The 124740-nt window shown below is 43.8% G+C and overlaps 1 protein-coding gene and 1 pseudogene across 2 annotated transcripts; both read left to right on the top strand.

Annotated features, from left to right (window-relative positions):
* The first annotated feature begins 41237 nt into the window (after positions 1–41237).
* On the top strand, positions 41238–121476 carry LOC126273189 (doublesex- and mab-3-related transcription factor 2). Of its 2 annotated transcripts, none has more exons than XM_049976710.1 (4): positions 41238–41444; positions 71061–71290; positions 83148–83284; positions 120989–121476. In XM_049976710.1, the coding sequence occupies exons 2-4, from the start codon at positions 71085–71087 to the stop codon at positions 121309–121311; spliced, it is 666 nt and encodes a 221-aa protein (XP_049832667.1). In that variant the 5' UTR covers positions 41238–41444; positions 71061–71084; the 3' UTR covers positions 121312–121476. The 2 variants fall into 2 exon arrangements, with proteins under 2 accessions (XP_049832667.1, XP_049832668.1); XM_049976711.1 differs by having other exon boundaries at positions 71058–71290.
* LOC126274423 (5S ribosomal RNA) lies at positions 99759–99876 on the top strand (annotated as a pseudogene).
* Positions 121477–124740: the final 3264 nt, after the last annotated feature.

The raw sequence follows: 124740 nt of genomic DNA, 5'->3' as shown, positions 1-124740 counted from the left end.
TCAGCAAGAAAACAAAATTTTCCCGTATCCAAGAGTAAAAACTATGTTAGCACGAACATATATTGAATTTTAAAATCGAACGAATAAATGAGTGAGACTGCCTACGGATTCAAGTTGGATATAGCTCACGCTAAAAATGACATTGCAGTAATTACCCAATTCTCATACTAGCGTGGTTTATTGATGGAGGGAGTAAACTTCCAACAGCAAATTCGAAGGTTCGGGTTACGATCCTCCTTCTTCAGTCGTAAGATTATTTTTAATCCTTATTGCGACTATCAACTTAGCAACTAGCAAATGGCAACCTGCACTGCCTTTTTAACATCATATTGCATTAGTCGTATTGCATAAATTCCGCAACGAGGATCTCTGAAATATGGAAAGAAGTCAAAGAAATCTAGATTTCCGAAAGATTTTTGATACTGTACCACACAAGCAACTTGTAGTGAAAATGTGTGCTTTGGAATATTATCTCAGTTTTGAGACTGGATTCGTGATTTCCTGTCAGAGAGGTCACAGTTCTTAGTAACCGACGGAAATGATGATAAGTGTGAGGTCTTCCATATGAGTGCTAAAACCAACTCGTTAAACTTCGGTTACACGATAAATCAATGTAATCTAAAGGCAGTAAATTCAATTACATACCTATGAATTACCTATGAATTACAATTACAAAGAATTTAAATTGGAAAGAACACATAGAAAATGTTGTGGGGAAGGCAAACCAAAGATTGCGTTTTATTGGCAGAATACTTAGGGAATTAACAGATCTACTAAAGAGACTGCCTAGACTTCGCTTGTCCGTCTTCATTCGGAGTACTGCTGCGAGCTCTTGGATCCTTACCAAACAGGAATAACCGAGTACACCGAGAAAGTACAGCGAAGAGCAGCATATTCTGTATTATCGCGAAATAGTGGAGAGTGTCACGGGCATCATATGGGATTTGGGACGGACACCATTAACACAAAGGTGTTATTCGTTGCGGGGGAATCTTCTCTCGAAATTTCAATCATCAGCTTTCTCCCCCGAATTCGAAAATACACTCCTGGAAATGGAAAAAAGAACACATTGACACCGGTGTGTCAGACCCACCATACTTGCTCCGGACACTGCGAGAGGGCTGTACAAGCAATGATCACACGCACGACACAGCGGACACACCAGGAACCGCGGTGTTGGCCGTCGAATGGCGCTAGCTGCGCAGCATTTGTGCACCGCCGCCGTCAGTGTCAGCCAGTTTGCCGTGGCATACGGAGCTCCATCGCAGTCTTTAACACTGGTAGCATGCCGCGACAGCGTGGACGTGAACCGTATGTGCAGTTGACGGACTTTGAGCGAGGGCGTATAGTGGGCATGCGGGAGGCCGGGTGGACGTACCGCCGAATTGCTCAACACGTGGGGCGTGAGGTCTCCACAGTACATCGATGTTGTCGCCAGTGGTCGGCGGAAGGTGCACGTGTCCGTGGACCTGGGACCGGACCGCAGCGACGCACGGATGCACGCCAAGACTGTAGGATCCTACGCAGTGCCGTAGGGGACCGCACCGCCACTTCCCAGCAAATTAGGGACACTGTTGCTCCTGGGGTATCGGCGAGGACCATTCGCAACCGTCTCTTTGAAGCTGGGCTACGGTCCCGCACACCGTTAGGCCGTCTTCCGCTCACGCCCCAACATCGTGCAGCCCTCCTCCAGTGGTGAAGCGACAGGCGTGAATGGAGGGACGAATGGAGACGTGTCGTCTTCAACGATGAGAGTGGCTTCTGCCTTGGTGCCAATGATGGTCGTATGCGTGTTTGGCGCCGTGCAGGTGAGCGCCACAATCAGGACTGCATACGACCGAGGCACACAGGGCCAACACCCGGCATCATGGTGTGGGGAGCGATCTCCTACACTGGCCGTACACCTCTGGTGATCGTCGAGGGGACACTGAATAGTGCACGGTACATCCAAACCGTCATCGAACCCATCGTTCTACCATTCCTAGACCGGCAAGGGAACTTGCTGTTCCAACAGGACAATGCACGTCCGCATGTATCCCGTGCCACCCAACGTGCTCTAGAAGGTGTAAGTCAACTACCCTGGCCAACAAGATCTCCGGATCTGTCCCCCATTGAGCATGTTTGGGACTGGATGAAGCGTCGTCTCACGCGGTCTGCACGTCCAGCACGAACGCTGGTCCAACTGAGGCGCCAGGTGGAAATGGCATGGCAAGCCGTTCCACAGGACTACATCCAGCATCTCTACGATCGTCTCCATGGGAGAATAGCAGCCTGCATTGCTGCGAAAGGTGGATATACACTGTACTAGTGCCGACATTGTGCATGCTCTGTTGCCTGTGTCTATGTGCCTGTGGTTCTGTCAGTGTGATCATGTGATGTATCTGACCCCAGGAATGTGTCAATAAAGTTTCCCCTTCCTGGGACAATGAATTCACGGTGTTCTTATTTCAATTTCCAGGAGTGTATCTTGAGGTGCCGCCTTCAGTTACATTGCTCACAGCAGATACGTCCATTTCTTCAGAGTTTATATAATTTCTGTCTCTCCTGCAGCCCTATAATCCAACCAATACAAATTTCAGTCGTACACATATTCTTTGCCTTGTTTATCACAGTTACACAGCCGTAAAAATTGAGGGTCTGATCACAATGTTATAGAACTATTTGTCGTTTCTGTAGAGTCCTACCAAAGTAGTTCTGATATACTGGACATTGTTGGAAACTTTACCACATGGTTTCAACTTTTCTTGTTACAACTGTGTGTTACTCCACGTACACGGCATTTAAAATTTATTGTTTGCTCTGGGGTAATATCCCAAAATGTTATTTCTGCTATTTAGAAGATACACTTCCTGGTGATTGTCCGTGTTGGTGATACAATGCTCCACAAGTAGTGGTGGGGCGGCCGCGGTGGTCTCGCGGTTCTGGGCGCTCAGTCCAGAACTGCGCGACTGCTACAGTCGCAGGTTCGAATCCTGCCTCGGGCATGGATGTGTGTGATGTCCTTAGGTTAGTTAGGTTTAAGTAGTTCTAAGTTCTAGGGGACTGATGACCACAGATGTTAAGTCCCATAGTGCACACTAGTGTATAATCTTCAGTTATTTCAGGTCGTCACTTTATTTCAGAATTTTTTGTCTCAAGTATTTTAATTTTGACCAATTCATCGTTATAGAGACTTTATTGTTCCTTATTCTGGAAACCCATAATAGAACACTACAAGTTCTAATATAAAAAATCAAAGCATTATGAAGGAGTTGTTCGAATAGGAGGGAGATCGGTAGATATGATGTACGTGTACAGACAAGCAAATGATTACAGTTTCAAAAAAAATTGGATGATGTATTCAAGGGAAAGAGCTTTTATAGTGTTCAAATATGTATGAAACTGAAGGTGTACGAAGCGAGCTGCGTTTAGTAGCCGCTCTGCCTGTGGCGCCTTGTCAAGGTTCGCCCCCCCCCCCTCCCCTACCCACGGAGGTTGGAGTCCTCCCTCGGGCATGGGTGTGTGTGTTTTGTCCTTAGCGTAAGTTAGTTTAAGTTGGGTTAAGTAGTGCGTAAGCTTAGGGACCGATGACCTCAGCAGTTTGGTCCCATAAGACTTCACCACAAATTTCCAATTTGGACAAAGCTATGGCAATAAGAGAAATGAAGAACAAGATGATGAGAAGTAAAGAAGGAAATGAAGATGTCTATTAGTTCAATACAATAAAAAGCAATGTTGGTTACTTCACTTGTGTGTGTTCTTTACTGCTAGGTTTAGCAAAGTTATATTTCAATTATTTATTCAGTTTCTTCCAGACAAAACGATGAAAGTGAGGCGACTAAACATGCCATTTACAACAGTATTTAATTAGTAGGTTAAGTTTACTTTGCGGCACCATGTTTATCTTTTTACCATTTTCTTTGTTAGCTTAAGATGATATTTAATGACTTTTTCTGACTGTCTAGTGACTAATGACTTACTAACAGGATTTTTCTTACAACTAATTTTCTGAATACAATCAGTAACCTTTCCTAAGTCAATACAATCATGGTTGTTCCCTGTCCTCGAATGTGCTGATAGTTAACTTGCACGTTGATAAAATAGTTAAAAAAATCTTAAGTGTATACACACACAAATAATATTTTTCTTTATTCTTGCTTATCATTAATTATTAACATGTAATGTTTTGATATTTACTGCTAGGTACAGTTTCTTTGACTCTTGTTTTGTAACGTTTGAAATATTTAATCTCTACAGTTGTTTTTTTAAGAATGCCATTTTTGCTCATTTCTATTGTAATGATTACGCTATATGTGCAGCTGTACATTAATAATTTATGAATGATTGCGATATTCAACTTTCGTATTTGTAATAATTTCAGTGAGAAAATTGGTTATACACTCCTGGAAACTGAAATAAGAACACCGTGAATTCATTGTCCCAGGAAGGGGAAACTTTATTGACCCATTCCTGGGGTCAGATACATCACATGATCACACTGACAGAACCACAGGCACATAGACACAGGCAACAGAGCATGCACAATGTCGGCACTAGTACAGTGTATATCTACCTTTCGCAGCAATGCAGGCTGCTATTCTCCCATGGAGACGATCGTAGAGATGCTGGATGTAGTCCTGTGGAACGGCTTGCCATGCCATTTCCACCTGGCGCCTCAGTTGGACCAGCGTTCGTGCTGGACGTGCAGACCGCGTGAGACGACGCTTCATCCAGTCCCAAACATGCTCAATGGGGGACAGATCCGGAGATCTTGTTGGCCAGGGTAGTTGACTTACACCTTCTAGAGCACGTTGGGTGGCACGGGATACATGCGGACGTGCATTGTCCTGTTGGAACAGCAAGTTCCCTTGCCGGTCTAGGAATGGTAGAACGATGGGTTCGATGACGGTTTGGATGTACCGTGCACTATTCAGTGTCCCCTCGACGATCACCAGAGGTGTATGGCCAGTGTAGGAGATCGCTCCCCACACCATGATGCCGGGTGTTGGCCTTTGTGCCTCGGTCATATGCAGTCCTGATTGTGGCGCTCACCTGCACGGCGCCAAACACGCATACGACCATCATTGGCACCAAGGCAGTAGCCACTCTCATCGCTGAAGACGACACGTCTCCATTCGTCCCTCCATTCATGCCTGTCGCTTCACCACTGGAGGAGGGCTGCACGATGTTGGGTCGTGAGCGGAAGACGGCCTAACGGTGTGCGGGACCGTAGCCCAGCTTCATGGAGACGGTTGCGAATGGTCCTCGCCGATACCCCAGGAGCAACAGTGTCCCTAATTTGCTGGGAAGCGGCGGTGCGGTCCCCTACGGCACTGCGTAGGATCCTACAGTCTTGGCGTGCATCCGTGCGTCGCTGCGGTCCGGTCCCAGGTCCACGGACACGTGCACCTTCCGCCGACCACTGGCGACAACATCGATGTACTGTGGAGACCTCACGCCCCACGTGTTGAGCAATTCGGCGGTACGTCCACCCGGCCTCCCGCATGCCCACTATACGCCCTCGCTCAAAGTCCGTCAACTGCACATACGGTTCACGTCCACGCTGTCGCGGCATGCTACCAGTGTTAAAGACTGCGATGGAGCTCCGTATGCCACGGCAAACTGGCTGACACTGACGGCGGCGGTGCACAAATGCTGCGCAGCTAGCGCCATTCGACGGCCAACACCGCGGTTCCTGGTGTGTCCGCTGTGCCGTGCGTGTGATCATTGCTTGTACAGCCCTCTCGCAGTGTCCGGAGCAAGTATGGTGGGTCTGACACACCGGTGTCAATGTGTTCTTTTTTCCATTTCCAGGAGTGTATCTGTTTCGATACATATGTTATCATACGTACTACTTTTCATGTTCCAGTGCTTCTCTTTTGACCTGTATGGCTTATTGAACTTTAGGTTATACGTATACTCGGTAGTGTTTCGTTGAAAGTCGAGTCGGCGTAATAAGTTACTGACAACTCGCAACACTGTTACCAGCTTTCAAATGCAAAGCTCTAATTGTTGGTGGCGAAAACAGTAGCTGTCTGCAGGCCTGTGGCAATACTGATGCGTTGCCATAGAAACTTTTACAAAATCGTGTTACGTTATTGGCTGAGCTAGTCTAGCGAAGTTGCCGCGCATAGCCCACTGCAACTGTCAGGATTCAAATTATGCCTACTCAACTACAGCTGTGTTGGACTTTCAAGGGAGATAACCACTTTCACCAAAGCACGCGCACAGCTATTCTGAAACAGATGAACATTCGCTAGGTTATCCCTCGCTCAAATGTGACTAAACAAAGCTTTCTATTCACATGGCTTCCACTCAGAAGCTCTAGATTTACCATCTCAGTAATTATCTCACAGGTAGAGTAATAATTTTTGTAAATATCATTGTAACAATTGTCAAAGAGTGAGTTTCAGTATTCACTGTATAGTTTTTTTTAAAGTTAGTTTCCTTTCACTCATTCAGTAAACTTAAATTCTACCGCCATATCCTCACAAAAATTTATTTTTTGGGTTATATGTATCGCCACACTGCACTGAGCGGAACCCACTTGCTTAAAAATGAAACTTAATATGCTTAGAATAGTTGCACGTCCTTGCATCGCACTGCTCTAGGCTTTCCTGTATTATAGTTGATTTTCTGCTGTGCTACGTATTAATGTTCAACGCTTCGAGCAGTATCAAGTTTCCGTTAACACAGGTAAGCCACACAAAATTTATCAGGGGTGGTTCTTGTCATCAGTTAGGAAACAGTAAGAACATTCACAGTTAGGTGTCGCATTTCAAAATTAATATCGCGTCTGATTAGGTAAAGTTCAGACATTTCTTATGCACAGAGTTTTAGTCTCACTGTGTAGTGTTATATTTGCGTGTGTATCATGTGGTATTTGGAAATTTGTTTAGTCAGTTTGCTTTCGTAAAATCACAGGGCATATTTACAAAAACATTTTGGATTATTTATTTCTTCAGAATTTGTTTTGTGATTTATTGTAGCATTTTTACTCTGTTTGCCTTGTGTGTTGAAACTGCAAGCGACTTGCGTGACGTCACACATTATAGCAATATTCACTGTTCTGCACAATACAGATTTTCACAGGACAACTTTTTTTGCTATACAGTTCTACGTTTTGATAGAACTGAATTAAAATACAGTTATACAGTTTCACATAGTCATAGGATTCCTTTTCATCAAACAGCGTTTCGTAAGAACATCACATGTATTGTTCAGTACAAAACAGACATACGTAGTTTAAGATAGCAAACTAGTCCAGGTTTAGTGCACAGCAAATGAACATTTTCATTCAAAGAAGTTACAACTGCTAGTGTAAAGTGGTCCCATCTTTATTTATGTGACACTTAGATCAATAATATTTGCTTGACAGTTACAATGCCTTTGCTTAATACTATCGTTGCTCCTTGTCTTAATTCCGGTTTTAGATATTTTGCAGCCTCTTTTAACGGTGAGTGTCGATTTATGTTGGACATAACTAATATGGTAGTGCTGTTGATCGGCCGCCATTGGTGCAGCCTTGAATACAGATCGTGTGGTCAATGAGAGAACCTGGAATTTTCAAATTTTATGTTACGAAGTCCAATACTTTTTAAAGAATCACTGCAATGCAAAGAAAAAGCTAGCAGTGAAATATTAATATTTCTTTTCGTGGTCATGCATCACCCTATTAATAATGCGCTGATTATCAGTTATTATGCCGATTTCGGTCTCAGAACCTGTAATTAAGATACTTCTGGTTTCTCTTTTTGCTAGTAAACTGATGCAGTCAGCCTTTAATATCCAATTCAAGAGAAATAATGGTGAGACCGCGTCAGGACTCATAGATATTGCACATTATCTGCTTCATATTTCATGTCCAGTACATTGATGGAGATGAAATATTACAGAATAAATACCAAGGAATAACCAAACGAAGCAGAAAATGAACAAAAAGAAAGAAAATAATTTACGAGGAAATAAAAAAAGTGATAAGTTTATCCTTGAACTACGACATGTCACTACTTACGATAAATACGACAGTTTTCTTTCGCTTGTCTTTTTCTCGCGTGCTGCCTTAACATTAAGACTTCGCCAATTACAAATAAAAGTTTTAACTTCAAACTATGTAGTTTTTACTATTGAGTGATTTTTAGCCACAAGATATTTTTCTACTGGCATGTAGTAGGCAATGGCAAAATGATGCCACATTGTTGTACGCACGACACTTAATTATTGACTCAAATAAGCATTAATGTTAAGCACTATTAGCGAGTAGACGCTTTCAGATAATAATTTATTCAAAATTATTTTACATCAGTATTATGGTAAAAATAGGAAGGATTATTAAAATGGCTATGAATGAAAACAGTAACATGGAGCTTAACACTGAACAAAGCGAGTTCATTTAAACAGAAATTGAAAAATTACGCTTTCCAGAACACGATCTAGAATCGCACTCTGGAAACGATACAAATACTTCAACTGATAATAATTTATGTGAAGTTGCTGTTCACTTACACTGTCTTCCATGTAATGTAATTGTCCAACCCAATAAAGTTTCATCTGAAGTAAATCTACTTCTACATCTATAGCTCGCAAACCAACGAAAAATGCATAGCAGAGGGTACGTTTCATTGTACCTGTTATTAGCGTTTCTTCCTTTTCCATGCAAGTATGAAGCGCGAGAAGAATGATTGTTTGAATGCTTCTGTGCGTGCAGTAATTATTCTACTCCTATCTTCTTGAAGGTTGAGCGATAGTATAATCCTAGAGTAATCAATAGCAGGTTTTTTAAATTTTGTTAATAGACTTCCTCGGGATAGTTTACGTCTAACTCTAAGAGTCTTCCAGTTCAGTTCCTTCTGTATCTCCCACGGATTGGACAAACCTGTGACCATTCGTGCTGCCCTCCTATGTATTCGTTCAATATCCCCTGTTAGACGTATCTGGTATGGATCCCACTCATTTGAGCAATATTCTAGAATCGGTCGCACGAGTGATGTGGGAGCAATCTCCTTTGTACATTGATTGCACTTCCCCAGTATTCTACCAATAAACTGAACCTGCCATCTGCTTTACCCACAACTGAACCTATGTGATCATTCCATTTCATATCCCTAAAAACTGTTATACCCAGGTATTTGTATGAGTTGACCAATTCCAGCAGTGACGGTTTGATATTTTAGTCGTAGGACACTACGTTTTTTCCGTTTTGTAAAGTGCAAAATTTTACATTTCTGGACATTTAGGACGTGTTGCCAATCTGTGCACCACTTTGAAATCTTATCAAGATCTGACTGAAAATGTATGCAGCTTCTTTCAGATAGTACTTCATTATAGTTAATTGTATCATCTGCAGTAAGTATGATTTTACTATTAACATTGTCTGCAAGGCCAATAACATACAGCGTGAACAGCAAGGGTCCCAACACACTTCTCTGGGGCACACTCGGAGTTACATTTACATCTGACAATGACTCTCCATCCAAGCTGCGTCCTCCCTCCGATCACAAATTTCACTTGATACGCCGTATGATCGTATTTTTGACAAAAAGCGTAGGTGTGGTTACGAGGCAAGTGCTTTTTGGAAATCAAGAAATATCTGATCTACCAGATTGCCTTGATTCAAAGTTATCAGTACGTCATGTGAGTAAAGTGCGAGTTGGCTTTCACATGATCGATGTTTTCGAAATCCATGCTGGTTGGCACTGAGGAAGCCATTCTGTTCAAGATAACTTGTTATGTTTAAGCTCACAATGTGTCCTTAGGTTCTGCAAGTATTCTATATCAAGGATATTGAACGGTAGTGTTGTGGATCACTTGTATTGGCCTTCTTGTAGAAGGGTGTGACTCGATACTTTTTCTAAGAACTGGGCACCATTTCCTGTTCGAGGGGTATCCGATAGATTGTAGTTAGAAGAGGGGCTAACTTAGCCGCAAATTTAGTAAAGAATCTGGCAGGAATTACATCAGGCTCTGGAGCTTTTTTCAGTTTTAACGATTTCAGCTGTTCCTCAACACCACTAACACTAAACTTATTTCATTTTGCAGTGATACAATGATTAAATTGGGGCAGTTCTCCTGGATTTTCCTTTGTATAGGAGCATTTCAAAACGGAGTTAAGCATCGCAGCTTGTGCTTTGTTACCCTAAATTTTAGTTCAAAAATGGTTCTAAGCACTATGGGACTTAACATCTGAGGTCATCAGTCCCCTAGACTTAGAACTACTTAAACCTAACTAACCTAAGGGCATCACACACACCCATGTCGGAGACAGGATTCGAACCTGCGACCGTAGCGGTCGCGCGGTTCCAGACTGAAGCGCCTAGAACCACTAAGCCACTCCGGCCGGCCTAAGTTTTAGTCCCTGAGTCATTCACTAGGGAATGGACTCTAACTTTGGTGCCACTAACAGCCTTTACATACGACCATGCTACGGTAGTCATCGAGAGCAACATGCATTGCTCTCTTGACAGCCTAAAGCGTTTCATTCAGCATCTCTCTGTCTATATCCATAAACTTTGTTTTACACCTATTATGCAGTAACCACTTTTGCTTTAGAAATTTCTTTGCAGTGATTGTATAAAACGGTGGTTCCCTCGCATTGTGAACTGTTCTACTGGGTACATTACCTGTCCAGTACATGGTCGAATGTTCTTTTAAACTTGAGCCAGAGCTCTCCTACGAGCTCCTGCCCTGTGCTGATAGTTTCAAGGTTCTCATTGAGATATGACACTATTGATTTTTTATCTAGTTTCTAATGGATTGATACTTCGTGTGATTTGAAGGTGCAAATAAGTAATCAGCCAGCAGATGCTGTTACACTATTGTTATGAAGCTTTCAAGCAATGGAAGAACGTATAAAAGATCTTAAAACTGAACAGCAAACAAATTTTAACAGCATATCAAGTGCGATTACGGAGGAAATCCACGCGACAACGAACAACGTTACAAGAACTACAAAAGCAATACACAGATTTAACAAAAGTGACTATTCATTATAACAAATTATCACTGCAGTAAAATGCCTTAACAGATGAAGTTTCAGAACTAAGGTCGGCTTTTATGGCCTTTCAGGAGCCATACACTCTTCGTCTAATGAACAAAATCAATTTAAAAACAATTTAGAAATGTTAGGAAATGAAATCGATACTTTTATAGAAGAAAGGGGGCTGAAGTACAAATAAATTTTATGATCAGTGCAAGCACGTTGTTAATGAATTTTCGCAGTGTCGTTGTATGAAACCATATCCGAAGGAACAGTGCATCGTACTTCTGAACAACACAAGCAATGCAATATCGTGTTTATCCGCCTACACCGGTAAGGCGACTTTCAGTCAAATTGTCTCCCCTATATGGAAACATAGATAATTGATGTATGTGTACTAGTTGTAGAGACATGACTGACGACATATGGAAGTTTAGGCCTATCCGTGAGTCGTGCTCTGATAGTCTAACAGCAAGGTGACCATTCGTGAGAGATCCAGGTTCGAGTCCCGTTCCGGCAACAATTTTCATTGTCGTCATGTTAGTTGTCAATATTCGCTTCTGCGAATACATTTCATGTAATTCACTATATAGAAATAGTCCGTAACAACCAATCATGGCCGTGGTATACACCTTATATACACTGTGAGTAGGAAGGCCACCTTGGCTTACTCTGTTTACGCTAGGCATTCTGGACGACTTTATTTATACATTTGTGACATTTCAACTCACACCCCTTATGTGAGACATTAATATGATGACGTCACAATTAACGTCCCTTCTTTTTCTTCGAAGACGTTTTGCTGCCGAGAAATTCAAATATGCAGACGGCAGCAAATTAAAAGAAATTAATTTTTTTTAAAAAAGTAAAAAAAAAGAGTTCAGTAAATTACACAATGGCAGAACTAGACCAGTTGGGCTTTGTAACATAGAGTGTAACTCGCAGTATGTTTGGTCACACGCAAAAGTACCCAAGTGCTCTGACGTTTTTGTTTTTTGCGCCCATGTTCAAAAGCATTTATCCAAAAAATTACGTAAAGGATATAACTTGCAGTATTTCCACATGTAAAAGTTTTTTACAGGTCATTAAAATGAGAAAGTCGATCACTATGTAGTCGTCTTCGCTGTGTTCAAAAGTATTCGAATACTATGAATTTGTTGTGTCATGAAACTTCCTGGCAGATTAAAACTGTGTGCCCGACCGAGACTCGAACTCGGGACCTTTGCCTTCCGAGTTCGAGTCTCGGTCGGGAACACAGTTTTAATCTGCTAAGAAATTTCATATCAGCGCACACTCCGCTGCAGAGTGAAAATCTCATTCTTGTTGTGTCATGTTTAAAAGTAATTATACAAAGAATTATATAAAACAGCATTTACATGAGTGCAAAGATCGATTTCTGTACCATAGATGGTGTAAGGCACCATGGAGCCTCAAGTTAATATTTACCACATCCAGATTGTTTTATAATTCTTGTCAAGTGTCACTAGGTAGATAGGAAGGCATTGGCGAGACTGAACTCACTGACTGGGAGTTTTTCTTGTTCCGACATGTCTTGTCTTGCTGACATACAATGCATTTGACTCTAGGCTAGGCGTAATATGACGCTTACGCTGCATTGCACAACACACGTGGCTACTACAGCTGATCTAACTTACAGCTTGAAGTGCACATATCAATAAGATTTACCAAAGTAAACAGTTCTATTCCGATGTCTAAATTAATCAAAAACTCGTCTCTAAAACCGATATCAGAGTCAGCCAAAAGCTTAAGTGACCTTGTGCTAGGGTATTAGCTTCATCTTACTATTCAAAACGTTTGTCGTCTTCTGTTGCCATACAGAGGAAACTGCATGACCCTTCGACGGAGTACCATGTTGAACAGTAATAATACACAAAAACGTTCAAATGTGTGTGAAATCTTATGGGACTTAACTGCTAAGGTAATCAGTCCCTAAGCTTACACACTACTTTACCTAAATTATCCTAAGGACAAACACACACGCCCATGCCCGAGGGAGGACTCGAACCTCCGCCGAGACCAGGCGCACAGTCCATGACTGCAGCACCTGAGACCGCTCGGCTAATCCCTCGCGGCAATAATACACATTTGTGTAAATAAAAAGCAAGGGTTGCTTTCTTTCAAAATCAACCAACATTAAAACGACTCTGTGCTTGGGTATTAACTTCATCGTGTAGGACAAAACTTTTGCCAACTTCCGCTGATAATGCCAATCATTACAGTGCAGTAGAAATACATAGGTAAGAAAGACATAGGTAAGAAAGACATAGGTAAGGAAAGAATAGTACTCTTCTTACAACTATCTACTTTCACAGTCAGTCACTCAGGTATTATAGAGACCCCAGCATTAACTTTATCTTGCAGTACAAAACGTTTTGTCATTTTCTGTTGATAATACTATATTATGCTGTCATAGAGTGGGAACTTCTGTCTTTGAACTTGACATTTCCCACAAATTTTATATCTTCTTGTGCTTGTGCCTTTGACCCGCATGGCCACAGGGTCGGCATGGTTATGAGCGGATTTGGCGTTGTTAGTTCAATGGGTAGCCGGATGCCCTCCCTGACACCACTTTCGAATGATGATGATGAAAATGGTGAGGACAACACAAACACCCAGCCCACGGGCAAAGAAAATCTCCAACCCGGCCGGGAATCGAACCCGGGACCCCGTGATCTACAGGCAGCAACGCTAGCCATTACACCACCAGCTGTGCACATTTACCATAAATTTTATATGTCAGAGCTATTCTGGGAACTTTATACCTACGTGAATGTGTGTTACTACTGTACCGTATTTTTTGGCATCAGCAGCAGAAGATGGGAAACGTTCAAAACTACAAGACAAAGTTAATACCCAAGCATGGGGTCACAATAATGCTTGGCTGACTCTGATAAAAGTGTTATAGACGAGTTTTTGACGAATTTAGACTTGAGAATAACATTGCTTACGTCAGTAATTCTTGTCAACAAGTGCACTTTAAGCTGTATGTTAGATTAGCAGTAGTGCCCGTCTGTGTTTTGCAGAGTGGCATGAGCCTCATACTACACTGAGTTGACAGTCAAATGCACTGCATGTCAGCAAGACAAAGCTTTTCACAACAAGGAAACGATCTATCAACGAGTTCAGTCTTGCCACTGTCTGCTTACTTGCCTGCCCTGTGAAACTTTACGATCATCGTGGAACAATTTAGATGTGGAAAATAATTAATATGTGACTTTGGCGTGCCTTACATCATCTATGGTCCAGAAATCGAACGTTTCACACTACATTTTGATTGGCTATTTCATTATAATGACCTGTAAAGTACTTTTAGGTTGTGAAAATGCTGCAAGTTACTTCCTTCATATAATTTTTTGGATAAATGCATTTGACTATGTTGCAAAATAAGGAAAGAATTTCACAGTGTTTGTATTCCATTGAGCACAGTCAAAAACACGGTAAGCTTCGCCCTTTGCGTAATTTGTTTGGATACACACTTTTGAACAAGGCGTAAAATAAAATTTTCAGAGCCTTTGGATACTTTTGTGCATGGTCGAGATGAGTGCATTGTGATTGACTGGTTAATGGCCTGTAAAGCACATATGGATGTGGAAATAATCCAAGTTACGCCCTTCAAGTGTTTATTTGCGTAAATATTTTTGAACATGGTTCAAAAAAGATTCAGAGCGTTCGGATACTATGAGCGGTGCCAGGTTGGTTACATTGTGATTGGCAATTTGATTTTAATAGCGTATAAAATTCTAGATTGCAACTAGTAAAGATGGGATGCAGCGAGAAGGGACCAGAGGGAGTAGCTATAAAGCACACCTGCGCTAGTTCCAACGATTTTTTTAATTTAAAATAAAATATTTAAATTTTTTTATTTTTTTATTTTCTGCCATCATGAGGTTTTGAAATTCCAGCCAAGGAAATGTCCTTAAAATGGAGCTTGGCTTGTGATGTCATCATGACGGTGACAAGGATAAAGGGGCGTCGCTTGTGACATCACAAATAGAAGCAAAGTAAGAACTATCTAATCAAAAGTATCCTATTATTGGGTATTAAAATGTTGGGTGTTCACTTTTCGTATTTATGACGGTTTGATCTCTGCTCGGGAAAATTTCAATGACGCGTTCGAACGCCTGTGGAGGAATGGCAACAATAAGAGAAATGAGTGTTGTTAGACGGCGTTGGGATCTGCGAGAGAAGTCAACGTTCTGACTCATCCAAAAGTTGTGTAATGGGGTTCGGGTCAGGACTCCGGACAGCCAAATCCTTTTCAGGAATACCCACAAACTGCTGCCTCTCAAATACTTCTATATGACAGGGTGCATTGTCATGCTGATGTAAATGATTATCGTCTACAAACTGTTTACTGTATGCAGTACATAATGACGTAAGATTTTATCGTGTACTTCCGCATATAGTGTTTTAAACGTAGTATTCGGGCCACACCCCGACTGCGAAGAACACCGCCATAGCGAAATACCATCTCCTCCATACTTCAGTGCTGGTATTACACATGATGGCAGGTAACGTTTCCAGGCATCTGCCAAACCCAAAGCCTTCCATCGGACTGACATACTGCACAGCACGATTCATCTCACGATGTCTAATGACTACTTAGGTCGATGATATGGAGTACCTGGTAGTAGGTGACACCACACTGCACCTAATTTGAAAAACGTACGTTTTTTTTTTTTGGGAGGGGGGGTCCGGATACTTTTGATCATTTAGTGTACATTGTTATCTGTTTCAAACCCGTAAACATGTCGAGTTTTGTGCCTACGAACTACCATGCGGTCAGCATTGGTTTTCTGTTATCATTTGAAGAAAACTGCTGCAGAATCGCATCGAATGCTTGTCAAAGCTTTCGGCGAACATGCTCTTGGAAAAACACAGTGTTTCGAGTGGTTCAAAATATTCAGAAGTGTTGATTTTGACGTGAGGAACGACGAGCTCGGGAAACCACCGAAAAAGTTGGAAGACAACGAATTGTAGGCCTTATTGGATGAAGATGATACTCAGACTGAACAGGAATTCGCGAAACAATTTAATGTAACGCAGAAATCCGTTTTTCTTCGGTTGAAAGCTATGGAAAAGATGCAGAAAGTGGGGGAAATGGGTTACGCATGAACGGAATGAAATATAGGAAGCAATTCGAAAGACCAGATGTGAAAGCTGCTCGCCAGACACAAAAGAAAGTTGTTTCTTCATGAAATAAACAATGAAAAATGGATATATTTTGAGACTCCTAAGCGTCCTAAAGCATGGGTGAATCCAGACAAAACATCAACATCCACTGTGAGACCAAATCGCTTTGGAAAGAAGACAATGTTTTGTGTTTGGTGGGATGAAAAGGGCGTCATCTATTATGAGCTCCTTAAACCTGATGAAACCTGATTTAAATCGAGCATTAGGTGCAAAACGACCGGAATATGGAAAAAGGCAACACAAGCTCATATTGCACCATGATAACGTACAGCAAAACGTGTCAGGGAAACGATCGAGGCGTTCAATTCGGAAATACTAGGGCATGTGGCTTATTCTCAAGACTTCGCTCCGTCCGATTATCATCTATTTGCATCACTGGGGCATGATGCCGCTGAACAATGCTTCAGTTTTTATGAAAATGTACGAAAATGGCTGGTTGGTTGGTTCGCTTCAAAAGAAGAACTATTTTTTTTTGGCTAGCCATTCATAGCTTGCATTAGAGGTGGGAGAAATATAGAAATAGCAATGGAGATTATTTTGAATAAAATATGCTGTATAAGACGAGTATTTATTGAAACCAAATTCCAGTTTCATACTTCTACAGCAGGTGCACACCAGCATCGGAGTCGCACTACGTTTGATGTACACTGTAGCAACGCCCTTCGACAGAAACTTTTTGATCGCCTAGAAGCTGGGAGAATGGGCAATATCCAGGCGCCAGGAGCAATTAGAAAAAAAAAGTGTGAAAAACGCCAACGTTGGCACCAGCACAATAATGTTCTGTGATGCGACAAGAGTATCCTATGATTTTCTACTATTTGTATAAGAAAAGTACTCACAACGTCTGTTTGATACTTTCTCAAGTAGAAGAACTCTAATCCTATTAAGAAATGTAGAAAGAGATTTTACCAATAAAAGTACGCTCCAATAATTTCGAAACAGATTTATTTTATTATAATCAGTTGGGACCACACTAAACCGTGTTGCCTTTGTCACTTTACTAAGCTCCCTTCTGCGCCCATTTGTATTGCTAGGAAGTCTTTAGCCTGGAACAACCAGACCAGGATAATTTGTTTCGGGCTAAACTCGCGACATTATCATCACCACGACGGGACGTCGAAGCAACCAGCCATCACCTCTGGTATGCCAGATCAACACGATCTTGCAGTTAAGAAGACAGTTTGGTAATGCATGTCCGCAGCACCGGCAGATAGGGATTTTCCTAGGTGATAATCAGAGCTCAGCAGAGTGCGCCTGTTCGTCTTTTCTAACTTTGTTCTGTTTTGGGTGTTCATTGTCTGACTTCTCAGTATTGTAGCAGCAATTAATGTTGGGTTGGCTGTGTGTTTCTCTTAAGATTTGAGTTGCAAGGAATTGGTTCCACATACCATTTTCTCATAAATGACACAATCTAGTTTATGGACAACTTCACCTTCACAGCATTTACTTGAGTATCCAATTTGGTCCAATTCGGTGTATTGTAAATGTTTCATGTGTTTTGTTACTTATTTTGAGTTTAGTCATAATAAATTATTATTTTAGACAGAACGTTAATGAAACTTTCCTTTATTTAATTAATTTCTATCAAATTAAATTATTGCAGGTGCCAAACTCTTTTCTATTCCACATGCAGGGTCGATTACAGTCAGTTCGCATTTCTTCTTAATCAATGTGCAACAGCAAAAGTCGGTGTTAGAATAGGGGGGGGGGGCGCTTAGAGCATCATTTACATATGAAAATTCTAGAAGAATTTAGTGTTAAATACACTGCTAGCCCCGGCACCTCGCACGGTGGTACCTCTATAATGTTACTTAAAAACCGCCTTGATTGCAAATATTTTTATTCATATGACCGGTTTCGGTTCATTCAGAATCCGACGTTAAAATAGGGTTCCGAACAAATACCACGTAAAAATTGAAGCTCCGGCATAGAATATGTAATAGTAGGAATAAATTTCAGGATTCAGGTGTATATAAGATCAAATGTAATGACTGCTGTAAACAATATATAGGGCAGACTGGTAGGAACTTTGAAACCAGATTCAGGGAGCACACCTACTCTCAAAACAAAACAGCTTTTGGGGCGCATATGGCTGCGACAAAGCACCCAGTCACGAACATTGAACACAATTTAGACATCCTGCATACAGCCCATAAGGGACGGTTTCTTAACATTTTGGAAGAAATTGAAATATACACCCACAAAAATAAAGATCCGGATTTAATCCTCAACGAGCAAAGCGAATTCAATCATAACGCCTATTTTAGCATTTATAACGACCTACTAATATGACAACTGTTGCGTGTGGAGATCCGGGCCGAAGGATGAGAGATGGTGCGCGGTGGAGAAGCCGGAAGACGCGTGCAGTGCCTGGCGTCGTTGACGGGGCCCTCCTGTGCGGCCCTCTTGCCCGCGGCGATGGACGTCAGACGATTGAGCGGACCGCGGCACAACACCGAAATGGCGGGAACCACGGAAGCAAACCGTAGAGGAAAACAAGTTCACACCATCACCATAGATATATAAATCGCCCTATGTTTTTTAGATCGTATAAAAATGATAATTTTACTGTTTTTTATTAATGCTGACAAGTACAGATTTTAACCTTGACATCTATATATTTTAATTAAGTATTTTTAATTAATAAAAAAAGATCTACTGAATATAGTATGTGCAAATGGAATGTAACAAATGTACCAGACGCCACCTGTCAGTAATAGTGTTATAATTAATATAAATGACGTGCACTCTGCCAACCAATTTTATGTGACGTAGCATGTGAAAACTGCTGGATTTGGACGGGTTACTCCTGTAACTGAAATATCAGGTATGCTCTGGTACATTTGATGTTGATTAGATAGGATGAAAAAGATTTGCTTCCGTGAAATAGTAAATTAGTATCATTATTTTTACAGATCTGAAGATGGTTCCGAATGAACCGAAACCGGTCATATGAATAAAAATATTTGCAATCAAGACGGTTTTTAAGTAACATTATAATTTCACTGATTGCTGTTGTCCCATAAGACATTATGTCTGTTTTTGCAAAGGTGATATCTCTCTTTGGAGGAAACTCTGGTGTTCATATTCGCCACTACGACGAGGCCTGGGCGAGTTTACTGAAGTCAGCTTTCGTCCTCGAGCTTTGCTAATCTTGTCAAGGACGCATGCCGCCTTCTGCTGAAGTGAATGGGACAACAAGTGGCTGCTCCCTGTGTTTACCCCCTGGGGTGTGCGTCCTGACGCACAGCTTCCCCGCTGAGGGCAGGGCGAGGGGAGTGGAAAATGCATGGTCCAAGGTTTCATTCCCTGCAAACTACCAGAAACATGAATTCAACATGCATTTTAGAATTAAAAGAAATTAAGGAAAAGCATCTGCAATCATTATGCACTCCCACGGAAAATACCGCACATTGCATACACATCGGAATTCATCGATTAATTCGACCTACCATACAAACACCGTCCGAACTAGCCTTGAAGGTCCAACAGTACCAACTGGCCGCCGTGTCACCCTCAGTTCTCAGGCGTCACCAAACGCGGGTATGGAGGGGCGTGCAGTCAACACACCGTTCTCCTGGCAGTTTCAGTTTTCGAGACCAGTGCCGCTATTTCTCAGTCAGGTAGCCCCTCAAATGGCCTCACAAGGGCTGAGTGAACCCCTCTTGCCAACACCACTCGGCCAACCCGGGCAGTGACCCATCCAAGTGCTAGCCAAGCCCGACATCGCTTAACTTCGGTGATCTGACGGGAACCAGTGTGATCAATGCAGCAACGCCGTAAGCATTATGTGAAGGCATTGCTAATTACGCACATAAATTTTTTTTTCGTGATTTTCTTCAGATTTCTATTCTTTTTCTTTTGTTCATATGGACATTTCTAATTGTGATTATGTAACATTCTACTGTGGTTTTTAAATGGAAAGATGTAATTGTGATTATTTCGTTTGCCAATGGACAAATAAGTTTCTTGCTTTGTACCTGTGGTAAAGTTAGTAAAGTTCTCTTTTGAAATATTATTAATTTTGAAAAATGCAGCCAATAACATTTATAAAGATTTATGTAGCTTACGATAACGATATAACATCTATAGACAGGGAACAGCGATGGTGATATCGATAGTCGAAAGGTTGTTGTGTAGTGGAGGGGATGGTGGATGGTGTGTCTGTGAAGCGTGCGCGGAAAAATAGTACTGTGTTTTATGAAAAGCATACGTAATTGTATGGACAGTGATACCGAACTATAAGATTGTTAATTCTCTTCACCACTGCGGTATGTAATGCCCTCGCCAGCGAACTTTAACAGCAAATAAACCGGATTGTGAAAGTGCCGCTAACAATACTTCGTTGTGGCCGACACGAACAGTGCTTTTCTGCGAATGAACTTTGCTGGTATTGGTTTTGGGTGGTGGAACTGTTGTCTATCACATTCTATCAAGCCGACAAAGTGAAGACTTTAATTAACTGTGCAATATAAATGACTTTCAGTAACGTTGTCGAAGTTTGAAATGCGAGAACGAGTGGACATTGTTTACGGTGTGCTTCACACACAAGAACAATTCTATGAACTGTGTATTTGTGGCTAAGGCTATATGAATGTGACGAACTGCGTAATTATGGATGATAGCGTCACGGACAGTGCATAGAGTGTAAAAACGAGCGATGTCTACGTAATGTACTTTGAAAGAGAGGACATGTCAACAACGGTCGTATACTGGCGTCTTGTGGTTTGTTAATCACCACGTGGTTAATGATACATCTGTGCCGGAACTTTATTTGCGTTTCGACGGAGAATATTAACCAGCGGAACTGCCTGTATCCTGCTCTCATCATCGTAAACTGCGGACATCGTGCTGCCCAACGCAACGCTTCGTATGCAACAAAAAGTTAAGAGATTTCACCGAACGCTATCCCCTAACCTAGAAACTTTCTTTCTCTATTAAAAGTGTAAGAATTACAGACTCTATTCAAATAAATTCTTAATGAAAGTTTTTGATATTGTATTGCTACGACTCGTAGTATTACGAGACACTGGTTATACTCAAAAGTGGGTAGGTGCATGGTGAACTCCCCCCCCCAGTGTTTATGCAATTATTAACACTATTGTGTGTGATTCACGAAATTTTTTCCCTTTTTCTAATTCCTTTAAGATACTGTCTTAGATGTCTTTGAAGTTTCAGAGAATATATACACAATTTTGTCGGTTCAGGTTAATTTCAGAGCAGTTTCTCGTGAATATTAAAGTTTTCAATTCATAAACAAAGTGGGATCGTGACCAACTAGAATTTTGGATGACTTCACTGTTCAGATTTTGATAATTATTTTTCCTGTGGGTTGAGGTCGTCACAATTAGAGCTACCATACCAGAAATTAAGTGTGCTGTGAGAAAAAGAATGAAACACGAGACTGGCTACATTTCAGTGCGTTCAGAGGGCTATACTCAGCACGATTTTGTACCACAAGATTCCCATGTGAATAGCGCTCAAGTGGTCATACACTGGTAAGTTAGAACACTGTGATCGCCGAATTACTGTCGATATAAAACTGCCCAGGCGATAGCAGTGGCACCTGGAGAGTAATTGCTGCTAGTCAGACATAGGCACGGTGCACATATTACTGAGTGTGCCATCCGTGTATAGAATGGGGAAGGCACGCAATCTGTCTGTGAGGGCGAGGGCAGATTGTGATGGTCCAGAGGCTAGGCATAAGCATTTCGGAAACTGGACGGCTGGTCCAGTTTTCGAAGGGAGGTGTGGTGAGTATCTTCAGTATGTGACGAAACCGAGTTGAAATAACGTCCAGACATCATGGAGTTAGGCGGCCACCGTTCATTACAGATGATGGACGTGGTAGGCTGGACAGACTGGTAAAACAGGAAAGGCGGCGAACTGTGGTGGAACTAACATCACACTTTAACGCTGCGCAGAGTACAAGAATGCCTGAACGCACGGTGTACAGAACGCTCCTAACAATGGGTCTCCGCAGTCAACGATCTGTGCATGTGCCAATGTTAACACCACGACATCGACAAACATGACTGAAATGGGCACGTGACCATCGGCACTGGGTGTTGGTGCAATGGCACCGAGTTGCATGGTCTGACGAATCCCGATACCTTCTGCATCATGCCAATGGAAGGGCACGAATCCGTCGTCTTCCAGGGGAATGGCTCCTTGACACGTATACTGCGGGGCAGAGACAAGTTGGCGGCGGTTCTTTTATGCTCTGGGGAAAATTCACGTGGGCTTACCGGCCGCGGTGGCCGAGCGGTGTTAGGCCCTTCAGTCCGGAACCGCGTGACTGCTACGGTCGCAGGTTCGAATACCGCCTCGAGCATGGATGTGTGTGATGTCCTTAGGTGAGTCAGGTTTAAGTAGTTCTAAGTTCTAGGGGGCTGATGACCTCAGATGTTAAGTCCCGTAGTGCTCAGTGCCATTTGAACCACGTGGGCTTCCATGGATCCAGTAGAGCTCGTGCAAAGCACTATGATGGCCAAGGAGTATCGTACACAGGTCGCAGACCACGTAGATCCTGTCATGACAGTCATGTTTCCTGACGGCAGTGGCATTTTTCAACAAGACAATGCGCCATATCACAAAGCCAGAAATGTGATGGAGTGGTTCGAGGAAGACAGTGGAGAGTTCCAATTGATGTGCACGCCACCCAACTCGCTAGATCTCAACACTATTGAACACATCTGGGATCTGGCTGGAGCTTCAGAGCTCATCGTCCCCCTCCCTGGAATGCATGGGAATTAGGTGACTTGTGTGTGCAGATGTGGTGCCAAACCTCTCCAGCGACCTACCGAAACCTCATCGCTTCCATGACACGATGCATCGCCGCTGTTAAGCGTGCCAAGGGTGGACGTACTGGCTATTAGGAAGGTGGTCATAACGTTCTGGCAGATCAGTGTGTACTCGTAGTTTGCCTGACCGTATAGGATTGTACAGCCACGCCACTTACTTTGAGACAGGAAACGGGCTTGAATGCGGCAAGAGAAGTATCTGCACAAACAATGAGCCGCGGTTGGCACAAGAAGAATCGAATTCCAGTTAAGTCTGTCGCTGCACAAGCTCTGCTGGATGGTCCTGCTGTTTTCGTCAGTTGTAGACTTAATTTTAGTTTAGATATAAACGATTCTTTTGGTCATGGTAACGGTTGGTTTATCGTAGCCATTGTTCGTGGTGGTACAGGAGTACCAAGTGTTGCTGGACTTGAAAGTTTTGTTGACAGAGACGTTATTGCATTTCGCACTTACCATATTTCTGAATTGGCTAATAAGGATTTTGGTAAATCAGCTTATGTTTCCCCATCTTCTTTGTCATTGTATACTCGTAACAGGAGGAAAATATCTGTAAACGAATCTGTATTTATTTGGGTTAAAGGCAAAGGTGTATGTGAATATGTAAAGTTTGTTGGTGACCTGCTTCCTCCCGCGAATCATGGTCCATCGCCGGCGAGCGACTTGTTTATCTAGCGAGCGCAAAGCAAGAAGTGATGAGTGCCAGGTGCTTACAGGAGTCGGTGGACATGATGTGGCTACCGCGTCAGTGTGAGATTCGCTCCCCTTCCGATGCGTAGCTTTGGAGCCCTGTCTGGCTCGTTGTAAGAGTGCGATTGCATGTGAAGCACCGCGGTCTACCAGCACGCGGCCATTGTTACGGCTTCCCGAGGAGAAGGAAGAGGCATCTCGTTTTGGGAGTGGCGCCACGTCGTTTTATTTTAGACAAGTCCCGGGTAAGCTTACAGCATCACTATGACTGTGCACATCAGTGGAGGCTGCGAAGAGAATGAATATTGCTAGGCTGCATTCGCCATGTACATTGGGATGAAGTGGGAGATATGATCATGCGTGAAGAGTCTGACAGAGCAGTGAAAGACCTGAGTCGAAACAAGGCCCCAGGAGTAGATAAAATTCCATTAGAACTACTGACAGCCTCGGGAGAGCCAGTCCTGACAAAACTCTACCATCTGGTGAGCAAGATGTATGAGACAGGCGAAATACCATCAGACTTCAAGAAGAATATAACAAGTCCAATCCCAAAGAAAGCAGGTGCCGACAGATGTGAAAATTACCGAACTATCAGTTTAACAAGTCACGGCTGCAAAATACTAACGCGAATTCTTTACAGACGAATGGAAAAACTGGTAGAAGCCGACCTCGGGGACGATGAGTTTGGATTCCATAGAAATATTGGAACACGTGAGGCAATACTGACCCCACGACTTATCTTGTTGTTGTTGTTGTGGTCTTCAGTCCTGAGACTGGTTTGATGCAGCTCTCCATGCTAATCTATCCTATGCAAGCTCCTTCATATCCCAGTACATACTGCAACCTACATCCTTCTGAATCTGCTTAGTCTATTCATCTCTTAGTCTCCCTCTACGATTTTTACCCTTCACGCTGCCCTCCAATGCTAAATTTGTGACCCCTTGATGCCTCAGGACATGTCCTACCAACCATTCCCTTTTTCTAGTCAAGTTGTGCCACAAACTTCTCTTCTCCCTAATCCTATTCAATATCTCATCATTAGTTACGTGATCTACCCACCTAATCTTCAACATTCTTCTCTAGCACCACATTTCGAAAGCTTCTATTCACTTCTTGTCCAAACTATTTAATATCCACGTTTCACTTACATACACGGCTACACTCTATACTAATACTTTCAGAAATGACTTCCTGACACTTAAATCTATACTCGATGTGAACAAATTTCTCTTCTTCAGAAACGATTTCCTTGCCATTGCTAGTCTACATTTTATATCCTCTCTACTTCGACCATCATCAGTTATTTTGCTCCCCAAAAACTAAAACTTCTTTACCACTTTAAGTGTCTCATTTCCTAATCTAATTCCCCCAGCATCACCCGACTTAATTCGACTACATTCCATTATCCTCGTTTTGCTTTTGTTGATGTTCATCTTATATCCTCCTTTCAAGACACTGTCTATTCCATTCAACTGCTCTTCTAAGTCCTTTGCTGTCTCTGACAGAATTACAATGTCATTGGCGAACCTCAAAGTTTTTATTTCTTCTCCCTGGATTTTAATAGCTACTTTTCTTTTGTTTCCTTTACTTTTTGCTCAATATACAGTTTGAATAACATCGAGGGGGGGGGGGGGGAGAGAGGCTACAACCCTGTCTCACTCCCTTCCCAACCACTGCTTCCCTTTCATGTCCCTCGACCCTTATAACTACCATCTGGTTTCTGTACAAATTGTAAATAGCCTTTCGCTCCCTGTATTTTACCCCTACCACCTTTAGAATTTGAAAGAGAGTATTCCAGTCAACATTGTCAAAAGCTTTCTCTAACTCTACAAATGCTAGAAACGTAGGTTTGCCTTCCCATAATCTTTCTTCTAAGATAACTCGAAGAGTCAGAATTGCCTCATGTGTTCCAACATTTCTATGGAATCCAAACTGATCTTCCCCGAGGTCGGCTTCTACCAGTTTTTCCATTCGTCTGTAAATAATTCGTGTTAGTATTTTGCAGCTGTGACTTATTAAACTGATTGTTCGCTAATTTTCACATCAGTCAGCACCTGCTTTCTTTGGGATTGGAATTACTATATTCTTCTTGAATTCTGAGGGTATTTCGCCCGTCTCATACACCTTGCTCACCAGATGGTAGAGTTTTGTCAGAACTGGCCGTCAGTAGTTCTAATGGAATGCTGTCTACTCTCGGGGCCTTGCTTCGACACAGATCTTTCAGTGCTCTGCCAAACTCTTCACGCAGTATCGTATCTCCCATTTCATCTCCATCTACATCCTCTTCCATTTCCATAATATTGTCCTCAAGTACATCGCCCTTATATAGTCCACCTATGTACTCCTTCCACCTTTCTGCTTTTCCCTCTTTGCTTAGAACTGGGTTTCCATCTGAGCTCTTGATATTCATACAACTGGTTCTCTTTTCTCCAAAGGTCTCTTTAATTTTCCTGTAGGCTGTATCTGTCTTACCCCTAGTGAGATAAGCCTCCACGTCCTTACATTTGTCCTCTAGCCATGCCTGCTTAGCCATTTTGCACTTCCTGTCGATCTCATTTTTGAGACGTTTGTATTCCTTTTTGCCTGCTTCATTTACTGCATTTTTATATTTTCTCCTTTCATCAGTCAAATTCAATATTTCTTCTGTTACCCAAGGATTTCTACTAGTCCTCGTCTTTTTACCTGCTTGATCCTCTGCTGCCTTCACGACTTCATCCCTCAGAGGTACCCATTCGTCTTATTTTGTATTTCTTTCCCCCATTCCTGTCAATTGTTCCCTTATGCTCTCCCTGAAACTCTGTACAACCTCTGGTTTAGTCAGTTTATCCAGGTCCCATCTCCTTAAATTCCCACCTTTTTACAATTTCTTCAGTTTTAATCTACTGTTCATAACCAATAGATTGTAGTCAGAGTTCACATCTGCCCCTGGAAATGTCCTACAGTTTAAAACCTGGTTCCTAAATCTCAGTCTTACCATTACATAATCTATCTCATACGTTTTAGTATCTCCAGGATCCTTCCATGTATACAACCTTCTTTTATCATTATTGAACCAAGTGTTAGCTATGATTAAGTTATGCTCTGTGCAAAATTCCAACAGACGGCTTTCCCTTTCATTTCTTAGCCCCAATCCATATTCACCTACTATGTTTCCTTCTCTCCCTTTTCCTACTGTCGAATTCCAGTCACCCATGACTATTAAATTTTCGTCTCCCTTCACTATCTGAATAATTTCTTTTATCTCATCATACATTTCTTCAATTTCTTCGTCATCTGCAGAGCTAGTTGGCATATAAACTTTTACTGCTGTAGTAGGCATGGGCTTCGTGTCTACCTTGGCCACTATAATACGTTCAGTATGCTGTTTGTAGTAGCTTACCCGCACTCCTATGTTTTTATTCATTATTAAACCTACTCCTGCATTACCCCTATTTGATTTTGTATTTATAGTCCTGTATTCACCTGACCAGAAGTCTTGTTCCTCCTGCCACGAACTTCACTAATTCCCACTATATCTAACTTTAACCTACCTATTTCCCTTTTTGAATTTTCTAATCTACCTGCCCGGTTAAGGGGTCTGACATTCCACGCTTCGATCCGTAGAACGCCAGTTTTCTTTCTCCTGATAAAGACGTTCTCTTGAGTAGTCCCCACCCGGAGATCCGACTGGGGGACAATTTTACCTCTGGAATATTTTACCCAAGAGGACACCATCATCATTTAAGCAAACAGTAAAGCTGGATGCCCTCGGGAAAAATTACGGCTGTAGTTTCCCCTTGCCTTCAGCCGTTCGCAGTACCACAACAGCAAGCCAGTTTTGGTTAATGTTACAAGGCCAGATCAGTCAATCATCCATACTGTTGCCCCTGCAACTACTGAAAAGGCAGCTGCCTCTCTTCAGGAACGATACGTTTGTGTGGCCTCTCAACAGATACCCCTCCGTTGTCGTTGCACCTACGGTACGGCTATCTATCCTTGAGGCACGCAAGCCTCCCCACCAACGGCAAGGTCCATGGTTCATTGGAGGACGACTACTCTTAGAAAATAGATTAAGGAAAGGCAAACCTACGTTTCTAGCATTTGCAGAGAAAGCTTTTGACAATTTTGACTGGAATACTCTCTTTCAAATTTTGAAGGTGGCAGGGGTAAAATACAGGGAGCGAAATGCTATTTACAATTTGTACATAAACCAGATGGCAATTATAAGAGTAAAGGGACGTGAAAGGGAAGCAGTGGTTGCGAAGGGAGTGAGACAGGGTTGTAGCCTCTCCCCGATGCTATTCAATCCGTTGTTGTTGTTGTTGTCTTCAGTCCTGAGACTGGTTTGATGCAGCTCTCCATGCTACTCTATCCTGTGCAAGCTGCTTCATCTCCCAGTACCTACTGCAACCTACATCCTTCTGAATCTGCTTAGTGTACTCATCTCTCGGTCTCCCTCTACGATTTTTACCCTCCATGCTGCCCTCCAATGCTAAATTTGTAATCCCTTGATGCCTCAAAACATGTCCTACCAACCGATCCCTTCTTCTAGTCAAGTTGTGCCACAAACTTCTCTTCTCCCCAATCCTATTCAATACCTCCTCATTAGTTACGTGATCTATCCACCTTATCTTCAGTATTCTTCTGTAGCACCACATTTCGAAAGCTTCTATTCTCTTCTTGTCCAAACTAGTTATCGTCCATGTTTCACTTCCATACATGGCTACACTCCAAACAAATACTTTCAGAAACGACTTCCTGATACATAAATCTATATTCAATGTTAACAAATTTCTCTTCTTCGGAAACGCTTTACTTGCCATTACCACTCTACATTTTATATCCTCTCTACTTCGACCATCATCAGTTATTTTACTTCCTAAATAGCAAAACTCCTTTACTACTTTAAGTGTCTCATTTCCTAATCTAATTCCCTCAGCATCACCCGATTTAATTTGACTACATTCCATTATCCTCGTTTTGCTTTTGTTAATGTTCATCTTACATCCTCCTTTCAAGACACTGTCCATTCCGTTCAACTGCTCTTCCAAGTCCTTTGCCGTCTCTGACAGAATTACAATGTCATCGGCGAACCTCAAAGTTTTTACTTCGTCTCCATGAATTTTAATACCTACTCCAAATTTTTCTTTTGTTTCCTTTACTGCTTGCTCAATATACAGATTGAATAACATCGGCGAGAGGCTACAACCCTGTCTCACTCCTTTCCCAACCACTGCTTCCCTTTCATTCCCCTCGACTCTTATTACTGCCATCTGGTTTCTGTACAAATTGTAAATAGCCTTTCGCTCCCTGTATTTTACCCCTGCCACCTTTAGAATTTGAAAAAGAGTATTCCAGTCAACATTGTCAAAAGCTTTCTCTAAGTCTACAAATGCTAGAAACGTAGGTTTGCCTTTTCTTAATCTTTCTTCTAAGATAAGTCGTAAGGTCAGTATTGCCTCACGTGTTCCAACATTTCGACGGAATCCAAACTGATCCTCCCCGAGGTCTGCATCTACCAGTTTTTCCATTCGTCTGTAAAGAATTCGCGTTAGTATTTTGCAGCCGTGGCTTATTAAACTGATAGTTCGGTAATTTTCACATCTGTCAGCACCTGCTTTCTTTGGGATTGGAATTATTATATTCTTCTTGAAGTCTGAGGGTATTTCGCCTGTCTCATACATCATGCTCACCAGCTGGTAGAGTTTTGTCATGACTGGCTCTCCCAAGGCCGTCAGTAGTTCTAATGGAATGTTGTCTACTCCGGGGGCCTTGTTTCGACTCAGGTCTTTCAGTGCTCTGTCAAACTCTTCACGCAGTATCGTATCTCCCGTTTCATCTTCATCTACATCCTCTTCTATTTCCATAATAATGTCCTCAAGTACATCGCCCTTGTATAAACCTTCTATATACTCCTTCCACCTTTCTGCCTTCCCTTCTTTGCTTAGAACTGGGCTGCCATCTGAGCTCTTGATATTCATACACGTGGTTCTCTTCTCTCCAAAGGTCTCTTTAATTTTCCTATAGGCAGTATCTATCTTACCCCTAGTGAGATAAGCTTCTACATCCTTACATTTGTCCTCTAGCCATCCCTGTTTAGCCATTTTGCACTTCCTGTCGATCTCATTTTTGAGACGTTTGTATTGCTTTTTGCCTGCTTCATTTACTGCATTTTTATATTTTCGCCTTTCATCAATTAAATTCAATATTTCTTCTGTTACCCAAGGATTTCTAGCAGCCCTCGTCTTTGTACCTACTTTATCCTCTGCTGCCTTCACTACTACATCCCTCAGAGCTACCCATTCTTCTTCTACTGTATTTCTTTCCCCTATTCCTGTCAATTGTTCCCTTATGCTCTCCCTGAAACTCTGTATAACCTCTGGTTCTTTCAGTTTATCCAGGTCCCATCTCCTTAATTTCCCACATTTTTGCAGTTTCTTCAGTTTTAATCTACAGGTCATAACCAATAGATTGTGGTCAGAGTTCACATCTGCCCCTGGAAATGTCTTACAACTTAAAACCTGGTTCCTAAATCTCTGTCTTACCATTATATAATCTATCTGATACCTTTTAGTAATTCCAGGGTTCTTCCACGTATACAACCTTCTTTTATGATTCTTAAACCAAGCGTTAGCTATGATTAAGTTGTGCTCTGTGCAAAATTCTACTAGGCGGCTTCCTCTTTCATTTCTTAGCCCCAATCCATATTCACCTACTATGTTTCCTTCTCTCCCTTTTCCTACACTCGAATTCCAGTCACCCATTACTATTAAATTTTCGTCTCCCTTCACTATCTGAATAATTTCTTTTATTTCATCGTACATTTCTTCAATTTCTGCAGAGCTAGTTGGCATATAAACTTGTACTACTGTAGTAGGTGTGGGCTTCGTATCTATCTTGGCCACAATAATGCGTTCACTATGCTGTTTGTAGTAGCTTACCCGCATTCCTATTTTCCTATTCATTATTAAACCTACTCCTGCATTACCCCCAATTTGATTTTGTGTTTATAACCCTGTAGTCACCTGACCAGAAGTCTTGTTCCTCCTGCCACCGAACTTCACTAATTCCCACTATATCTAACTTTAACCTATCCATTTCCCTTTTTAAATTTTCTAACCTACCTGCCCGATTAAGGGATCTGACATTCCACGCTCCGATCCGTAGAACGCCAGTTTTCTTTCTCCTGATAACGACATCCTCCTGAGTAGTCCCCGCCCGGAGATCCGAATGGGGGACTATTTTACCTCCGGAATATTTTACCCAAGAGGATGCCATCATCATTTAATTATACAGTAAAGCTGCATGTCCTCGGGAAAAATTACGGCTGTAGTTTCCCCTTGCCTTCAGCCGTTCGCAGTACCAGCACAGCAAGGCCGTTTTGGTTAATGTTGCAAGGCCAGATCAGTCAATCATCCAGACTGTTGCCCCTGCAACTACTGAAAAGGCTGCTGCCCCTCTTCAGGAACCACACGTTTGTCTGGCCTCTCAACAGATACCCCTCCGTTGTGGTTGCACCTACGGTGCGGCCATCTGTATCGCTGAGGCACGCAAGCCTCCCCACCAACGGCAAGGTCCATGGTTCATGGGGGGAGGATTCAATCCGTATATTGAGCAAATAGTAAAGGAAACAAAAGAATAATTCGTAGTAGGTATTAAAATCCATGGAGAAGAAATAAAAACTTTGAGGTTCGCCGATGACATTGTAATTCTGTCAGAGACTGCAAAGGACTTGGAAGAGCAGTTGAACGGAATGGACAGTGTCTTGAAAGGAGGATATAAGATGAACATCAACAAAAGCAAAACGAGGATAATGGAATGTAGTCGAATTAAGTAGGGTATGCTGAGGGAATTAGATTAGGAAATGAGACGCTTAAAATACTAAATGATTTTTGCTATTTGGGGAGCAAAATAACTGATGATGGTCAAAGTAGAGAGGACATAAAATGTAGACTGGCAATGGCAAGAAAAGCGTTTCTGAAGAAGAGAAATTTGTTAACATCGAGTATAGATTTAAGTGTCAGGACGTCGTTTCTGAAAGTATTTGTATAGAGTGAATAGAAGCTTTCGAAATGTGGTGCTACAGGAGAATTCTGAAGATTAGATGGGTAGATCACATAACTAATGAGGAAGTATTGAATAGGATTGGGGAGAAGAGAAGTTTGTGGCACAACTTGACCAGAAGAAGGGATCGGTTGGTAGGACATGTTCTGAGGCATCAACGGATCACCAATTTGGTATTGGAGGGCAGTGTGGAGGGTAAAAATCGTAGAAGGAGACCAAGAGATGAATACACTAAGCAGATTCAGAAGGATGTAGGTTGCAGTCGGTACTGGGAGATGAAGAAGCTTGCCCTGCTTATCAAATATATCAGACGATTTTGATTGTGATGAAAAGTCAAGTTCCTTTTGTAGAGGCCCGACACATTTTACGGCACTTAAGTGTTTCTTCCCTTTGGCGCGATTTTTCACTACAGTCAACTCAGCACTGAATTCGTATCTACAAACTTTACACCGAGCTTTATATGCATCATCACTAACAGGTTGTAGCCAATCCTTGAAAGATAAATCAGTCATACATTCCTTTCTGGACTTTTGTTTCAAACGTTTTAATTTCAACTCACCATGCAGCCTCTATTTCTTCTGTGGGGTCTACGGAGAATCTACATCACTGTTGTCACTTTCCATTATTTATATTTGAATACACTAATACAGTATTTATTTAAAGAACACCACACTTTAATTTCCCTTAAGAACAAAAAAATACAAACTACCCGTGCATTCAAGTCCCAATTTCACCAGCAACTGATGACGATGGCCTAGCCCTAATAGCCCATATTGTTGTGAAACAATATTTCTTAGGCGGTAAGGATATTCCCCGGAAGCGGATATACAGTGTTAAGAGTAGTTGGACTGTTGCAGGGAGTGGACGAGAGAAAAAGAGGAAATTGCTTATTTGGATGGAGTATGGACTTAAATATATGAAAACAGATTATTAACGTGTGAAACTACTACAAGTATCAATTTATTTTCGTTTTAAAACTTCACAAAAATTATCGTAGATTCCGCAATTATCAGCAATGTACTATCGTATATCGTGTTCACGTTGTAATTCTCGTATATTGCGATTTGTTTTTCCACTGAAAACGTCAAAAGACCTTGCGTATGCGGAAAAGTAGCATTTATTCAATGCAGCTGATGCCGTTTAACTTTATGCTTTCCATGTTTTTACGAAAAATACCATCCTTCAACTTGTACTCGTAATGTCGTAAGCGACGATTAATTGTACATCTTTCTAAAGCCGTCTGTGCCGGTCAAAACCTGGTGGTAACGAGTCGTTTCGGGCTCCTTCCAGGTATAAGGGATTTCTCAAATCATGGGCAAGCATACATTTTCAGTATCACTTTATGCGTTTGGTCGTTTACTTGTCGATAGTTATGAATATTACATTATTTGTGATAATAAAAATTAGTAGACTGCCAAATAAAATTGTAAATTTAATAAAAGTTGATCCGATTACACGTATTTTCCCCATTATATCAATTGCAATATAAATAATAAAGAAAATGTGTTGAAAATAAAAAAAAAACTGACGAACGGAACTCGATTCAACGATCCAGCGGCCTGAACGCCAAACAGTTTTTAAAAAAGAGAAACAATTGTTCTAAATTGTTCGTTGAATTTATTCAGGGCGGACGCCCGATGACACGCGTTCAATTTGTTCGATGATCCCTTTGCTCAGTCTTTTTATTATCAAGGGTAGCTAACGCTCTGACTGAACACGCTTCATGCTTAAAATGGCCAAGCACAGATATATATTCGACGAGCGAAATCATCTTGCGATTCTCTCATTAACGCTTGAAAGTATGCGCTACTGCTTACACATTTTGTTGTCCTAATGGAGTACTACGAGTGTACGAAGGTTACAGTAAATCCGCGTTCCAAACGTCGTGGCTTCCCCTTGTTAGTGCATGTAAACCTCCGATACTCCAAACAGTCGATCTCCGGTACAGAAAACAGCTTCAAGTGTCTGATTACTTTACAAATGAATTGATGTGTTAAATATTTGACGTTAAGCATGTAAGCGAGAAGTTTAGAAAAACGTCTTTCCCTTGACAGGATGATTTAATGAGATCCACATTCGGTTGTACTAAATTTTATTTTGCTTTAAAAGGAGAGCACAACCAGATTTTACGACAACAGTTCATCTTCAAAAAAAAGAAAAAAAATGGGACTGAGTACTATGGGACTTAACTGCTGTGGTCATCAGTCCCCTAGAACTTTGAACTACTTAAACCTAACTAACCTAAGGACATCACACACGTCCATGCCCGAGGCAGGATTCGAACCTGCGACCGTAGCGGTCGCGCGGTTCCAGACTGTAGCGCCTAGAACCGCTTGGCCACACCGGCCGGCAGTCCCATCTTCAAGCGCCCTTTTACTTGACTGGTATGGGTAATCTGTGCAACTGAACACGAGACTGTTGACGTGAAACCTGGATGTGCTCTTCTTTACTGGCAAGCAAAATTTAATACATCTGTATGTGGGTGTCATCAGCCATTAATAGTTTAGAAACGGTTTGAAAGTATGCTTAAAGTTCGTTGGAAAAGTCTAAGTCCTCTCATTATGAAACGTTGGATGAATGTAGTCTGGGTAATCTGAGGTGCATTTTCAGCAAAAGCAGGTTTTTCGCGCATCTCAAAGTTTATGAAGTCTTTTTACTGAACAACGTAACGTACAATGATAATTTTGCAGCTACATTCAGCGATGTATATAGACACTGTCTGCGAAGTATGTTGTGAATAGAGTTGGTAGTAAAGAAGTAATAAATTAAAACGTTATGCCCGATGCCGTAGTGGCATTGCGGGCCAGTTTAGGAAGAAGCTAGTTTTTCACGCATCTAAATGTCTGTGACGTCTTGAACAATGATATAGATATAATCATGCAGGGGTATTCAGTGGTATAGGTGGATACTGTCTGCAGACTGTGTTGCGAATATAGTTAACGGTAAAAAAGTAATAAACCGTCATTATTAATTCTTAAGTTTCAATGCAAGGACTGCGAAAATATAGTAAGCGATAAACGTTCCTCCTTTCATTGTACTGTGGAGGGTGTCGGCGATAGAAATTTTGTGTAAAATTTTTTAGAAGTCGCAAAGTGTTCTCATTCCCAAATACTGGATGAATTTGCACGCTGTTAAGCTGCGTTGCCTCAAGACGAACACAAAGTTTTTAATTATAATACTTGTCTTATTGTGTTAAAGGTTTGACATAAGATTATACCTCGTAATTAGGTTTCGGCACCCTTTTCAATTTTTAACTTCGATCAATAATTACGCGAATTATAGGAAGTCAAATTTTTGTTCCAACTAGAAGCTGCTAGATAGACAACCTACATTTGGAACAGTCTTCCAGGTTCCGCCATTGTCGTTTAGTAATACAGATTTGTCTTGCGGCAAGCAGAAATGTTAAGCTTTCCGTTAGCCCTAGCGTGCAAGTAGATGCTACGAGTCCCTTACACACGCACCAATTTATCGGTCGACCGACCGACCAATATCGTGGCACCCCGATCGACCGTACTCACAGATTACAGCGCCACCCTGTTGTGACTGGTTTGTCTTAGGTTCATTGAGTTTATGTTCTACGAGAGCCCTCTTGGTTTTGCACAGAGCCAAAAACGGGCGCTTGGCTTGGCTGTTTTAGAGTTAAGACGTTAAAAAAGCTTTGTATTCTGCCTTACGGCAAATATTGTCGTGGGGGAAGAGGTCCACCGCATGAGCGTCTAGGGAAGTGATTCCAGTGGTGGTTTCCCGTTGCCTTCCACTGATGATGATGAAATGATAATGAGGACAACACAACACCCAGTCCTTGAGCGGAGAAAATCACCGACCCAGCCGGGTAACAAAAAAAAAAAAAAAAAAAAAAGAGAGAAAGCTGTGGGCAAAGAAGTGTCTAATGGAAGGAAAGAAATTCACCCACTTTCCTTTATTTAAGCAGCTATGAGCCAATAATTTCTGCAATTATCTAAGAATGGATGTATGCTGCATTTCGGAGCTGCTGAACATCATCAAACCATTCCTAATGGAAAACTATACACTCATAACAGCATTTCTAGCTACTGGCAGAAGTTAAGGCCTCAGATTCAGTGCTGTTATATCCCATCAGTTATTGACTAAAATGATTCCTGAATCTTTCAACGTGCTTCACAGTTGACTGTAGAAATACATCACGTTAAAGTAATATAAATAAAGTAAAATACATTTTTTAATGATGCTGCCGATCCCGATATCGGTCTTAGGCCAATTTCAAGTGCAGAAACTTGTTTATATATCAAAACACATCGGACGTATGAAATACAAGTCTTTGACGAAGAAGCATATACGGTCATATAGGCGATATCTGTTATAAGTAGAAATCAGAAACGAATAATAATAAAATACAATAAAATACAAATTATTGCAGCGGAATCATTCAAAAATCTGACTGTGACTGGTTCCAGCAAAAATAAAAACTATCAAAACGAAAGACGTTCATGTAAATGTTATTAATTTATTTATGTATGAAAAACTGACCTGTAAGTTTAAGAAATTCATTTCAAATTCGATGAACAAAGACTACACATGGTGTTGCCAAACATCATCTAGTAAGTACCACACAAATGCATAAGGAATGAAGCATTTAGCAACTCTGCTGATCCTTATCTACATAAACGATTTAGGAGACAATCTGAGCAGCCGTCTTAGGTTGTTTGCAGATGGTTCTCTCGTTTCTAATAAACTCATCATAAGATCAAAAAAAGTTGCACAACGATTTAGAAAAGGCATCTAAATGCTGCGAAAATTGGCAGTTGCCTCTAAATAACGAAAAGTTCAAATGGCTCTGAGCACTATGGGACTCAACTGCTGTGGTCATTAGTCCCCTAGAACTTAGAACTACTTAAACCTAACTAACCTAAGGACATCACACACATCCATGCCCGAGGCAGGATTCGAACCTGCGACCGTAGCAGTCGCAATAACGAAAAGTGTGAGGCCCAGGTCATCCACGTGAGTGCTAAAAGGAATTCGTTAAACCTCGGTTACACCATAAATCAGTCTAATCTAAAGGCCCTAAATTCAACTAAATAACTGCGAATTACAATTACGAACAGTTTAAATGAGAAAAAGCGCCATAGAAAATGTTGTGGAGAAGGTAAACCAAAGAACGCGTTTTATTGAAAGAACGTGTTGTTACACGGATAAAAGACAGCATATTATAAAAGATTTGTTCTTTTAGCACGTGAGTGCTAAAAGGAATTCGTCAAACTTCGGTTACGTGATAAATCAGTCATATCTAAAGGCCGTAAATTCAACTAAATACCTAGTAATTACAATTACGGCTAAGTTAAATTAGAAAGAGCACACGCTAAGTGTTGTGGGGAAGGCAAATCAAAGACTGTGTTTTATTGGCAGAACACTTAGAATATGTAACAGATCTGTTAAGAGACTGCCTACACTACTCTTGTTCGTCCTCTTTCGGAGTGCTGCTGCTCGATGTAGGATCCTTACCAGATAAGATTAACGGAATACATCGAGAAAGTTCAACAAAGAGCAGCGCATTTTGTGTTATCGCCAAGTTTGGGAGAGAGTGTCACTGACATGACGGAATCTTCTCACGAAATTTCAATCACCAACTTTCTCCTCCGGATGCGAAAACATTTTGTTGACGCCCACCTACACATGGAGAAAAAAATCATCATAATAAAATACGGGAAATCAGAGCTTGCAAGGGAAGATATAGGCGTCGTTTTTTTTTCGCGTGCTGTTCGAGAGTGGAATAATAGAGAATTATTGTGGATGTGGTTTGATGAACCCTCTGCCAGGCACTTAAGTCTGATTTGCAGAGTATGCATGTAGATGTAGATGAACTAAAATATATAAAAACATAAAGAACCTTGGGCACCGTAGATTTCATTTCCGATAAGTATCGGAAATAAACCCTAAAAGTATAAATATAGAAGGTCGACGGTCTTTTCTTTTGTCTGTGTGTCACACCAAACCATTAAGGATTCGTTATACTGGATGATTCACAAAGATATGCAAATATTTTAATATTTTATTCTACAAGTAAAACTAAATAAAAAGTTCATATAAACATATGTCCACAAATGTTTAGTTACTTTAGTTACGGAGTTACTGTTAATAAAAGACTTTGCTTGAAATTTAGTAACTTCGCTAATATGAAGCCATCACAAAACTGCACGAGGTTAAAGTAAAGCACGATTTCCATTTATTTTGTTGTTATTGATCTGGTGAATCTAATAAAACATGTCCCAGACGCGTATCTGCAATAGTTTTCCAAAACATCCAGAGAAGTGAAGAAGTAATTGCGCAATTTTTTTAAGTTATGAACTCTTTGGCCCTATTTCTTTTTCAAAATCCAGAAAATTGCACAAAGACATCAACAGAAGATGTAGAGAATTTAATTTTGGAAAAATTATTATATTAACGTTAACTGAAACTGTATGAATGTGCCAGATAATCTGCTTTTATTAATGCGATAGCACACGTGAATTCATCATAAACCGGAAAAAACTAAGTTCAGTGTTAAGGTTCAAATGACTCTGAGCACTATGGGACTTAATTTCTGAGGCCATCAGTCCCCTAGAACTTAGAACTACTTAAACCTAACTAACCTAAGGACATCACACACATCCATGCCCGAGGCAGGATTCGAACCTGTGACCGTTGCGGTCGCGGGGTTCCAGACTGAAGCGCCTAGAACCGCTCGGCCACACCGGCCGGCTCAGTGTCAAGGAAGTTGTACAGTGTACATAAAATTTCACAATACATTCAAAATAAATGTTCAAAAATGTCTCCACCGAGTTCAATGCATTTAAGTTGCACTTGTATGAACAGATTTGGTTGCCTGTTTCAGTTTCACAGGGTTGTTCTTAATTTCGTTTATTGCATTCATAGTGCGAGCAAGTAATGCGTCTCGTGTATTGATGTTGTCCTTATAAACTACGTCTTTAATCCATCCCCATACACAAAAATCCATTGGTGTTAAATCGGGCGATCTGGGTGATCCTAGACGTGTAGCACCATCCCTATTTCATAAATAATCTACAAACTACAGTAGTTACTATGTTGTTTCACTCAAATACACTGTTGTTATTATGTTCTTCCACTGAAGAATACAGAAAACTAACTCATTCGAGGTTAGGAAACGACTGAAACAACTCACTAACGGTTGCCAACAATGACAAACGTTTCTACATTCTTAATGGAAAGTAAACAAATTTACTTGTATAATAAATAATCCTTGCTTTTCTAGATGTTTTGGAAAACTACTGAGATACACGTTTGGGGCATTAGATTCACCAGACCAATAAAAACAAAATAAATGGAAATTGTGCTTTACTTTAACCTCGTACAGTTTTGCGACGGCTTCATATTAGCAAAGTTGCTAAATTTCAGGTAAAATCTTTTAGTAGCCGTAACTCCGTAATTAACCCTTTCTTTGGCAGTGTTGCTCTCAAGCAACATCAAATTGACGTTGGTCTTATGGGACAACAAACACTTCCTGGTGCCTTTTACTGGTATTGTCGCCTCCAGGCAACGTTCCTTTACACACTGCCAATGCCAGTTGTAATAGTTCAAGATTTTCCACACGAGATGGCAGTTTGTACAGTGGTGTTACAGAGATCTCCTAGTGTGAGCAACAAGGGTCTTATTTTGGTTCAGAAAGAGTGGATTTCAATAAATTAGGAGTAATCATAGTAGATTTCCTTGAAGAAATACCCAGAGGTGACTTAACAGCAGAAATATTTCAATCTAATATTTTTTTAATGACGTAAATAACATAAAACCTTTATGTTGCCTGTGAGAAACATTGCCCATAGTTGGTACATGTGCCATTAATATATTACATATGCTTACGGCGTATATTCAAAATAATAAAATCGTGACACTTGCAAGCTTATTTTGTGGTGTCCAACCACTCTTAACAGTAAAATGATGGGACAGCAATGATAAACGAAGAATTGGTGTGCCCTGTCCCAGTATTGTACATCAGTACATCAAGCATATGAGAGGAGGTACATGAGATTGTTTGGATTTATGCTAGATCTGAGTGTTATAAATGCTTGGCTGATATTTCGAAGAGAATATCTGGACAAGAAGACCTCACTGAAGTCATTCAGGGCTGATATTGCCAATGGTTTGATGTTTTCAGCCGGTCGCGGTGGCCGTGCGGTTCTGGCGCTGCAGTCCGGAACCTCGGGGCTGCTACGGTCGCAGGTTCGAATCCTGCCTCGGGCATTGGTGTGTGTGATGTCCTTAGTTTAGTTAGGTTTAAGCAGTTTTAAGTTCTAGGGGACTTATGACCTAAGATGTTGAGTCCCATAGTGCTCAGAGCCATTTGAACCATTTTTTTATGTTTTCAGGGAAAAGGAAAGAAAGTAGGAAGGCCCTCAATAGACATAACACCACCACAAAAGAAGAGGAGGAAGCCAACAGCTCCGACTGTTACGCAAGATGTCCGATTTGATAACATGGAGCATCGGCCTGTATACGGTCCCAAAGGTCGTTGTCGTTACTGCCCATCTGGATTTTCAAAATGCAATCTAGTATTGTGCTTCGTTCCAAAGAGGAACTGTTTCCAAAAATTCCATTGCAAGAAGAACTAGGAAGGAAAATGAAACAGGTCTATTACACAGCAAAAATTTGGTTCAAATGGCTCTGAGCACTATGGGACTTAACACCTGAGGTCATCAGTCCCCTAGAACTTAGAATTACTGAAACCTAACTAACCTACGGACATCACACACATCCATGCCCGAGGCAGGATTCGAACTTGCGGACGTAGCGGTCGCGCGATTCCAGACTGAAGAGCCTAGAACCGCTCGGTCACAACAGCCGGCTATTACACAGAAGGAATGCTTAAATGTGTTTATAAATTATACTATTCATGTACAGGAAACGTTTTGCTTGAGGTTATTGGCAAACATTTTTTTCTATAGTATGTATAAATGTGGTCTACTGCTGGCAATGTTGCTTATAAGCAGCATTTCATAATTTTCATAATTTTTGTCAAAAATTACTAAAACTGACTGAATTGTATTTCTTTAAGCATAACAAATAAATATAAGCACAGATTTTTTTTTGTTTTTATTTTGACCATTTGCCAAATAAAGGGTTAAATATTCAAGGACCTGCGTTTATCTGAACTTTTTTCTTTAGTTTTACTTGTAGAGTAACAATTAAAATATTTGCATATCTTCGTGAATCACCGTGTATATACCGCTCTCAACAACAAAGAAAAAATATCCTGCGAGCAGCTACAGAAGACGAACTTCTGTCGGTAGATTGGCACACCAGCGCTATAAACGGCACAAATTGTTGATTGGAGGTTGGGTGGGGGATGTTGGCTGCCTGGTGACATTCCAAAGTTCGTCGGTCGGTCAGTCAAAACGCTTGGACCGTCAATTTTGTCAGTCGGTCGGTTGGAGCGTGTGTCGGGCCTTTAATTACTGTTTCCAGGTGCACTCTGCTTTGGGGAGTGCGCGGGAGGATGCTGCGGTGGCAACGTGCTGCTGGGCTCCGCCCCGGGCAAGGCGGCGGCCAATGGGCGTCGGGTCCTCCTTCTGCGCGCCGTGGCGGCGGCGGCGGCGGCGGCAGCTGTCAGTGAGTCTCGAGGAGGCGGACCGCCGCAGACGTCAAACCTGCCTGCCTGCAGGGGGCGCGCGAGACGCCAGAGCTACGGCAGACGAAGCGCACGCCAGCCGGTGCTCTGCGCGAGAAGATACGACGGCGTCACGCTCTCACAGGTGAAACTCGTTTTCCGTCTTGCTACATAGAGAATGGTCATATGTCGAAACCTGTATCGCTTCTTTTACCACTGTGAGTTAACGTTGAAAAAAGTCCGCTGACAAGACTTCGATGTCTATAAAAAAACTTTATGTTGTTGTTGTTTCTGCGGGAGGAGACCAGACAGTGACGTCATCGGATTAGGGAAGGACGGGGAAGCAAGTCGGCCGTGCCCTTTCAAGGGAACCATCCCGGCATTTGCCTTGAGCGATTTAGGGAAATCACGGAAAACCTAAATCAGGATGGCCGGACGTGGGATTGAACCGTCGTCCTCCCGAATGCAAAACTTTATGAAGTAAGACATTCGTCGCAAGGTTTCCGTGCTTGTAACTACCTATACTACAGCCCTGATCCCTCTCGTTGCGTTCTGCCAACACCATCTAGCCGGCAGTTTGGGCCGAGCGGTTCTAAGCGCTTCAGTCTGGAACCGCGCGACCGCTACGGTCGCAGGTTCGAATCCTGCCTCGGGCATGGATGTGTGTGACGTCCTTAGGTTAGTTAGGTTTAAGTAGTTCTACGTTCTATGGGACTGATGACCTTAGAAGTCAAGTCCCATAGTGCTCAGAGCCATTTGAACCATTTTTGTTACACCATCTAGGCACAAGATGGCGTTAGCTTCGCGCCTCCCTCTAGTCATGAGAATTGATTCGTCCAGTGAAAGCGACCGTAAGACAAACATTCGTTGACTAGTACAACTGATACATTATCTACAACACTCTTTCCAAATTGCTAAGGAATACATACAAATAAATTTTCGCTATAGAATTCGTGAAAATTAATTTTATGTCTTGTAATTACCGCAGTAATGCTAAATATTGAAGCAATGTTCCAAACATATATTTTTGCCCACCAAGAACATAAAAGTTAAGTCATCTACATCTGCGTGGTTACTCTACTATTCCCAATAAAGTGCCTGGCAGAAGGTTCAATGTACCATTTTCATGCTGTCTCTCTACCGTTCCACTCTCTAACGGCACGTGGTAAAAACGAGCACTTAAATTTTTCCGTCCGAGCCTTGATTTCTCTTATTTTATCGTGATGATCATTTCTCCCTATGTAGGTGGGTGCCAACAGAATGTTTTCGCAATCGGAGGAGAAAACTGGTGATTTAAATTTCATGAGAGATCCCGCCGAAACGAAAAACGCCTTTCTTTTAATGATTGCCACTCCAATTCACGTATCATGTCTGTGACACTATCTCCCCTATTTCGCGATAATACAAAACTACTTTTTTTTGTACTTTTTCGGTGTCATCCGACAGTCAGTCCGACCTGATGCGGATCCCAAACCGCACAGCAATACTCCAGAATAGGGCGGACAAGCGTAGTGTAAGCAGTCTCTTTGGTATACCTGTTGCACCTTCTAAGTGTTCTGCCAATGATTCGCAGTCTCTGGTTTGCTCTACCCACAATATTATCTATGTGATCGTTCCAATTTAGGTTACTTGTAATTGTAATCCACAACTATTTAGTTGTATTTACAACCCTCAGACATATGACAGACCTGGGTGTTACAGTCATTACGCGTCCTTAGACAAAAATTTGTTCGGAATGAATCAGGCCTAAAACCACCATATTTCGAGGAGTGGCTAAATGGTTCAAATGGCTCTGAGCGCTATGGGACTTAACAGCTGAGGTCATCAGTCCCCTAGAACATAGAACCACTTAAACCTAACTAACCTGAGGACATCACACGCATCCATGCCCGAGGCAGGATTTGAACCTGCGACCGTAGTGCCTAGAACCGCACGGCACCCAGGCCGGGCTTTCGAGGAGTGCCACACATATTTAATTATATTTTGAAATAATGGAGAGGAAAGTTGATAAGGTACTTGTGATTCAACTTGTGAATATTGTCACTGTGGTAGGGCGGAAATTGCGGTGATCTGAACACAATATTCTATTAGATTTCTGTAAAATGCCTTCCACTGACGGGAAAAATTCTCTGGCCGGCGACTGAATTACGTTCATAGTGCTGGGTGGTATCTGAAGTATCTCTGCTTCTTCGTCAGGATGAGCTTGAAATGCAGCTTTTAATGGCTCAGAATTTTTATGACCTGACCACGAATGTAGAAGAGAATTGCTCTCGAAGAACGGAAGAAAAGCATGACTTTGATGTGCTACCAAAAGACTGTCTGCGTAGAACATTTGACGTGTGGTCCTAAACGTCCCGTTGATTCTCGAAGGCACACATATCGTTTTGGCACCAATAAGCCATCCAGGCATTATAGTGTACGAATGTAGCCGAGGACCGCGCAGTCGCATCTGCATGTTTTTCCTCTTGGAATGACAGTGTTCTCCTAGCAAACGCTTCTTTGTGAAAACAGGACTGAGCAGCATTGTAAACATATAGAATTCGTTGAGACTAACGATCTTATGCTTCTCATTTGTAATAAAAGTTTCTAAAATTTCAATCTGAATCACTTCATTTTTCGAACCTGTTTCTCGATACAAATTTTGTTAGTTTTCCTCCTACAATTCTATGTGATCTTCTGAAGCGGCTATATCAGCTCTGAGAGGCTGTAAATTCTTTACAGCCCAATCACGTAAAGTTGTATTGCTCATACTAAATGACTTTTGTCTGGCATCGGTAAATAGCTCAAAGTCGCGCATTTAATTTCGTCGCAATTCCAGTCGACTCTTTCTTTGTCCAGCAACTTCCATCTGTACAATTCACGTTCAGAACGGGCAAACCGAAATTTATTTTGAATACTACTGACAAACAGGCGTTTCTTACCGTTTTCATTCAACCAATACACCACCACTTTTTCTTTGCCTGACAGGGTAATTTTATTTCCTGGTGCCGCTTTCGGAGATAACTGATGATTATACGTGAAATTCGACGAGTCTTCATGCATACAACTTTCTTCAGTTTCTTCGCCGTCTGTGGACGCTCACAATATCAAGTAATTCAGTGTTTTCTAGCCACATGTCGGCGCTATTTACTTGCTTGTCTAGATGTTTAACTACAATTTCTCACATCACATAGTGCTCAAGCGCGTTTTCTGTTGATGGTTTGATCTGACGTCCTTTGTACACCCCCGTAGCAAGCAGGAAAACATATACAGAGTTAGCCATCAACTGTGATTGAAGATTGAATGTTCAGCGTGAAGTGGCTTGCAGAGTATGTATGTAGATGTGCAGAGCATGTATCACAACTCTAACTAATGTCAGGACGATATGTTTAGAACACGTACCAGGCTTGAAAGGAAAGTGCATATCACAGATGCACCAAATCGCTGCAGCTAAATTCCTCTTTAGTGAACGCTGCAGTAAAACGGCCGCATTTCCTGGCGATGCGCGCAATGTTCTGCATACCAGCTGTTCGCGACTCGTCACTTTCGTGCGCGGCCAACCTTCACTGCAAGCGGCAAGCAAGCAAAGCAGCAGTTTTCGTGATTTTGTTTAGCTGACTTCCAGTAATGTCAGCTGCTACAATTTCACGTGCGGACCTGTTTCACAGTTAACACTGGTAAGAAAATCAATACGTGTTTCGGCATGACAAGTCTGACCACATCCTTGTTAGTGGCACCCCACCTCCTACTTGGCATTTCCCCTGTCTTCAAGTGTAACATGTAGCAGCACAGTGAATGCGCTTTCCTTCTGTGTTCATCTGTATTACTAAAAATCTAACACGATGCACGGTCCCCGTTGCAGGTTCTCTCTCTAATGGCTTCCAGGGACAACGAAAATTTGATTTTCAACGATTCAAATAATTACTGACAGAATTTAAAAATTTAAAATATTGCCATAATCTACCTATTAAGAGGTATAATTTTGTGTTAAAGGTTTAACATAGGATGTCAAATATTAGGTTAGAAACTGCGTAATCTTGGTAACTCGTGGCGCGCAAATTATCTAGACTGTAGTCATCTAGTGTTTGAGAATGACGACATTTAGCGGCTTCCGACAAACTTTATACAGTTTCAAAACATTGCCAAACTTTTTCACGCTGGCAGCCTTCACAAAATGGTGAAAAGAAAAATGTTTGTAAGTCACCACATTTTCGCTGTTCATCCACTAAAACTTGAGCGTCAGACACGATGTTTTAATTTCTTACTTCTTTACTAGCGACTCTGCCCACAAAAAATGCCTCAGACAGGTAACAGTATGTACCAATGAATGTACTTGCAACATTGTATCATTGTACAACACATAGTACAGGAGATATGACGTCATAAACATTCAGCTGCGTAAAAAACTAGCTTTTGCATTAAATGGTGCTCAAACTAGCCAGACTACCCTGATCCAATGCTTGATGCTAAGAGCTTTTAGCGACTTCCAACAAACTTTTAAGCATAATTTAAAATCTTTTGTACACTTTTTCTCGTTTAGACGCTTAACGTCAAATATATAATAGATTAACTCATCTGTAAAGTAATTAGACGTTTGGTGCTGTTTTATACTTGCGAGTTTGGTTCTTTAAAGAACCGAGCGGGTGGAGAGGGGGGGGGGGGAGGGGGGCAGTCACAATAGTCACAAAATCGAATGCAGCCAGGTGGGCGTATGCCTAAGGCGGCTGTCAGGAACAACGGATGGTTGATAACAGTCCGTGCACCGAATTAAATTTTATTACGGGTGACACGTGTTCAACGTCAAGTTTCGTGGTTTGCAGGTGTTTTTTGCGTGTGGGAACTGCGATCGGGACCCATTTCCTATCTGTTTGCACATCCATGACATGGTGACACTCTTGTTGAAGGAGACAAAATTTCGGAGATTGTTATGGGATATTTTCTTGGTATTTTGTTGTAAGGGACACGTCATCTCCGATGGCGCTTTTGCAGAGTCACTGCATTTCGTTTCGTATCTTTAACCGTATTTATCTTCGTTCCACTGAAAATATCTGCCAATAGTGCAAATGTCGACTGTTCGCGCTGTGTGTCGTCTATTGAAACAAATTTGTTCGTCTCTCACAGTACTAAATGTTGACAGCAGTAATGCCAAGTGTTACTTTTCGTCCTCAAGCTCGCATTCAGTGCTGCTCGATTGTCTGGGGTTTGTTCTTCCAGGAGTGTTGGTTGTGCGTTACAGTATAATACAGGTGTACGGGTAGGTTTACTAATGAAGAGTTGGTCTATATGCAGCTTGTGTCGGATTCACCAGAAGCAGTGGATCAGTGGCACAGCGACGTCATGTTGAGGCGTCTCGCCGTGCTTCTGCAACTGGGTATAGGCTATGTCTGTTGTGAAGCTCTTTTCACAGAAAAAAGCAAACAGGGTAATAAACAATAAATCGTAATTGTATTAATACTCGTTAATGAACTACCGGAGACCAAGAGACTCCTACATAAATATGTTCAGAGAATATTCCTGATAACCTCAGAAATTTGGTCACTGGGTTCTGGGGTTGATCCCGTATATTTAAACAAACAAAAAAAAAAATGAGGACAGCTTTAGAAGCAGTAGCAGTTCTGTCTTGAAACGTGTTTTTGTGCAGTAACTAGCACTCAGACATTAGTATAATGCAATGGTGACATTCTTACCTGATTACAGCGAAAACGACACGATCTTCCCGAGAGCTAGTGTTCTTGTAGAAATGAGAATGGGGATATTTTATGCCTTAATTTCATTTACGTCTAGAGTATAATTAAGAGAAGACCCATTAACACATTAGGTGCGCAAATAGTGTCCGAAAATCAAGTATGGAATTTAAAGTCACCAGAGAGATTTGCCAAGTCCTCATTCTATATCTCTACAATTTTCATAACTTTCAGCAAATTGTTCAAGAAGTTACCAACTATAAGTCTGACGATTTGGCGAAGAGTATACTAAAGCCTGAAAGCAAGCTCATGGACAAGGAAAAAAAACCTCAGTTGGTTGCTTCTTTTAGGATTGTCTTCAATTTATGTGTCACAGCATTCAGTGGTATCCACAGTATACGAGATACATCTACTCTCAGTAATGTATTATCCAAGGTTTGATGGGGATGTCTGCGTACAAAATTATTAAATATCTTACTACAGTGTTAAAGAGAACTACGATGACGAAGTGTGCAAACAGATGGACAGAAATGCAAATACCGATCCCAGCTCATGAAACCTCCAAATTCTGTGCGTTGAAGTTGCGCGACGTTCCGATGAGCGTCACTGTTATCGTCTTTTGACAAGATGATGAGGGGCACCCATCGAAACGTCGCGGAATTCCAACGCAGCCACCCCAGTGGAACCCGGAAAACATTTCATCAGCAGCATATGCTAGAAAAGTCTACATTCACTTATCGAGCCCAGCTGTTTCACGTTAAAGGTGACTATCATTGATCTGTACCAACCGATAATTCTTGAAGACGGAATACTTGTTTCGAGATGCGTATTCATCGTAATAATATCGAATTTTGTTGCCGGTACGTGGCTTTTTTTTATTCATGCTGCAGTAGGTTTATGTCCACTGCTGCATTCTTCGTAGTTTTTAGCATTGCTGGAGAAAAAAAGAAATAAGGATTTAGCTTCCCGTCGACGACGTCATTAAAGACGATTACTGATACGGTTTTGTAGTACAAGTATTATTCTATTCTTATCATTGACTACATTACAGTGACATCTAGTTGCACAGTGGTACTCCACTCGAAATATTTGAAAAATCTCAACGATTTAATCTTTCATTTACTGACTACAACTATATTCTTCCCCATGAGGTTATTTTTCCAGACACTGAGCCTTTTTATTATTAACCCTCGCAATACCGAGAGGAGGGGGCTACCTCATGCCCCCTTGTGAAAATATTGTAATCTAGTCAAGTACTTTATATTTTAAAATTTTGAAAAAATATTGTTTTTAGTGATTTCTTCTGCCAGATTCCATGAAAGTCTTAAATTTTTCAGCAAAACTTAACCCAAAAATGTAAGTCGTGTTCGGGGTGTGACATCTTTACAACAAATGTCACATTAGTATTTTCAGATTCAGGAGCCTTCTTACACGTTAACATATCTTAAAAAACATTTTGTGAATAAATGTAAACGACAGTTAATGAAGTTTGTAATTTTTTGTGGGGGTCACGAGGTAGCCGTGCGGTCTAAGGCGCCTTGCCACGGCACGAGCGGCTTCCCCCGTCGGACTTTCGAGTCCTCCCTCGGGCATGGGTGTGTGTGTTGTCCTTCGCGAAAGTTAGATTAAGTAGTGTGTAAGCCTAGGGACCGATGATCTCAGCAGTTTGGTCCAATAGGGACTTACCACTTTTTTTTGTCATAAAGTAGCCCCGCGCCCTTAGTACCATATGTTATGAAAAATGAACTGGTATTGCTAAGGTCGTGCTACAGATATTTTCAGGTTCTGGACTGTACGTACTCATCAGTACTTATTTAAAAAGTATGTTGTTACTAAAAGTTAACAGAAACGAAATTTGTTTTTTAACTTTTCTGTGTGGGAGTAAGGTAGTAGCGTGCCAGTCCGCCCCCTTCCATCCACCCCCTGGTAGTAAACACGTTATGGAAAATGCGTTGGTATTGCTAGGGTTAAAACATAGTCTAGACTGTTAGATATTACAAAAAAGAGCAGTACTTTGTGGATGAGGCAACTATATTGTTTCCTTTAGATATTTGTCACTTGTCTTTATGTAGTATGAGTCATTATTAATCACTCTTTGGTAGATACAGGTTTTTGGTACCATTAAACGTAGCATCTTTCACGTTCTTTAATCATGTTATGTTGCTTTTCGGAGAAGTACGTCCCACACACTGGTATTTGCCTTGCGTGTGTATTTAAATGTTGTTGAATACAGACTGTACTATTATCAAAAATGACTCTGAGCACTATGGGATTTAACATCTGAGGTCATCAGTCCCCTAGAACTTAGAACTACTTAAACCTAACTAACCTAAGGACGACACACACATCCATGCCCGAGGCAGGGTTCGAACCTGCGACCGTACCGGGTTTGCGGTTCCAGACTATAGCACCTAGAAACGCTCGGCCACTCCGGCCGGCTACTATTATCACCCTTTCTCTCAAATTACGACATTTCTGCAAGACCTTTTCTCGGCTTTTATTCCAATTTGTTTCTTTAACAACTTAAAGTTAATTCTCAGTACTTATAATTGTTTCTGGTTCTTGTTGTGCTAACGAATTTGTGGTTCTTATATCCATTTAGTTTACTTAATACCCCTCCTCCTATATTATACTTTCTCTTCATGTAAAAGTAGTGTTACCGTTACCAGCCTTTAAGATGCTCTGTTGCTTATGTTGTTAACTATTATTTCGAGTGCTATGTTGGTACACACACATATTTTAATGACTTACGTCAGTTACTAATTAGTAAGCTTACATGCTGATTCAGATGTCCACGTCTTTTCTTTTATACATCGGGCGTATAACTTTCGTGGTTGACACATGGTGTTTATGATGGCGTAGAGGAAGGGAAGACACATTGGGGAGGGGGGGGGGGGGGGGAGGGAGCGGTTCAGCAGTAGTAGTGTTTCGCTTGTCATGGGAAAGTGCAACAGAAATTTGTTATCTAAACTCATATTTTTTATTTTTTAGTGAAATCAGTATTACTCACCCGAAACTTTCATCTTTTTATTCATATCACTTGCTCAGAACATAATACAACAAACAGTGCCCTAAGTTTTATAAGAAATGTGTTGCCGTTCTTATTGCGAACGTGAAATGAGAACGTAATTTCTAGGAATACTGCTGAGAACTACTGAAAAATATATACTTTGTAAGATATTACGACACTATGACTTAGTGCATTGCAAGAATTATTGACCAGCAGCGGCAGAACAAGTTGGTATGTATGCTTCTGGTTTCTATCCTGTGGAGGATTAAGGCTGAGAAAGAGTGGTGACTGTTGCATCATCACATCCTACCGTCTCCCGAAAACAAATATATACAAGAAATGTAAACACAGTTTATCCATGCGTGCCACTACAACTCCGCAACCAACGTCCACAGCTCCGTAGGTGTTATATAGTATGGTAGCCCTCCACGCCCATCCATGATGGAGGTTTTAGTTTAGAACTATAGGAGTTGAGTTGGAAGATATGGGTATCAAAAGAGGGCATCGCTACAGTGGACGTCTTTTGGAAGTCGGTGAAGCAACTGTAATTGAGCGCTGAAGGCGCCAATACTGGCCAAAATACTCCATCTACAATGTTCAGGAATATTGGAAAATGTTGACGAATGTTTCAAAATCTTCAAGAAGGATCTAGACTTCTCCAGAATCTTCGAAAATTTTCTAGAAGACTTTAGAACTTCCCGTGATGTTCAAGAATTCTGTAGAATATCAAAAGACGTTCAAAAATGTTATCGCATTTTTCATTATTCTGTTCTGGGAGGTCACGTTCCAGTTCAGAAGAGTATACACAGGCGATGTCGAGATGCCTGCGTCTGTACACTTTTTGAAATCGATTAGAGGGGTTCAAAGAAAAATGAAAGCGACAGAAACTGAAGTAAATGTAATTTGCTTATGATAGTGAACAATGTATTAAGTTGAACATATTTATATGTAACAGGATGCCGAAAGGTTAAAGAGCGGGAGATCCTGTCGAGATGAATTCATAACGAATGTAACGGAGGAGCACTGCCAAAACGAAACAGATAGTGAGCAAGAAGCACGTTTATCTTCACGATTGGAGAGAATGAATGGAATGAGAGAAAACTTAAGAGAGAAGCAACGACATGGGGTGCGATGCATGCATCATCATGAGAGTAAAATGTTAAATGAAGTTTTGTCTGAAATTGATTCATTTCCGAGATACGCAGTAGAGTAAGGATCAAAACAAATAACACAAAATTAATTCTTCTCAGAAAGCTACGACACGAAGACACCTGAGTACAGCTACGTACGGTACATTTGCCGCAGAACATGTTCAAACTGAGGCTCCGCTATCTCGTCCTTCACAGTCGCACCCATTTTCAGTTCTCTGCTGTACTTGTGCCACATTCTCGATTCCAACACCATGTATGAGCTCATTGAGGCGGTCCCGAAGGTAGAATTCCATGGGGTTAAGATCCGAAATGGCGTGCCAAGCAACTGGTCCTACCCATGATGTAATGCCTATCACAAATGGCATTATGGATCATAACTCCGAAATAAAAACAATTTTAGACAAAGCTTTTTTAACATTTTACTCTTCTTTTGATGCATACATTACACCCACAAAGCGTGTACAAAATGGTTCAAATGGCTCTGAGCACTATGGGACTTCACTTCTGAGGTCATCAGTCCCATAGAACTTAGAGCTACTTAAACCTAACTAACCTAAGAACATCACACACATCCATGCCCGAGGCAGGAATCGAACCTGCGACCGTAGCGGTCGCGCGGTTCCAGACTGTAGCGCCTAGAACCGCTCGGCCACTCCGGGCGGCAAGCGTGTACAGTCTCCTTTGAGTCACCCAGTATAGAAACTGCTGAAGAAAGACGTTTACGAATTGAACTGACAAGGAAACGTAACCAGCTTGACCCCATATTTAGAAGAGAAAAGAAAATAGCACACTCGTAAGATATCAGCCCCAGAAGTAGATCCCGTGCGAAAATCTGGGCCATAATTTTGATAGTACAGTTATATCCTTCGCGCACCCCGATTGTTTGTAGCTAGGTCCGCTCCGATGCAGCCTCTATAATGCCTATAGAACCCGAGCGCGAAGTACTCAACAGCGGGGTGAGTGAGAAGTTCGTGTTCATAATTTTGATGGACAAACAGGCGACAGTGCAGCACCTGCAGGAGCAATAAGGAATTACGGTCTAATTGCAACGTTTAAACGTCGAAGAACGAGAGCTCCTGCAAGTTGTGACTGATAAACATGATCATATGCGACTTATTTGCGCAGAAGGTAGACGAAGAGCAAGACAGTGGACTGACGTTCGATGCTTCTTTACGCGAGGAAGACGATGCCGATAATGAGGCTACAATTTCACCAGTCACATTCGTCGAACGGCTTCATTGATACAATAGGGCGAGGATGTAAAAACGAGGAAGTAATCATGGTCTGCTTCCGAGGAAAACAGTATGTTGTATACATGCTTTTGCGTAAATTTTTAAGGTTGGAAAAGTAGAATGAGGCAGCAGGTACCCCACTTTACAGTTAGTATTTTAAATAAACAGGAACATTAGCGTGTTGCGTGTTCCGATAGGAGCATTATTCTGCTGATTACCTAATTTTCCCTGCTACAGCAGGGAACGTAAATCAAATGAAAAGAAATGTGCTGGTCAGTAAAATTTAAATGGTTAACTTATGGGAAACTGAAATAATACAAAACTGATTTTACACCTCAGACAGGATTTTACGTGCAAGAAATTCTTTCATGTGCTTCAGTACTACAATGTGGCGTTCTTAGATGACACTTTAGAGTCTATTTCTCAGTCATACATTACTTTCTAAACTATGTTTTCGCCTCATACCGGATATTAGGTGCGTGTTTTATTTGTGTGAGCAGCTAGGAAATGGATAATGATGTGAAAAAAAATTTCGAGGTTGTTCGAAATCGGGAACTTGAGAATTAATTGAAAATTTTAGCCATTAGGTGTGCATAGCCGCCTTGGCTGTTGAGTTTTGGTCCACTGATATCGGCGAAAATATAGTAAAAAAATCTTTTTTTGCTGGTTTCCGAGGAATCTCACAAGAACTAATGGTGCCACCATAAATAACATCAAGCCCACCGTCAATAACATCAAAAGGAAAAGAAAGAAAACAATTTTCTCCATTTGTGTAAGCAGCAGCAAGTGCGTAATAGTCATATTTCGACGTTGTACTGTAGAATAGTGACACTAAGATGATCCTTCCGTTGCGTATGTAAATGGTCCTTAGACTAAGGGCTAACCAAAACACTTGATTCTACCACATTGTCACCAATGGAACCCGAGGCATGGGCACCGGAGAATCCAGTTTCTAAGAGTGGACTTTCGGAACACATTAGATGCTCTTGCTGTTGTATACATACCGTTGAAGAAGCCCGCTGTCACGGTTTAATAGTCGGACACCAGATTGCTCCTGTCCTTAACAGAGGAAATTAAACGAAATGTATCCTTTTGGAAAAGTGGAAGGGAGGGAAATGTCTTTCAGGACCATCAAGAGGAACATTAAATTATTAACGGAACAGAAGAAAACACTGTAGTTTCTGTTGTGCTGAGTGCGCAGCTCGTGGTCGTGCGGTAGCGTTCTCGCTTCCCGCGCCCGGGTTCCCGGGTTCGATTCCCGGCGGGGTCAGGCATTTTCTCTGCCTCGTGACGACTGGGTGTTGTGTGATGTCCTTAGGTTAGTTAGGTTTAAGTAGTTCTAAGTTCTAGGGGACTGATGACCATAGATGTTAAGCCCCATAGTGCTCAGAGCCATTTGAACATCGGCAATGTGTTTTGTTCGTTGTCATAATGCGAGGTTTCTAATCTGTACCAGAGATCTGTTTGTTTGGGACATTTTTATCTAGCGATTCACTAATATAAATGAATGATTTTCATTGAAGGAGTAGCGTCGCACTATTTATTAACGACGCTGTTGTGCGATATTCTCTTTGTATTGTAAAGTTGCCGCTCTCATAATGAAGTAAATTTGCAGGAATTACGCTACTCTTCGACGTGACTGTCATGATTAAAATGTAAACCGGAAATCATTAACTTTATTTTACAGTAATTTTTCAGTTGCTGAGGTTTATTCATTTTGATATAACTGCTGCAGAATACCAATACGCCAATATTGCCAAAATGATACCGAACTTATACGTGTATGAAGACTAATTATGTACTTATATTGCCCACCTATTTCTCGCGTAAAATAACATGGGTTCACGAACAAAATTTCAAAACACGTTTGGCAAACTTGACACCCTCACCTCTCCTCCATCGTCGCCCTCAACATCCCACGACTAGGAGGGCTCAAGTTATCACACCGCTTCATGATACTTCGCGCTTACGCATTAGGCTACTCCAATGTTGTGTGACACAAGCGATGCATGCGAAATATAAATGGTGTACATTCAGATAATAACCGCGTACGGTGCGAGTTATGGCACACATGTTCACGCGGGATCGTTTTCTGGGGCCGGTATCATGCAAATGTACTTTCGTCTTCTTAAAATATGAGGTCAAGTTGTAGATGTTTCCTTGCAAGTATAATTACAAGGAGTAAAGTTCGTGAAAGACAATTATCACAAGCGCACTGAAAAAACATAACTATAATGGAAGTGCAAAGCAGAGCCAGTAGAGATAAGAGTACAGCAGGTAAAGCGTTGTTATGATCCCATTAAAGAGTACGAGAAACAAAAACCTGTTGTCATCAGCAGAATGGAATGTGCCAGTTCTGTAGAGAAACACTAGAAATCTGTTGCGTGAGTGGAAAAAAAAGAATATGATGTTTCAGTTTATCTTACTGATTTCTGCACTTAAAAGTTCTATATTTTGGCTTTGTCTCAGTAAATCGAGGATATTGAAGTGTTTGTTGGAGAGGTTTAAGATACTTCTAAACCCATCCATTGGCAGCCATTGCTTTTTGCACCCGGCCTCCGTAACAAAGGCCGCTAACGCTCGCCTGTAGGTTGGCTCTCGACTCGGGGGTAAGATCGTCCGAATCCTGGTGGTGTATGGAGTTTCCACTGCTACCATCTGGCCGGCAAGGAGAGGCGTCAAGCTTCTGTTAACGAGTCTTTGCGACAATTCAAATGGTTCAAATGGCTCTGAGCACTATGGGACTTAACTTCTGAGGTCATCAGTCCCCTAGAACTTAGAACTTCTTAAACCTAACTAACCTAAGGACATCAGAGACATCCATGCCCGAGGCAGGATTCGAATCTGCAACCGCAGCGGTCGCGCGGATGCAGACTGTAGCGCCTAGAACCGCTTGGCCACTCCGCCCGGCTTTGCGACAATGTCTGGGATTGAATTCCAAACCTCTCCGTAGTTTCTCATGAATTGAGGGCATGTGACACTGTTAACGTTGATCCGTCTGTTGGATGGTGACCCTAAGCTGGGCGGTACCCTCGGAGCTATTCGAGAGAAGTAGGCTACCTGCCAGCACCGGGATTTGCCCTCTTACTTCTCACATCAAGATGCAACACAAAATAAAACTACACTACACACACACCCATTACACTCACTCTACAAATACACATACGGAACGACTCTCACATCCGGCGGGAACACTTCTTCCGACAAGGCCGCTGAACTCATCGAGTGTGATACCCCAGGCAACAATCTGATGCGACATTTACTTACATTTTTGCTGGTTTTATGCCTGGTGCTAACCTTACTTCCCCTGTTGTGCACTGTAGTGGTTGTCCAGTTGTAGCTGTCATGGTTGCGGAGGTACGAGTGTTTGAAGTGCTCGCTATCACACTATGGTCACCAGGACATTTTCTGTCTCTTCCACATTCGTGTATATTTCAAGAGAAGATAAGTTTGAGATTTATCTACAATCCTCTCGCGCTGTTAACAATAATCTTGAACGTTGACGATTTTTTTCGAGTGTTCTAAAATATTGTAGAATACTCCAGTGTTCTGGAACATTCTGATGTATTCTTTAACGTTTTGGAATGTTCCTGAAGTTTATAGAATCTTGTGTAATGTTCTGCGAAGTTCCAGAGTTTTCTGTAAAGTTGTCGAATGTTCATGTACACTACTGGCCATTAAAACTGCTACACCACGAAGATGACGTGCTACAGACGCGAAATTTAACCGACAGGAAGAACATGCTGTGATACGCAAATGATTAGCTTTTCAGAGCATTCACACAAGGTTGGCGCCGGTGGCGACACCCACAACGTGCTGACACGAGGAAAGATTTCTCATACACAAAGAGCAGTTGACCGGCGTTACCAGGTCAAACGTTGTTGTGATGCCTCGTCTAAGGAGGAGAAATGCGTACCATCATGTTTCCGACTTTGGTAAAGGTCGGATTTTAGCCTATCGCGATTGCGGTTTATCGTATCGCGGCATTGCTGCTCGCGTTGGTCGAGATCCAATGACTGTTAGCAGAATATGGAATCGGTGGGTTCAAGAGGGTAATACTGAACGCCGTTCTGGATCCCAGCGGCCTCGTGTCACTAGCAGTCGCGATGACAGGTATCTTATCCGCATGGCTGTAACGGATCGTGCAGCCACGTCTCGATCCCTGAGTCAATAGATGGGGACGTTTGCAAGACAACAACCATCTGCACAAACAGTTCGACTACGTTTGCAGCAGCATGGACTATCAGCTCGGAGGCCATGGCTGCAGTTACCCTTGACGCTGCATCACAGACAGGAGCGTCTGCGATGGTGTACTCAACGACGAACCTGGGTGTACGAATGGCAAAACGTCATTTTTTCGGATGAACACAGGTTCTGTTTACAGCATCATGATGGTCGCATCCGTGTTTGGCGACATCGCGATGTACGCACATTGGAAGCGTATATTCGTCATCGCCATACTGGCGTATCACCCGGACTGATGGTATGGGGTGCCATTGGTTACACGTCTCGGTCACCTCTCATTCGCATTGACGGCACTTTGAACAGTGGACGTTACATTTCAGATGTGTTACGACCCGTGGGTCTACCCTTCATTAGATCCATGCGAAACCCTACCTTTCAGCACGACTGCATGTTGCAGGTCATGTACAGGCCTTTCTGGATACAGAAAATGTTCGACTGCTGCCCTTGCAATTGAAAACGTCTGGTCAATGGTGGCCGAGCAACTGGCTTGTCACAATACGCCGGTCACTACTCTTGATGAACTGTGGTATCGTGTTGAAGCTGCATGGGCAGCTGTACCTGTACACGCCATCCAAACTCTGTTTGACTCAATGCCAATTCGTATCAAGGCCGATATTACGGCCAGAGGTGGTTGTTCTGGGTACTGATTTCTCAGGATCTATGCACCCAAATTGTGTGAAAGTCTAATCACATGTCAGTTCTAGTATAATATATTTGTCCAATGAATACCCGTTTATAATCTGCATTTCTTCTTGGTGTAGCAATTTTAATGGCCAGTAGTGTATGTTTAGGAGAACGTACTCTAATATTTTAGAACGTGTTGGCGCTCTATAAAGAAATGAGTGAGTGACACAATAATAACTTTATCTTGGAACTCTTCCATTTGGTACGTGTTTGCATAGAAAAACAACAATGAGAATTGAGTCCGCCTTGATGCAGAACACTTTGTTATTTGTTTATTTATTTATTCCCCAAACTAGTTTCAGCGACAAATACCGCCATCATCTGTGGATCTTTAAATATATTTTGTATGTTTTGGCATGTTTTAAGAATTATTGTCACTGTATGCACCATATTTTCTGTCGCCGTTTTAACTCAGCATACATCATGTCATGTTCAAGTTCGTTGGACGACATGTAGCTGATTCTATACACAGAAAAACAAAACTTGGAACAGAAAGATGGCGTCATGCTCTGGATCATATACAAAGTGCGAAGGTTTAGTTTTTCTGTGTATAGAACAAGGTACATGTCGCCCAACGAACTTGCACATGACATGAAGTATGCTGAGATAAAACGGCAACAAAAAATATGCCGCACACAGCGACAATAATTCTTAAAAACATGCCATAACATACAATAAACAAGATTTAAAGATCCAGTGATGATGGCGGTATTTGTCGTCGAAACTAGTTTGGGGAATAAATAGTAAACAAATAACCAAGTGTTTTGCATCAAGGCGGACTCACAACTCCCATATTCTTGAGTGACACAATACTTTATTTCAATACATTCGAGAGTATGTTTGAGTATGAAATACCAAAATTTTTACGTTTTTTTGATACATATTTTAAGATGTTCTCGAATAAACTAGTGATCTGGAATATTCTAAGAAAGCAAATGAAAATAAAGACCAAGGGAAGCTGTTTTTTTCTGCTAGTTATTAATAATTCAGAATGAGTTTCTTCAATATGAAGCAACAGGATCAAGAATCGACGCTTAATCGGTGTTTCAACTGAATGAGAACAAATCTTACGATGCACAGCGTTTTCCTATCACCACTCTGTTATCTCGTAGACTGAGTGCAAGCCAAATTGTGATTTCTACTCACTCGCAATTTTTTAATCTGGTTCCTGAAGGTTTAATAAAGCCCACCAAGATTTCGTCCTCTCTGCTAGCTTCTTCACCTCAGAACAGCACGTAGCCCAACATCCACAAATTTTGTCATTTACTCCTATCTCTGTGTTCCTTACAATCTTTGCCCTTTGCGAATCATTCTTATGTCATGCAAGTTATTTTCTGACGTGTTAACAGATCTCTCGTCATCCTGTCCCTTTCTTATAGTGAAGATTTTCTAGGTATTATTTCCCTCGCGGATTCTGCAAAGAAACCCCTCATTGCTTATCAATTTACTTAATTTCCATCATGTTTCTGCAAGGCAGCATCTCAAACGCTTCCGTTCCCTTTTTTACTCTTTTACCTAAGTCTTATGATTCACTTCCATGCAGTCTTGAGCTCCCGGGTACGTACTAAATATTCGTTTCTGAAATTATGGGCTATGTTTGATATTGAGAATATATACCTACACTTATGCCACTGCTTATAGTCCTGTTCCGGTAAGCAAGTTACACAATTTTTTTGGTTATATTTTGCCTGCGTTTTTCCATGTGCTCCTCCTACAGTTAGTAAGTGTCCAATCGTTGTAGCACTTCAATATATCACATTAGGGGCTACCGGTGCCTGTAGAAAACTAACACATGCTACGCACTTAATTTGCGCCAGTGCACTTGTTCATTTATAAAGTTCAGCTACTGTTCCTCAAATGTAAACGATCATTCCTGTAATATACAACAAGCAGAATTAGTTCTTTTGCGGATGACACAGGAAATGATGAACCAAGTTCTTAAAAGTATCATTTAGTTGTTTTCTGCGAATGGGCTAACTCTCAATTTTAAAAACACAACTCATATTAAATTCCGCACATCGTACTGCACCAGCACTAAATGTAACACAAGGTGAGGAAATAATAATTAGTGTGTAAACTTCAAAATTCTTGGGTGTCCATATTGATAAGAATTTAAGCTGGAAATACGACATTTTGGAACTCTTTAAAACAACTTAGGTCGGCCACATTTGCACTCAGAATCATTGCAAATCATCGCGAGAGACAAACCAGCAAGGCAGCTGCGGACCCAGGGATTATAATAGGCCTGAGGTATTTCTAGTGTCGTAAGAGGCGACTAAAAGGAGTCTCTCGCGTTTCGGCCTTTATGTGATGGTCCCCTGTATGGTTTGACCTCTATTATAAAGAGCGAGGCATTTGGGGAAGGGTGCCTTGCCTGGTGAATCGTGCCCATTGTGCATTGAGATCTTTCGTCCACTTTCTCGTCCTTACATTTCAGTACCGCTCATCCTCCATCTCTTGGGCGAGGACAACGTCCTAGGTGTCTTTTTCTCCACCCACTATTCAGTGTCGTTTTCTGCGCCGACGATGACCATGGAATCCAGCATGGATTGCCAGTCTGTTGTGGTGGGGCCGCCATGTACCCTGTCGGTTGTAGCCCCCTGACTACACAGGCATCGCTCTGCTGATGCCTGCGCCGTTAACTCCCCATGAATGCCAAGGAGTAGACATCCATCACCCTGGGGCATCGGAACTCCCGGCAATGGCCATCCTGTCAGGTGGCCTTCGATGCGGCTGGGTGGCACACGGTGGGAGAGTCCCTGGTAAGAATGGGTGGCATCAGGGCAGATGACACGCCATGAAGCGTAGTACATCTCTTGGTGGTGGTCCACCACCAGCAGTCTCTAAACGGGCAAAGTCTAACTTCAATGCTAAGAAATTAGACCCCAAATCGTTCCCCTCCCTGGCTGCGTGGGAGGAACGTCAGGCTAATGATGGCAGCGAACCTTATTCATCCCGGTGCCTTGTATCTACAAGAGTTAATGGGGAGTCTTTCATGTCCATTTTTTGTGGAGCATTTGGAGGACTAGTTTGGGGAGTTGGAAGGCGTGTCCAAAATGCGCTCTGGGTCAGTCTTGATAAAAACGGCATCCTCTGCCCAGTCACAAACATTACTCGCCTGTGACAAACTGGGGGGGGGGGGGGGGGGGGTGTTTCCGTTACCATCACGCCTCATAAGCATTTCAATATGGTCCAGGATATTATATTCCATTGGGATCTTCTTTTGCAGTCCAACGACGAGCTGCACGCCAACTTAGAGCGTCGAGTTCATTTCGTCCAGCTCGTCCATTGGGGTCCGCAGGATAATCAGGTTGTCACCGGTGCCTTCATTTTGGCATTCGAGGGTGAGACATTACCCAAGAAGGTAATGGTGATGGTCTACTTCTATGATGTTAAGCCATATATCCCTCTCCCAATGTGGTGCTTTAAGTGCTGGAAGTTCGGTCATATGTCTTCCTGCTGTACTTTCAGCGTCACATGTCAAGATTGTGGATGTCCATCCCATCCAAACACCCAATGTGCCTGCCTCCGATCTGTGTCAACTGCGGAGAGCATCATTCCCCTTGCTCACCAGACTGCCGGATTTTACAACGAGAAAGGAAAATCATGGAATGCAAGACACTCTATTGACTGACCCACACTGAGTCCAAGAGGAAATTTGAGCACCTACACCCTGTGGCTATGACCACCTCTTATGTCGCCGCTACGAGAACAGTTGCAGCCCCATTAGTTCTCTGAGTTCCAGTCCGCTCTCAGACCCAGAAGACTACACCTGCCCCCTTGATGGTGGGGGGAGGCACTTCCCTCCCTGTTGCTCCCACACCACCTACCTTGGGAGCACTGTCCCCCCAACCATCGGGACACCAGTCCCCACTTCTCAGCTGGAGAAGCGTGTCTTCGGCTCCTCTCACTAGGAAGGGAAGCCCAAGGATCAGTGAGAGAAATCCGGAAAGAAGACCCCCCAAGACCAAGGGAATTGCAGTGGCACCCACACCACCACTACCTACAAGCTCTGCATCTGAGAATGAGGTGAAGGCGCTGGCATCTGTTGAGGCCCTAGATTTCGCCAGACCCTCAGACACAGTGGATATAGCCTGTTCGGGAAATATGTCGGTGGCAGCAGGTGACCCTGAGGCGCAGACTGCCTGATTGTTTAATGCCTTCCCAGTCTCACGATCACGTCACTCTCCAGTGGAATTGCAGTGGTTTTTTCAACCACCTGGCTGAGCTATGGCAAATGTTAAGCCTTACGCCTGCTTTCTGGATTGCCTTCCAGGAAACCTGGTTCCTGGCATTGTGGACTCCTGCTTCACGGCTACAGGGGCATTACAAGAACCGTAGCGATAACATAGTGTCAGGTGGAGTTTGTGTTTATGTCCTGAACTCGGTATGTAGTCAACAACCTGTGCCTCTTCAAACTCCTCTTGGAGCTGAGGCTGTCAGGATATGGTCTTCGCAGGAAATAACTGTTTTCAATGTATATCTCCCTCCAGATGGTGCAGTACTGTTGGATGTATTGGTTGCACTGATTGATCTTAAACCTTTACTACTTTTGGGAGATTTTAACGCTCATAACCCCTTGTGGGGTAGCACCATGCTTACTCACCGTGGCAGAGATGTAGAAAATTTACTGTCCCAACTCGCCTGTGCCTCTTAAATACTGGGGCCGCCACACTTTTCAGTGTGGCTCATGGTAGTTACTCGGCCATTGATTTACCAATTTGCAGCCCAGGACTTCTCCCATCTATCCACTGGAGAGCACATGACGACCTGTGTGGTAGTGACCACTTCCCCATCTTCCTGCCACCCTCCTGGCGTCATACCCACGGACGCCTACCAAGATGGGCTTTAAACAAGGCAGACTGGGTAGCCTTCACCTCTGGTGTCACTGTTGAATCTCCCATGGTGTCATCGATGATGTGCTTCAGCAGGTCACTACAACGATCGTTTCTGCGGCGGAAAACGTGATCCCTTGTTCTGTACGGTGCCCCTGGCGAAAGGCAGGTGGTCGCCGGAAGTCGCTGAGGCAATTAAAGAACGTTGCCGAGCTCTACGGCGACAAAAGCGGGACCCCTCCCTAGAGCACCTAATAACCTTCAAGCAGTTCCGTGCTCGCGCTCCACTGCTTATAAAAAGACGGAAACAGGAATGTTACGTGTCCACCATTAGGTGCCATACGTCACCTTCCCAAGCCTGGACGAAGACCGGACGTCTTTTTGGGTACCGGACTGCAACAGGTGTCCCTGGCGTTAACATCAATGGCTTACGCTCTACCGACGCAAACACGATTGCCGAACACTTCGCTGAGCACTATGTTCGAGCATCTGTGGCAGAGAGCTTCCCCCCTCCCCCCCTCAGACTTCCTCAAATGGCGGATGGAAAGCGAAGTGCTTTCGTCCACTACACGCCGCAGTGAATCCTATAACGCCCTGTTTACAGAGTAGGAGCTCTCCAGCGCCCTTGTACATTACCTCGACACAGCTCTTGTGCTGGATCGAATCCACAGTCAGATGATTAAACATCTCTCGTCTGACTATAAGCGATATCTCCTCGTCATCTTTAACCAAATCTGGTGCGATGGCATCTTTCCATAGGAATGACAGGAGAGAACTTTCATTCTGGTGCTAAGACCCGGTAAAAATTCGCTTGATGTGGATAGCTATCGGCTCATCAGCCTCCCCAACCTTCTCTGTAAGCTGCTGGAACATATGATGTGTCAGTGATTGGGTTGGATCCTAGTCACATGGCACCATACCAGGGCGGCTTCCGCCAGGGTCGCTCAAACACTGACAATCTTGTATCCCTTGAGTCTGCCATCCGAACAGCCTTTTCCAGACGCCAACACCTGGTTGCCGTCCTTTTTTACTTACGTAAAGTATACGACAAGACCTGGCGACATCATATCCTTGCCACATTGTATGAGTGGGGTCTCTGCGGCCCGGTCTGGATTTTTATCCAAAACTTCCTGTCGCTCCGTACTTCCGTGGTCCAAGCTGGTGCCTCCCATAGTTCCCCCCATATTCAGGAGAATGGCGTTCCGCAGGACTCCGTATTGAGTGTATCTCTGTTTCTAGTGGCCATTAACGGCCCAGCAGAAGCTGTAGGGCAGTCGGTCTCCCATTCTCTGTATGCGGATGACTTCTGCATTTCGTGCTGCTCTTCAGTACTGGTATCGCTGGGCGGCGCCTACAGGGAGCCACCCACAAGACGCAGTCATGGGCTCTAGCTGGCGGCTTCCAATTTTCAGCTGTTTAGAGCCATCCGTAAATACTGTTACATGGTCGGGATGCTCGTTTCAAATATCGTAAAATAAGGAGGTGAAAACAATCGCAGGAGTGCAGCTCCTCCGGTACTCTGACAAGTCTAAAATGACGCTGGGCCTCTGCAGCAACCAGGGAGGCAGGTGGGTAAAACCCTGGAGTTGGGGTGCTACACGCTCCTCACCAAGGTACTCAAGCAAATGCTTGGCACGAATCCCAAATGGTCTCGTTGCCCCGAGACGACTGGAAAAGAGACGATCCATAGGCGGTCGGGCAATGGTAGGGTACGCAAGGGAGGTAGGACAGGCAAGGAAATGACACACCCGTCGCATCATGAGGAGTTTCCACCGGATGGCGAGCGGCGGTTCCCCTGCCTCAGCACACAGGCTGGGGATGGGACTGGTACGGAAGGCACCAGTGGCCAGCCTGATACCCTCATGGTGTACTGCGTCAAGGATCTTCAGATACGAAGGCCTCGCTGACCCATCCATAGTCAAGACGCGACCGGACGAAAGCCGTATGAAACTGCAGCAGACGCGCCCGATCTGCTCCCCAGGACCGAAGGCTCAGACACTTCAAAATATTCAGTGCCTTCAGGGCCCGCACCTTGAGGTCTTTAAGGTGCGGCAACCACGACAACTTGGAATCATAAGTGAGGCCCAGGAACATCACAGTGCCTCTAAAAGGAAGAATGGTGTCCCTCAGACGCAATTCAGGGGAGGTAAAAGCACGTCGAGAACGATTAAAATGAACACACACACATTTGTCGGCAGAAAAGGTAAAACCCATCTTCGCAGTCCATGCCTCTAATCTCTTTATCGTAAGCTGCAGCTGCCGACTAGCAGTGACAAGACTGGAGGAAGAACAGGAAACAGCAAAATCGTCCACAAACAAGGAGCACTGGGCCGGACTCCGGATAGTGGACGTGATACTGTTAATGGCGATGACAAAGAGGGTGACACTTAAAACGCTTCCCTGAGGAACACCATTCTCCTGCACGTACAAATCAGATAGCACATTACCAACACGATATCGAAAGAGGCGGCTGGAAAGAAAGGACCGAATGAAGATGGGGAGACGGCCACGAAAGCCCCACTCATGGAGTTGACTGAGGATAAGGCGGCGCCAAGTAGTGTCGTACGCCTTATTAATGTCAAAGAATACACCTAGACAATGCTGGTTACGTAGGAAGTCCTGGTGGATGGCCGCCTCGAGCAGGGTCAAGTTGTCTATAGTTGAACGACATCTCCGAGAGCCACACTGAAAGTGGCTAAGGAACTGCCTGGTCTCGAGCAGCCAAATCAGGCGACGGTTGACCATGCGTTCCAATGTCTTCCCGACGCAGCTCGTCAAAGCAATACTCCGATAACTACTGGGATGCATTCGATCCTTTCCCTTTTGAGGAGGGGAATCAAAATCGCCTCCCCCCACGAGTCAGGGAACGTGCCGGATGACAATATCATATTAAAACAATTGAGGAGAACTTCCTTGGATGGCAGCAACAAGTGCTGCAGCATGCTGTACCGGATTTGATCATGACCAGGCGCAGTATCACGAGCCACAGACAGCGCCGAATCCAGTTCCCACATTGTTAAGGGGCAGTTGTAGGAGCCGGCCGCGGTGGTCTCGCGGTTCTAGGCGCGCAGTCCGGAACCGTGTGACTGCTACGGTCGCAGGTTCGAATCCTGCCTCGGGCATGGACGTGTGTGATGTCCTTAGGTTAGTTAGGTTTAAGTAGTTCTAAGTTCTAGGGGACTGATGACCACAGAAGTTGGGTCCCATAGTGCTCAGAGCCATTTGAACCATTTTTTGAGCAGTTGTAGGGTTCAGAAATTGGAGACCGGAAGTCCAAGTGATCCCTCTCGATAGCAGTGCGGTAGCGGCAGAAATCTGGATCACAGTTAATAGTTGCAGATGATTCCGCAAAATTCATAGCCAGTGTCTGGGCAATGTCTCTCGGCGCCCTGAGGAGACATCCCTGATGCAGCAATGCCGTGACAGGTAGTTGGCTGCGTTTCCCGGAAATCCTCCCGATGGCTTCTCATACTTTCGTAGAACTAGTGGAGCGGGAGATGGAGTTCAAGAACGATTGCCATGACCGTCGTTTGCTCTCTTTAATCACTCGCCGCGCCTTGGCCCTTGCCACCCGAAAGGCCGCAAGATTGTCAGCTGAGTGACGGCACTTGAAGCGGCGCAGAGCTGCACGGCGGACTCGGATGGCTGAGCGGCACTCAGTGGTCCACCAAGGGACAGGACGCCTCTTGGGATGACCTGAGGACCGTGGCATCGACAATTCAGCAGCATGAGAGATCACGGCTGTAACATGGTCGACCCATTCGTGGACGCTGGCACGGTGTTCCAAAACAGCTAAATGGCTGAAAAGTGTCCAGTCAGCTTTGCAGAGGTGCCACCTGGGCGGCATTGGTAATGCCACAGCCTCATCCAGGAGGCGAATCCAAAGGGGGAAGAGGTCACTAGAATGGAGGTCAGCGGCAACCTCCCACAGAGCAGAATCCGCGAGTGCTGGAGAGCAAAAGGAAAGGTCAATAGCTGACGACGACCCAGAAGCAGTACAGAAATGAGTGGGAGCACCAGAGTTGAGGATGCACAGCTCTTCGAACGCCAAGAGGCTTTCCAGAACGCGACCCCTGGGGCAAGTAGTCGTAGACCCCCATAAGACATTATGAGCATTGAAGTACCCCAGAAGGAGAAATGGGCGGGGGAGTTGGCTAATAAGGTCCGTGAGAGCCTCAGAGTCTATTGCACCCTGAGGCGGTAAGTAAACGGAACAGATTGTGGGCCTCCGACCCACAAGAAGGTCAACTGCAACTGCTAGCAAGTCCCTAACGAGAGGGAGCTCAGAGGAGTGGTGCATGACACGGACAAAAGCCGCAACACCACCCTTTGCCCTTTCCCCCGTCAGATCATCTTTTCGATACACGGTATAGCCCCGTAAAGAAGGAGCATCAGTGGCCCGAAAATGTGTCTCTTGGAGACATAAGCGCAAGGGGCGCTCTCGTACAAGCAGTTGTAATTCGGCCACATGCGTCCTGAACCCATTCAGGTTCCACTGTAATATGGGAGCCAGTGATCAGGGTGGCTGAACTTTCACCCTGCCTCTGTGCTTTGGAGGAGAGCCCGTACTGGCCGGAGATTTATTCCTGGGGCGAGAATATCGCCCCCAGTCGACATCAATGTCCATCAGCTCCGATGGCGACCCAAGGGAGATGTCAGACAGTACGATAACCTCGTCATCGGACTGACCCTGACTAGTCTCCTCAGGTGGCAAAACCTTCACCTTCGGCGTCTTTGTCTTGGAGGGCTTAGAATGCAGAGCCTTGTCAACAGTTGGAGCTTTTCTCGCCTGGGCAGAAGGCGCCATATGGGGAGGGGCAGGAAGCACCCCAATGTCAGCAACCACGGCCTTGTCCGACGTTGTGGGGAGAGCTGCAGGTTGCAAAACAACCGCAGCAGCACAAGTGCACTGGCAAACGCAGGTATTAGTGCTGACACTAGCAACCTCCGTTTGTGTAGCAACAGTGGCCAACTGTACCGGTTTCTGCAAAGCGGAAGCGAAAAATGTTGTAAACACAGGAGGTTGCATGGCCTTAAAGAGCTTCTTGGCTTCACCATAGGGGATGCGCTTAGATGTTTTGATCTCCTGTATCTGCCGTTCCTCGAGATAGATGGGGCAGACCCGCTCCAGACAGGGTGACTGCCAGAGCAATTCACGCACTTCACAGGCGATGAACAATCGGCTCCTGCATGGGAAGGCTGAACACATTTACCACAAGATGCTATCCATTGCACCCCAACGTAGTATGCCCAAAGCGCTGACATTTAAAACAGCGCATTGGGTTGGGGAAATATGGCCGTACTGGCAAACGTAAGAAACCCGCCTTAACATGCTCTGGGAGTCTCGGGCAATTGAACGTGAGAATAAACGAGTCGGATTTGACTAGGTCCCCATCGACTCGTTTCATAATATGCTGCACGTCGACAATACCTTCGTCATCCCACTCAGATTTTAACTCGTCTATGGGGATATCCACCAAGTCCCTACACGTCACAAAACCCTTACTATAATTCAAAGTGGAGTGGAGCTCGGTCTCGATAGCGTACTCTCCGAGACAGGTTGCTTTCCGAAGAGAAGTGACTTGACGGGAACTAGAAGTCTCAACTAACAGAGTCCCATTGCGCAGTCGCTTCACAGATTTCAGTGTTCTTGCAATTCCCTCAAGACCCTTGTGGATGTAAAAGGGAGAAACCCTCTCAAAGCTACCCTCCTTCCTCTTAATAATCAAAAACACATTCTGATTATCAGCATGTGCTCCGTTACTACAGTCTGATTAATCTCTAGCAACACCAGGCGCTGCAGGACTCGCAGCGCGTAGCCGCTTTTGCGATGGGGTGTGTTTTCCTACCAGCGGCCCACCCAAGCCACTGGTAGGGGGAAATGTAGAGGTCGAAGGGTCCATTGCGGTCCCACGAGCAGCTAGGGAACTAAAGGTCCGCTGAGACAGAGCCCCGCGTGCCTGAGTAAGCCTTATACAACTGGGCTGCGGCAGGTGCCACAGAGGATGCCCGCTTGCGACTGTTCCACCCCAACAGCCATGCGTCTTATAGGCGCGCAGCACACCGTAAGATTGAGGGTTTTTTATAGAAATTTACCTTCCTCGCAATCCAGGCGGTCAAGCCAAGATTACCATTCCCCGCAGCACACAACATTCCACCGCCGCGCCATGCGGTGGTCGCTGAAGCGTTTCCGGGGGTTACGGTGACAGGAGACTGGCGGCGCTGACAAGTCCCCAGCTCAGGACCCCAGGGTCGTCAAGTAAAAGCCGGAATATATCAGTTAACTAATACTTCATGCGAGTTGGTCTACATAGGCCAAGCATGCAGAAATTTCAAAACGAAGTACTCAGAGCCCTAAGAAGTGATAGTACACACTCCACTTTTGCAGATCACCTGATAGCAGAGAACTACCATCCGAATAACATAGAGACTGATCTTAAACAAACGTTACATGCATTCAGTTTTCTCCCAGCAGCCACACCACACCAGTTCTGACGAAACATTCAAAGTTACCGCCACAACAAACACAAGACCAACGATGAACAAATGAGCAGTGACAGTAACATAACACCTCTCACTGAGAATGGAGTCAGAAGTGTCAGCTCAGACCATGTCTTTTGTGTAAGTGCATGTGATTGAAAGTTGTGTGAAAAACTGTGCGGAAACAATGCACTGAATGGTGTTGATCGAGACAAAAACCAGACACCCAACAGGACGAAAAAACGTAAGTGCAGAAACGCACATAACCACCACCCACGGAAAAGTTCTTGATAAATAAGCATTAATTTTCTTCATGGCTAGTTTTGCAGATGACATGCTGTCAAAAAAAAAAAAGACGAAAAAGAGCACAAAATCCAGTATATAATAACGCAGTTCTTCTAGCGATGTAATTTGAAGATGAGCGTCTAAACAAAATAAAGCAAATTGCACATATTGTAATTCTTAGGCCTACAACAGTTAAATTATTATAAAATCTGATATTGTACTTTACAGAAATAAAAATCTGGTGACACACAGATGTCGAAACATGTCTGGGTAAATACAAAAATAACTTGATTGTGTTTGCATGAGGTGGATTCCCAAAACGACCCAATTTTAAATCGGAAACACGGAAGAACACCAAGAGGAGCTTCGAACCTTAGTAAAATGAGTACCATAGACGAGACTGAAGCGGAACTGCAACTGATTTTGAATACAGTTGAGTCAGCAGACTTCAAGCACTATTTCCTACTGAGCGTGTTCCGTATAAGCACACGGAGACTCCTTGGAAGGTGGAAATTAGGGTGCAACGTAACTTTTCTGATATCTACGAGGACATTCTCGGAAATTTTTAGAAACACCTCGAATACATAACTGCATTTTCAGCAAGAAATTTGAGGTTGCTATTACTCCAGTGTGCCAAGGCATAAATACTTGCATAAAACATAAAGAGCAAGTGTCATGACATACTCCCTTGGGCCTCGTATCAAAACATTAGGGAGACCGGAAACTAATTTTTTTACATTAAATTCGAGCTGATAAATTGTTAACAAATTCTTATTTTTAATCACTGATGTAATCACCCTCATTATCAACAATCTATTGATATCTGTTGTGCAAATTTTTAAATGCCGGATCAATAAAAACCGACTGGTTTTTGAACAAAGTATCTGGAGATGAAATATTAGACATCGACCCCATTTATAAATTTTTTGCCACATAGGAAATGTAGCGATCGGAATAAATGGAAATCCGATGCAGTGACGGGAGAGTATAGTGGGTGAGGCAAAACCTCCCATCCCATTTCATAAACTTTTCCAGGTTTCGTCTTGTATTATTGTGTTACAGGATAACGCCTTGTCTGTTCGCAATCACTGAGCAATTTTCAATTAAAGATTGGTTTACTCGATCCAGTTGTTCACTGTAAAGGTCTGCATTCACAGCTTGTCCGGGGTTCATCATATAAAAATGAACGACCCGGCAAATATTCCACGAAACACACAAGTGCTTTTTGGGGGTGTAAACCTGGCTTACCTGTACTTGTTGGAGACTCAGTCGGAGAGAGCCACTGCCTTTTGCGTTTTGAATTACCATAGAGGAGTCATGTGTCAACTCCAGTGATCAGGCGATCAAAAAGCGCTTCTGTGTTGTGCCGCAATAAGTTGCATATTGTGCATCTTTTAGCTTTGTTTATTTCTTCCAATCTGCAAAAGTGTTCTTGGATGGTGGACCAAGTTTTGTTAAGAGCGTTCGTCAGTTCCTCAATTGTCTGACACTGATTTGCTTCCACTTACGCCCATACCATGTTATTGTCTAAAGTTGCTGTGTCCTCCCGAGTGAGAAAGATAAAAATTACCGTTGTGAACTCAGGAAACCACGTCTGGCATTTGCGAACGGCTAATGCACTAGCCGGCCGGGGTGGCCGAGCGGTTCTACGCGCTTCAGTCTGGAACCGCGAGACTGCTACGGTCACATGTTCGAATCCTGCCTCTGGCATGGATGTGTGTGATGTCCTTAGGTTAGTTAGGTTTAAGTAGTTCTAAGTTCTAGGGGACTGATGACCTCAGATGTCAACTCCCATAGTGCTCAGAGCCATTTGAACCATTTCTAACGCACTTGAATAAACATCGCAAATGTTTTTAGTGGCAACTATTGTGTTAACATCCTTACGAACTCAAAAAGCATACGATGCCAGATATGTACCTCTTCTGATATCTGGCTTGCCATTTCACCACGAACTGCCACATAATTAAGATTTATTTGCGACTAAACAAGTCACTCTAACACAATTTTGGCAAGACTTTGAAGTATCCAGTGAGCTAATAAATGACCAACAAATATCGACATGCTTAGAAAGACTTCACTTCCTGGTCCTCCGAGTACTTCTATAACTGTTGCACGAGGTAAGACCCCGCAGCTACGGACCGAGGCTAACTGCGCATGGCGCTCTTGCTGCTAGCAGGTGGCGGGGATCCCCGCGGGCGGCATGGGGGAAGACGGCGCCGCCACAGCCGGCGGGCGCGCGCGGAGACTGCTGAGGACGCCGAAATGCGCGCGCTGCCGCAACCACGGCGTCATCTCCAGCCTGAAGGGTCACAAGCGGCTGTGCCGGTGGCGCGAGTGCGCATGCGCCTCCTGCCAGCTCGTCGTCGAGAGGCAGCGCGTCATGGCGGCGCAGGTCGCTCTCCGCAGGTCAGTGAGGCGTCGCGCTAGCTGCCGAAACCGAGTGGGGCTGCAAATAAAGAAATTTTACAGGAGGAAATACGTGATTAAAAACATCTATATCTACATGACTACTCTGCAATCCACATTTAATCGCTTGGCAGAGGGTTCATCGAACCACAATCATACTATCTCCCTACCATTCCACTCCCGAAGAGCGAGCGGGAAAAACGAACACCTAAACCTTTCTGTTCGAGCTCTGATTTCTCTTATTTTATTTTGATGATCATTCCTACCTATGTAGGTTGGGCTCAACAAAATATTTTCGCATTCGGAAGAGAAAGTTTGTGACTGAAACTTCGTAAACAGATCTCGCCGCGACGAAAAACGTCTTTGCTTTAATGACTTCCATCCCAACTCGCGTATCATATCTGTCACTCTGTCACACTCTCTCCCCTATTACGTGATAATACGAAACGAGCTGCCCTTTTTTGCACCCTTTCGATGTCCTCCGTCAGTCCCACCTGGTAAGGATCCCAAACCGCGCAGCAGTATTCTAACAGAGGACGAACGACTGTAGTGTAAGCTGTCTCTTTAGTGGGCTTGTTGGATCTTCTAAGTGTCCTGCCAATGAAACGCAACCTTTGGCTCGCCTTCCCGATAATATTATCTATGTGGTCTTCCCAACTGAAGTTGTTAGTGATTTTAACACGCAGGTACTTGAGAACAGTACTATTTATCGAGTAATCGAATTTCAACGGATTTCTTGTGGAACTCGTGTGGATCACCTCACAGTTTTCGTTATTTAGCGTCAACTGCCACCTGCCACACCACACAGCAATCTTTTCTAAATCGCTTTGCAACTGATACTGGTCTTCGGATGACCTTACTAGACGGTAAATTACAGCATCATCTGCGAACAACCTAAGAGAACTGCTCAGATTGTCACCCAGGTCATTTATATAGATCAGGAACAGCAGAGGTCCCAAGACACTTTCCTGGGGAACACCTGATATCACTTCAGTTTTACTCGATGATTTGCCGTCTATTACTACGAACTGCGACCTTCCTGACAGGAAATCACGAATCCAGTCGCACAACTGAGACGATACTCCATAGGCCCGGAGGTTGATTAGAAGTCGCTTGTGAGGAACTGTGTCAAAAGCTTTCCGGAAATCTAGAAAACCGGAATCAACTTGTCGATAGCGGCCATTACTTCGTACGAATAAAGAGCTAGCTGCGTTGCACAAGAACGATGTTTTCTGAAACCATGCTGATTACGTATCAATAGATCGTTCCCTTCGAGGTGATTCATGCGAAATTTAGTACTCAGAGAGGTCGTCACTGGCAACTATGGCTGTAACCTAGCTGGGTTCTTGTTTTTATTCTTGTTGTTATTACTTAATCGGCGCGGACCACTATTACACGATCCGAGCCCTCTGAGACGCCCTGCTTAACCCGCAGGACAGGAGAGATAGAATAAATTGTGGAAAGGGGCCAAAATAAGGGGCTGTCATTACAATCCAACATACAGCTTTATTCTTTGTTCAAGCATTACAAGAGCAAAAAAAAAAAAAAAAAATTAAAGACACAGCTTTAATATTTGGGACTTAATTACCAGCTGAAAGCCAGTTTAATTTAAAAACGGCTGAAGGCCAATAACTTAAATAGCAAGCATAAACAGAACTTTAAAAGGCGAAACTTATCTTAAAACAGTTCTTTTGTTAGGCTGAAGTAAACAAGTTAAACTCAAATCAGCTGAAGGCCAAACACTTAACTCCAAAACATTAATTTTTTTTAAATTCCAAAGCCGTTAGGTGAAACAGTTCCTTAATTTAAGCTGAAGGCCTTAAGAACAAACAACTGAAACTGGCTGAAGGCCAATGACTTAAAAATTCAAATTTTTTTAAATGCCAAAGGGCTTATGTGAAACGGCACATTAAACTAGGCTGAAGGCCTTAAGGACAAAACAACTCTAATTTAAAACACAAAATCGGCTAGAAGCCATACAAGTAACAACAACAAGAACAAATTTTTAAAAAAGGCAGTACACACAAGGGCGCCCAGATGTAATTCAAATCCTAACGCTCGCTTAGGTGAGACAGGCAGTCGGGCCAACCATTCGCGATCCGAGGACAACCCAAACCGACCGACAGTCAGTGGACCCACGGACAAGATAACGTGTCCCAAGAGCCGACAACGAAATCCGAACGACTCAATGCTGACAGTCGTGACTTGCTGGTAGATTAAATCAGACTTAACTTTCGTGTCCAGGACCGGTGAGCCACGGACCTCGTAGGAATGGGAACAGCAGAACACACTCAGACAGCACGTGGACGCGGTCGTCGGTCTCGGCCAAAACACGCGCCGAGGTTTCCTCTGCACCAGCAAAGGACCGACCCAAGTTCCACAAGATGGTAACTGAAGGGGCCCAGAAGCGGTCAGAGAACCAGTTACACGTCGCCCGATGAGACTACCGACCGACCGAACGATCAGCCAACGGTAGTCCCCGTTCAAATATCCTTCCGTCGGACAATGCATGTGTGTCGCCAGCGGTCGGGCGAGTACTGGCTGTCGGGGCCTCGTCGGCGCTCCGCCCCCGACTTCGCAGCTGGTGCGTCCGTTTCCAGCTCACTGGTCGACCGACACGCGACGACCGGGAAGTGAGTGCAGTCCAGCAGGGCTCGTATAGATAAGCGCTGCTGCTGCCGCTCACGGGCAGGAAAAGCAGCAACTCAGTGACGCATGTATTTGAAACTAACATAATGAGGAGGCAGTACGGCAAAAACAGGATGTTAAATAAGAGATGGCACGAACACGAGCCACGCACAGCTCACCCTCCAGTAGTTATTTCATAACAATACAAAAAAAAGTGAATCGCCCAGAAGCTGTGATTGGATGCGTAGCTTCGTATGTGCACACATCATAGATGGGTATATAAATGATTTAAGAGTTGCATTTCTCTGTGGCAGGCAGAACGACCACACGTGTACATGAGTGTTGTTACCAGGACCAGTTGGGTACATATGCGGCGAGAACAGCATTAGACGTTGATGACCACCGTGGAGGACACAGAGATGGTGCGTGCCCGTGAGAGACAGCATTGTCAGCACTTGAAAATTTTAAGGGGTTCTCAGTAAGGGTCTCCATTTGGTCGGCTGGTCGAATATCCAGATTTGTGGGACACCAGATGTGACAGAGGCTCGAGTTTGGACTGCATGGGAACGTGAGGGCATTCATACTTGTTCTCGTGGGTGTGGTCAGCCACGTCAGATCATGACAAGGGAGTATCGTCATATTGTGCACCAAGTACATCGTAACCACATCTGGGCCTGCAGTTCGCGAACAAATAATGGACTTCATACAACATTCTGTGTCATCCCTCGCCACTGACTGAAGACTAGCAGCAGTCGGATCAGGGAATTACCATCCAATTTGTAGACTGCCATTAACACCACAGTCCAAACACCTGAATTTGGAGTGATGCTGTAATTGGGAAGCATGGACTGCTGGTGACTGGCGTCACATGTTCAGCGATGAATCGTGGTCCTGCAGTACCATAGATGACCATTTTCGGTGAATATGGCAGGGACCTGTGGAGCGATCTCATTCTTTCAACGTTGTAGACAGGCACAGCATGGCTTCATGCTATGGGGATCTATCAAGTTAGACTTCAGGCTTCAAAAATGGTTCAAATGGCTCTGAGCACTATGGGACTTAACTTCTGAGGTCATCAGTTCCCTACACTTAGAACTACTTAAACCTAACTAACCTAAGGACATCACACACATCGATGCCCGAGGCAGGATTCCAACCTGCGACCGTAGCAGCAGTGCGGTTCCAGACTGAAGCATCTACAACCGCTCGGCCACATGGGGCCGGCTAGACTTCAGGTCATCGATCTTCGTAATTGAGCGAACACTGACAATAAGCCACGGATATCCTGCAACTTCATGTGTTACCTCTCATACGGCAGGATCGTGCTGAAACTTTTTAACAATAAAATGCTCGTTCATGCACAGCACATGTCTTTTAACAGTCTGCGTGCTGTTATGTTATTCCTGTGGCTAGCAAGAACATGCGGGGGACCAGCTTGGATGTAATCTACATCCCAATGCCAATATCTAGGGTTTCAAGCAACTGTTACAACAGTTAGGGTCAATCTCGTCCCAGAAGAGGATACAATGGCTTCTAGACATCCTTCCCACTTGGGTTAGTGCATCCATCTAGGCTAAAGGGGACATAACAACGGCGTATACTGCCAAGTTCTGTGTAAATCTGACTCGATTTTGTAACCATTGCAGTAATATCATGTAACCTAGCATCGGTCAGTGAAGATAAAAAATTGTATTCTAAGTTTTCCTTTTCTAGTTGTTCTTTCGGAATGAAAGCCCTGCTGCTTCCTCGGTCTGCAACGTTGATGTGTCATTCAATGTTGTTGTCAGAACACTGAATGATATAATAAATAATGTTGAAGATGTAGCGATAACGGATCAGAGGGCATCACGGAATGTAACAGCGCCCCCTCAAACATCGACTCAGCTAGACCGACCGTGTTCAACTATCCAATCCGTTTCACCTAAATTTACCGCATCCGGAAAATTTAAGTGAACTGTAACCACGAATACTCTACTTTTCTTCAGTTTGGCTGAACATTGCATTCACACAGGCCATATAAAGAAAAGTGTCAATGTTAATGTCAACGTTAACGATAATGTTTAAGCATAAAAATGCAGTAAATGAAGCAGTCAAAAAGGAATACAAACGTCTCAAAAATGAGATCGACAGGAAGTGCAAAATGGCTAAGCAGGGATGGCTAGAGGACAAATGTAAGGATGTAGAGGCTTATCTCACTAGGGGTAAGATAGATACTGCCTACAGGAAAATTAAAGAGACCTTTGGAGAAAAGAGAGCCACTTCTATGAATATCAAGAGCTCAGATGGAAACACAGTTCTAAGCAAAGAAGGGAAGGCGGAAAGGTGGAAGGAGTATATAGAAGGTTTATACAAGGGCGATGTACTGGAAATGGAAGAGGATGCAGATGAAGATGAAATGGGAGATACAATACTGCGGGAAGAGTTTGACAGAGCACTGAAAGACCTGAGTCGAAACAAGGTCCCGGGAGTAGACAACATTCCAATAGAACTACTGACATCCTTGAGAGAGCCAGTCATGACAAAACTCTACCACCTGGTGAGCAAGATTTATGAGACAGGTGAAATACCCTCAGACTTCAAGAAGAATATAATAATTCCAATCCCAAAGAAAGCAGGTGTTGACAGATGTGAAAATTACCAAACTATCAGTTTAATAAGTCACAGTTGCAAAATACTAATACGAATTCTTTACAGACGAATGGAAAAACTGGTAGAAGCGGACCTTGCGGAAGATCAGTTTGGATTCCGCAGAAATGTTGGAACACGTGAGGCAATACTAACCTTACGACTTATCTTAGAAGAAAGATTAAGAAAAGGCAAACCTACGTTTCTAGCATTTGTAGACTTAGAGAAAGCTTTTGACAATGTTGACTGGAATACTCTCTTTCAAATTCTAAAGGTGGCAGGGGTAAAATACAGGGAGCGTAAGACTATTTACAATTTGTACAGAAACCAGATGGAAGCTATAAGAGTCGAGGGACATGAAAGGGAAGCAGTGGTTGGGAAAGGAGTGAGACAGGGTTGTAGCCTCTCCCCGATGTTATTCAATCTGTATATTGAGCAACCAGTAAAGGAAACAAAAGAAAAATTTGGAGTAGGTATTAAAATTCATGGAGACGAAGTAAAAACTTTGAGGTTCGCCGATGACATTGTAATTCTGTCAGAGACAGCAAAGGACTTGGAAGAGCAGTTGAACAGAATGGATAGTGTCTTAAGAGGAGGATATAAGATGAACATCAACAAAAGCAAAACTAGGATAATGGAATGTAGTCAAATTAAATCGGGTGATGCTGAGGGAATTAGATTAGGAAAAGAGACACTTAAAGTAGTAAAGGAGTTTTGCTATTTAGGGAGTAAAATAACTGATGATGGTCGAAGTAGAGAGGATATAAAATGTAGACTGGCAATGGCAAGGAAAGCGTTTATGAAGAAGAGAAATTTGTTAACATCGAGTATAGATTTAAGTGTCAGGAAGGCGTTTCTGAAAGTATTTGCATGGAGTGTAGCCATGTATGGAAGTGAATCATGGACGATAAATAGTTTGGACAAGAAGAGAATAGAAGCTTTCGAAATGTGGTGCTACAGAAGAATGCTGAAGATTAGATGGGTAGATCACATAACTAATGAGGAGGTATTGAATAGAATTGGGGAGAAGAGGAGTTTGTGGCACAACTTGACAAAAAGAAGGGACCGGTTGGTAGGACATGTTTTGAGGCATCAAGGGATCACAAATTTAGCATTGGAGGGCAGCGTGGAGGGTAAAAATCGTAGAGGGAGACCAAGAGATGACTACACTAAGCAGATTCAGAAGGATGTAGGTTGCAGCAAGTACTGGGAGATGAAGAAGCTTGCACAGGGTAGAGTAGCATGGAGAGCTGCATCAAACCAGTCTCAGGACTGAAGACCACAACAACAACATCTGCCCATATCTATCGATACACATATACACACATGTAGTTAGTAAATAAATTAATAAATCACTTAAGTAGTAGCGTAAAGTAACGCCACCACAACTCACACACATAAAATGAAGCAACATCACTCTAAAGCACAAACATCAGTCACCTCAGAGCACATGGGCACTGTATATTACTGTACTGTATTTCTATTGTATGCTACAACTTCTTTGTATTCTAAAGTATTCAAAGAGAATTTATGGAGTAATCATGATGGGAAATATTGTATAATCTATAAAACTTACACTGTATTTCAATATGACTTAAAATCTTTAATATTTAAATTTAAATTTCTAATTTATTTTATTTTTAGTATACTTTATTTTATTTTATATGTTTGTTTACTGTCTCATACTCTATACTGTAAATATGATCAAATGCACTTTTGCATAAAATACTGAAATAGGTAATGCAAGCCCTCAAGCAGCCCGTCCACCCCCTTCAGGGATGGGAATGAGAAAACGCAACCTCATCGGCAGCATGAGAGACTTGCCCTCTGCAGCGGTCGCGTCTACTGCCCGGGAATCCCGCGTCCTTTGCCTGCTCGGCTGTACGCCGCCGAGGAAAGCGCCCACTGCAGCTTCCAGCTCGCCACTCCCTGCTGCCAGGCGGAGGTCGGCAACCCCCCCCCCCCCCTCCCCCACTAATTCTGTGCCACTCACGGTGCGCGTAAATGATTCTGCCTCTGCATCTCGGTTGTCTCCTGCACAACTCTAGGACGCAAATTCGCCTATGCACTGACCACAACCCTTGCGAAATGTTTACCTAAAGTGTTATCAGCAGCAACCATCGTTAGTTGAATCACTTAAGAAAATAATATTAAGGATTATAAAACCTACTAATATTCTTACTACTTGTGATGTGACCCGAAATTGATATCTAAATATATTTTGATAATGGTAATGTGATTATTTGAAAATTTCAAAGGAATATTCAAACACAGCATGGATACTTAATCTTATGTGGGTACCCCGATACTGAATATTTTAAGACTGATTTTTGCTAATGTAAACTGATACATAAGACTACTCTCCACCATCTATTCCTCCATATTAGAATTGGGAGCTAATCAATGAAACTAGTGTGCATTGTGATAACACTAGGAAGGAAAGAAGTATGATAATTGAGATAAAGAAAACTTTTATCTAGTCTGACCTTTTTTGTGCTAGCGCGCTATCCAGGCATATCTAGCCTCTCACCAATGTCATTTGTGAGTACATTTATCTTAATACATATTGAGAGCTAAGAGAAGGGGATGGTAGGATACACTATACCCCTCTAGCGTTTCCATCACGCTGATTAGCAAGGCCCCAGAGCCCCACGATGAGGCTTTGCACCTCGTGATGACGGCGGGGTCCGCTGGGTTGTGTGCCGATCGTTTCCTTTCGTTGTTACTCACAAAGGTGGTTTTCTGAACTGTGAAAAAAAGCAAGAAAGTCAGTTAACGGTCCAAGAACAAGAACTGGAGTACAGAGCAGCTTGAAACAATATAGGCGTCGTTGTTAACTGGTCAGTGTTGGACTGCGTTGGGCGACCCGTGTTCAAAACTCCGTGACAATTTTTTTTCTCTCTCTCTCTCTCTCTCTCACTCTGTCCGCTGTATTCAAGTCCGTGCACGCGTCGTGGTGTAACGTCCGTTTCCAACAGCGAGCGGTAACGAATGGACCTATAATGAAAGTTGATTCTGCACAACTACTCTATTAGCAGCCGAAAAGAAGTGGCTTTCGAACGAGAACCGCAAACCTTTGATGACACAGAGACAAGTCCTCGGAAAATACGTCTGGTGCGTTAATGTTACGTGTGTCATATGATAGAACCTAATTTCTACGTCTGGTGAGTGCGTGTGATATGCATCTTTGCCCGATATAGATGTCCGTATGAATGTGAATGCGATCACTCCCAAGGAAATGATGAAAACATAATACATCGTCACATACTGCAAGAAATGAACGCAACAGTTTCACAATCACTCAGTCTCTCTTTTCTCTGTCAAAACATATGTTTTTAACGTTTTTGAAGTTGCGTTCCGTTTTGGAAGTTTCGACTCTTAAATTCCTTTGTTGTAACGTAGCTCACACCCCTTTATTTGTTGTTTTCATTTCTGTGAGACGTCTATGTTGTATCTCGCCTGCTCTCGCTATTCATCACATTTACTTGCGATGTTAATGTATTCTCACCACATGACTTGTATTCCGTGACCAGTGTTTAGTATAACAACTGCGAGGCTACAGAAAAGGAACAAACATTTCAATGACCGGACGAACCGTTCGTAAAGTTGGGAAAAAATAATAAAAAAGTGCCATGAAGATTAAAACAACCTGGCTCGCCTACTTCACAGTGTCCGCTTAACCACGACACCACGGCTTTTAAACTTTCCTCGACCGTTCACATGTTAAGCTTGGACCGTTCATTGTTTCTACTTTGCTTTTTTTCATAGTTCAGTACACTTTCTTTCTGTTTTCATGATTAATGTGTGTTCAGTTTTTCACAGGCTCTCCACTGGACCAACTTACCACTAAACCTGATGAGGTACAATAGGGAGGTTCGCTTGTCAGTAAGCTCTCTCCTTAAATTTGCCAGTGAATGTAAGTAATTGCTCCGGATTGATTGTGCTGCTACATCAGAGTTACGAGTGCAACTGCACTCGTAAGCATTTACAGACTGAAAGGAAGAAGTGTGAAATTATCAGATAGCCGACTTAGCATCTACTGTGCTCGAAAATGGTTCAAATGGCTCTGAGCACTATGGGACTCAACTTCTGAGGTCATTAGTCCCCTAGAACTTAGAGCTAGTTAAACCTAACTAACCTAAGGACATCACTCACATCCATGCCCGAGGCAGGATTCGAACCTGCGACCGTTGCGGTCTCGCGGTTCCAGACTGCAGCGCCTAGAAACGCACGGCCACTTCGGCCGGCTTACTGTGCTCGGTCTAGAGTTTTGGTTTGTTATGGGGTGCTTCCTATTTCTCCACTTATTCGCGTCTCTACGTCTCTGAAGTCTGCCCACACGCACACAAGGACATGGTGGTACCGTGACGTACTCAAATACGTGCCGCACCTGTGCAAATCATTTCACTTATATATCGGTACAGAGCATCCGGTCATTGATTAGCACAACGAAGTATGTCCATCGCATATTAAAGGCAATTTGCGTATATGCAGAATCAAACACAATAATGCAAGATGGAGTGGGGCCCTGCCACCTTACGCGGACACCGTTGCAGCCGTGAACAGGCCCACGTGACACCCCGTTGAGGCACCGTCCACGGGAGCTAGCTGCGGCGTGCTTCGAAGATCGAGTGTCTCTCACCTTCCCTCTATATCGATTCGATTCTCAGGCTGTGTGGGGAATCTGAATCAGTGTCCGATACCAGATCCCAGACGTGCTCTGTAGGTGACAAATCATACGACGAGGTAGGTTAGTCAAAGTTTCGTGTGTTCCTCAAATTGTTTGTGGGATGAACTGTAGGGTCTTGCATTATTGTGCAGCAGTAATGCCATTTGGTACCCTAGCGGAAAAGGGCACGCCAACAGGTTTACCATTCTCGCCAAATGTTGGTGACCATTCAGCCTCCCTTCAACAGTTACCATATCAGTGTTTTTGTCATATCCAGTGGTTTCCCACGCCCTTATTCCAAGATTTGGAGAGGTAATAGTCTAAAGAAACGCTGCTTCCTGTGACGTTCCACCATGTCGTCTACAGACGCGCTGGCACTGCTCTGGCCGCCGTGAACAGAAGCGAGACTCATTGCTGAACACCAAAGAATCCCACCAAATGTTCCAGTTGACTCTTGGCATTGCATCACTTTAAGTCTCTGTTGTCAGTGCTGCGATGCTAGGATAAAAGACGCTTGGCAACTCTAGATCTCTGCTGAGCTTTCAGTGATATGCTCCCGTCGGTGGTGACTGTCTGGATATCAGTTGTTGCCACCTGTCTATTATTCAAAGCCAACTGAACTATCCTAAGATGTCCGGGCGGGAAGAAGCGCCTGGTCCCTGGCACGAATCCGCCCGGCGGATTTGTGTCGAGGTCCGCTGAACCGGCCAGTCTGTGGGTGGTTTTTAGGCGTTTTCCCAACTGCCTCGGCGAATGCGGGCTGGTTCCCCTTATTCCGCGTCAGTTACACTATGTCGGCGATTGCTGCGCAAACAAATTCTCCACGTACGCGTACACCACTATTACTCTACCACGCAAACATAGGGGTTACACTCGTCTGGTGTGAGACGTTCCCTGGGGGGGGGGGGGGGGGGGGGGGGTTCAGCGGAGGCTGAACCGCACAATAACCCTGGGTTCGGTGTCGGTGTGGGACGGCGGAGGGGTGAAGTCGTCGTGGGGTTGTGGACCACTGCGGCTGCGGCGGGGACGGAGCCTCTCCGTCGTTTCTAGGTCCCCGGTTAACATACAATACAATCGTAAGAAGTCGTAGTCCAGCCCTTTTGGAAGGGACTTGCCCCACGTTGTCGTCTTCACTTGATCTCATCACAAGTGGTTCTGAAGTAATTGCATTATAGCCAGCTGTGTGTGTGCGAACTGTCGGTATGATGTTTCTACGGCCCCCATACCCACGATTCTGTTTCTAAAACTCCGAAAACTGGTTATAAGCGGCACGTCCATATCTTCTGGGCATGCTGTGTTGCAATCCCCACCTGAAAATTACCAGCAACGTTAGGCAAATCCAAAAGCCGTCGTTTACTCACACCGTTCTTCATCTGAAGGTTCAAAATGTTTCAAATGATTCTGAGCATATGAGACTTAACTTCTGAGGACATCAGTCCCCTAGAACTGAGAACTACGTAAACCTTACTAACCTAAGGACATCACACACATCCATGCCCGAGGCAGGATTCGAACCTGCGACCGCAGCCGTCGCGCGGTTCCAGACTGTAGCGCCTAGAACAGCTAGGCCACTCCGGCCGGTCTTCATCTGGAGGAATGGATTTTATCTAGACCGAAAGAAACCTCTCTTAAGAATGTAATTTTAACTAACGTACGCCACAGGCATGGAAAAACTGTACCTCCCCCCCCCCCCCCCTCCGGCGGAGGTTCCAGTCCTCCCTCGGGCATGGGTGTGTATGTTGTCCTTAGCGTAAGTTTAAATTAGAGTAACTAGTGAGAAAGCCTAGGGGCAGATGACCTCAGAAGTTTGGACCCGTAGTCCTTACCACAAATTTCCAATTTTGGCAAAGTGTTCACTGTGCAGTTCTCTCCATTCCCGTCAGTTTAAAACCTGCGCTCGACAAATAAGGAAGTGGCCTCCGCGGTATGTTGCAGACAGCAGTCGAGCGAGGACAGCCCGGACGTGAGGTCGCGCCTGCTGTCAGCCGAAGCGCTGTTGGCCCAAAAGCGGCTCTACCAGAAGCACCTGCGCTCGCTCCAGCAGAACGCCATTGCCAGAGACCTTCTGCAAGGTGAGCAGCTAAGATTCTTCTTTTTGTAAAAAACTGTTTTATTTCTGTATGAAATTTTCACTCCGTAGCGGAATGTGCGCTGATACGAAACTTCCTGCACTGTGTGCCAGACTCGAACTCGAGATGTTTCCCTCGAGTCTCGGTCCGGCACACAGTTTTAATCAGCCAGCAAGTTTCATATCAGCGCACACTCCGCTGCAGAGTGGGAAAATTTCCTTCTGGATCATCCCCCAGGCTATGGCTAAGCCACGTCTCCCCAATATCATTTCTTCTAGGACTACTAGTTCCGCAAGGTTCGCAGAGCAGCTTTTCTGAAGTTTAGGAGGTAGGACACGATGTGCTGGTAGAAGTAAAGCTGTGAGGACAGGTCGTACCGGGGTAGCTCCGTTGGTAGAGCACTTGCCCGTGAAAGGCAAAGGTCACGAGTTAGTCTCGGTCCGGCAACACAGTTTTAATCTCCAAGAACATTTCAATAGTTTTATTTTTGAAAATACACTATTGTTATTGTTGTAGTCTTCAGTCCTAAGACTGGTTTGATGCAGCTCTCCATGCTACTCTATCCTGTGCAAGCTTCTTCATCTCCCAGTACCTACTGCAACCTACATCCTTCTGAATCTGCTTAGTGTATTCATCTCTTGGTCTCCCTCTACGATTTTTACCCTCCACGCTGCCCTCCAATATTAAATTGGTGATCCCTTGAGGCCTCAGAACATGTCCTACCAACCGATCCCTTCTTCTAGTCAAGTTTTGCCACAAACTTCTTCTCCCCAATCCTATTTAACACTTCCTCATTAGTTATGTGATCTACCCATCCAATCTTCAGCATTCTTCTGTAGCACCACATTTCGAAAGCTTCTATTCTCTTATTGTCTAAACTATTTATCGTCCATGTCTCACTTTCATACATGGCTACACTCCTTACAAATACTTTCAGAAACGACTTCCTGCCACTTAAATCTATACTCGAGGTTAGCAAATTTCTCTTCTTCAGAAACGCTTTCCTTGCCATTGCCAGTCTACATTTTATATCCTCTCTACTTCGACCATCATCAGTTATTTTGCTCCCCAAATAGCAAAACTCCTTTACTACTTTAAGCGTCTCATTTCCTAATCTAATATCCTCAGCATCACCCGACTTAATTCGACTACATTCCATTATCCTAGTTTTGCTTTGTTGATGTTCATCTTATATCCTCCTTTCAAGATACTATCCATTCCGTTCAACTGCTCTTCCAAGTCCTTTGCTGTCTTTGACAGAATTACAATGTCATCGGTGAACCTCAAAGTTTTCATTTCTTCTCCGTGGATTTTAATACCTACTCTGAATTTTTCTTTTGTTTCCTTCACTGCTTGCTGAATATACAGATTGAATAACATCGGGGAGAGGCTACAACCCTGTCTCACTCCCTTCCCAATAACTACTTCCCATTCATGTCCCTCGACTCTTGTAACTGCCATTTGGTTTCTACACAAATTGTAAATAGCCTTTCGCTCCCTATATTTTACCCCTGCCACCTTTAGAATTTGAAAGAGAGTATTCCAGTCAACATTGTCAATAGCTTTCTCTAAGTCTACAAATGCTAGAAACGTACGTTTGCCTTTCCTTAATCTAGCTTCTAAGATAAGTCGTAGGGTAAGTATTGCCTCACGTGTTCCAACATTTCTACGGAATCCAAACTGATCTTCCCCGAGGTCGGCTTCTACTAGTTTTTCCATTCGACTGCAAAGAATTCGCGTTAGTATTTTGCAGCTCTGATAGTCCGGTAATTTTCACTTCTGTCAACACCTGCTTTCTTTGGGATTGGAAATATTATATTCTTCTTGAAGTCTGAGGGTATTTCGCCTGTCTCATACATCTTACTCACCAGATGGTAGAGTTTTGTCAGGACTGGCTCTCCCAAGGCTGTCAGTAGTTCTAATGGAATGTTGTCTACTCCGGGGGCCTTGTTTCGACTCAGGTCTTTAAGTGCTCTGTCAAACTCTCCACGCAGTATCATATCTCCCATTTCACCTTCATCTACATCTTCTTCCATTTCCATAATATTGTCCTCAGGTACATCGCCCTTGTATAGACCCTCTATATACTCCTTCCACCTTTCTGCTTTCCCTTCTTTGCTTAGAACTGGGTTTCCATCTGAGCTCTTGATATTCACACAAGTGGTTCTCTTTTCTCCTAAGGTCTCTGTAATTTTCCTGTAGGCAGTATCTATCTTACGCCTAGTGAGATAAGCCTCTACATCCTTACATTTGTCCTCTAGCCATCCCTGCTTAGCCATTTTGCACTTCCTGTCGATCTCATTTTTGAGACGTTTGTATTCATTTTTGCCTGCTTCATTTAATGCATTATTATATTTTCTCCTTTCATCAATTAAATTCAATATTGCTTCTGTTATCCAAGACTTTTATACTAGCTCTCGTCTTTTTACCTACTTGATCCTCTGCTGTCTTCACCACTTCATCTGTGGTTTAGTCAGTTTATCCAGGCCCCATCTCCTTAAATTCCCACCTTTTTGCAGTTTCTTCAGTTTTGCTTTCCCTGAAACTCTGTATAACCTCTGGTTTAGTCAGTTTATCCACGTCCCATCTCCTTAAATTCCCACTTTTTTACAGTTTCTTCAGTTTTAATCTACAGAACATAACAAATAGATTGTGATCAGACTCCACATCTGCCCCTGGAAATGTCTTACAATTTAAAACCTGGTTTCTAAATCTCTGTCTTATCATTATATAATCTATCTGAAACCTGTGAGTATCTCCAGGGTTCTTCCATGTATACAACCTTCTTTCATGATTCTTAAACCAAGTGTTAGCTATGATTAAGTTACGGTGTGTGCAGAATTCTACCAGGCGGCTTCCTCTTTCATTTCTTAACCCCAATCCATATTCACCTACTATGTTTCCTTCTCTCCGTTTTCCTACTCTCGAATTACAGTCACCCATGACTATTAAATTTTCGTCTCCCTTCACTACCTGAATAATTTCTTTAATCTCATCATACACTTCTTCAATTTTTTTGTCATCTGCAGAGCTAGTTGACATATAAACTTCTACTAGTGTAGTAGGTGTGGGCTTCGCGTCAGTCTTGGCCACAATAATGCGTTCACTATGCTGTTTGTAGTCGCTTACTCGCACTCCTATTTTTCTTTAAATTCATTATTAAACCTACTCGTGCACTTCCCCTGTTTGACTTTGTATTTATAAACCTGTATTCGGCCGACCAAAAGTCTTGTTCCTCCTGCCACGAACTTCACTAATTCCCACTATATCTAACTTTAACATATCCACTTCCCGTTTCAAATTTTCTAACCTACCTGCTCGATTAAGGGATCTGACATTCGACGCTCCGATCCGTAGAACGCCAGTTTTCTTTCTCCTGATAACGACGTCCTCCTGAGTAGTCCCCGCCCGGAGATCCGAGTGGGGGACTATTTTACCTCCGGAATATTTTACCCAAGGGGAAGACATCATCATTTAACCATACAGTAAAGCTGCATGCCCTCGGGAAAAACTACGGCTGTAGTTTTCCCTTGCTTTCAGCCGTTCGCAGTACCAGCACAGCAAGGCCGTTTTGGTTAGTGTTACAAGGCCAGATCAGTCAATCATCCATACTGTTGCCCCTGCAACTACTGAAAAGGCTGCTGCCCCTCTTCAGGAACCACACGTTTGTCTCGCCTCTCAACAGATACCCCTCCGTTGTGGTTGCACCTACGGTACGGCTATCTGTATCGCTGAGGCGCGCAAGCCTCCCCACCAACGGCAAGATCCATGGTTCACGGGGTGGGGGGGTGGGGGGGACAAAATACACTATCTGATTGAAAGTGTCCGGGCACACCTATGCAGAACGGAACTGACCACAGGATCTCACGAGGGGCGGACGGACCCGCCTGTATAAAAGTGGCGGGCGTCTTGCGTTGTCAGTAGAGTAGCAGCAGACTGGGTCGATTAGGAGAGTTCATTGACTTCGAATGTGAACTAGTCATCACTTGAGCGACATATCCATCAGAGACATTTCATCACTTCTAGAGTCTCCCAAGTCGGCTATTGGCGATTTGATTCTGATGTGGGAAAGTGAAGGAACAATCACAGTTAAACTAACATCAACCAGGTCTCAAATACTCATACAGGGACCGTCGAGCATTACACAGGGTGGTAGTAAAAACAACGTGGACTTAGCAGAAGGAATCACTTGTGAGCTCCAAAGTGTTACCTGCCCTCCAGTTTCTACAATGACTGTGCTTATGGAGTTACAAGGCATGGAGTGCAGTGGTCTCAGCTGCTCCATATGACCTATATCTCTGTAGCTAATGCCAAGCGATAAAAAGCTACAATTACGGCCGTGTAAAGACACTGGACAGTGGATGACTGGAAACGAGTGACTGGAAGTGATGAATCGGGCGGTGAGAGTCCAGTGGAAGGGTTTGAGTTTGACAAATGCCTGGACAGTTTTACCTGCCATTATATGTAGTGTCGACAGTTAAGTACAGGTGTGGTGGTGTTTTTCGTGGTCCCCTTATAATTCTGAATAAAAAGCTAAGTTAGTAAGTACATGTTACAGTATTGTGTACTGCGTACAGTATAGGAACAGTTCAGGGATGGTAATTTCAGCGTGCCATAAAGCAGTATCTGTGAGGCAACGGTTTGTCAACAACGGCATTCCTCAAATAGATTTGGCCGATGCTGAGGCCCGCACTGAGCGCAACTGAACGCCTTCGGGACGAGACGGAACGCCAGCTTCGCTCCAGACCCAGCGTCCAACGTCGCTCCTCCTCTGACCACGGCTCTCGAGGGAGAATGGGCCGCGATTCCTCCTCAGACCTTGAGACACCTCACTGAAAGTGTCCCTAGCAGACAAAGGTTAAAAACACCCCTTGCTAACGGCCATTAATAGGTGTTCGGATTCTTATTATGAGATAGTATACTCTTCTTTAACATGTATGCAATTTTTCATGAGCCGCGCGGGGATGCCTTGCGGTCTTGGCCGCCTTGCCACGGTTCACGCGGTTACCCCCGTCGGAGGTCCGAGTCCTCCCTCGGGCATGGGTGTCTGTGTTGTCCTTAGCGTAAGATAGTTCAAGTTAGATTAAGTAGTGTGTAAGCCTAGGGACCGATGACCTTAGCAGTTTGGTCCCATAGGAACTTACCACAAATTTCCAAACATTTTTCATGATTTCGAACCAGTTCCGCAAACATTTTCTCCATTCTGATGCTAGCACTCCGTTACATAGTTTCCGATGGATTCAACTTCTTATTGAACCGATGTAATTATCACAACTCCCTGGCTTCTGATGTCACCAATTTGTGCCAGAAAGCGTATTATCAACATTATATAAATTATATAAATAAAATTATATAAATAAACTATTTTTCATAAATGTTACAAGGGGCGTTGCATTCGCACAGTCGGGATGAGAAAAACAAAACGAATTGGTCGTGTCCACGGTAACAGATACATGAAATTGACTCTTCTCAATGTTATTCATAATCGTGCAAATTCATTGTGTAGAACAACTTATATAAATAATTTGGTAATTATCTCTGTGTAGTGTGTTCCTTACAGGAATTCTTACCGTCTTTCTATTCCAGCGTCTCGAGTGTTCATATTGGTGAAAAATTTCTTACCATTAAAAATGGTTCAAATGGCTCTGAGCGCTATGAGACTTTAACTTCTGAGGTCATCAGTCCCCTAGAACTTAGAACTACCTAAACCTAACTAACCTAAAGACACCACACACGTCCATGCCCGAGGCAGGATTCGAACCTGCGACCGTAGTGGTCGCGCAGTTCCAGACTGTAGCGCCTAGAACCGCTCGGCCACCCCGGCCGGCTCTCTCACCATACTCTAGTAATTTTCATATTTAGTTATAATCCTATTATTTACATCAGGTGAATAAGGGCAATGAGACATTAATGCAAGGTTTTCTTCATCAAATAATTGTTGCGGTGCAACAGCTAGGCTAGCATTGTCATGATGAATTATGCGACGTTTTCGGTTGTTTCTTTTGATTTTATCGATGGTTTGTGTAAAAGAAATTGTCAAACATTCAGTTTTAACTGTTCTTCGAGCCTCTGAGGTAGTGTCCATGACCTGTACAGTGTAATAAAAGAAATGAGCGATCGTTTTCTTAGAAGTACTTCGTGAACGAATCGTTTTCATTGGTTTTATGTCACCCTGCGACATTCAAATAACTGATTGCTGCTTAGTTTGCGGCTCGTACGAATTCTATGTATCCAATTTTCGTTTCGTGTGATGGTGTTGGATACGGATTTTGCGTGTCATTCATCGAAGTTTCTATGCGTTTTTTTTACACCAATTGATACTAGTCAGTTTTTCAGCTTCGCTCATATCATGCGGAATCAATCGGGAACAGATCTTTTCTTCAGATAAGGGTTCATGTAAATTCCGATGTACTGCTGTACTCTATATACAGTATACGGAGAACAGAGACAATTGTACTGTATCTGGTGAAGACTTCAGGCGTTGCGAATGAGCTTCTACGTGCTGTTGTAAACTGAGACTTTTCCATGATGGATCACGTTGAAATCTCTCAGCAAGTGTGTCGTCAAGTTGTAACAAAGAAGGGGTACTTAATTATTTGTTTAATAATATTTTCAGACGCGGGTTCATACAGGAGGCAAAACTACAAATTCAATGACCGCAATCACAGAGTGTCTGCATGAAAATTTGACAAGAAGGAAAACATCATGCGCCAATTTCCATTAAAATACGTATTATTCTCGGTATTCTGAACCCACTGAAGTTTTGCCTCGACACAGGACCATTGGATGGTCGTGGCAAAGCAACTTCAATATCTGCCGAACATATACACGGTGCAACAAAATTAAAGGATGGCTTTTTGGAAACCCCATTATTGCTTCCCATTGGGACCACAAGTTTGAAATTTTGCTCAAAGGTCCCTAGTAACCTTCCTCCGTAGTGATGCTAAAGCTTGCGCCTGGGACGTAAAAAAAAAAAAAAAAAAAAAAAAAAAAAAAAAAAAAAAAAAAAAAAAAAAAAAAAAAAAAAAAAAACCTAGAAACCACATCTCGGAAGCCCATGTGAGCTGTAAGGTGGGTGAATGACGTCACATTGGCGCCAAATTTCACCAAAAATCTGACCAACGGCGCTGTGGACATGTCACATGTAGAGAAGGCCATCGCAGCCCCTCTTACCCACATTTCACCCCTTCTTTTGACGTCTCTGTGATGGAGGTCAGAACAGAAACACCTAATCTTAAAATCACGGGGTTTCTTTATGTGCGGCCGACGAAAACATTTCAGGCACGCCGCCGCTCATAGCACACACGAAACAGCCAAAGAGGGTGACGTAAAGGGCTTAATGAAACCACCCCTTTTTCAGGGGCGTTTATTCCCACAACGGTCGAAAACGAAATTCGCAGTGCGACCAGCAAACAGGAAGATGGTGTTGACGATCTTCGAGACTACTGACGTTTCTGTCCATTTCTAAAGACATTTGTGGGCTACATTAACAGTGAACGAGATCACGCGCCCTTTGAAGTGCAGCGCGACCTAAATTTTTGCTCTCGTATACAGGCTCGAATGGCAACGGCCTTGCCGCAGTCGATACACCGGTTCCCGTCAGATCACCGAAGTTAAGCGCTGTCGGGCGTGGACGGCTCTTGGATAGGTGACCGTCCGGGCCGCCATGCGCTGTTGCCATTTTTCGGGGTGCACTCAGCCTCGTGATGCCAATCAAGGAGCTACTTGACCGAATAGTAGCGGCTCCGGTCAATGAAAACCATCATAACGAGCGGGAGAGCGGTGTGCTGACCACATGCCCCTCCTATCCCCATCCTCAGCTGACGATGACACGGCGGTCGGATGGTTCCGATGGGCCATTTGTGACCTGAAGACGGGGTGCATACAGGCTGAAACTACTACGACGGACATTCAAAGCCATTCAACGAAGCCTGAACGTGATCCATAGCAACAAGTGGTACTTACGCTTTTTCAGCCCTCCTTTGTTTCCGCTCTCCTGTGGCGTGATGAAGTGGGAGTGCAACATTAAGAAGTGCGTGAATAAAACAAGAGAAAATGGTCCCTCTAAGACTACAGGTCAACGAAACACACACACACACACACACACTCCTACCTTTGTTGCAGATGTTACAAATCTACTTATCAGAAACTTCGACACCAATTCAGCCTGGCGGCTGCTCTAGCACCTGAGGCTAGGCAAGCCACCACGAAAGACTGTCGAAGTGGTTGCCTAGCCCTCAGCTACTAGAGCAGCCGCCAGGCTGAATTGGTGTCGAAGTTTCTCAAGATACATTTCTAACGTGCTCAACAAGGCATGTGGGTGCCACCAAGGGTTGCTTCAAATGGCTCTGGACTGATCTGGAAAAATCGTAGAGGGAGACCAAGGGATGAATACACTAAACAGATTCAGAAGGTTGTAGGCTGCAGTAGTTACTTGGAGATGAAGAAGCTTGCACAGGATAGAGTAGCAAGGAGTGCTGCATCAAACCAGTCTCTGGACTGAAGACCACTACGACAACAACAGACCAAGAACAACAAAATAAATGGAAATTGTGCTTTACTTTAACCTCCTACTGTTTTGCGATGGCTTCATATTAGCGAAGTTGCTAAATTTAAGATAAAATACCCTTTGCTGCTTCGGATCATGTTTAAATTTTGTCCAATGGTTTGAACGGTCCATAGTGGTTCCAACTTGTATAAACGAGCAAAAATTGCTGTGACGCTGCACCTCAAAGGGGTGCAAGCAATCATGTTAAATGAGGATGCGGCACTAAGATGTTTTTAGGGAAGGTATGAAGGGTCCGAGGGTGTCAGCAGACCTAAGTCTGTCAAGAACATCTGTAGCTCATCGCACTGTGGACTGCCGTTTTCGACGGCGAAATGTTTGGGAATCAATACTCCAAGGAAGGGGGCGGATTCGTTGACCCTATTTATGCCACTCCTGAGGCCTGTTTGTGTCGATATTGGTCAGTGGTGTGTCTGAAATGTTTTCCTCGGCCACCCACAAGAAAACCGCGTGGTTTCCGCGTTGGTTGTCTCGGCTCTGTCCCTCAGCACACAGACATCTTAACAGCCGATCAGCTCCTCCATTTTTTCGATACGATCGTTCCACGTGGAGGGCTGTAACACTCAGTCCTTTGTCAGTTTTACGAGTGTCGGCGGATTTGCCCCTTCACGGCCCGTTTTCTCGCTACAATCATTCTCCATTCGTCTCTGCTCCGCTTATTTACTTGCCGTACCGAGCACGTCACGCTCCCGTATCACCAAGCTGCAATGAATCTCTCGGTCATAATGTTTTATCTCATCATTGTATGTTTTGATCATCGGAAGGTACACACACAAATGTGAATGGACCATAATGGGTTTAGTGTACCTGAAACTGTAAAACAGTTAAGATCCTTAGACGCCACGAAGGCGTCTGGCTAAGACGGTATCCCCGTAAGATTTTATGTTGACTATGCTACAAATATAGCACCATTCTTATCCATCATATACCGTAGATCATTGGAACACCGGGAAGTTCCACGCGATTGGAAGAAGGCCCAGGTCATAGTAATCTATAAAAAGGGTAGAAAATCGGACGCACATAATTACCGGCCTATGTCAGTAACATCGATTTGTTGTAGAGTCATGGAACATATTTTGTGTTCAGACATAATGACCTTTCTAGACTCAGAGAAGCTCATCTGCGGAAACCAACACGGTATTAGGAAACAGCGGTCATGCGAGACGCAGCTGGTCCTCTTCGTGCATGATATACAACAGGTTCTAGGTACCGGCTCCCAGGTTCATTCCATATTCCTCGACTTTCGAAAGGCATTCGACTCAGTCCGCACTGTCGCTTGCTCCAAAAAGTGCGCGCTTACTGTCTATCCGATGACATATTCTAACATACAGAGAGCAGTATGTCGTCCTGAATGGGGAGACTTCAACAAGAACAAGCGCAACATCAGGTGTGCCCCAAGGCAGCGTCATAGGTCCGCTGCTTTTTACGATTTACATAAACGATCTGGTTGATGGTATTGACAGCGGCATTAGACTGTTTGCTGATGATTCTGTATTCTACAGGAAAGTAGTATCACACGGAAGTTGTGAACGAATCACAGCGGATTTGCAGAAAGTAAATGCGTGGTGTAATGACTGGCAGTTGTCCGTCAATATTAGTAAGTGTAACCTAACGCGTATAACAAAGCGAAAATCCCCATTAATGCAAGAATTCAAAATAGATGCCTAGTCCGTAAAGCGATGCAGTCCTCCAACAAGGAAATTGCTTAAAATAGCTCGTCCAGTCTTATTGTTCGAATGTATTGGACCCTTACCAGTTGGATGTGATTCAACAGATTGAGAAGGTCCAAAGAAGAGCAACAAGATTCAGAACTGGAACATTTAGCCATCGCGAGAGCGTTACAAATTTCATAGAAAGTTTGAAGTGGGACATATTGCAGATAGACGACGCGCTACACGGAAGAAGCCGCCCACTAAATTCCAAAATCCGATCTTCGCCGAGGATGTGGAGCATATATTATTACCACCAACTTTCATATCGCGCAATATCACCATTCACAGATAAGGGAAGTAAGAGCTCGTACTGCGTTAAGAGAGTCGTTTTCCCCTCGCGCGATGCGCGAGTGGAACAGAGGGGGGAAACATGACGTTGGCGCAAGTAGTACCTTCCGCCACAGACCGCTTGGTGGCTAGCGGAGTATATACATAGATGTAGATGTACTTGGAAGGTGACCACCACTGGTTAAACGTATCATCTAAGTCCTCAAACTCTCAGCTTCAGTCTCGTTCTTCTTTGTCACCCTAAGTTCTTAGCACAAAATTATCAGCTACTACCCTCAGAGGGTACTCTGATAACTATGCAGCAGTGCAGAACTGGTATCCACGAGTCATGTGTGAAACGGCTCGACATGTTGATGTGACAGAATAGCAGAAAGAAGTTGTCGTCTTTCGAGGAGCCCACAGGCCACCGTGAACTAATTTGCCCGATTTGTTGGTGCCTCAACACGGATTATCCAACATGTCTAACAGGGACTGTGTACCACACACAACTCCGCATAACAGCATATGTCGTAAAACGATTCTTACTGGTGTAGACCGGAAACGATTCTCACGCCTTGTCAATGACAATTGGTTTCAAACCTGATAGGAATTGCTATTGTCAGTCGATGCAGCAGGTTCATTGCGAAAGATAACTGCGCACGGAGCTGCATACGAAGGACATTGTGTGTCGGATACCTCGCAAAAAACTATAGCTGACAGCGGCAAATGAAATTGCACGCCTTTACTGGCGCAAGCAACGCAGAAACTGGACTGTAGCTGATTGAAGGCGTGTAATGTGCTTGCACGAGTCGCGATTTTGTCTCTTTTTCAAATAATGGACGGCCTCGAGTTCACCAAGCCGCAGTATGTAGTTCCGTCTGGAGGTAGTGTTTGATATTTAGGAATGTTTTCTGTGCCATCACTTTGGCATACTCATTCAGGTTGCCGCGAACGTGGACCAGGAAGTTCATTTCAAAAGTTTCGTTCGCCAAGTGTTACCATTTCTTCTGCATCTTAAAGATAATGAGTCTAATTTATTATCTACCAAAGTAACTATTTCTTTCAAACAACGATATTCTCGTCTTCAGAGTACTTCCCTTTGGCAGCTAATAGCCGATAAAGTGACATTGAACATAAATTTCAGTTTGAAGAGGGAAAATGACAATGTTAAATTAAATGTAGATGGGACCTTTGTGGACTGTGTAACAAATGCAAAATTTCTAGGAGTGAATATTAATTCTCAGTTGAAGTGGTGTGAACATACAAAGGTACTTGCAAACAGAATGTCATCAGCATGTTATGCCCTATTATCAGTGTGTAACATGCAGTGTCTTTTAGTTACTACGTACACTCAATTCTTAGCTATGGCATTCTTTTTTGCGGAACCAATGCACAAAATATGAACACAATTTTCAAACTCCAGAAAAGAGCCACAATAATAATAACCAAAACTAGTTGTCGAGCTAATTGTAAAGATCTGTTCAAAACACTGGGGGTCCGCAGCTCGTGTTCGTGCGGTAGCGTTCTCGCTTCCCACGCCCGGGTTCCCGGGTTCGATTCCCGGCGGGGTCAGGGATTTTCTCTGCCTCGTGATGACTGGGTGTTGTGTGCTGTCCTTAGGTTAGTTAGGTCTAAGTAGTTCTAAGTTCTAGGGGACTGATGACCATAGATGTTAAGTCCCATAGTGCTCAGAGCCATTTGAAAACACTGGGGACTGTAACTGCTCCGTGTGAATACATTTACCAGTCAGTTGTACACATCAAAAATAACATTAGTAATCACTGCACAAACAGCTCTGTCCATGCCGTGGAACAAGAGCTGGACTCAACTTACATTTACCAAAAAATAAAATAAAACCATAAAACTCAAAACAGCATTTTCTACCAAGAAATAAAACTGTACAGTAAATTTCCAAAAGAGATTAAAGAAATTGCAAAAATACACTTATTTAAAAATGTAGCCTAAAGTACCTGTTATGCAATACATTTTATACATTGAAGGATTACTTAGATAAAATAGAGTAGGCATTTGGTAAAAACTGTGGAGGGATGCTTACTCAGTTTTTTAGGAAAGCAAATGGGAAGTTGCAGTACAGAAAATGGCCCAGAGATCACCTGTATGTGTATGTGTGTGTGTGTGTGTGTGTGTGTGTGTGTGTGTGTGTGTGTGTGTGTGTGTGTGTGTGTATGTGTGTGTGAACAACGTGTGTATAGTGTGTGCAGTGACTGATAGTGAGATATCAGTGAACAGTATGGCATTACATTATTTAATAAGTTATTTGCAAAAGAAGTATACCAGGAGTAAACCTAACGATTGTCTCTACATCTACATGGATACTCTGCAAATCACATTTAACTGCCTGGCAGAGTGTTCATTGAACCACCTTCACAATTCTCTATTGTTGTAATTTCATATAGCACGCGGAAAGAACGAACACCTATATCCTTCCGAACGAGCTCTGGTTTCCCTTATTTTATCGTGGTGATCATTTCTCTCTATGAGGTCGGTGTCAAAAAAATATTTTCGCATTCGGAGGAGAAAGTTGGTGAGTGGACTTTCGTGAGAAGATTTCGTCGCAACGAAAAACGCATTTCTCTTAATGATGTCCAGCCCAAATCCTGTATCATTTCAGTGACACTCTCTCCCATATTTCGCGATAATACAAAACGTGCTGCCCTTTTGAACTTTTTCGATGTACTCCATCAGTCTTATCTGATAAGGTCCCACACCGCGCAGCAGTATTCTAAAAGAGAACGGACAGGTGTAGTGCAGGCAGTCTCCTTAGTAGATCTGTTACATTTCCTAAGCGTCCTGCCAATAAAACGCAGTCTCCGGTTAGCCTTCCCCACAACATTTTCTGTGTGTTCCTTCCAATTTAAGTTGTTCGCAATTGTAATACCTAGGTATTTAGTTGAATTTACGGCCTTTAGATTAGACTGATTTATCGTGTAACCGAAGTTTAACGGATTCCTTTTAGTACTCATGTGGATGACCTCACACTTTTCGTTATTTAGGGTCAACTGCCAATTTTTGCACCATACAGATATCTTTTCTAATCGTTTTGCAATTTCTTTTGTTCTTCTGGTGACTTTACTAGTCGATAAACGACAGCGTCATCTGCAAACAACCTAAGACCTAAGACGGTTGCTCAGATTGTTTCAAAAATCGTTTACACAGATAAGGAACAGCAAAGGGCCTATAACACTATCCTAGGGAGAAATCACTTCTGTTTTACTCGAAAACTTTTCGTCAATTACCACTAACAGGGATCTCTCTGAAAGGAAATCACTAATCCATTTACATATTTACATAACTGAGACGATATTCCATAAGCATGTAATTTCACTACAAGCCGCTTGTGTGGTACAGTGTCAAAAGCCTTCCGGAAATCCAGAAATACGGAATCTATATGAAATACCTTGTCAATAGCGCTCAACACTTCATGCGATTAAAGACCTAGTTTTGTTTCGCAGAAACGATGTTTCCTAAACCCATGTTGACTGTGTGTCAGAAGACCGTTTTCTTCGAAGTAATTCTTAATGTTTGTAGACAATATATGTTCGAAAATCCTGCTGCATATCGACGTTAATGATATGGGCCTGCAATTTAGTGGATTACTCCTACTACCTTTCTTGAATATTCGTGTGACCAGTGCAACTTTCCAGTGTTTTGTTGCGGATCTTTCGTCAAGCGAAAGGTTAAATATGATTGATAAGTATGGAGCTAATGCATCAGCATACTCTGAAAGGAACCTAACTGGCATACAGCCTGGACCAGAAGACTTGTTTTTATTAAGTGATTTAAGTTGCTTCACTACTCCGAGAATATTTATTTCTACGCTACTCATGTTGGCAGCTGTTCTTAATTCCAATTCTGGAATATTTAGTTCGTCTTCTTTTCTGAAGTCTAAAAAAAGGTTCAAATGGCTCTGAGCACTATGAGACTTAACGTCTGAGGTCATCAGTCGCCTAGAACTTAGAACTAATTAAACCTAACTAACCTAAGGACATCACACACATCCATGCCCGAAGCAGGATTCGAACCTGCGACCGTAGCGGTCGCTCGGTTCCAGACTGTAGCGCCTAGAACCGCACGGCCACTCCGGCCGGCTTGTGAAGGCATTTCGGAAGGCTGTGTTTAGTAACTAACTAGAAGTCTGTAAACGTATGCGTATACAAATTAGCTTATTTTAAATTGGTCTAAACTTGTAAATACTTTGACATGTCCTTGTGAAAATAGATCTACGAGTGAACAAAGTTATTACTACTACTACTACTACTACTACTTCAGGGTCCCAAAATGACGTCCCGTTAACACATTTTTCAATTTCGGGGAAACAAAATTCGTAGGGACTCATATCAGGTGAGTTGAGGGGGTGGGGTGTGGGGGGGTGGGTGGGGAGGGAGGATTCGGAACAACAGGAATGCCGTTTGAAGTCAAAAATTCCGTGATGGACGTGGGCGTGTACATGGGGCGTTGTCATTGTCTGTAGTGCCAGGTTTCAATCGATTCATCCTTTTCCACAGTCTTTCAAGAGCAGCTTTGAAAAACTCTCGGTGACAGTTTGTCCTAGAAGAACAAATTCTGTACGCACAATACACATACCGTCAAAAAAGCAAATTAGCATTGTTTAGAACTCTGATGTGGCCATTCGAGCTTTTGTCCTTCGAGGAGATGTCTCAGTGTTGCACTCCTCACTTTGCTGTTTTGTCTCAGGCTTGTACTAAAAAATATAGGATTCATCACAGGTGTCTGCCCTATATACCGTACACTTGGAACAGCGAACAAAATATTAAGTCATTAGGAGCCATTACCCTAAGACCAGCCTCAATAGCCGAGGCTGCTAAGACACCCGTGTGCAGTGGCGCTCGGCTCGGAGGTACACTGATTCGACTCCTGCTGGTGGTGAAACCATTCGTGACCACTGGCAATCCTCTCAAGATGATCAACGAACTCATTTCTTCGATTGCCCTTCTGCTCAGGTTTTTCGGCACAATTTTGACACAAACCTTTCGCATGTGCAAAACTTCAGTCGAAATTTGATTTACAGTGAAAATGTTTAACAGGGCACGCATCCTCCCCATTGTTAAATGTCGTTCGGGATATCACAAGGACACGCACACGTTCGACGTTTTCGTCGGTTATTGAAGGTGGTCTCCCTGAGAGAGGTTCATCATGAACTTGTTCTCGACATCCCAAATGGTTCAAATGGCTGTGAGCACTATGGGACTTAACTTCTGAGGTCATCAGTCTACTAGAACTTAGAACTACTTAAACCTAACTAACCTAAGGATATCACACACATCCATGCCCGAGGCACGTCGACATTCCAAGAATAGTTTGTGCCAGCGAAAAGCATGTGATTTTGATAAGAAATATTCCCCATAGACCTATTTCGACTATTCGAAGGTCACACTTGTGGTTTCCTCGGGTTTAACGTGAAACTTGATGACATAACGTTGCTCTAAATTCCGCTGATTCAGTTCCGTAAAACACGACAAAAACACGACTTCAATAATGGCGTTCTCAAAAATCACTGATGGCTTTACAGGGCTCAAACTCGAACTGAGTGTGTGGAATGGATGAACGCACCTGTCTACACAAGTAGGACAACACACCGTTGCCAGATCGCTCTCACTGTTGTCAGTCTCATTACATTTCTCAGACACATCGTATGCTGTGGACACTCCTATCTATCGAGATGAACAGCCGAGTTCACACGGTTTCGTGCGTACGCTCCTTGTTTGAGGAAAACTTTCAGGCACCTCGGCTGGCCTGCCAGATTACCCGATCTTATTTCCGTTCAGTGAGCAAAAGTCGAAAGTAATGCTAATAACAAGGGGACGTCGTAAACACAGAGCAACATTTAGTATCGTTTCAAACAATGTTTTACAAGTTGAACAATTAAAATACTAGGATATAATTATTGAGTGCCAACGGCCTTGCTGCAGTGGGAACACCGGTTCCCGTCAGATCACCGAAGTTAAGCGCTGTCGGGCTGGGCTAGCGCTTGGATGGGTGACCATCCGGTCTGCCGAGCGCTGTTGGCAAGCGAGGTGCACTCAGCCATTGTGAGGGAAACTGAGGAGCTACTTCGTTGAGAAGTAGCGGCTCCGGTCTCGGAAGCTGACATACGGCTGGGAGAGCGGTGTGCTGACCCCATGCCCTCCATATCCGCATCCAGTGACGCCTGTGGGTTGAGGGTGACACGGCGGCCGGTCGTTACCGTTGGGCCGTCACGGCCTGTTCGGGAGGAGTTTAGTTTTTTATAATTATTCATTATAAGTTTTTCTTTAATGAACACACACAGTACATGACTGAAAAGTGGACGAAGTTTATTCATTCTTTAGCTAAATCAGCAAGGCTTAACCGGGGACTGGGTACAGGACCGATGAAAATAATTTACAAAGGTACCACTAACAGGCATATGCAGCTCCTGTTTTGATTCACGCACTAAGTAGAAAATATAGCTCTGCAAGTTCGAAGAATCCAGTGCTTCAGCAGACGTCGTTCTGTACACTGATTAAGCACTGTAATCAGTGGACAGAACGACATCTGCTGAAGTGTTGTGCGTTCTATCAGGCCTTACACAAATAATATTATTAAGCCCCAGGCAACAGCTGAATAATATAAAATATGAAAACTGAACAGGCGGCCCATTGTATAGACACTCCTTCAGATTATGAACAGTGGCCCCATCCAGCAAGTACATTAACTCTAGAAGAACTGCAAACTCAAGAAATACGCAGCAGCAGTTTATAACGAAGGGAGCTATTCAGAGAACTGAATGGTACATTTGTCTGTTTGTTAGAGTACTCCGTCCTCAGGTCACGAGTGGCCTACCAGGGCAATCCGACCGCCGTGTCATCCTCAGCGTAGGATGCGGATAGGAAGGGCGTGGGGTCAGCACACCGCTCTCCCGGTCGTAAGATGGTATTCTTGACCGAAGCCGCTACTATTCGGTCGAGTAGCTCCTCAATTGGCATCACGAGGCTGAGTGCACTCCGAAAAATGGCAACAGCGCATGGCAGCCTGGATGGTCACCCATCCAAATGCCGACCACTCCCGACAGCGCTTAACTTCGGTGATCTCACGGGAACCGGTGTATCCACTGCGGCAAGGCTGTTTGTTGTCTCACGGGAACCAGTGTATCCACTGCGGCAAGGCTGTTTGTTGGCGTACACATTAAAAATGGGTACACTTTTAGCCAAGCTGAACAATTAACAGGGTGGCATTTTTTGTGTAGAACCTGGATGTCTAAGGGAACTACATTTTACCCGGAAAAAATCGGGGAAGTCTCATGGAATTTCATAAAATCTCAGAGAATTCCGTATTCTTAACCTAGAACTGAAATTAAAACTTTATTCGGCTTCAAAAATCACAAATTTTAAAATATTTAGTATCTCTACGTGTGTTAATTATACAAATATTACTTCACATAAATTATCGAAGCTGCGATGTAACTACAGCTTATGATTGGAAGATAGCTCAGCTGAGAGGAAACGAAAGTCATTATTATGGTACGCTGCTGCTCCCAGCCGAGCACATTATTAATTTGTCACAAGCTTCTTGATACCATCTTCCTCTTCACACATAGAATACTCAAGGAATTTTTTTCCAGGTTTGAGTAGTCACCCTGAGTTATCAATATTCCAAGCCTTAGACAAACTATCGACAAATAAATGTTAAATTGCCAGCTGTAATACACACGGGCAGTTGCGTTACGCCGGATTCATTTAAAAATTCCCCTTGTCATAAATATTTGACAGAGGAGACCAGAAAACAAAATTGAGGAATTGCGTTGGAGGAAATACCATAATAACTTCGAATGGACGAAAGCACATGTAGGTACGGCGCTGCGGTCGGCAATGCCAATGTAGGACAACACGAGTAAAAGGCGTAGTTGTTAGATCGGTTACTGCTGCTACAATGGCAGGTTATCAAGACTTAAGTGAGTTCCAACGGGGTGTTATAGTCGGTGAACGAGCGGTGGGGCACAGTATCTCTGACGTAGCGATGAAGTGGGGATTTTCGAGTAAGACCATTTCACGAGTGTACCGTGAATATGAGGAATCCAGTAAAACATCAAATCTCCGACACCGCTGCGGCCGCAAAGAGATCCTGCAAGAACGGGACCAACGACGACTGAAGAGAATCGTTCAACGTGACAGAAATGCAACCATGCCATGTAATGTAGCGCATATTATTGAGAGTTAATTGGCGCTGACGAGTTTCGCGTATGAAGTGTCTATTATTGTCATCTTGTGTGGATAGGCAGCGTTGAGCCAGAAGAAGTCGTTAAAAAAGTTGTTTGTATCATGCGAGCTATGGTCTGATAATTCTGCTGCCACTCAGTTGAAGAGGAGGAGTGCATAAACTGGAATTGACATTGAGAGTGCCTACACTATAATATCTCCTCCCCCCACCTCCCATGAACCATAGACCTAGCCGTTGGTGGGAAGGCTTGCGTGCCTCAGCGATACAGATGGCCGTGCCGTAGGTGCAACCACAACGGAGGGGTATCTGCTGAGAGGTCAGACAAACATGTGGTTCCTGAAGAGGGGCAGCAGCCTTTTCAGTAGTTGCAGGGGCAACAGTATGGATGATTGACTGATCTGGCCTTGTAACACTAACCAAAACGGCCTTGCTGTGCTGGTACTGCGAACGGCTGAAAGCAAGGGCAAACTACAGCCGTAATTTTTCCCGAGGGCATGCAGCTTTACTGTATGGTTAAATGATGATGTCTTCCTCTTCGGTAACATACACTCCTGGAAATGGAAAAAAGAACACTTTGACACTGGTGTGTCAGACCCACCATACTTGCTCCGGACACTGCGAGAGGGCTGTACAAGCAATGATCACACGCACGGCACAGCGGACACACCAGGAACCGCGGTGTTGGCCGTCGAATGGCGCTAGCTGCGCAGCATTTGTGCACCGCCGCCGTCAGTGTCAGCCAGTTTGCCGTGGCATACGGAGCTCCATCGCAGTCTTTAACACTGGTAGCATGCCGCGACATCGTGGACGTGAACCGTATGTGCAGTTGACGGACTTTGAGCGAGGGCGTATAGTGGGCATGCGGGAGGCCGGGTGGACGTACCACCGAATTGCTCAACACGTGGGGCGTGAGGTCTCCACAGTACATCGATGTTGTCGTCAGTGGTCGGCGGAAGGTGCACGTGCCCGTCGACCTGGGACCGAACCGCAGCGACGCACGGATGCACGCCAAGACCGTAGGGTCCTACGCAGTGCCGTAGGGGACCGCACCGCCACTTCCCAGCAAATTAGGGACACTGTTGCTCCTGGGGTATCGGCGAGGACCATTCGCAACCGTCTCCATGAAGCTGGGCTACGGTCCCGCACACCGTTAGGCCGTCTTCCGCTCACGCCCCAACATCGTGCAGCCCGCCTCCAGTGGTGTCGCGACAGGCGTGAATGGAGGGACGAATGGAGACATGTCGTCTTCAGCGATGTGAGTCGCTTCTGCCTTGGTGCCAATGATGGTCGTATGCGTGTTTGGCGCCGTGCAGGTGAGCGCCACAATCAGGACTGCATACGACCGAGGCACACAGGGCCAACACCCGGCATCATGGTGTGGGGAGCGATCTCCTACACTGGCCGTACACCTCTGGTGATCGTCGAGGGGACACTGAATAGTGCACGGTACATCCAAACCGTCATCGAACCCATCGTTCTACCATTACTAGACCGGCAAGGGAACTTGTTGTTCCAACAGGACAATGCACGTCCGCATGTATCCCGTGCCACCCAACGCGCTGTAGAAGTTGTAAGTCAACTACCCTGGCCAGCAAGATCTCCGGATCTGTCCCCCATTGAGCATGTTTGGGACTGGATGAAGCGTCGTCTCACGCGGTCTGCACGTCCAGCACGAATGCTGGTCCAACTGAGGCGCCAGGTGGAAATGGCATGGCAAGCCGTTCCACAGGACTACATCCAGCATCTCTACGATCGTCTCCATGGGAGAATATCAGCCTGCATTGTTGCGAAAGGTGGATATACACTGTACTAGTGCCGACATTGTGCATGCTCTGTTGCCTGTGTCTATGTGCCTGTGGTTCTGTCAGTGTAATCTGTGATGTATCTGACCCCAGGAATGTGTCAATAAAGTTTCCCCTTCCTGGGACAATGAATTCACGGTGTTCTTATTTCAATTTCCAGGAGTGTATTACGGAGGTAAAATAGTCCCCCATTCGGATCTCCGGGCGGGGACTACTCAGGAGGACGTCGTTATCAGAAGAAAAAAAACTGGCGTCCTACGGATCGGAGCGTCGAATGTCAGATCCCTTAATCGGGCAGGTAGGTTAGAAAATTTAAAAAGGGAAATGGATAGGTTAAAGTTAGCTATAGTAGGAATTAGTGAAGTTCAGTGGCAGGAGGAACTTTACTTCTGGTCAGGGTTATAAACAAAATCAAATAGGGGTAATGCAGGAGTAGGTATCATAATGAACAAAAAAATAGGGGTACGGATAAGCTACTACAAACAGCATAGTGAACGCATTATTGTGGCCAAGATAGACACAAAGCCCACGCGTAGTACAGTATTACAAGTTTATATGCCAACTAGCTCTGCAGATGTTGAAGAAATTGATGAAATGTATGACGAGATTAAAGAAATTATTCAGGTAGTGAAGGGAGACGAAAATTTAATAGTCATGGGTGACTGGAATTGGAGAGTAGGAAAAATTCAAATGGCTCTGAGCACTATGGGACTCAACTGCTGTGGTCATTAGTCCCCTAGAACTTAGAACTACTTAAACGTAACTAACCTAAGGACATCACACACATCCATGCCCGAGGCAGCATTCGAACCTGCGACCGTAGCAGTCGCACGGTTCCGGACTGCGCGCCTAGAACCGCGAGACCACCGAGGCCGGCGAGAGTCTGAAAACGGAGAGAAGGAAACACAGTAGGTGAATATGGATTGGGGTTAAGAAATAAAAGAGGAAGTCGCCTGGTAGAATTCTGCACACACCATAACTTAATCATAGCTAACACTTGGTTTAAGAATCATGAAAGAATGTTGTATACATGGAAGAACCCTGGAGATACTGACAGCAAAACGGTTACTCTCTAATGACTGGCGTAGTTGACTTAATGGTGCAATCACGGCCATGCAGAAAACATCAGTTCATAAAGTTTGTGACGTTCTTGTGGGAAAACAGTTCGACACAGACAAAAACAACCAGCACACAGATGTGGGTACATATTAAAATACCACACCTAATAGTTCTGCATTTATATCCGCTCTGTATTATATTGTTGTTGTTGTTGTTGTGGTCTTCAGTCCTGAGACTGGTTTGATGCAGCTCTCCATGCTACACTATCCTGTGCGAGCTACTTCACCTCCCAATACCTACTGCAGCCTACATCCTTCTGAATCTACTTAGTGTATTCATCTCTTGGTCTCCCTCTACGATATTTTCCCTCTACGCTGCCCTCCAATGCTAAATTTATGCTCGCTTGATGCCTCAGAACATGTCCCTTCTTCTAGTCAAGTTGTGCCACAAACTCCTCTTCTCCCCAATCCCATACAGTACCTCCTCATTAGTTATGTGACCTACCCATCTAATCTTCAGCATCCTTCTGTAGCACCACATTTCGAAAGCTTCTATTCTCTTCTTGTCCAGACTATTTATCGACCACGTTTCACTTCCATACATGGCTACACTCCATACAAATAATTTCAAAAACGGCTTCCTGACGCTTCAATCTATACTCGATGTGAACAAATTTCTCTTCTTCAGAAACGCTTTCCTTGGCATTGCAAGTCTACATTTGATATCCTCTATACTTCGACCATTATCAGTTATTTTGCTCCCCTTATAGCTAAACTCCTCTACTACTTTAAGTGTCTCATTTAAGTGTCTAATTCCCTCGGCATCACCCGACTTAATTCGACTACATTCCATTATCCTCGTTTTGCTTTTGTTGATGTTAATCTTATATCCTCCTTCCAAGACACTGTCCATTCCGTTCAACTGCTCTTCCAAGTCCTTTGCTGTCTTTGACAGAATTACAATGTCATCGGCGAACCTCTAAGTTTTTATTTCTTCTCCGTGGATTTTAATACATACTCCGAAATTTTCTTTTGTTTCCTTTGCTGCTTGCTCAATATACCGATTGAATAACATCGGGGAGAGGTTACAACCCTGTCTCACTCCCTTCCCAACCACTGCTTCCCTTTCTTGGCTCTGGACTCTTATAACTGCCATCTGCTTTCTGTACAAATTGTAAATAGCCTTTCGCTCCCTGTATTTTATCCATACCGCCTTCAGAATATGAAAGAGAGTATTCCAGTGAACATTGTCAAAAGCTTTCTCTAAGTCTACAAATGCTAGAAATGTAGGTTTGCCTTTCCTTAATCTTTATTCTAAGATAACTCGTAGAGTCAGTATTGCCTCACGTGTTCCAATATTTCTACGGAAGCCAAACTGATCTTACCCGAGGTCGGCTTCTACCAGTTTTTCCATTCGTCTGTAAAGAAATCGCGTTAGTATTTTGCAGCTGTGACTTATTAAACTGGTAGTTCGGTACTTTTCACATCTGTCAACACCTGCTTTCTTTGGGATTGGAATTATTATATTCTTTAAACGAAACAATAAGTTTACTGTTACCAGTCACTGTTTATTTGTTTCCACGACGCGTTTCAAAGGTTTAAACCTCCATCATCAGGTGGATATACATCAGTTAATATGGCATTTGTGTGTTTGTGTTGTGTTACGATTTCTTTGGAGGAAGTTGTGACACTGTCTAGTGGAGAAAACAAAACAGTATTTCAGAACTTGGTCTGTTTTGACAAAAATTGAACTTGTATCTAGCAGTAAACATAAATTAAGTAAGATAAAGTACCTCCAGTGGTCACAGGATCCTTTCACAGTCGTAACACATCACATGAACGCTATCATATTGTATAAACAAATATGGAGTCGTAATCTAATAGGTGCATGGATCGTACAGCAAAAGAGATCCATGCACCTAATAGATTACGACTCCATATTTGTTTATACAATACGATAGCGTTCATGTGATGTGTTACGACTGTGAAAGGATCCTGTGACCACTGGAGGTACTTTATCTTACTTAATTTATGTTTACTGCTAGATACAAGTTCAATTTTTGTCAAAACAGACCAAGTTCTGAAATACTGTTTTGTTTTCTCCACTAGACAGTGTCACAACTTCCTCCAAAGAAATCGTAACACAACACAAACACACAAATGCCATATTAACTGATGTATATCCACCTGATGATGGAGGTTTAAACCTTTGAAACGCGTCGTGGAAACAAATAAATAGTGACTGGTAACAGTAAACTTATTGTTTCGTTTAATGTCAATAACAGTCACGGTAAAGCCTAACCTAAAAATGTTCGCATTTAAATATTATATTCTTCTTGAAGTCTGAGGGTATTTCGCGTGTCTCATACATCTTGCTCACCAGATGGTAGAGGTTTGTCAGGACTGGCTCTCCTAAGGCCGTCAGTAGTTCTAATGGAATGTTGTGTATTCCCGGGGCCTTGTTTCGACTCAGGTCTTTTAGTGCTCTGTCAAACTCTTCACGCAGTATCGTATCTCCCATTTTATCTTCATCTACATCATTTTCCATTTCCAGAGTATCTCTACAGTAATAACAGATTGCACTGTTGAGCAGTCTATGTACCGTCGTCTGTTGAAACGTGCTTGGATGTAGTCAGATGCATGTTAATTCGATTATTAGATATATACATTTGGTTATTATGACACCATAGATGGTGTCGGTGCTCATATGTACATCGTGCGGGGACGTTTTGCTCAGCGGCCAACTCGATGCTATTGTAGGAGAACACACTGCTGGAGTGTTACAAGTTCTCACGTAACCTGTGGTTCCGCCCGAAGACGCTGTCCGCTCTACAACGAAGTGGAAAATTCGGAAATAGTGGCGGACGTGCGGGATAACGGCCGAGAGCGCAACTCGCTCCGAACGAGCCTTGTATACAAGGGGCCGACACTCGTGTGAGGCCACGGCGTAGGGATTCACAAAGGTTTCTCTTTCGCGAAAACAACACGGTTTTAGTGCGGCGGTCCTTTCGGCGTGCGGGCCGTCATATTGTCGGTCGGGAGAGGTCGTAAAGTGGAGTTTATTTTGCCGCTCCACTTCCTCCGGTAGTCGCCGGCTGCGGACAGCTTGCCGCGGCCCCCGTGTTTATAAATACTCGATAAGTGTCGTGTGCCGCGCCTGCGCCCGCGTCCGAAACAAAGGGATCAGCTTACGGCCCGGGCGAACTGGGTGCCCGCTACCTGCTGCAGCGAGGTGGCCACAGTGTTGGGTGTCCTCTGGGGACTGCCGCGGACGGTCAGATCGAGAAAGCCGGGGGTTGTTTCCGGGACTGTTTACGTTTAATCCCCCGGCCGACGTTTTCTGTTTGTCTACAGACTTTCCAGTATTCTACAACTTATTAACTCACGTTTAATTACTCTCTATACATACCGAGTTCGTGAGGAACTAGGTTCTCCTGTCAGCGTACGTGATCCGTGAAAGAGTGCGAGTTAATCTATTATCTAGTGAAAGGGAGATTAGGACTTAACCCGTCCTCCTTCCAAGTTAACTCTTCCTCGCACTTTCTCAGCTGTTTTTTCGCCTTGATGTTCGTCTTTTCCCCTATCTGTGTTTCTCTAGCCTTATGTTTTTAGGGTGAAGATTTTAGTGCATTGCGGAATGACTGGCTCACGCTTTTTTATTCTTGCGATCAGCCAGCCCAGGCCATTTACCATATTATTTTAATTCCTTCTACCGCTTTTTCCTCTTTTAGTGCACTTTTCCCCTTTTGGCTTGCTTTTTAGTTTTCTCTTTCAGTGCGGTTTCTAGTTCATTTTACGCCTTTTTACTTTCCCAGACTTTTTTGGTTGGTTCAAATGGTTCAAATGGCTCTGAGCACTATGGGACTCAACTGCTGTGGTCATCAGTCCCCTAGAACTTAGAACTACTTAAACCTAACTAACCTAAGGACATTACACACATCCATGCCCGAGGCAGGATTCGAACCTGCGACCGTAGCAGTCGCACGGTTCCGGACTGCGCGCCTAGAACCGCGAGACCACCGCGGCCGGCGACTTTTTTGGGGAGTGGTTTCCATCAGAGACCTGTTCGAAGAAGGAAATGATGACCCTGTAGTTTCATGTACATCTAAATGATTACTCTGCTATTCACAATAAAATGCCAGGCAGAGGGTTCAATGAACCACCTCTACCGTTCCACTAGCGAAAACGAAAAACGAGCACTTAAATTCTTCTGTGCGAGCCCTGATTTCTCTTATTTTATCGTGATCATTTCTCCTTATGTAGGTGGGTCCCAACAGAATATTTTCGCAATCGGAGGAAACTGGTGATTGAAATTTCATGAGAAGATCCAGTCGCAACGAAAAACGCCTTTTTTTAATGATTGCCACTCCAATTCACGAATCATGTCTGTGGCACTATCTCCCCTATTTCGCGATAATACAAAACGAGTCGCCCTTCTTTGGACTTTTTCGGTGTCATCCGTCAGCCCACTTGATGCGGACCCCACACAGCACAGCAATACTTCAGAACAGGTCGGACAAGCGTGGTGATCAAATGGTTCAAAGGCTCTGAGCACTATGGGACTTAATATCTGAGGTCATCAGTCACCTAGAACTTAGAACTACTTAAACCTAACTAACGTAAGGACATCACACACATCCATGGCCGAGGCAGGATTCGAACCTGCGACCATAGCTGTAGCGTCGAGACTGAAGCGCCTAGAACCGCTCGGCCACTGCGGCCGGCAAGCGAGGTGGAAGCAGTCTCTTTAGTACACCTGATGCACCTTCTAAGTGTTCTGCCAATGAATCGCAGTCTTTGGTTTGCTCTACCCACAACATTATCAATGTTATCATTCCAATTTAGGTTATTTTTAATTGTAATCCTTAAGTATTTAGTTGAGTTTACAGCCTTCACATAGGTGTGACTTATCGCGTAATCGAAATTTAGCGGATTTCTTTTAGTAATCATGTGAATAACTTCACACTTTTCTTTATTCAGGATGAATTGCCACTTTTCGCACCATACAGATATCTTATTTAAATCAATGAATTCATTTTGGTCATCTTATGACTTCACAAGACGGTAAGTGACAGCATCATCTGTGAACAATCTAAGACCACTACTCAGATTGTCTCCTATGTCGTTAATATAGATCAGGAACAATAGAAGGCCTATTACACTTCTTTGGGGAACGCCGGGTATTACTCGATGACTTTCCGTCTATTACTACGAACTGTGACCTCTCTGAGAGGAAATCACGAATCCAGTCACACAATTCAGACGATGTTCCAGTGGCACACAGTGTAGTTAGAAGCCGCTTGTGAGGAAAGGTGTCGAAAGCCTTCTGGAAATCTAAAAATATGGAATCAATTCTATGCGAATGAAGCATATTTTATGTTAGGCAGGCTATTAGAACCGTCGGGATGTGCAAGGAAAACAGCGATACGAAAACAACTGAGCAAATCAGCCGTCACCGAACACTGGCTCGAGTGTAATAATGAGATTTTCTACGACCACGCCAGCATCGTCTGGCCACTGGTGATTAAAGCCAAGTCGTTGGGGCAGCGTGAATAAGGAATCTGTCGAAATAACGATGTCGGAAAAATTTCAATTTAAGTGAGTCTTAGGATCTGCCAATCGATTTCTAAGATCTCGCTGGTCATATCATTCGCTAGAGCTGGAACACTTTTAGAGAATGTGGGTTTTACGGAACAATAATGCGGATTCCGAAAAAGAAATGAGTAACAAATGCGTGTCGAAGGGCGTGCACTTCACAAGCTGACTGGATTCCAGGCAGCGGTTACACATAACGCAGACCACTGTACCTAAAGAAGACGGCTGGGCCATCATCGAAATATGGTACAGAAAATTGGAGTTAATAAATCGTTTTCAAAAACGATCTTTGTACAGACGCACAAAAACTATGGATAGTCTGTTGAAAAATTCCGGAACACGTTTTGCGCTCGTGTGTTATGACACTTACTGAGAAAGAAATTTCCCTCTGTGCGAATAAACATGTATAAAAAAAAAAAAATGAACCGGTGAAACCCAGCTCACTCTGTTTGTCAGAGACATCCAGAAAGCAGAAGATACCAGCGGCCAGGTTCATGTCGCAATCCTTGACTTCTACAAGGCATTCAGTATAGCTCCAAATTGTCACATAATGAACAAAATACGATCGAGTGGAATGCCAGACCAGCTATGTGACCGGATTGAAAAGTTTCTAGCAAACAGAACATGTCGTTCTGAACGGATAGAGATCTTCAGACGAAATATCAGCGCCGGGCGTACGACAAAGGAGTGTTGTAGGACCATTACTGTTCACCGTTTATTATACAGGGCTCACTAACGAACTGCAGGAACAGGTTTCTGAATGGAAATGGAGGAAAAAAAGGCCGTATGAACATATGCCCGGAAATGAATCGTTGGCATGGTAGATGACGCTGACAACTGGGAGTTCCTCTGACCACTTGCCCTGTATTCCTTGTGTTTTGAAGGTGTACTGTAAACACCTGAATGGTTCGTCGCAAAGAGGCCTGACGACAGAAATCCTATAATTGTGGTGGTCTGGTGGAAAAACCAATGACAAAATCCTTCCCGTGGAGGGAAATCCTCTGCTGATAATCCCTGCATTCTTTGCAGGTGATAAGGATAAAAGCAGTTATCATGAAGGATACACATAACCGTACTTTGACTTACACAGTGTTCGCGGACCACTTTCCTGGAGCTTATATGAGAGTTCGACTCAATATACTTTAGAACCAGATCCTCCAAATCTGGTGTGTGCTCACTCTTCCGTCTGCCTGCACGTTCATCTGTCTGAAAGGACCCATGATAACACAAACTCCAAAATGGGCTTGAAATGTTGTGTGATGTGGTTGGTGTCTGTGACGGTACTTATTTTAGTATAGCCGCGCTGCCTCTCGACCGTTTGCGTCTGCTTAGCGTACACAAAACACCATATCGGCTGGTTCCCGACATGAATACCGGACGATTCTGCTGCTTGGTTGGTTTAGGGGACCAAACAGCGAAGTCATCGGTCCCATCAGAGGAAGGATGGGGAAGGAAGTCGGCCGTGGCCGTTCAGAGAAACCATCCCGGCATTTACCTGAAGCGATTTAGGAAAATAATGGAAAAACCTAAATCAGGGTGGCCGGAGGCGGGTTTGAACCGTCGTCTCCCCCGAATGCGAGTCCAGTGTACTAACCACTGGGCGGTCAATGTGCTGCTAGCAGTACGCTGTGTCAATCATACAGTCCTGGAACACACAAGGAATAAACGACACGTGGTCAGAGGAGCTTCATTCGTCAGCGCTATGTGCCATGGCAACGATTCATTTCCGGGCACATGTTCGAAGGACCTTTTTTCTGCTATTTCCAGTTAGCAATTCGTGCCTGCAGTTTATCGGTCTTATTGATGCTCACACTTTATAAGTGAACTATTGGGTAAGTGAACTATTGGGTAAGTGAACTATTGGGAGTTCCACGAGGCTTTTGACGAACGACGCTACTGCATACAGAGAAGTCGAAACACTAACAGATAGTGACACCTGCGGAGTATCGACGGTAGGTGCAGGGCTTGACAGCTCATCTTAAGTATAAAAATAAATGTCACTTATTGTACACAAACAAACTAAAAGACCCATTATCGTGTGATTACACAATCACAGAACTATCACTGGAATCACTCATATCCATAAAATACAGGGTGATTCAAAAAGAATACAACTTTAGGAATTTAAAACTCTGCAACGACAAAAGGCAGAGCTAAGCACTATCTGTCGGCGAATTAAGGGAGCTATAAAGTTTCATTTAGTTTTACATTTGTTCGCTTGAGGCGCTGTTGACTAGGCGTCAGCGTCAGTTGATGCTAAGATGGCGACCGCTCAACAGAAAGCTTTTTGTGTTATTGAGTACGTCAGAAGTGAATCGACGACAGTTGTTCTGCGTGCATTTTGAACGAAGTATGGTGTTAAACCTCCTGATAGGTGGTGTATTAAACGTTGGTATATACAGTTTACAGAGAATGGGTGTTTGTGCAAAGGGAAAAGTTCTGGACGCCCGAGAACGAGTGATGAAAATGTAGCACGCATCCAGCAAGCATTTGTTCGCAGCCCAGGAAAACTGACTCGCAGAGCTAGCAGAGAGCTGCAAATTCCACAATCAACTGTATGGTGAGTCTTACGAAAAAGGTTAGTTATGAAACCTTATCGTGTGAAATTGGTTCAAGCACTGTCTGCATCTGATAAGATTTCTGTGATTTTATCCTTGCTCAAATGGAAACAGATGAATCTTCCATTTCAAAGATTGTGTTTAGTGATGAAGCAACTTTCCACACTAACGGGAAAGTCAACTGTCACAATGTCTGTATATGGGGCACTGAGAATCCGCGGGAAACAACTTAGTATGAACGTGACTCGCCTAAGGTGAACGTTTTCTGTGCCATTTCAGCCAATATAGTTTTTGGTCCCTTTTTCTTCGAAGGTGCTACTGTAACTGGACTACAGTATCTGGAGATGTTACAGAATTGGCTGTTCCCTCAGCTCGAACAAGAAGCACAACAATTCATATTTCAGCAGGATGGAGCGCCACCACATTGGCACTTTTCTGTCCGTAACTACCTGAACATCAACTACCCGAGGCGATGAATCGGCCGCCAGGCAGCCCGTGACAGAGCACTTCATCACTGGCCTCCAAGAAGCCCTGATCTTACCCCCTGCGATTTTTTCTTGTGGGGGTATGTTAAGGATATGGTGTTTCGGCCACATCTGCCAGCCACCATTGATGATTTGAAACGAGAAATAACAGCAGCTATCCAAACTGTTACGCCTGATATGCTACAGAGAGTGTGGAACGAGTTGGAGTAGCGGGTTGATATTGCTCGAGTGTCTGGAGGGGGCCATATTGAACACCTCTGAACTTGTTTTTGAGTGAAAAAAAAAACCTTTTTAAATACTCTTTGTAATGATTTATAACAGAAGGTTATATTATGTTTCTTTCATTAAATACACATTTTTAAAGTTGTGGTATTCTTTTTGAATCACCCTGTATTTAGGAATATGCGTACCAGTACGATTTAAAGCGGAGCGACCACATAAAATCAGTTGCAGATGCGGCGAATGAGAGACTCACGAGGGAACGTGAAACACCAACGTTTAAATTCCTTTACTGGATTTTGAGCAATTTATCGTAGCCGCCAAACAGTTAATTATAATGATTATATGACCGTGTGCTTAATGGATGAAAGGCTATCGGTTTTTCTGCTGGTTTCGGGGGTATTTCAACCAAGTGCGGCTGTTTTGCAACTGAATAGTGGAATGATTGAAAGTTTGTCTATTATTAAGGACCACAAAGGTTGCGATGTACAAACTGATATACATTTCCTACTAACACACAAATGCTGAGGCAGTTGCTATCTTCGCCTTACACGTCTAATTACGGTTATATCTTTTTATTGGTTGTTGATTTCCTGTAGTTCGTCACACGCAATGCTGATGGTTAACATTCACAACAATCCTCACTGCAATGCATGATTGTTGCTGGCCGACGCGGTTGATGCAAAACATGTAATTCGGCGCTTGTCACTTTCTGGTTTCGTATCACTCGCGAATCTGTATCGATGAGGGTCCACCCCGCGACGATCAGGGGGACGTGCTCACTCGTCATACTCATACCGTTTACAACTCACTCGACCACCATTCTTGCCCGTCTCTCCCGCACCACTCGCTCGACACACTCCCGTACTACTCGCACTCAACACCCGTCTCACTGCCTCCTGCAGCGCTCGACTATCGACTCCTGTCTACTATCGACCTGGGCGTCGGATACTAGCATCTATGTTCGTGGGATCACGGAGCCCTTACAAACGGATGCTATGAAATACTACAAAAGAAATCCATACAGGTCTTAAACATACCAAAATTTCAATCGGAAGGAGGGTGTGAAACTGAATACCTGGATTCCGATGCTGAAAGTGTACACCAGTCTTCCAGCGTGAGGTGATAATACCTGCCGACAACGACCAACGACGGCTAGCTGCACTACAGCAGGGGTTGCCAGACTTTTCGCACCACTTGACATTTTGAGAAATCTGGGCATGCTGCTATGGCTTGTTCACTTTTTAACGAACCCTGAGATGGGGTAGGAGAAAAGGGGAGACAGTGCGGAATGTTGAGCGACGACTCCCGCAGGGGTGGGGAACCGTACAGAGTAGGACTGTTGATATTCTTAAAAATATGGGGAACCCGACGTATCGATATTTTAAAAAAATATCATATCGGCCATATATATATATATATATATATATATATATATATATATATATATATATATATATCAATGGAAGAAATATCGACGTACCTGCAAAAAAAGGCTGCACCTTGTAAAAATACTGTCAGTTGATTTACACTCCTGGAAATGGAAAAAAGAACACATTGACACCGGTGTGTCAGATCCACCATACTTGCTCCGGACACTGCGAGAGGGCTGTACAAGCAATGATCACACGCACGGCACAGCGGACACTCCAGGAACCGCGGTGTTGGCCGTCGAATGGCGCTAGCTGCGCAGCATTTGTGCACCGCCGCCGTCAGTGTCAGCCAGTTTGCCGTGGCATACGGAGCTCCATCGCAGTCTTTAACACTGGTATCATGCCGCGACAGCGTGGATGCGAACCGTATGTGCAGTTGACGGACTTTGAGCGAGAGCGTATAGTGGGCATGCGGGAGGCCGGGTGGACGTACCGCCGAATTGCTCAACACGTGGGGCGTGAGGTCTCCACAGTACATCGATGTTGTCACCAGTGGTCGGCGGAAGGTGCACGTGCCCGTCGACCTGGGACCGGACCGCAGCGACGCACGGATGCACGCCAAGACCGTAGGATCCTACGCAGTGCCGTAGGGGACCGCACCGCCACTTCCCAGCAAATCAGGGACACTGTTGCTCCTGGGCTATCGGCGAGGACCATTCGCAACCGCCTCCATGAAGCTGGGCTACGGTCCCGCACACCGTTAGGCCGTCTTCCGCTCACGCCCCAACATCGTGCAGCCTGGCTCCAGTGGTGTCGCGACAGGCGTGAATGGAGGGACGAATGGAGACGTGTCGTCTTCAGCGATGAGAGTCGCTTCTGCCTTTGTGCCAATGATGGTCGTATGCGTGTTTGGCGCCGTGCAGGTGAGAGCCACAATCAGGACTGCATACGACCGAGGCACACAGGGCCAACACCCGGCTTCATGGTGTGGGGAGCAATCTCCTACACTGGCCGTACACCTCTGGTGATCGTCGAGGGGACACTGAATAGTGCACGGTACATCCAAACCGTCATCGAACCCATCGTTCTACCATTCCTAGACCGGCAAGGGAACTTGCTGTTCCAATAGGACAATGCACGTCCGCATGTATCCCGTGCCACCCAACGTGCTCTAGAAGGTGTAAGTCAACTACCCTGGCCAGCAAGATCTCCGGATCTGTCCCCCATTGAGCATGTTTGGGACTGGATGAAGCGTCGTCTCACGCGGTCTGCACGTCCAGCACGAACGCTGGTCCAACTGAGGCGCCAGGTGGAAATGGCATGGCAAGCCGTTCCACAGGACTACATCCAGCATCTCTACGATCGTCTCCATGGGAGAATATCAGCCTGCATTGCTGCGAAAGGTGGATATACACTGTACTAGTGCCGACATTGTGCATGCTCTGTTGCCTGTGTCTATGTGCCTGTGGTTCTGTCAGTGTGATCATGTGATGTATCTGACCCCAGGAATGTGTCAATAAAGTTTCCCCTTCCTGGGACAATGAATTCACGGTGTTCTTATTTCAATTTCCAGGAGTGTATTATTAGATTTTCTAAACAGCAACATGCTTGCACCCTGTTTATCCCCCTTAGAGCAAGAACTGAAAGGAAAACGATGCACCTTCACGCTTGGCGATAACCACTTTGCTAACAATGGCAACTGCTCGTAAATCGCACAATAAAAGGTGTCTGATGGATCCGCCGTTCCAATTCGACACATATGTTTTTGTCTGGAACATATGTTGACTTCCCTGTTTTTATCATTTCTGCAAAGGCCAGCGACCTAGCAGTTGGAGTGTCAAAATTGCGTGGTGAAGTTGAACGTTGCAGATTCTGTCGGTCCGCCGAGCTCCGATTACGTCAGCATTTCCCCTCACGCGTCTCCACCCACCGCAAAGAGCAATCTTGTCGTTATAGGGACTAATGAACACATCTCCAGGACCACACATAATGGGCTAAAAGCACTGGAAATCGTCAGTAACGCAGAACGATATTTTCTCCTCACGAAGTTTGTGCTATAAAAGTTGATTCTAATCTGAAAAGCATGAGAAAGTGTAACATAGTAACGACTAAATGATACTTATTGTATGTATAAAAAGAAAGGCAATAAAAAACTGCATTTCATTCAGTTACATAGACGGCACATACATCCATGAATGACCAATTTTGTCATTTAGATTTTTGTTCATTAGTCTTTGAAGAATGCCGATGTGAAGAACTAGCAAACTAGTTACATTATTATTATTATTATTATTATTATTATTATTATTATTTACGCAACTGATATGCTATTTCTTCACATCGGATGTTTTGTTATCCCATTCAGACCGCCAAAGTCCCAATGCAATGGGACTACTTCCTTGTGCCATCTATACTTGCTTCGCACAGTCAAAGAATGATGAAAGCTCAAAAAATAGTAAGACTCCTTCAAAGAATGAAAACGAAATTATGTTCTTCTTAATTTGAAATGAAATACTTCGAATATTTACCGAAAATTGCGAAAAAAATACTGTATAAAATAAAAATATCGGTACTCGATATCGTTAAACACGTATAACGCTGTAAGGAATATTGCAGGTATGTATCGGTAGTTTTTGTAAAAGTAATTGACATATCAATATTTTATCAACAGTCGTAAGGAGGGAACTATTTTCGCCCTCTTGCCCACCCGTAATACGTAACGAGCAACAAAGACACTAACACTAACAGCCCGTTCACTGCGTAATAACTGTTGCAGCGCCACATATCGGTACACCGCAGAAGTTGGCGCAGCTGCAAAGTAGCACATACACTTTCGCATAATCACCAAGATCTGATCAGATTATCGCCATTGTCAACATAAGATGAATCATTTCCGGCCAACGCAGCGACGACTTATGAAGGAAAGAGGGGGGGGGGGGGGAGGGGGTACAATGGGACTTAACTGCTGTGGTCATCAGTCCTCTAGAACTTAGAACTACTTAAATCTAACTAACCTAAGGACATCACACACATCCATGCCCGAGGCAGGATTCGAACTTGCGACCGTAGCGGTCACGCAGTACCAGACTGAAGCGCCTAGAACCGCACGGCCACACAGGCCGGCTCGAAGCAAACATTCTGAAGTAAATACATTTCCTTTAAGTTATACAGATGCTACTTTTATCAATCAGTGTTCGCACTATTATTTTACTTTAAAAACAAAGTAACGTAAGAGAATAATCTCATTTATATCAGTACGCATTTCGTTTACTTGTATCCATACTGCCCGAAATTTCCTTGCATACCACCAGCGCTAAGCGTACCACCCTCGGCCACGTGGGGTTAGTCGATCGGTTTGAGGTGTTGCAGTCATGGACTGTGCAGCTGGTCCCGGCGGAGGTTCGAGTCCTCCCTCGGACAGGGGTGTGTGTGTTTCTCCTTAGGATAATTTAGGTTAAGTAGTGTGTAAGCTTAGGGACTCGTGACCTTAGCAGTTAAGTCCCATACGATTTCACACACATTTGAACATTTTTTTCGTACCTCCGTCTCCGAATGCCTTCACTGGAGTATTCAAAACATGTGACGTCACACCTCTACACAGGAGCAGAAAACAAGCTACAAGCTCCACTTAAAGATGTCCTCCGCGGGTGCAGACGAATAAGAAATTCATCCGACCACTGCATAATAATCCTAAATATTTTGACGAGTGGGACATCCCCGGCCGTTGAAGTTTACATTTTACAATCTTCAGGTCTGTTATGTTGACATACGCGGCTGGTCCTAACCACTAACTACCTCTGAGAAATGTATCCCTCCAATCCTGGCGTCCTGCTTCAGACCAAGGAACTTCTCTAACGGTCACCGATATCTTCGAGACCATGGCCCCAAATTACTCCTGTACAGAGGGAATAATTGTGTTTCACCATAAACAGGGACCCCAACAACAATGGACTTCGCCTTTGGTGGGGAGGCTTGCGTACCTCAGCGATACAGATAGCCGTACCGTAGGTGCAACCACAACGGAGGGGAATGTGTTGAGAGGCCAGACAAACGTGTGGTTCCTGAAGAGGGGCAGCAGCGTTTTCAGTAGCCGCAGGGGCAACAGTCTGGATGACTTATTGATCTGACAGTGTCACATCAACCAAAACGGTCTTGCTGTGCCTTTCTGTGAACGGCTGAAAGCAAGGGGAAACTACAGCCGTAATTTTTCCCTACGGCATGCAGCGTTACATGATGATTGGATTCTCTTGGGCAAAATATTCCGGAGGTAAAATAGTACCCCATTCGGATCTCCGGACGGGTACTACTCAGAAGGATGCCGTATTCAGGAGAAACAAAACTGTCGTTCTACGGATCGGAGCGTGGAATGAAAATTCGAAGGAGATAAGTAATAACTTGTACTAGTGTGTATCTCAGATAGTTGAACAGCATTACGTAGTTTCCTCTACCAGAAATCCACGGCTCAAGCCGTCGATGATTCTAGAATCTTATTCGCGATTTTCTCCGCTCTTCTTCGACAGTTGCTTTCAGAGTTAACGCAGTAGTTTTACGCGACTTCATTTTCGTAGGGAAACTGTGTTTTGCGAGCCAAATGAAGCCGATATCGGTCGCTGGAGAGCGCTGAGAGAGCAAAGCACGTTAGCCAGTTCGTCCCGTGAGCCAACGGAGCTCCCCCCCCCCCCCCCTCCCCCCCGTCGTCTGGTCGGATGTCCCTTCCGCGTCCACGTCAACGTTACCTGCCTCGTCCCTTGTGAAGGCGGCCCAAGTGTTCTCTATCAAACTGTTCGTACCGACGTCGCCTACGCCACTGTGCTACGCCGTAAACAGTCATCGTGTAAGTCAGGGGTCTCCAAACTACGGCCCGCGGGCCGAAACCGGCCGCGAGGGCCGGCAAACCGGCCCGCGTCCGCTGGCCCGACATTCCCGGTATCCGGCCCGCCAAATATTTGAGGTGGTACCTATAAATACTGGCAACAGTTGAGTTTCGAGGCCTATCGCGACCAATACACCGCGGCATTGTCGGAGCTCTATCTTTACAAAGCGGAAGGTCATGGTCAAACTTGTGACTATCCACAATAAACAGACAGACCATGCTTCGTGCGATAGTGAAAAAAAAAAAAAAAGAACGGTTAACAGACTAGCACAATAGCAGTTTGTGAAATTTTGGTCACAATAAGTATGCTATGCAGTCATATCAGACATATAGTTGCCCAAATCCTGCCCTTACTTACCTTCAACCTGCAGGTTTACATTACTCTCATGCCGGTAAAACTGAAGAAGTAACTCAACCATTGAGGTCAACAATAAGCTGTGAAAAAAACGGAAAAATCAAAGAGAGGTGCAAAAACTCATGTTCTGTATGTACTTTAAAATAAAATGATAAGAAGCTCACACCAAAAGCTTATTCGAGCATTTTATTGTACTCACGAGTCTTGTGCAAGTCTTTCAAATGGACGCCACTTCGGCGACTAGCCTTAGTAATCAATCATTATGGAAGATGCTTCTTAAGCGAGGTTTCACTTTCTTTTGATTACGTCGTGAAATACATACAGAATGTGCAGTGCCATCCTTTTCTGTCGGTGGAATTCGCCAGAATTGCGGTCAGGTGCGTCCCCCAATCGAAATTATGTAATTAAACAAAAATCGTAGTTCGTTTCAGTGCTAGCTATGCCCACAACCTTAGATTTTCGCGATTTCATCTTTCCTTTAGCCTTACGTTACGGTGATCGTGGAGTGCTGGGGTGCTGTAATGCCACTAGGCAGACGCTGGCGCCCACGACTTCGTGGAGGAGTCAGTGTGGCCCGCGGAGTAAGAAGCCCGGAGAGCCCTGGTCTGAGCCGCGCTCGTGTCACAGGTGTGGGCCAGGCCGGCCGCCACCCGCTGCTGCCCGCCGCCCTGCGCGACCGCCTCCGCAAGCGGCGCGCCTTCGCCGACCGCGCCCTGGAGGCGGCGCCGCTGCTGCTGCCGCCGCCCCCGCCGGCCTTTGTCCCGGCTGCGGCGCCGCCGCCGGCACACCGGGCCGTGACGCAGCTTCCGCTTCCCCTTCCGCCCCCGCGCCTGTTGCTCGCGCCGGACCTGCTACTCCCGCCGGCCACCGTCGTCACCGCAGTGCCGCCCCCGCCGAAGCCCAAGCCCCGGCTGTCGTTCTCTGTGGAGGCCATCATAGGCGTCAAGTAGCGACGACGCCCAATCTCCCGCGGACACTGTAACACAGGAGTACGGACAGAAAATGTTTCTGACTGTGTTCAAATGCTCTCATTATTGTTGATATTCTTTGTATGTATGTAATTTAATGTTACCAAATACAAAACACGACCGGTAGCTTTGCTACAGAGAATGTGATTAATCTTTTGAGTCTCCTTTATTTCCAGATTACCAGAAAAATCCTGAATGCATCGGAGAGTGCACCGTTTTGAAACCTTCTGGCAGACTAAAACTGTCTGCTGGGCAGGACTCACTACCAGCCATTTCTCCGCAGTACTCTACCAGGAAGTTTCAGATCTAAAATACAGGGGATAAACAAAATAATGTGAGCTCCTGTACTTACTTCGAAATTGTTTATTAATAAGTGGTTGGACCCCTACTTGCCTGTAATACTGCTGCGATTCTGCTTCGAGTATTGGAATATAATGATTGTACAGTCTCCAGTGGAATGTTACGCCACACTTCCATCAGAACCTCTTCTAACTCCTGTAGTGACGAGGGAGGCGGAAATCTGCTCCAGGGTCTGCGCTCCAATACCGCGCACAAGGGTTCGATGCTTCTTTCCTTGATGCAATAATTCACCAACAGCCGTGTGTATTGTAGAAGTTTATTTTATTTTATGAACTTATATGTGCTACCAGTTTCGGCATTACATTGATGCCAGCTTCAAGCCCCACACGTCATAGTCGTAAAATCGCTACACACAGAAGGAGCCATATAACTGGATCCGTGGATCAGTCGTCCTGCAACAGCTCTTGGTGGCCAGGCGACACAGACACGACTATGATGAGTGGGGCCTGAAGATGGCATCAATGTAATGCCGAAACTGGTAGTACGTAGACGTTCATAAAACAAAATAAATTTCTACAATACATGCGGCTGTTGGTAAATTATTGCATCAAGAAGTTCATGACAGCCGTCGTCCCACGATCCATAATGGATCAACGAACATTAAGGGTTCCATTATGTTCACGTCTGGGGACTGTGCTAGACAGGGAAGACGCTGCAGCTCAGTTGCACGCTCCTTGTACCACGATGGTACTGTTTTGGCTGTGTGAATGGGTGCATTATCGTCCTGAAATATGGCATCATTGTTGGGGAATAACATTTGAGTCATGGGGTGCACTTGATCACGTGAAATGTTCACATAATCATTGGCTGTAACACGGCCTTTGAGAGTAATGATGGGACCATCAGAATACCATGATGCGGATGCCCACTCCATCACGCTTCTACCACCATGCAGAACCGTCGGACTCGACCAACCAGGATTGTAGGTTTCTTTTGGCGTTCTCCAGTCGTAAGCCCGGCCCGATGTTGGAAATAACGAAAACGCCGACTCGTCGGACCGTATGACTTTTTTCCACTGATCATCCGTCCAGGATTTACGTTCCTGACACCATGTTTTACTCTTCTTTGCGTTGATTTCTTCAGTGGTGGTTTCGGCCGTTCATGAATATTCGCTTTGTGGAGTTCTCGGCGGACAGTGTCGACAGATACGGGGTCTCGAAGGTGGCCATTGAGCTCTGTAGTTACTTTTGTGTTTTGAGACAATTCGTGTTAAGAGTACGACGATCTGTCATATAGTTTTAATATGCGCCCACTATTACGTTTACACGATGATGTCTTTCCATGATTTGTGTAGGCTGTCGCGACTGTTGAAACAATGTCTCTTGAAACATTCAATAAGTTGGCTGCCTTGGTTACTACATCGCTCCAGCTAATCCAGCCCCCACTATCTGCTCTCTTTGGAACTCTGTTCGGTCTTTCATTGCACGTCGACCTCGGGCTCTGAATGCGAGTACGAAGAGTTCACTACTCATAAACAACCTGCACTGATTCCTAGTCAGTACTGAACACGCACAGTCCAGTGCATCACGTGCCTTACCTGCATTGTTGACCGTCGAACACAACCATCCCATTACTACCACTGTTCACATTATTTTGCTTATCCCCTGCATGCCGCAACAGAGTAATCTGAATAATATCCCAGGAAATGTTTTTAACTTTTTTCGAGTCATAAACACCCGCAAAAGCATTCCGATCTTTACACATTGTAGATGTTGTGGGATCACAGTCTCTCAGAACTTTTTAAATGACTTCATAGTCGCTATAGACTCTATTTATTAAAATATCCACTGTTGTAATTCGACCTGTGATCTTTTTCAAGCGACTACAGGCGCAGAAAACACTGCAATAGTCAACACTAATGAAAAGTGCGTGAGCCAAGGCTCCTGCAAGCCCTTGTTACATAGACGTCTATATAAAGTGTAAAATACTCCTTCACGTTACGAGGACACATTATAGAACAAACAGATAAATGCAGTACCGTTAAACAGTTTTACCAGTATGTGGAGGACGGAATAAAAAACTAAAAACTAAATTCGTGCGGAGAGCGCATGTTAGTAACGAACAACGTACTGGTCAAAACAGGCGGGTATCAACTTCAACGTATTTCCATCATTTCCAAGGACTACATTTAAGACACTCACAGACATCTTCACACAAAATCTTCAGCAGCTAAGAGAATACTTCTTGTCTACGCTACCAAACTCTAGGCAATGGAAAACAACACTTACAGCACTTTTAACAGTAGTCAAAAATAATATCCAACATCAGCGGAAATGCATTTTTTTAAATATTTTAAACTGTCTTCTAAGGAACTATGCAAATCTAATTTGTCTGCTACTGAAAGGAAAAAGTTGTTGAAAGTGTCTGCAATTTTGGAGGTATCTCTAACCAGCTCATTATTTACATTTAACATAATTTTCTCATTTGGCTCATTAGAAGCATACCGACAATCCTTCTTTCCACGTACAATACGAGACTGGAATAGAAGGGAGAACCGATAGAGGTACTCAGGGTACCCTCCGCCACACACCGTCAGGTGGCTTGCGGAGTACGGATGTAGATGTAGATGTAGATGTAGTTTTTCCTTTTTCACTTTTTACTATGTTCCATATAGTTTTTGTCTTGTTATTAGAGGCATTTATTTTTTCTTGAAAAAAAAAAATACATTTTGAGGTTCTGATTACTGTGTTTAGAATTTTACAATACAATTTTCAGTGTCATTTAGTTCTGTAGTCATCGTGTTCCCTTGACATTAATTAAAGTCTTCTTTTTGCTGTGTGGGATACATTTATTCCATTTGCAATCCAAGGTTTTGAAACATTTAATTTATTTGCTTTGATTACTTTCTTAGGGCAGAATTTTTCAATTTGACCTATGACTGTATTAGAGAAGCAGTTATAGTTTTCATCTATCTGGGGTGAATTGCATACATCTTTCCAGTCTGCAATCCTCATACAGTTTTTTATACCCTCAATTCCTGTTTCATTTGTTATACGTATAGTTTCACTATGATTTGCTAGTGTGGTAGTATCTATGAAAATGTTATCAATA

This window comes from Schistocerca gregaria, chromosome 5 (assembly GCF_023897955.1).
Source record: "Schistocerca gregaria isolate iqSchGreg1 chromosome 5, iqSchGreg1.2, whole genome shotgun sequence".
Classification (NCBI taxonomy): Eukaryota; Metazoa; Arthropoda; class Insecta; order Orthoptera; family Acrididae; genus Schistocerca; species Schistocerca gregaria.
Note: the sequence above shows the minus strand (reverse complement) of the source record. Positions and strands in the feature narration are given on the sequence as shown.

What these genes read in the sequence shown, in the direction of transcription:
- LOC126273189 (XM_049976710.1), top strand. Translation starts at nt 71,085, where the DNA reads ATGGGGGAAGACGGCGCCGCCACAGCCGGCGGGCGCGCGCGGAGACTG. An exon ending in GCGCAGGTCGCTCTCCGCAG is followed by an intron (nt 71,291 to 83,147) that starts GTCAGTGAGGCG and finishes GGTATGTTGCAG; the next exon opens with ACAGCAGTCGAGCGAGGACA. An exon ending in TGCCAGAGACCTTCTGCAAG is followed by an intron (nt 83,285 to 120,988) that starts GTGAGCAGCTAA and finishes CTCGTGTCACAG; the next exon opens with GTGTGGGCCAGGCCGGCCGC.